The sequence below is a fragment of the Stegostoma tigrinum genome, chromosome 11 (genome assembly GCF_030684315.1).
Source record: "Stegostoma tigrinum isolate sSteTig4 chromosome 11, sSteTig4.hap1, whole genome shotgun sequence".
NCBI lineage: Eukaryota > Metazoa > Chordata > Chondrichthyes > Orectolobiformes > Stegostomatidae > Stegostoma > Stegostoma tigrinum.
The window spans coordinates 32,366,249-32,488,838 of NC_081364.1; the positions used below are offsets into that span (position 1 = coordinate 32,366,249).

At 41.1% G+C, this 122,590-nt stretch overlaps 1 protein-coding gene across 9 annotated transcripts; it reads left to right on the top strand.

The window, feature by feature from the left end:
• The first annotated feature begins 38,081 nt into the window (after nt 1-38,081).
• On the top strand, nt 38,082-117,471 carry ccdc66 (coiled-coil domain containing 66). Of its 9 annotated transcripts, none has more exons than XM_048547891.1 (19): nt 38,082-38,209; nt 51,703-51,767; nt 54,295-54,320; nt 56,798-57,224; nt 58,045-58,246; nt 59,703-59,806; nt 71,169-71,302; nt 73,920-74,099; nt 75,313-75,444; nt 81,584-81,846; nt 86,932-87,016; nt 90,765-90,926; nt 92,184-92,328; nt 92,457-92,582; nt 94,436-94,950; nt 100,555-100,613; nt 114,442-114,698; nt 115,147-115,274; nt 116,226-117,471. In XM_048547891.1, exons 1-19 carry the CDS (start codon nt 38,199-38,201, stop codon nt 116,319-116,321), a joined length of 3,117 nt encoding a protein of 1,038 aa, XP_048403848.1. In that variant the 5' UTR covers nt 38,082-38,198; the 3' UTR covers nt 116,322-117,471. The 9 variants fall into 9 exon arrangements, 7 of the variants coding, with proteins under 7 accessions (XP_048403848.1, XP_048403850.1, XP_048403849.1 ...); XM_048547893.1 differs by having other exon boundaries at nt 115,153-115,274; XM_048547892.1 differs by having other exon boundaries at nt 114,445-114,698.
• The last annotated feature ends 5,119 nt before the right edge of the window (nt 117,472-122,590 follow it).

Below are 122,590 nucleotides of genomic sequence, written 5' to 3' on the forward strand. Positions count from 1 at the left end.
CCCTACCTTAAACTATCATCCATATGTATAAACTTTGTGACAGTCCAGAAGTTTTTGAAGACAAACTAGTGAAATGTCCAGGCGTTAAAACAGGCATTGCACAGACACAGATTAAGCAAGTTTGGAGATAACAAAGTGTAGAGCTGGATGAACACAGCAGGCCAAGCAGCATCTTAGGAGCACAAAAGCTGATGTTTTGGGCCTAGACCCTTCATCAGAAAAGGGTGAGGGGGAGATGGTTCTGAAATAAATAGGAAGAGAGGGAGAGGTGGATCAAACATGGATAGAGGAGAAGATCGGTGGAGAGGAGACAGACAAGTTAAAGAGGCAGGGATGGAGCCAGTAGAGGTGAGTGCAGGTGGGGAGGTAGGGAGGGGATAGGTCAGTCCGTGGAGGATGGACAGGTCAAGGGGGTGGGATGAGGTTAGTAGGAAGGAAATGGGGGTGCGGCTTGAGGTGGGAGGAGGGGATAGGTGAGAGGACGGTGTGTGGGGAGGGGGGCTGGGACATGGGACATGGGACAGTTTAGGCCCTAAAATTACTTAACTCAACGTTGAGTCCGGAGGGCTGTAGGGTCCCCAAGTGAAAAATGAGGTGTTGTTCCTCTAGCTTTCATTGGGCTTCGCTGCTGGACGAACAACACTTCATTTTAGACCCTAAACTCTCCCATGTCCAAGCCCCCTACCCCACACGCCAGGCCTTGTTACCACATAGCCTGCCATTACACACCCCCTGTTGTTGGTCACTAACAGTCCCCGTTAACAACTATCCACTCTCCTAGCCTGACTGTTAGCAACTCCTTTGTCTGTCCAACTTTCTTTTTCTCTCTTTGGGCTCTATCCTATCAGTTACTCCCTACCCCACCCACCTCCCTATTTTCTGCATATAAACTGATGCTTTCCAGCCACCATAAGTTCTGAGGAAGGATCACCCGACCTGAAACATTAACTCTGTTTTGTCCTTCACAGATGCTGCCACACCTGCTGAGCTCCTTCAGCAACTTTGTTTTTATACCTTCTTCACTATCCTATCCAGCTGCAACTCCATTTTCAAGGAACTATGAACCTGCACTGCAAGGTCTTTTTGTTCAGTAACACTCCCCAGGACCTCACTGTTAAAGCTTATGAGCCCTGCTCTGATTTGCCTTTCCAAAATGCAGTGCCTCACATTTATCTAAATTAAACTCCACCTGCCACTCCTCAGCCCATTGGCCCATCTGATCAAGACCCCATTGTATTCTGGGTAATCTTCACTGTCCACTACCTCTCCAATCTTAGAGTCACCTGCAAAATTCCAAACCCTACCTCCTATGTTTGCATTCAAATCATTTATATGAATGATGAAAAGCAGTGGACGCAACACTGACCCTTGTGACACACACTGCTGAAAAGCAACCCTCCATCACCACCATCTGTCTTCTCACTTTGAGCCAGTTCTGTATCCAGATAGCTAGTTCTCCCTGTATTCCATGTGATCTTACTTTGTGCGCAGTCTGCCATGAGGAATCTTGTTGAACACCTTACGGAAGTCCATATAGATCACACCTATTGCTCTGCCCTCATCAAACCTCTTTGTTTTTTCTTCAAAAATTTCAATCAAGTTATTGGGACATGACTCCCACACACAAGCCATGTTGACTATCTTGATTCAGTCCTTGCCTTCCTAAATACATGTAAATCCTATCCCTCAGGATTCCCTCCAACAACCTGCCCACTGCTGAAATCAGGTTGACCAGCTAATAGGCCCCTGCATTTCTGAAGAAGGGTCTAGGCCCAAAACGTCAGCTTTCCTGCTCCTATGATGCTGCTTGGCCTGCTGTGTTCATCCAGCTTTACACCTTGTTAATTCAGTAGTTCCCTGTCCCTTCCTTACCACCCGTCTTAAGTAGTTACATATCATTAACCAACCTCCAGTCCTCTGGCTCTTCACCTGTGACTACTAATGATACAAATATCTCGGCAAGGGGCCCAGCATCTCTTCCTTCATATCCCACAGAGTTCTAGGGTACACCTGACCAGGTCCCGGGGATTTATCCACCTTTATGTATTTTAAGATGTTCATTACCTCCTCCTTTTTAATATGGAAAATTTTCAAGATGTCACAATTTATTTCCCCACATTCTCTACCTTCCACATCCTTCTCCATAGTAAACACTGATACAAAATACTCGTTTGGTATCTCCCCCAGCCCTTAAGGTTCCACACATAGAAGGTCTTGCTGATCTTTAAGGAACCCTATTTTTTTCCTAGTTACCTTTATGTCTTTAATGTATTTGTAGAATCCCTTTGGATTCGCCTGAACCCTGTTTGCCAAAGCTATTTCATGTCTCCTTTTTGCCCTCCTGATATCCCTCTTAAGTATGCTCCTACTGCCTTTATACTCTTCTGAACATTCACTCGATCCCTGCTGTCCATATTTGACATATGCTTCCTTCCTTTTCTTGACGAAAACCTCAATTTTTCTAGTTATCCATCAATCCCTCCATCTATGAGCCTTGCCCTTCACCCTAACAGAAACATATTGTCCCTTGACTCTTGTTATCTCATTTTTGAAGGCTTCCCATTTTTCACCTGTCCCTTTATCTGAAAGCATCTGCCCCCTCCCAATGATTTTTTGGAAGTTCTTGCCTAATTCCATCAAAATAGGCCTTCCTTCAATTTAGAACTTGAACTTTTAGATCCCCTCGATCCTTTTCCATCACTGTTTTAAATCTACTAGAGTTATGATTGCTGGCCCCAAAGTGCTCTCCCACTGACATCCCAGTCATCTGCCCTGCCTTACTTCCAAAGAGTAGGTCAAGGTTTGCATCTTCTCTAGTAGATACATCCACATACTGAATCAGAAGATTTTCTTGTGCACGCTTATCAAGTTCTTCTCCATCCAAGCCGTTAATGCAATGACAGTCGCAGTCTATATTTGAAAAATTAAAATCCTCTACTATAACCACTGTATTATTCACAGATAACTGAGACCTCCTTAAAAATTTGTTTCTCAATTTCCCACTGACTACAGGGGAATCTATAGCACAATTCCAATAAGGTGATCATCCCCTTATTTCTCAGTCTCACCCAAATGACTTGCCTGGATATATTCAAAGGCATATCCTCCCTCAGTGCAGCTGTAATGTTATCCTTAATCAAAAACACCACTCTCCCTCCTTTCTGCTCTCCTTTCTATTCTTCCTACAGCATCTGTACCCTAGAACATTAAGCTGCCAGTCCTGTCCATCTGAGCCATGTTTCTGCAATTGTTATAATATCACAGTCCCATGTTTCCAACCATGCCCTGAGTTCATGTGCCTTATCTGTTAGGCCTTTTGAATTGAAATAAATGCAGTTTAATTTATCAGTCCTACCTCATTGTCTGCTTTGTTGCTGCTTGCCCTGAGTGTTTGACTTACTCCATTTCCCAACTGCATAAGTCTCAGACTCCTCCCTTTCCTCACTATCTCCCTGGGTCCGAACCCCACCGTGCACCCTCACCCACCCCACGCCTTTCACTAGATTAAATCCTCCTGAGCAGCTCTAACCAATCTCCCTGCCAGTATATTAGTCCCCTTCCAATTCAGGTGCAATCTATCCTCATCAAGCAGTTCACTTCAGCTCCAGAAAAGATATTAATGATCCAAAAATGTGAATCCTTCTCCTCTGCACCAGCTCCTCAGCCATGCATTCATCTGCTCTATTCTCCTGTTCCTCCCCTCACTAGCTCAAGGCACTGGCAGTAATCCAGATATTACTACCCTCAAGGACCTCCTTTTAAAATTCCTGCCTAACTACCTATATGCTCTCCTCAGAATCTCATCATTATCTTTCACTATGTCGTTAGTTCCAATGTGTTCAACAGCTTCCTGCTGGTCCCTCTCCCCTTTGAAAATGTTCTGAAAATCTCTGAGATATTCTTGATCCTGGGTCAAGAGAGGCAATGCACAATTCTGGTGTCTCGCTGTCAGCTGCAGCGCAATGATTTTTTGGTGATCTGTGACTCTGACTACAGAATCCCCTATCACAATCAATCACTTAGAGCATTGTGTACCTCTCGTTACATTAGAGCCAGTCTCAGTACTAGAAACCTGGCTGTCAGGGCTACATTCCCCTGAGAGTACATTACCCCTTACATTTTCCAAAACAGCATACTTGTTTGAAACATGGATAGCCACAGAAGACTCTTGCACTACCTTCCTCCTCCTCCCTTTCCTGCAGGTCATCCATCACTCCCCCAGTTCGTGTAAATTCCTCATTGCCTCTAACTGCTGCTCCAACCAATCAATGTGATCCAATAGGATTTGCAACCTGCAGACATAATCATCAGTAACATGGAAATTCTCCCTAATCTTCTATATCTGATTGGAAGAGCACATCAATCTATAAAAGGTCATCTTTGCACCTTAACAATCTATAGACCCAGAAAATATCACAGTCTTACTGCCTTAACAACATTGCTCTAGGCTAACTTACTACCTATGTTTTCTGTTTTTAATGTTTAATCAAGAGGCAGATCTCTAGAAAAACATTTAATGAAAAAGAACCCATTCTACTCACTATTCCAGATTTACAAACCAAAAACTAGCCACTTAGCTGCTCCCTTGTTGTAATCTCCCCATATACGCTTCTCAAAGGTCAGCTATGAGTTTCACTATTTGTTTATTTTTCTTTGACAAACTCCAATGTCCAGAGGTATATGACATCAAACAGCAGAGATAGTAGCTGTGAAGATGGGCTGCTGGGTTAGACAACAGTGTAGGTTTCTTTCTCTGTTGATTCACTTCCCAACTTGTGGTCACTGCCTTTGTCTTGTTTCCTCCTTTTTTAAAGTACCATTGTTTTGATCCTTTTTCCCTAAAGTTCCAGAACAATGGAACAGCTTATATAACAGGAATTACTGCTCCTAGAATTTGAGGAAATCGGCTCCAACACTTAAAATACCACAAAAACAGGAGAGCTCTTACAGTCACAAATTTCATATCAAAATATTCTTGAGGAATTTATTTGTATTCATAATTTTGGGACTTTTCAGATCATCAGGTAACACATTAAAATACAGTTGCAATGTAGATTAACTAAACACTGGGATTCACTTTTAGTTAGATTTGTTGCAGTACTGAAAAAACTGCCAATTTGAATCAGGATGGAAATCAAGTTGGACTGTATTTTGAGAGTACTTGTAAACTTAAATTACTATGCAGTGTAGATTCAGAAATAAATTATGGATTATACAGCCTACACAATGTAATCATGTTCTTTAGATAATGGTGCATGCAGGCATATGACTCAGCAGCACCATCACATAGAGATCAATCATTAGATGGTTACAGCACAGAAGAGACAATTTGACCTCAAAGTGTCTTGTGCTTGTTGCCTGCCAGCGTATCAGCTACACCGATTTTTCAGTCCTTACAATGCAGCCTAACAATTACACTTTCTTTACAGGTATGTTCTCATTAAATGTTTTTCCAATCGCTTTTTAAAAACATGATTGAATTTGCCTCAAACAAAATTCTCAGACGACGAATTTCAGATGCTAACTCATAAAAACAGTTCTCTTCATGTCGTCAGTGGTTCTTTTGCTGTTCATCTTCAATCAGTGTCTTCTGGTTATTGATCATTTAGCCAGTGAGAACTGTAGCTCTCCATCTACTCTGTACAAATCTTCATAGAGTCATACTGCACGGAAACAGACCCTTCAGTGCAACCAGTCCATGCAGACCATAATCCTAAACTAAACTAGTCCCACCTACCTGTGCTTGGGCCAAATCCCTCCACACTTTTTTTTATTCATGTGCTTACCCAATGTCTTTTTTTAAATGTTGTAACAGTACGCACCTCAACCAACTCCTCTGGCTGCACTTTCCAAATGCACACCGCACTCTGTGTAAAAACATTGCCCCTCAGTTCTCTTTTAAATCTTTCCCCTCTCACCATAAACCTATGCCCTCTAGTTTTGGACTTCCCTACCCTGGGAAATTGACCTTAGCTGTTCACCTTATCCATGCCCCTCATGATTTTATAAACTCCTATTAGGTCACCCCTCAGCCTCCAAAGCTCTGGGGGAAAAAACAGCCTATTCAGCTTTTCCCTATAGCTCAAACCCTCTAATCCCAGCAACGTCCTTGTAAGTCTTTTCTGAGCCCTTTCAAGTTTAACAACGTCTTTCCTATAGCAGGGAGACCAGAATTGAATGCAGAATTCCAAAAGTGGCCTCACCAGAGTCCTGTAATGCCTCAACATGACCTCCCAACTCCTATACTCAGTGCACTGACCAATGAAGGCAAGCATACCAAAAGTCTTCTTCACCACTCTGTCTATTTGTGGCTGCAATCTCAATGAACTATGCACCTGCACTTCGACATTCTTTTGTTCAGCAACACACCGCAGGGCCCTACATGATTTTGAATACCTCCATCAAATCTCCTGTCAACCTATCATTCCTGGAACCATTCTTGGAAATGTTTCTACACTCACTATAAAACATGAAGTTGTCCTTTATTTGAATACTTTCCTCAGGTCAATGTTACATTACTGTACTGAAAAGAACAGTAATTTTCAGTAAACTTAATTAGTGAGAGATGAATCCAACAATATTGCAGTGGAGGGGTTTTGACATGCAACACACCTGCTCTATTGGGTCCACCACTAAATGACTTTTTACTGTACTGATTCCTGAAGAGAAAAAAATGCATCTGTTTTTTCTCTGCCACCAGGTAAGTATGGACGCAACATTTCATCAAGTAGATGTCGGCTTTGTACAATTTGCTAAAGGACCGATTGTCCTAAATTATTGACTTTAACTTTTCATTACCAACCATAAAGCATATAGTTCTACTTTTTCCTTCGATCTGCCAATATATTTTACAGTTCTCAGGTTTGCATGAGATTTTGTCTCAGATCTCCCTGTTTCAGTGGTTTAATATTTATTTGGTTTGATGTATTACTGTCCTGCATTCTGAGGTACAGTGAAAAGTGTTGTCTTACATGCTCTACAGGCAGATCATACTATAGAAGTGCATAAGGTAATGAACAGAGTGTAGGATACAATGTTACAGCTGCCGAGAAGGTGCAGAGAGAGATCAGCATTAACATTAAAGAGGTTCATTCAAAAGTCCAACAACAGCAGGGAAGAAGCTGTTCCTGAATCTGCTATATCTTTTATATCTTCTGCCAGACAGAAGAGGATAGAAGAGAGTATAACTGGAGTGGGAGGAGTCCTTGATTATCTTAGTTGCTTTCCCCATGCAATGGGAAGTACAGATGAATTCAATGGATGGAAAGCTGGTTTGCGTCATGGAGTCGGCTGTGTTCACATCTCTTAGTAGTTGAGGTCTTGGGAAGAACGGTTGCTGTACCATGCTGTGATGCATCCAGATCAAATGCTTTCTATAGTGCATCTGTAAAAATTTTTAAGAGTTTTTGTGGACATGCCAAATTTCTTTATCTTCTGAGGAAGTACAGGCTTAGCTATGCTTTCTTGACCAGAGTGTCAATGTGGGAGGACCAGGACAGATTGGCAAAGATCGTCCCTGCCTGGAACTTGATGCTCTTGAACATCTCTGCCTCAGCACCACTGAAACATGCCCTCCACTCCACTTCCTGAAGTCAATGACTAGCTTCTTCATTTTGCTGATGTTGATGGAGAGATTGTTGTCTTTACATCATGCCAGTGATCACTCTATATCCTTCCTGTACTCCATCTCATTGTTGTTTCAGATCGACCTACAATGGTGGTGGCGTCAACAAACTTGTAAATGGAGTTGGAGTGGAATTTGGCCACACAGTCGTGAGTGTATATGGACTATAGTGGGGACCTGAGTGTGCAGCCTTGCAGGGCACCAGTTTGAGGATTATCTTGAAGGACATGTTGTTGCATATCCTTATGACCGTGTCTTGTTGGTCAGGAAGTGGAGGGTTCAGTCACAGAGATGTGGAGCAGAGACCTAGGTCCCAGAGTTTGGAAATGGCTTGTTTGGAATTATGGTGTTGAAGGTGGAACTGTAGTCAATAAGGATGAGCCTCATATATGTATCCTTGATGTCCAAATGTTCCAGTGATGAATGTAGGGCCAGGATGATGGCATCTATCATGGGCCTGTTGTGCCAATAGATGAGTTGCAAGTAATCAAGACAATCTGGGAGGCTTGAGTTGATGTGAGCCATGAACAAATTCTCAATGCATGTCATAATTATCGATATCAGAGCCACCGGGTGATAGTCATTGAGGCACACTGAATGATTTTTCTTTGGCATTGGAATGATGGTGGGTCTTTTTGCAGCAGGTGGGGACTTCATTTCGTAATAAGGAGAGGTTGAGGTTATCTGCAAATACTCTCACCAGCTGGTCTGTGCAGGATCTTGGTGCATGGCTGTGGACTCTGTCCTGGCTGATCGCTTTCCCTGTGTTCACCCTTAAGAAGGCTGATCTAACATCTGCGGCCACAACCAAGGGTACAGATACATCCAAGACTGACAGGACAGATGATATTGTTTCACTGCCCTCCTGTTCAAAGCAAGCGTATAATGTTTTGAACTAATCAGCTAGGTATGTATTGTTGCCCACAATTCTGTTCGACTTCACTTTGTAGTCCATTATGTCGTATAAGCCTTGCCACAAAAAACAATTTAGTCTGGGTCTCGAGTTTAGTTTGATATTGCTGCTTGGTGTCTCTGATGACCTTGTGAAGATTGTACCTGGATTTCCTGTATTGATCAGGGTTGTCCCACTGGAATACCCCAGACTTGGATTTCAGTAGGGAGTTGTTCTCCTGGTTCATTCATGGTTGCCAGTTGGAGAAAATTCAGATTAGCTTCTTCAGCATGCAGTCATTTACACACTTACTAATGAAGTCTGTGACGATAGTGGCACACTCGTTCAGGTTGGCCATGGAGTTTTTGAATATGGACCAGTCCACTGACTCTAAGCAGCCCTATAGAAGCCCTTCCGTTGCCTCAGACCAACACTACTTTGATGCTTCAAAAGCTGCTTGTAGGCAGGGAGGAGGAGAACAGCATTATGGTCTGATTTCCCAAATGCAGATGGAAGTTGGAGCAGTGGATATCTTTTATGGTTGTGTCGCAATGGTCAAGGATGTTTTGGATCTCTGGTGGGACAGAAGATGTGTTGTGGAATTTACTTCACGTCGGCCTGGATGAAGTCACTGGCTATGATGAGCAAGGCTTTGAGTTATTCCATCTCAAGACTGTAGTGTTGTGTACTTCATCAGTGCATTCTTCACTTCCACATGGGGTGGGATGAAAAAAACACTGTCAGGATAGTGGAAGTGAATTCATGCAGCAGGTAGAATGGACTGCACTTAGGCAGAAATATTTGCCGGGACACCAACAGAAGTCCCTAACTTATTTATATGCTCTTGAACAAGAAGATTCAGCCTCAGTTTTATGTGTCATCTGAAGGATATCACCTCAGACAATATAACGTTCTTCCAGTGTTCCACCGAACTGACACTTGCTGAACTTCTCAAAAGGTGGTTTAAACAAATAACCTCTCACTGAGGCTTAAGAGTTTTGCATTAAATCACACTGACACTTGGATGCCTAGAAATGAGGTCTACCGCAAATGTTAAATGAGGGACACTGTCAGAAAATATGCAAGCAGGTCCACAAAACCACTAGCTTCATCAAATCACTCAAGGGCTAACTCAAGGTCATATATCCTGGATATTATATCCCTTTGAATTTCCACAAATGTCAGCCCCAACATCAGAAAGCTACAAGAAAGGATGTGGAAAAAAACGATTTCCCTTCATATCAGATAACAAGGCTTGGAGCTGGATGAACACAGCAGGCCAAGCAGCATCAGAGGAGCAGGAAGGCTGACCTAGACCGACGAGTTCTTAGATAGAAACTCAGATCAATATTTGTTGAGCTGACAAAAGTAGTAAAAGCCTTCTCAAGCCATCAAGCTAGTGTAAGCAGTGCTGTTCAATGAAAACGGATCCCAAAAGTTACAAGATATAGATTGTAACATGTAGCTGAAGTATGTCCCAATCAAATGGACAATTGTCTAGCTTTTCTGCAACTGAAGAATTCTTAAGCAGTCTGGAAATTTACCCAGTGTACTTCCTGACCCTGTAGGAGAATGAATTGCATGATCACTAATCAGTCTGCTCTTTACCCCACTATTTGCTCTTGGCTCTAGATCTACCGAATTGTCAAAATCCAAGTCAAAGCAAGTATTTTCAACCCCTTGACTCATACTGTTTTAAGCACATGCACAATCATGTCAAAAGAAAATATAATTGTATATTTGTACTTTTCCCACAAGTAACATATAATCCAATATTAAATAACTTTAGCAATAAGTATATAAATGATAATTTTGCAGAATTTTAAAAGATTAATAAATATAAACTTTGTAATTTTTCAAAAGCTCAGTAAGATCAATGTATCAAAAACATTTCTCTTCATATTATATATTAACATATGGATTCAACATTAAAATGGTTTGTGTAACTTTGTTGCTCACTTCTGCTGATGAATATAGATTTGACTTGTAGTGTAATTTACAACACTAATAAATTTGTGAGAGTATTATTTTAAGTTTCCTCTAATGAAGATAAAGTCTGAATCTATTGTACAGAAGAAGCTTGTTAGTATATCTGAGTTACACCACAGGGATAATGATTCACATGAAGCAAACACCCAGGCATCTGTCCTATAAATTACAAAAGCTGACTAACTTTGTTAATGTGCTTGAATACTGCTGTGTTTCAAACCTGACTCATCCTTAAATTTTCAGTTGTCTTTTTCATGGATCATTCAGGATTAACTCACATTAATTAATTACTGACGATCACATTCATAAACATGTAGATCATACATTCTGGGAGGAGATTCATCTGGCAAAATAAATTATTGGCCCTTTCAAAAATAATCTTGAGCATTAATCCATGCAGCATCTGTAATAAAAACAGAATTAAAAAAGTATGCCTTCACGCAATTCAATTCATTTTTCTTATTCATTCCTTAAGCTACTTCATTGCCTCTATTATCTTAAACTCAAATATAATACGAATCACAAAAATCTGACTTATACCTCAAAGGTAATTGCATTCTGTAACAGTAAAAAGGTAAAGTGAATTATCACTGAGAAACTTAACTGTTAATTTATTCAGTTTATAACTAATGCTATGCAGGATATCCCGAGCTTTTTTAAATAAATATTTCTTCCTGGGATGGAGGTTATCATGAACAAGTTTGTAGACAGTTGAAACTTCTTCCCTAACCTTTTCTGCCTCTCTCAGTTTAAAAGCCACTGAATAAAAATGTTAATGAAGATATAAAAGGCATTGTTATTATTAAGATTAATAAAATTGTGAGATATGTAAATAGCTTTAAAATTTGTTCCCAGGATGTGTGAGATGCTAGCAAGACTACATTTATTGCCCATTCCCAGTAATCCCGATAATGTTATAGTCAGCCTATGTGCGAACTGCCAAAGTCCTTGTTTTGATGGCAGGTCTACAATGGTGTAAGGTGGGATATTCAAGGATATTGAGCTTGTGGTGATGATGTGACACTTCATATTCAAGCCAGAATAGTGAGTAATTTGGTCATGATACTGTTCCAATGGCATTGCAGCTCTTGTTGTTATCAGTAACAAGCACAACAGGAAAGAATAGATGATGGTGAGTTGCTGCAGTAGATCCTGTATCTGGTATATACGACAATCACAATGACCCAGTGATGGAAGAGCTGCTATTGGATTTAGTGGCAAAAACATTCACTGGCCAAGTCAAATTCTCCTCTTGAATGATGTTGAACTTCTTAAATGTAAGTTTGCATGCCCATCGTGACAATTGGTGAACATTCCATGATACTCCTGAGCCTGTAAACAGTGATGATGATTTGAGGAATGAGTTGGTGAGTCATTCATTGCAACATACAGGTTGTTTACCCTGGATTTATAGTTGCACTGTTGCTACAGTTGGTCCAAATCATTTTGTAGGCAATGGTGCCCACAGGATGTTTCTGATGGAGAATATCGCAACGATGGTTGTGTTGATGATTAAGAGGAGAGGGCAGGACTTCCTTTCACTAGAGATGCTTGGACCATTGCTAACTCAAGCCCAAACACTAATGAAGTCCTGGTTTAAGCCAACATATGAGCTGCATATTACTGGACAAGCTGTGAATGAAATTGAATGCTATGGAATCCCATGGCTAATCTATGATGAAAGGAAAGGCTGTGATGAAGCAACTGAAGATGCCTGGGTTTAGAATGCTTTTCCAAAGAAATCCTGAGTGATTTTATTGGAGCGATGATGATTGGATACTATCATAAGCCTCGTTTGTGTCAAGTTTTTCTCTTTAACAATCAAAGACCTTGTTTTGCACAGAACCCATACTCCGTTGAATGCTGCCATGGTGTCAATGGCAGATCATTTCATTTTTCCATTAAAATTCAGGTCCTGCATCCATGTCTTAATCAAAAAAGTGATGAAATTTGAGTATAGCCATGCTGACGGGAGCCAAACTAAATGTTGATGAGTAGGTTATTAGGGGAATAATGGATGGTACAACGGTGAATTCTTCCATCAAATCTCTGATGATCGGGAGGAAGCTCATGAAGTGGTAATTACTAGATTTGATTTATCCCTTTTTTCTGAACTAGCTAGATAATCTACCACACTGCCAATAAAAAGCTATTTTAAGAAATGATCTGCTGTTCTCCTGACTGTGTCTTTTTCTGTCTTTCTTTCAACATTTTCATTTATCTAATTGCCTCACACTGACTGACGTATATCAAATATTGATTTATATTGCTTGGATGTAAACCATTAGCATTGACCTTTTACAACCATCAAAACAGGACAGGCAATTAGATAGCTCCTGCATTCAACTGGTGTTCTTTTCAAATGAACTAATATTAAGTGAAGAATGACTCTCTTCAGCCTGGGGAATAATTTTAACCTAATTAGTTCAACAGAAAACTGGCAGATTCAAATCAAACACTTGTGTTACATTGCATTTTAATCTCTATTGAAATCATAAACGATGAAGCTAACATCAGTCATAGGTAGGTGCCTTGAATGCATATAAGGTTCTCTACCAATATTAGGTGTAATACTCCATTCTGTGTGGTCTGTTTATATGTTGCACATCTTGTGGGTTTCACTTCAGGGGGCCAACTGGGACTGTGCGGGGTGACGACTGCCGGGGTATTTTCTTTGCTTTGTTTTTTTTTTCTTCTTTGTTTGTTTTTTTCCTTTAGTTGGTGTACGTACCCCCTGGGTAACCCGGAGCGGCTTGCATGACTGGGTAGGTGTATAAATGTTTTGTTTTTTGTACATCTTATGAATAAAGTATATTTTTTCAAAAAAAAAATCTTGTGGGTTTCACTTCTCATCTGAATTTGTAGGCCCACATGTTTTTCGTTATCACATGATGCTTTTTTATTATACGTATCATTAATGATTGCTTATCTGATCTATCAATCAGTTTAATTAATTAATAAGTATACCATGCAGAGTCATACTGAACCTGGAATTATACAGTGCAGAAGAGTCCCTTTGGCCCATTGAGTCTGGATCAACACATGAGAAACACTTATACCAGCACTTGGCCATAGCCTTAAATGTTATGACATGCCAAGTGCTCATCCAGGTATATACCACCCTCTACCACCCTCTCAATGCTTTCCAAACCTTCACCACTCTTTGGGTAAAAACGATTTTCCTCTCATCAGCCTAAATATTCTGTCTCTTGTACCTATGTCCCATCATGTTTGACCCGCCAGGGTGGGGTAACAGCTGCTCCTTGTTCACTCTGCCTATTCTCCTTATAATCTTGTACACGTTAATCAGATCGCCCCTTAGTATTCCCTGCTCGAACAAAAACAACCCGGGACTATTCAACCTTTCCTCATAACTTAAATTTTCCATCCAAGGCAGCATTCTGGCATATATCATAGAACATAGAACAATACAGTGCAGAACAGGCCCTTCGGCCCTCGATGTTGCGCCGACCTGTGAACTAATCTAAGCCCATCCCCCTACACTATCCCATCATCATCTATATGAACTCAATGCTCTCCTTAACAGTTTTGTGTGCCTTAACTCTCACAAATTCCCATTTGCCCAAAATCTCGGTGCTCAATGACTAATGACCTGCACTGAATTATGCAAGTGGTATGACACAGAAAGAGGACATTTGTCCATTACATCATTAGTTCTGTAACCCTCCAGCATAATCACATCTTTCCTGTAATGTGGGGACTAGAATGGCACATAGTTTCCTAGGTGCAGTCTCTTCACCAAAAGTTCTATAAAACTCCAATGTGAATTCCTTGCTTTTATAAACTACACTTTGACTAAGCTGATGTCACTCCAGGTGATAGCTCATCACGTGTCTAGCACGGTTATTTTACGATAGGATTAATCACAAAGTCAAAGCAGGATCCAGGTTAATTATAAAGTCTTTCTCCACAGGTCACTGTTGCTGGCCCTTGCCAACTAATTTTGGACCTCTGTCTTAGGAGTTGGGTTGTGACTGGGAACCATGTGGTGGGAGCTGAACGCACAGGCCATGTCCTGCAGCGATGGCGGGTAGAGTGTGGGCTGGAACAACAGTGACAAATCAAGAGTGGGCTGGCTCGGTGGTGAAAGTGGGTCGGTAAAGTGGCAGCAGTCAGTGGCGAGAGCAGGCTGGTAAGGCGGGAGCAGTTGGTGGCAACAGTGGGCCAGTAAGGCGGGACAAGTTGGGCCAATATGGTGGCAGCAGTCAGTGACAAGAATGGGCCAGTAAGGTGGCAGCAGTTGGCGACAAGAATGGGCCAGTAAGGTGGCAGCAGTTGGCGGTGAGACCGGGCTGGTAAGGTGGCAGCAGTTGGCGGTGAGAGCGGGCCGGTAAGGCGGCAGCAGGCGGCGGTGAGAGCGGGCCGGTAAGGCGGCAGCAGGCAGCGGTGAGAGTGGGCTGGTAAGGTGGCAGCAGGCGGTGGTGAGAGTGTGTCAGTAAGGCAGCAGCAATCAGCGGCAAGAGCGGGCTAGTAAGGCAGCAGCAGTTGGCGGTGACAGCAGGCTGGTAAGACGGCAGCAGTGGTGACAGGGGGTCAGTAAAGCAGCAACTGCGACCAGAGTAGGTCTTTCACATGGCAGCGGCGGTGACGACCTTCAGCGTGTCCCAGTGATTGGAGCGGCACCTGCACCATTGTGGAGATGGGTCTTGGGACTCTCAGATCTGAATTTTTCTTTTTCTCTGGCTCACCTTTTGGCTCTGTCAAATCTTTTAGTTCTGATTCTTGTAACCATGTGCGTGCAATTGAATGGCTACTTCTTGCATTTTTTGTTATACTTGTGCATTCTTGTACTTAGTATGAGTGACAAGATAAATAAATTTAATTCTAAATTAAATTTAAATCTACAGGACATATACATGATGCAGGCCATAAAGCAGATGGCATTGAAGAGCTGCTGTGCCTTTGGAATCATATTTCAGTATATCTCATATTAATGAAATGTCAGAAAGAAAAATGGTCTATTCCCATTCTTAAATTTTGGAAAATTTCTAGTTAGAGATCAGCATAAAGCTTAATGACAGCAAAAGGCTTTCATTCTCATTTTTAGAATATACTAGTTTACATTTTTCTCCGACAAATATATATGGCTTTCCTTCAATTGCTGTTCTTTGTTTGTCCTCTTTCCATTTCCCATTACAGCTGATGGCCTCCATAAATTACTCCACCCTACAACTTATTTGCCAAGAACTCCATTTACTGACTGTCATTTTTTTTCATGAGATCCAACAACCAAGCTGTACAGCATCAAATCACATCACACACATGGCTGGAGAATTCAATTGTCAAGCATCAGTGGGACACAAAACAAGCATTGTAACTGATACGCAAGTCGATGCAAATTCATTAAATACCTAAGCAGAAATATAAAACAAGTTTGGCACCTATAAGGAAGATGCTTTATTAACATATAGATTAACAGAATACAATTGCAGTTATTTTTGATTAACTGGAAAAGCTGGTGCTTGTTTCATTAAAAGTTAAAATTATTCATATTAATAAACAGGAATGTAAAAATTAACAAAAGCTGGAACATTGTCCTGTTCTCTGTATTGTTGGATTTGTTACATTATCTTTTATGTTTTACTTTACCATCCACAGACAATAGATACTGCTAAATTCAGTACCTCGTGCAGTCTTTGGCAAATCAGTTAAGCTATAATAGGTACAAAATAAATCAGTCATCTCTAGAAAGAAATATATGTTAATATAGTTTTGATCTTGTAGGTGAGTTTTTAATGAGCAATTATTTATAAATAAATACATCTAATGATAAGGCAAGTCACTATTTCTTGTAATTCATAATTGTGAAATAAATTAAAAGATTACCATGGTTTCCACCAAATAGAGTGAAGCCATTTACTTTGTCCTGCAAATAATCAAAGAATTTTGTTACTTCCACCTTTTGATGTGCACAATTATATAGAGAGATAACCATAAGTGCTTAACAGAAGCAAAATCGGTTAAAAATTGTAAAGAAGGAGGAGAAAATGAAAGGATGACAAAACATTTAATCAATATATGTATTTTAACCGGGGTCTTCAAGATGGAAAGGACATTTTGGAGACATATAACTATTTATGTTGGAATTCCAGAGCTTATGACCTAGATGGCTGATGGCATGATCATGATAAGTTTGAAGAAATTGAAGGGTGATACAACAAGAGTCCAGCTGCGGAGGAGCAAAGGGTTCTTGGTGGGGGAAGAGCTGGGGGGCGGGAGGGGTTGGACTCGGAGGAAATTCAAACATTTATGACCTAGATGGCTGAAGATGAGGGTAGTCAACGTTGGGCGAAAGTATTTTTTTGAATTTGCAAATGGTCAGAATTGAAGCAGCAGAGTTCTCGGAACCCTGTCCGCTTGGGAAAATGTGTCAGTTGGCGGGATGTGATGCATATTAGATGTTGACCAGCAGAGTTTTGGGCTGGTTCAAATTTATTTGAGAAATGACCTGAACTCGATGGCTAGTACTCCCACAAGCTCCTATCATGTATTGAAAGCTCAAAGTCTGTTTAAAATTAAAATAAGTGACATTAGAATTGTGCAAATAATGGACCCTGATCCCAACCAGTAGGCAATCAGACCAACATTCTTTGAAAGCATCGCAAGTCTAAAATTTTACAGAAATTAACCACAAGAAAATCAATATGTGCTTTAAGTTCAGGCATATGACTTAGCTGCTTAAAGTGATAGAGAAGTACAGCATGGAAACAGACCCTCAGGTCCAACTTATCTGTGTCGACTGGACTCCTAACTTAATCTAATACCATTTGCCAGCATCTAGTCCATATCCTTCTAAACCCTTCCTATTCATGGAAGCATACAGATCCCTTTTAAATGTTGTAATTGTACCAGCCTCCTTGACTTCCTCTAGCAGTGCATTCCATTCATGCACCACCCACTGCATGAAAAAGTTGTCCCTTAGGTCCCTTTTAAAACTTTCCCCTCGCACCTTAAGTTTGTGTCCTCCAGTCTTAGACTTTCTTACCCCAGGAAAAGATCTTGGCTATTCATCTTATCCATGCCCCTCATGGTTTTACAAACATTGATAAGGTCACTCCTCAGCCTTGAATACTCTAGAGAAAAATAAACTGCCTATTCAGTCTTTCCCTACAACTCAAACCCTCTGGTATCAGCAACATCTTTGTAAATCTTTTCTGAACTCAAGTTTCATAACATCCTTCCTATAGCAGGGAGACCAGAACTGAATGCAGTATTCCAAAAATGGCCTAACTAATATCCTGTACAGCTGCAACATGATCTCCCAACTCCTATACTCAATGCACTGACTAATAAAGGCAAGCATACCAAATGTCTTCTTCACTATCCTGTCTTCCTGCAACTCTACTTTCAAGGAGCTATGAATCTGCACTCCAAGTTCTCTTCGTTCAGCAACACTCCCCAGGACCTTACCATTAACTGCATAAATCCTGCCTGGTTGCCTTTCCAAAGTGCAGCACCTCACATTTATCTAAATTAAATTCTATCTGCCACTCCTCGATCCATTGGCCCATCTGATCAAGGTCTTGCTGCACTCTGAGATAACCTTTTTCGCTGCCTACTACACCACCAATTTTCATGTCATCTGCAAATTTACTATCTATGCCTCCTATATTCACATAAAATTCATTTATATGAATGACAATAAGCAGTGGACCCAGCATCGAACGTTGTGGCACACAGCTGCTCACAGATCTCCAGTCTGAAAAGCAACCCTCCACCACCAACCTCTGTCTCCTACCTTCGAGCCAGTTCTGTATCCAAACAGCTATTGCTCCCTGTATTTCATGTGATCTAACTTGTTACTAACATCTGTCCCTTCTTGATTTCAATTTTAATTCTGGCCTCATTTCTGGAATAATGCAAGTCAGTTTTCAGCAAATTACTGTAAACTTTTCATTTTGTTTGCTTTTAGATCTAATGAATCTGATAATTGATAGTCAAACTAAATCTTCCTTGATTTGCCTTCACATGGGCCCATATGTAGAATGTAGCTTCATATTCAGGGTGAGAAGTCACACAAAGGCAACCACAAATGCCCTTGTCTTCAGGTCTTTTTTAACATGAGAAGTTAAACCAAGCCTTTTGCTGACTTGGATGGATTTGAAAGATCTAATTACAGTCTTTCAAAGAATACCAGGCAAGTTACCCATGGTGTCCTGGCCAATACATATCTCCCAACCAACATCCACAGATTGTGAAGAAGTTCTTAAGGACTGTTACTGGACTCATAGAGTCGTAGATCTGTACAACATGGAAACAGACCCTTTGGTCAAACTCGTTCATGACAACCAGATGTCCTAAATTAATCTAGTCCCATTTGCCAGCATGTGGCCCATATCCTCTAAATCCTTCCCATTCATATACCCATCCACATGCCTTTTAAATGTTGTAATTGTACCAGCCTCCACCGCTTCCTCTGGCATCTCATTCCATACATGCACATCCTCTCCACCTTAAGTCCCTCTTAAATCTTTCCCCTCTCATCTTAAACCTATGCTCTCTAGTTTTGGACTACCCCCCACCCCAGCCAGGGAAAAGACCTTGGCTGTTCACTCTATTTATGCTCCTCATGATTTTATAAACTTCTACAAGGTCACCATTCAGTGTCTGACATTTTAAGGAAAATAGCCCCAGCCTATTCAGCCTCTCCCTTTGGCTCAAACCCTCCAACCCTGGCAACATCCTTGTAAGTCTTTTTAGACACCTTTCAAGCAAAATGTTAATTTTACTTTCTGTTCACAGATGTTACCAGACCTGCTGAGATTCTCCAGCAAATTCAGTTTTTGTTTCAGATTTCTAACATTCACAGTTCTTTTGTTTTTTGAAACAACACACAGATTATTTGGTCTTTATCCCTTTTTTATGGTAGTTTACTATGCACAAATTGACTGCATTCCTACATTACAACAGTGATCACCCTTCAAAAAAGACTAAGTTTGCAATAAGGTGCTTTGACATTTTATGGTGGTGAAAAGTGCTATGAAAATACAGGTATTTTCTAAAATAACAATCCTTGTGCTGTGGTTCACAACCAAACAAATTTTAACCACTTGATGCAGTCTTGGGATCCCACAACAGTGTGAGAAAGTCTTCAGAAAATAAATTAATAGATGCCATAGTGTCTTGAGAAAGCCATCACTTTGAAGGTTTTCTTCCACGCTATCTGTCTTGAGTCATACATTAGTCATCCCATGCCTCAGAGCATTTCAATCAAATTGCTGTCAATGAAGTTTACAGTTTTTGAAATCTTAACATTGCATGCTTCCTGCTTAGCTGCCACTGCTTATTTACAAGATATACTGCATAGGTTACATTAGCATCTGTGTTTCATAAACTAGGACTGAAATAGTGTCAAAGCTGCATACCAACATTGTACTGTAACGTATCGGTATGAGCAGATACATGCAAAAGACTTGTAGTACAATTAGTATCTTGTTGCAATGGAATTTCCTTAAATACACATCTCATGTCAACACTGTAATGTCATTACCATCCCATCCCCATATCCCACCCCTTCTTCCAATGCCATCCTCTTTCCCCTTTCCATTTCTCCCATATCAATCCATCCCTTCTTCTATTCCATTACTTTCACACTTAAACCTCCATACTGTTCTCCCATGTCTTTTATCCCTGCCATGACAACATCCCAACATGCCAGTACCTTCCAGGTCACCCCACTCCATCCTCATGTCTACAAGTGATGCCCTCATCCCCAGAATGAATAAAAGCAAGCCTGTGACTTCCACACTTTACAGTCATGCAACATAGAAACAGACTCATCACGTCTGTGCCAAACAACAAACACCCAACTAAACTTATCCCATTTAGCTACACTTGGTCCATAGCTGGCTATGCCATGGCATTTTGAGTATCATCCAGATGCTTCTTAAATGTTGAATGAGTACCTGCCTCTACCACCCTCTCAGGCAACGTATTCCATATTTCTACCACTTGCTGGGTGAAAAAAACTTTTCCTCAGAATCCCTCACTGCTCATCTTAAAACTACTGCACTTTGGAATGCATTGGCACTTTTCATTGCAATGCTGCTGACAGGATACTCTGTGACAGGGACAAGCACCCATCTAATGGATTGGACCAGAGTGCATTTTAGGGCTGTGATAATAGGAACTGCAGATGAACTCTCTGATGAAGGGTCTGCGCCCGAAACGTCAGCTTTTGTGCTCCTGAGATGCTGCTGGGCCTGCTGTGTTCATCCAGCCTCACATTTCATTATCTTGCATTTTAGGGCTACTTGCTTGCTCTCTTAGTGCTCAAATACTTTGTGCCTACTTGATGTTCATAGCTATGCCTTGCCTTTTTGCGCTTTGCACCCTCGGCCAGTCCTTAGATGATCCCAATATATGTGTCTTGTATTGCCTTATTAGCACAGCCACAAAGCTAGGCTTTGTGGTTGCCAGCAATGATCTGTCAAGGAAGTGGACTTGTTGCTATACGATACTATGCTTGGTGTCAATCACATACCATATGTCAGCCAAACAGACTACATGTGCTTCAATCAAATGATAGTGTCTCAAACATTGACACGTAAGGTTACCAAGAAGGGAATTGTGCAAATGGGTTTCACCAAAGGTAAACGGCTGAGTTGAAGCTCACTGCTGAAAATTTGACCACTGTTGCCTTCCATTGTGATGCAAATAACAAGTATGCAATGGAGATGAAAATGGCAGGGACCATACCAGAGTGGGCACTGTAACTGTTTTGTTTGTGAGGCACCTTTGAGGAATATGAGGCCTTTCAAAGGGCAATGGCATTATACAGACCAACATAGTGCACAGCCACCTGCAGTATATGCTATGTGAACCTTAGGCATTAACCTGCTGAATCTTGACCCCTCTAGACAACATTATGCAGTATCAGGAATCAATCCCATATAACGCTGTAATGCACAAGCAACATGTTACAATCTGGAAAGATTCACCCAAGTTGCCTAGGTAGCAATTATCTTTCAAGCTCCCACTGCCTGTATGTGGTGTGCAGGAGCTACGCACTGCACAGCCTGGATCATAAGACCTCATGAAGCACTAAGGATGCATGACTTTGCAACTTAAGTTTTCAATCTGTTGCTAGACAAACATTCATACAAACAGCCGATGATGAAAAGTGACAATATATTCACAAATGTAAGAAAGCATTTACAATGAAGTGTCACCTATGTGCCCTCAGAAGGACTTCTTCTTCCTTTACCTTTCACAATATCTCCATGCAGACCAGGGGTCCACAGCCCTGATAGAAGGAGTCTGCCCTGGAGCCGATTCTGTGAACATGTTGAACTTGATTCTCCATGGCAGCCATCAGCCGTTCTGTGGAAACACTCAGATGCTCACGTGTCAGAAGTAGCTTGTTACAAACAACATTGGTGCAGTCCTGCAACCTTTGTGTCAGTTACTCCACTGCCTCCAAAAACATGCCTGTTACTTCTGTGTCTGTTCGAACATTTCTATGAAGTTGCCAACATCATGGGCTCCTCTAACGACCAGGCCTTAGCAGATGCATGGTCTCGAGAAGTCCACTGAGTGCTAGTAGCCTAGGGAATTTCATACTTAACCAGCTACTCAGATATGGTAGTAAAGTGCTTAGCAGCAGATGCTTCTGACTATAATCTAGCTAACGTACCCAAAATGGTGTCAGTATGTAAGCCGGTGATGGGTACAGGAGGCAGCCTTACCTGTGCATTTTCAGGGGGATCTGTGATATCTTCATCAGAGTTGGAGGAGGAGATGTCTTATGGGGTCATCTCTTGAGATTGTGAAGGCGTCATTAGACCCTTCGTCAGAAAAGGGTCTAGGCCTGAAACGTCAGCTTTCCTACTCCTAAGATGCTGCTTGGCCTGCTGTGTTCGCCCAGCTCTACAGCTTGTTATCTAGGACGTTGCGTGAATGAGAGTGGTATACCTTGAGGCTTGTTAGCCGGAAGAACATGTCTCTGACACTGGTAAAGCAGAGAATATAATTGACCTTTACATGTATTGCTGAGTGTTTCCCAAGACCAAGCACATCAAACTAACCCAGGTGGCAATCTTAGACCAGGCTGGCCGTATCTGGTGTTGTGGTCTCCCCTGCCAGTCCCGCAGGAAGAGGATGGGTCTCCTCTGCACCACATCATCCACCAATTCTCCAGTTTACTGTCAATTGAGCTAGATGCCAATCTTCCCTTGTTTGCAATGTCTGGGACAAATAACATGAACAATGGAGGGCATTGCAGACTGCCAGGTCTTGACCTGGTACACTACTGTCTTTTATAAATGGTGATGATGCTGGGGATTTCAGAATATCTTAACCATAGCAAGTACTTCCGTCAATGGCAAACTCGAGAATACAACAGACAGGGTGCCAGAGGAAATGAGGCATTATAGTAAATAAAAACTGAAAGAACTGTGGATGCTGTAAATCAGGAACAAAAACAAAATTCTGAGGAAGGGTCACCAGACTTGAAACGTTAACTCTGTTTTGTCCTTGTCAAATGCTGCCAGACCTGCTGAGCCTCTCCAGCAATTCTGTTTTTGTTGGCATAATAGTAAGCTTGGGAATATAGCATGAGAAAACTCACCATGAGCCTCACAGAGTGAAACCCTCCATGCTACTTACCAAAATTGACATTTGACTTCTTCCTGATAAGATTCAGCCTTCGGTTTCACTCTAAGGTGACATAAAGTTAGTTTACTTTCAATTTGCTTTATTTATACAAGCAATGCTTAAATCTTTGACACAGCTAAGAGGTTTCTAGAAGCAAGAAAGCCTGAAAGTGTTATGGAGATAACTGTTTCTGGGTCAAAGATATGGTTTTAAAATGTCTGTAAGTGGAGGAAGACTAAACCTGGAGACTGCCAAAGATATGGTCTGCTATTGTGAATGAAAGAACTCAGTCTGTGTGTTTACACGGAGAAAGACAGCCCTAGAATGATGGCCAAAATCAAAATATCTCTGTAAATACAGAAGTCCAGCTATAAAATAAATGGCAAAGGAATGTGTGTCTCAGATTCAAAATATTAACTCGTCTTTCTCTCCACAAATGTTGCCAGAGCTATTGATTTTCTCTAGCAATTTCTGTTTTTGTTTCAGATCTGCTACATTCACAGTATTTTAAATTTTGTACTTGTGTGGCTGGCAGGTTGTGGTGTGTGACTTTCAGTGATGCCTCTACTTGGACCAGGAGGTGGTATGGTAGGAGTTGTCCTCCATTGACTTGAGCTATGACCCATAAAGCCAGATCCACAGTAACAAGTTAACAGCTTTAAGGGTTTTTTGAAAGCTTAAAAGTCTATCGGAGTGAAAGTCACAGTGAAAATATAGGGCAGAATTAAATCTGTTGCAATTAGTTTTAAGATAGACGCTTCTGTTGTTTAAAATCTTTATCTTTCTTGTTTGATGTACTTATTTCGTTAATATTATTTTTGGTTGCTTTACTCAATAAAGAATATTTTGCAGTTTCAATTTACTCCGGGAGTTGTGCTGCTCATTTTCTTATCCTTAGCTTATCCACGAATTATATTCTTTAAATTTTTATGTTCTATCAAGCTAGATCCTAATAAATGTTTAGTTTGTCCAGTATTCTCATCACTGGGATCTTAATGCGTTATTTCATTGTTCATTGGCTTGATGTCCATATTTCAAAAACTCTTTTGAGCAGACCATATCTTTGGCAGTCTCCAGGTTTAGTCTTCCTCCACTTACTGACATTTCAAAAGTATGTTACACTGCCTAAGCTAATAATAAGCAATGTAGAAAATGACAAAATCACAGATTCTCATTCAACAGTTTTGGTAAAGTAGTAAACGTCATATTAGCCAGAAATAAAATACATAGTTGTTTAATCATTCTTCCCAATGATGCATCGTTTAAAAAGTTTATCTTCCTTTTTGCTAATATTATTGAAAAAATAAATGATCAATTGTAGTTTCAAATCAGAATTCTTCCACTTACTGAGGTGCAATTGTTGAGACCATGAAATTCAGATAAATGTTTTTTGGTAAATTGCAGTGAAATATTTATCTTTTCCTTGCCATGGTATTGGTACCTAAATAAGATATGCTAGCATTCCATTTCAGCAATTCTAGTTCACAGGAGTCAGATGCTATCAATTCACACAGCGATGCATATTGCATCTGTACTGGCCAAAAGCAGATGAGAAGTGACATGTGTTTTGAGATGATAAATCTTTAGCTGTAAAAGCTGAACCACTGAGTTATAATCTATAACAGAACTTGCAGTGGTTTTCAAAATCAGGCTCTTATGAGGAGATCACCTCTGGTAGACTATGTCAGGAGATTTATGTTTTAAGCATGATTGTTTATGTTGCTGCATGCCTTGCTTACTAAAACTGTATACAAAATGCAATAAGGTCCATGGAACCATTTCTCATTCAATGCTCTAATTAACATCAGTACCACTAATCAGCAGTGATCTTTTTCTTGCATGAGATTGCAAGAATCACTTCAAAGGAATGTAGACAAAAATCCTCTCACAAAATTGTTACTATTAAAATGTCAGCCAGAAATGTATTGTGCAGATAGGGAATCGCAATTTCTGATGCATATACCTAAGTTGAGATAATTGTCATCACTTGGACTCAGTGAGTATATTTGCTGCACAGGAACTGAAGTACATATAAAGATAACACACACAATCACACAGGCAAATCATGTGAAGAGTATGGCCAGGTAGGACTCATATAGCAGTATTTTTATAGTCCAATAATTAACAAGTGATCAATTTTGCTCTTAAGAGTGAAGGGAGTAAAATGCCAATATGGGAGTCAGATAACAGTTGGCACAGAGTCATGAAAGTAACCACAAAATAATGAAATTCAACTTGGAGTGAAAAGTCATATGTAACAGTATTGGTTTGGATAATGATAAAGAAAATTCAATAGTATTGACATGTAGAAATCTATCAATCTCAGTCATGAATATACTTAACAACTGAACCTCATTTACACCCTAGGCAGAGAATTTCAGAGAAATTCCTCCTCATCTCTGTCCTAAATGGTCTGTCCTATATCTGAAACTGTATCCCCTAGTTCTAGATATCCCACCACCACCCAGCCAGTGGGGAAAGGGGAAACTTGCTTCTACCCTGTTGATCCTGTTAACTTCTGTAAGAGTTAAGTGTGTTTGACCAAGATTATTACTTATTCTTCTAAACTCTAGAGAATATAGGCTCATTTATTTAATCTTCCCTCATAGGATAATCCCTCCATCCCAGGAATTAGTTTTAACGAACACTCATCACACTCCTCAGATAAATAGACAACAATATAAAACTGGTTAATTGAACATATAAGTGTAGTAGTCAGATGAAAGGGAAAATTTGAAAAGCTGATAGCAGACAGAAAAATAGACTTTCAGATTATATAAAGTAACAATGGATGGAGAGGTACATAAAATGTACATTTAAAGTGAGACTGAAGCAACTCAGGGAATAGATATCTAATTATGAAGGATGACGGTCTCATGGAAATATGTTGCTGTTAAGCAAAATTCAGAAATAATTGAGGTCAAACTTTGAGAAAAGTCTATATACCCGAGTGAATTTGGAGGGACGAGGAAACAAATTGTTCCATAAAGCAAAGTGATTGGATTGGATGCAGAATTTATTGGGGTTGTTGATGAGCGAATGTTATTTGATTACAAATGTTACATTCTTATTCAAGAAACAGAGGGGGGTAAACTTGGTAAGTTTTGACCAAAATATCTAATGTTACTGGTGGAAAAACAACCAGCAACAAATGCTATGATTCGAATCAGTAATCTATTGGATAAAAAATATTTGACATTACAGGCGCACAATTCTTTCAGGGCTTGGCCTTTAAGTGGTTGGCTACCATTGTTCTAAAAACTGACTAAAAGTTTTGGCACACAAAGAATGGATACTGGGTCTTAATTCAGAATTCTATCATTTTTCTTGCTCAGAACAAAGAGGTATGTGAGTCTGAAAGATACTGATGCTTGCAACACCTGAGAAAATCTCAACCAATATTCAATATAATGGTTAAATTGCAACAGAATATGCTGGTATATTATTTCAACTAAATTTTGATTTCCACTGTGAAAAGCCATGTGTTTTGGTGTAGCGAGAACTTAAAAATGTACAAGCAAGACAATGCATCAGTACCTGCAAAACTGAAGAAAGAAGGACATGAACCAGAAATGCAAATTGGAGTGTGCAACAGTGTGGACAATCCTGGGTTTTTGAGAAGATTTTCGAGGGATCCCCAAAATCAGGACTGATTGCAGAAGAAGTAATGCAATAGTTAGAATGGCAGCGCTCTCCCCATACAACCCAAACTTTGGGTATGATACGTAGACACTTTCGTGATTAGCAAACACACAGAACTAAAAGAAATCCACCGACACATAAGCAACATCCTTACCAGAACAAGATTCACAAAAGAAGAAGAGAACAACAACTGACTACCCTTCCTGGACATAATGGTAGAATGCAAAAACAATGGAGAACTCCAGACTTGCATATACAGAAAGACCACACATACAGACCAGGTGCTTGATTACACTAATTAAAAACCGAAAGAACTGCGGATACTGTAAATCAGGAACAAAAACAAAGTTGTTGGAAAAGCTCAGCAGGTCTGGCAGCATCTGTGAAGGACAAAACAGAGTTATCCGCACCATGCTACGTCAATGTCACACCTACAGAATGTGCCAGAATTTATGTGGCAAACATACTGAATGTGCTTCAAACAAGTGGCTATGTCTCAAATCTAAGGAAAGTGATCCTCAGTCAAGTCTCTGGAAATTGTCTTCTGTCAGTAAGTCCAGGGTATCATCCAATCTCAGTTCATGAGCTTGTACACAGCCAGTCAGTTGTTTGCAGTGTCTAGATTAGGAGGATTTTACCAATAAAGTCTGGGAATTGGACAATGGTCAGTTCTGCAGTTCTGTTACAATCAATACAGGGATGAGTAGCAAGTCAGTCAGGGAACTTCACAGAAATCAGTAGGGATCAGGAGGTGTCTTTCCAGCGGCGAGGTGAGAATGACTGTCCTTAATATTAATGCTGCATTGGACCAAGTGTGGCATCAAGGACTCTTAGCAAAACTAGAGTCAGTGGGAATCAGGAAAAAAATCTGTGCTGTTTGGAGCTTCCTAGCACAAAGGAAGGTGGTTGTGATTGTTGAAGGTCATCCATCTCAATTCCAGGACATCTCTGCTGGAGTTCCACAGTGTAGTATCCTTGGGTCAACCATCTTCAGCTGCTCCATCATAAGGGCAGAGGTGGGGATGTTTGCTAATGATTGCACAAGGTTCATCACGATTTGTGAATTCTCAAATAATGATGCAGTCCAAATCCAACATGAACCGGACAATATCCCGGTTTGGTTGACAAGTTACAAGTAACACTTCTGCCATACCAGTGCCAGGCAATTACAATCTCCAGTGAGAGAATCTAACAATCACACTATGACATTTAATGGTATTACCAACACTGAACATCCCACTAACAACATCCTGGGGGTTACCTTTGACCAGAAAGTAAACAAACCAGCCATTGCGACAAGAAAAAGTCAGAAGCTAGGAATCTTGCAGTGCAAAGACACACTGCAAGGTCTGCCCACCATCAAAAAGACACAATTACGAATGAAATGGAATATCCTCCCCATTTGACTGGCAGTGTTCACCATAAATTTGTTTCTTCTGTGTAGACCTTCAAGTCCCATTTGCAGCAGCAACTTCTGGAACCATAAGTCAATGCTGTGACCTGCATCAGCACACCAACCATTGTGTATTAAATGTCAGATCAGTTGTGCATGCAACCTAGAAGGAAGGTTTTTGCCCAGATGAGTGCAGCTTCAACAACACTCGAAAAGCTAGACACTATCCAGATTCAGCAGCTCACTCGATTGGCACCACATCCACTCCCTCCACCACCGATGCTCAGTTGTAGCAATATGTAGCATCTAATAGATGCACTGCGGAAATTCACCATGACACCTGAGTTAGCACTTTCCAAACCCATGATACTACCATCTAGAAGAATGAGGGCAGCAGATACGTGAGAGCACCACCACCTGCAAATTTCTTCAAACTGCTCCTCATGGTCGCTGGGTCAAAATCCTGGAACTCCCTCCCTAATGGCATTGTGGGTCACAAGGTAGCTCCCCACCACCTCCTCATGGGCAATTGGGGATGGGCAATAAATGGCTGGCCCAAGCATGTCACCCTCATTCCGTGAATGAATAAAAAAATGCCATGTCTATGATGGTAGGAATTTACTGGTAGCTCCTGTTTGTTCTGGACAGGGCACAGACAGAGCTAGAGAAACTCAGCAGGTCTAGTAACATTTGTAAGAAGAGAAAAATGTTTTATGTCCAATAACCTTCTTTGAAGTTTCTAACATCTTGCTGAACAGTTCTCCAAAAGGTGGCACAGAAATCATACGTTTTTATTTGATCAAAGGATGTGGGCTTTCCTAGCTAGGCCAGTATTTACCACTCAACATGAATTGCCCAGAAAGTACTTAAGAGTCAACCACATTGTTGTGAGTCTAGAATCACTTGTAGGCCAAACCAGGTAAAGATGGCAGATTTCCTTCCCTGAAGGACATTAGTGAACCAGATGGGTGCAAGTCTTAACACAGGTTGTGTTTTTGCCAGGTGATGCATGTTCTGTAAAACCTCGGTATATCTCAGTGGAGGTGCGGCCAGTCAAAATTCTGGCAGATGCAGACTTTAGTTGCATCTAAAGATTATTATCCACTCCTCATTTGCAGGTCTGTGTGAGGTCCTCCATTTCCCCATTAGTGCCTTATTTTTCATTTTTTTTCCTTTTCATATCCAGAAGTGCTATCACACACAACTGAATGACATTTCCACCACCAAATGAACATAACAATTTTTTTTTGTTTTTTTTAAAACTAATAACCACCTGGCAGTAAGTATCCATGCACCCAATTAAATATTTATAAGCAAAGCTCATAATGCGCAATAGAAACCCTCAAAGCAAAGTAGGTGGGCAGGGACATGGGATGGGCCTAAATGAAAATGGAGTTAGACAGGGAAATAAAAGCGCTCTATCCCCTGTGGTGCCCACCTCTCTCTAAAGGGATCAAGAACATTGATTGTAATCTCATATTCCTGTTCCATGGATACCCACATACGAATATAACAGCGGAAAAAAGTCAGATAGTTGGCAGAGATTACCCCCTTCTACTTCCTCCTGACAGGACCTGTTTATAGCTGGCCTGGCCAGGCCCAGGAGGAGACCCATACAGAGCTCCTCCAATCTTGGGCAGCATGGTGGCTCATTGTTAGCTCTGTTGCCTCACAATGCCAGAGACCTAAGGTCTGTGTGACATTTGCACATTCTCCCTGTAGCTGCATGGGTTTCCTCTGGGTGCTCCAGTTTCCTCCAACAGTCCAAAGATATGCAGATTAGGCAGACTGACCATGTTAAATTGCCCATTGAGTCCAGGGATGTGCAGGCTCGGTGGATTGCAGGGTTACAGGGGTAGGGTAGGGTAGGAGGGTGGGTCTGAATGGTACGCTCTTTCGAGGGTCAGTGTGGACTTGATGGGCCAAAAGGCCTGCTTCTACATTGTTGGGATTCTACAATTTGACAATCTGCTTATAGCCCTGCACACCAGATGCCCAAACATCAGGAATGTAGGACAGAAGCACAACCAAAAACACAAATAAGGATTTTTCAAATAACTAAACAGGGGGTGCAAATGCCTACAACCAATACAAACATGGTCCACAGATTCCACAGTATTACAAAATAAACAGTTGGGCTGGAAGTCCACAAACTACCACTATCTGCAGCTATAAGGCACTGCTGCATGTGACCCTCCACCCAGGTCCCCGATGGAAAATAGGAGGATTCCAAAGTAGAGAGCCCTCCACTGGGGATTGCACCAGCCAATGGCAAAAACACGTGCCAAGACATGCCCGGGCTGTGGGCACAAGAGTTAGAGTGGATGCTGTGCAGCAGCAGCCTGAGTATCTCATTTTTAATCATGTAGCATTCAGGGACTGCACCTGTCTCAGCTTAATTAAGTTCAGCTTCAGCTAATGGGTTTAACGGCTATAAAAGATCTATTCATTAACTCTTTAGGGTGTTCTAGGCCATCAAAAAAGTTTTAGATAATCAGACCAGAGGGTCTTCTGTTTGCAGTTACCTCAGACACCACTGGGGAACTTGTCTGGACATAAACCCTATGATTACGCATAGGAAAATGCCAGGCACTTTCTCCTGCAGCTGTTGGCTCTCCCTGACCTCATCAGGCTTCTCAGAGACGATGCAGATGCTATAAACTTTGATTCTACCAAGTCATTGCCAAGGAGTAGGTTGTGTGGGGATGACTCCCTTGATCCCAATGCAACACTGCACTTCACATGCACCCAGAAAACAGAATGAGCATGTACCCTCCATCAATCCTTCTTGCCAGCACTTTGGCACATACTGCACTCGCCAGTGGGAAGGCCATGCATTTGCCCACTGACAGAATTTGGCTGGTCCTAGTATCCCTCAGCATCACAACAGGCTTGCTTGTCTCACCTTGGCAAAATGTAACAAACCTTCCCTCAGATAGAAAATCACAATAAATCTTATGGATTTGTAAAACCTTATTCACGCTCTCAGACGTGCTTCGAACGGGATTCATAATCACAGTCAGAGCCACGTCTGGTCTTCTATGCTTGCTGACTTACTCCCATTTCCTGGGGAGTATATATGCTCCAATACATCCCATTAGCTTTCCCTTTGTGCTCCAGCAGTTGGCCCAGACATATGATAGCTTTCAGCAATTAAAACACAAAGGCTATTTGCCTCTCTTTTTGAATCAGCACCATCCTTTCCAACTTGAGCAGAGCCCCAGCATTTCCCTGTCCCACTTGAATGCTCAGTTTCCCATCAGTCTTTTCACCTCTATTCTTCCAGTTGGTGACTAGGGAAAGGTCATTTCTGGAACAGGGTTACGAAGATCAGCTCATAATCATCAGCCAGAGTAGCTGCTGCCTGCCTGGTTCCCATCTAGATGTGTTGTTACTGCAAAGGCTTTAGAAATTTTAAACTCAAGGAGCATTATATCACGGGTATTTTCTTCAGTGGTAGTTGTTTTAAATGTAAACATCCACTAATCAAATGTTTGTTGCTTAAGCCTTTCAAATTTTGGTATTCAATCAGACCATTTCCTGAGAGTGTGGAATTTCTAATAGGACAGCTTTAGCACTAATTACACACTTAAAGTTGCCAATTTGCCTTTCTCATAGTCAGTGATACTTTTGTACAGCGAGAGTAAACTTTGAGATAGTAAGAACTGCTGATGCTAGAGTCAGAGATAACTGGAGATGGAGGAATACAGCAGGCCAGTTGGCATCAGAGGAGCAGGAATGTTTACGTTTTGGGTTGGGACCCTTCGTCAGAAATGGGGGAGGGGGAAGGGAGCTCTGAAATAAAGAGAGGAGGGGTGGGGCTAGGGAAGGTAGGTGAGTACAGGTAGGCAGTAGTGGGGATTCGTCAGTGAGCTGGGAGGAGTGGGTAGATGTGGAAGAAGATGGACAGGTTGTGTCAGGTCAAGGAGGCAGGGATGAAGGGAGGGTTGGTCATGGGATGTGGCGAGGTTGGGGAGATTTTCAAACTGGTAACGTCCACATTGAGACCTTTGGGTTGTAGGCTCCCAAAGCAGAATATGAGGTACTGCTCTTCCAGTTTCCGAGTTGCGTCATTGTGTCACTGGAGGAGGCCCAGAATGGACATGTCACCCAGGGAGTGGGAGTTGAAATGGTTTGTGACTGGAAGGTGTTACCGTTTATCGTGAACAGAGTGCAGGTGCTCTACAAAGCGGTCACTGAGCCTCCATTTGGTCTCACTGATGCAGAGGAGGCCACATTGGGAGCAGCAGATGCAATAAACCACATCGATGGATATGCAGGTGAACCTCTATCCGATGTGAAAGGTTTGTTTTGTGCTTGGGATGGAGGTGAGGGGGGAGGTAATAGGGGCAGGTGTAGCACTTCTTGCAGTTGCAGGGACAGGTGCCGGGGGTAGTGGGGCTGGTGAGGAATGGGGAGTGGACAAGGGAGTCACGGAGAGAACGGTCCCTACGAAAGGCAGATAGGGGTGGGGAGAGAAATGTATCTTTGGTTGTGGGATTGGATTGCAGGTGGCGGAAGTGGTGGAGAATAATATGTTGAATACGGAGGTTAGTGGGGTGATATTTGATGACAAGTGGGATTGTCTTTGTTGTGGGGACGGGATGTCAGGGCAGAATTGGGGAAAACGCAAGAGATATGGTCGAGAGCATTTTTGACCACTGACTGGGGCAAGTTGCAGTCCTTGAATTAAGTGGACATCTGGGATGAGTGGAACACCCCATCTCGGGAGCAGACATGTTGGAGCTGGAGGAATTTGGAGTAGGGCGTTGCATTCTTGCAGGAAGATGAGTAAGAGGAGGTATAGTCTAGGAAGCTGTGGGAGTTGGTGGGCTTGAAATAGATGTCGGTTTCGAGGTGGTCACCAGAGATAGAGACAGAGAGGTACAGGAAAGAGAGAGAGAGAGGTATCAGGGATGGTCCAAGTGAACTTCAGGTTGGGGTGAAAGGTCTTAGTAAAGTTGATTGAACTGTTCAAGCTCCTTGTGGGAGCACGAGGCAGTGTCGATACAGTCATCAATGTAGCGGAGGAAGATGTGGGGGATTGTGCCAATGTAGCTGCAGAAGAGGGACTGTTCCATGTATCCTATAAAGAGGCAGCCATAGCTTGGGCCCATGTGGGTTTCCATGGCCACATCCTTAGGCTATAGGAAGTGGGAGGAGTTGAAGGAAAAGTTATTAAGAGTAAGGACAAGTTTGGTTAAGCGGATGAGGGTGTTGGAGGAAGGGGGCCAGTTGGGCCTGCAGGGGAGGTAGAAATGGAGACTTTTAGGCCATACGCATGGGGAATGCAAGTATACAGGGAATGGATGTACATTTTGAAGATAAGGTGTTGGGGACTGGGGAATTGGAAGTCTTGGAGGAGGTAGAGGGTGTGGGTGGTGTCCCGGATGTAGGTGAAGGGTTCCGGGACAGGGGAGAGTAAACTTCATGAGCCTCTGCAGTAATAAACACCAATTTTAGACCAGCACTTTAACTGCTCAAGAGATAAAAACAATACCCACCCTTTCATCATTAAACATAGGGATCAAATAAGTAAATCAGATTGCCTTAGTCCTCAAGTCTGAGCTAATGGTATATTTAAGAGATACAGTGGGATTCCTGCCCCTCACCTTGAGATGTTTCAGTTTGAATTTCCTATTCTTCTTTCTGTCCTAAGATTCTCTTCTCTCACTGCACCCTTTCTTCTCTCTTTTTCTTGTTCTCATCCCCCTTCATTTTATTGAAATTCCATTTTCTGTTGCTTTAATTTAAATCTCTATCATTACGCTATCTGCTTCATCTCAATTTCCACCTATAATCCATTGGCCATGTCCTGGAACAGTACAGTCAGGAACAGATCCTTCATCTCATTTTAAATTTCAGGTAGTCTGGCTTCTGAGTAAAATTCAATTTCCAAGGGCCTCACTAAATCTTTTAACACATCAAGGGGCATAAATTCTCAAAATTTCCCTAACTTTCCTTGAAGGGCTTGGTATGGCCACGAGAATATTGTGGGCAGTTTTGGTCTCCTTTTTTGAGGAAGGATACTCTTGCTCTCGAGAGAGTGCAGCGCAAGTTTAGCAGACTGATTCTGGGGATGGTGGGACAGACGTATGAGGATTGATTGACTAGGTTAGAATTGTTCTTGCTCGAGTTCAGATGAATAAGGGGTGTATCTCAAAGCGACTTATAAAATTCTAACAGGACAAGACAGAGTGGATGTTCTTGATGGTGAGTGTGTCCAGAACCAGGGGTCACAGTCTGAGGATTCTGCGAAGATCATTTCAGACAGAGATGAGGAGACTTTTTTTTAAACCCAAAGAGTGGTGAGCTTGTGGAATTTATTACCATGGGAAGTAGTTTATAAATATATTCAAGAGGCAGTTGGATATAGCACTTTCGGTGAATGGGATCAAAGGTTATGGGGAGAAAGCAGAATTAGGCTATTGAGTTGGGTGATCAGCTATAATCGTGATTAATGACAGAGCAGGCTCAAAGGGCCGAATAGCCTCGTCTTGCTCCTATCTTCTATATTTCTGTGTTAAAACTGCTGACATAAAATGTGGACATGCCTATACTTTAGTGGTACGGAATAAAGATAATGCTTTTGTGACAAAAACAGAAATTGCTGGAAAATCTCAGCAGGCATGGCAGCATCTATGGAGACAAATCAGAGTTAACCTTTCAGATCCAGTCGCCTTTGTTCAGAAATGGGCCTGAAACGGAACACATTACTATCCACAGATGCTGCCAGACCTGCTGAGATTTTCCAAATTTCTGGGATTTTTTTCTGGTTTCCAGCATCCACAGTTCTTTAGTATTTTGTATAGCCTTTTCATAGTTATTCAGCTTTTAGTAAAATTGGTTTAACAACTCTAGTTCATTCATGTCATCTGAGAATACAGATTCCAGACAAGTAAGACCACAACTTGTTTTAAAAGCTAAAAGAACTGTGGATAGTGAAAATCAGAAAGAGAGTTCTGAGGAAGAGTCAGTGGACCCTAAACATTAACTCTGATTTCTCTCCTCAGATGCAACCAGAGCTGCTGAGCTTTTCCAGCAATTTCTGTTTTTGTTCCCAACTTGTTATGGCTAGTCTTTGAACTCCCAAATCATTAGAATCCCAGAAGAGGAACTGGTCTCCTGCTTTATTCCACTCTTGTTCTCTCTTCATTGTAAGAAATTAATAATAGAAAGTATCACTTCCTTCATAAAAACCAATTTTCCAATTGCTTTGTATTTATGTTTTAAAACGGAGCCAATTTAGCTTAGTTTCCTTTAGTGTTAAAGATTGAATTCTTTTGTTACTAAAGCACAAGGATATTTAACACACAAAACATATCTACAGGGATAAAAATGAGGAGTAAGAAGTTTTTTTTTCAAAAACATGTTTTATTCATAAAAATATCTTTATATACACACATAGTCACTAAAGCAGTTTGGTTCTGTACAAACATTAGAGATTAACTCTATCCAGCAAACAAACCAAAGGCATTTCTTACTGGAGAAGTAAAGAGATAACAGGTAAAAAGATATACAAATCAGTTTTTAGTTCGTCCATGCAGAGGAGATAGTGGAACAATGTAGTTCAGTTGAATGATTCTGGTGATGTTGATTCTGGCAGTTGTGCAGCTGGTTTGGAGATTCTGGGTTCTGCAGATGAGCCAAAAGTTATTGCCCAGTTTCCAGTTCAATTGTGGCTTTTGACTGGCAACTTGCTTCCAGCAGAGAGAGAGCAAGACAGAGGATTTAGATGAGCTCAGAAGTGTTCAGGTGTCCTTCAGCAGTAATGTCTGCAGCTTAGTGCAGCCCACTTGCAATAGAATACCAGACGAGTACACACACAAGAGATAGTTGGTATTTGTACACCAGTGAAGGTGTTAATCAGGCAAATGGAGAACAAAGACACCTCCTTGCCTAGACTGCCCTTTTACATCACAATGTCCATACTCCAGGAATATAACTTCCATTAGGTGGTTCAGGTTTTTGATCTGTCTCTCTTCCTTTACAGGAAACACCATCACACCCTTCTAGACATTTGAGGACCTTTCTCAAAGTTGAATGTAACCTAACACAGGAATTTTCCCCACAGTGACTAAATTACATTTTCAGCCATCTCCAGTTTGTGTGTCCAATATTTTTCATATCAAAAGAAACCACCTCATTTGAGAGTTCAGTATGTCCATAAATAATCAGGGCTACGATCTGTTGTCATGACAATATGTGGTATAGGAAAACAAGATCAGTGAACAAAAGTCCTACTGATATGTCTTAATCAGTGGTTTTATTCTTCACTACTAGAATGTGAGATGCCGAGTTTTTTATTTGGGGCCAAATTCAAAACAGTGAAGTAGCATTGAAAGAAAACAAGTTTCTTCAAATGTATTGGTTGCAAATAACAAATGCTTCAGCCAGTCTTTAATAAAGTCTTGTCATCATTTAATGAGGTTTGCCTGTAAGTAGGCTTCAACAAGATTCTTGAATGATTGTGTGTATGTTTAAATGGATGCATTGGTATGCTTTCTTCAGGTAGAAATACATACCTTCTGGAAAGGCAAAGGACTTTCAAATCTTAAGCTATTAGTTAACAGCTACTCAGCTCCTGAACTAAATTCTGTTTAGAAACATGATGAGTGTCTACTCAAGGTACCAGATGTATATCACTTGAGGAAAAGAATGGCTGAAAACTAGAGAATTTCATTTTAGTTTTGGTCAGTTTCCGTTTCAGTGGAAGGATGTGTGAAGGTACTGCATTGGTGAATTACCAGAATGGCTACATAGTTGAGAATATTAAAGTTTGCCAATGTAAAGAACTTAAGATCCCACACGACTTACCCGAGTGTCAGGATTACTATCCCAGCAACATTACCAGCATAACCATCATATCCCCATGATGAGATAGGGCCTGGAGAGAAATAAATATGTGGATGGGGCTCAAGAATATAGGAGGGAAATAGGACTGACTTGGTTACTCAGAACAAGAGTTGCACTCAATGACCCAAGTAGTTTCCTTCTGTTTCATGATTTTACAACTTTTTTTAAAAACTACTTTTCAGAATTATTAGCAGTCTTAAAACAATTTACAGCCCATTCAATGTGTGCACAATAATGAAATAAGCTAGAGTTTTTTTTAATAAATGCTACTCAAGACACCGTTCTTCTTTGGAATCTGCACCATGGGATCTTTTATGGTTAGACAAGAGTTTACAATATCTGAAAAAGGAACTCTTGTGGTGCAGTATTGGTGCACCTACCTTTGGACAAGGCGACCCGCAGCTCAAGTGCCAGCTGATCCAGTGGCATGTCGTAACGTTCCTGAGCAGACTTATTAGAATGAAGGCACATTCAGGAACATAGCACTCCTCCGGTACTGCACTGAAGTAACCAGCGTTGGATTTTGAATTCAAATTCCAGGTTCAACCTCAACAATAACGGCAAGAGAAAGGTAGAGCGTGACTGGTGAAACTACTTGTAACGCACCGATAATAGTGTTGCGCTGGAGGAACACAACAGGTCAGCCAGCCAGCATCACAGGAGCAGGAAAGTTGAGGGTTCAAGATAACAAAGTGTGAAGCTGGATGAACACAGCAGGCCAAGCAGCATCGTAGGAGCACAAAAGCTGATGTTTCAGGCCTAGACCCTTCATCAGTTCGGGTCGGGACCCCTTTTTCAGATTTGATTTCCTCCACACTTTATCTCTGACTCCAGCATCTGCAGTTCTTACTATTTCTAAGTGAGTTGTAACTCACTAAAGCTGCTCTGTTCACTGGCTTTCCTGCTCCCGTTTAATCAGCTCATGAACCGCACCGTGTACAACACCAAATTTAACAGATAGCACTCAGGCACTTCAGTCGGTATGCATACGGACATTGGAGTAAGTCTGTTGATAAATGGGGGGAGTGTGGCAACGGTTGTGACCAATCAGAGAGCTGTTTATTATGTGAGTCCGGGTAACAACGGTGTGGAGTTTATGACGTAAGGGGCTCTCATCGAGCGGTTGCTCTTCATTTAGTGGAGCGTTCAGCTTCCGTTCTCCAATCAACTCGCATGACGAATGTGCCATGAATTTGGGGTAATTTGTGATTGTTTTTCTTGTTTTATGAAAGAAATCATGTTCGTTATCAGCAAATAGCACGATCCCACCCCTTCCCCCCCCCCCCCCTGCTAACACAGATTTTGAAGTCGCTGGAGGAGCTATAACGAGCGGGGAGCCCGAAGCCCGTCTTATTTCTGAAATAATACTTTGTAGAGCTGGATGAACGCAGCAGGCCAAGCAACATCATAGGAGCAGGAAAGCTGACGTTTCGGGTCTGGACTTTTCTTCAGAAATTCTTTTTCCTGTTCCTTTGCTGCTTGGCCTGCTGTGTTCAACCAGCTCTACACCTTGTTATCTAAGATTCTCCAGCATCGGCAGTTCCCACTATCTCTGGATCGATTTTAACCCCCGTCTTATTTCTGTTAGCTGTCGATCGGGGAGCAAATTTCTGTAGTCAATCCAGTGTAATCAACTAGATCGTGACATAAGATATGGCAGCTGATTGACCAGTTTATTGCCGTGAAGAAGAAAAAAGTCACATTTATCACTTTTTCAGGGCAGTTATTTTGTTTTTGTCGGCACATACTGTGGGCTGTTTGCAGACGGAATGCTAACATTACGGCAGTAACTAATTCGGCTATCATCCTCTCCCATCTACCGGCACTGTCAAGGCATTGGCCCTGGCTCTGTCACGTGCAATCCATTGACCTGTATAAGTACCCCACCCTAAGAACTGGTCCCAATGTCTGAGCAACCTAAACCCCTTCGATCTTCTCAGCTACTCATTTATCTGCTCGGTCCTCTTATTCTTTACTCTAAAATGTGTGCCACCAGGAGTACTACAGGAATCACTACATTTTAGGTCCAGCTTGCTGATTTCTTAATTCTCTAAAATCTACCTGCATGGTCTCATCCTTTTTACCTCTGATTTTACCAATATAGAGAACAGTCTCTGATTCCTGATCTCCTCAGAGTGCTTTGTAGCTGCTTAGTGACATCTACACTGACACCAGAAAGTCAGTTCCTAGAATTAGTCTGTGACTGGAGATATGCTGCATGTTCCTTTAGCTGTAGAATCACAATGACTGGTGCTTCACCACTATTTTTCTTGACCCTGAGGCCTGATAGACTCGGTTTTGGCTGCTGTCCCCATAAAAGTTATTGCCTCTAGCAGTTTTCAGAATTTGTTGCAGAGTGAGGTGCACTCTGGGAACTGTTGCACTACCTGTCTGACAACCACCCATTCACTCAAGATAACAAAGAGTGAAACTGGATGAACACAGCAGGCCAAGCAGCATCTCAGGAGCACAAAAGCTGACGTTTCGGGCCTAGACCCTTCATCAGAGAGGGGGATGGGGAGGAGGGTTCTGGAATAAATAGGGAGAGAGGGGGAGGTGGACTGAAGGTGGAGAAAAGAAGATAGGTGGAGAGGAGAGTATAGGTAGGGAGGGTATAGGTCAGTCCAGGGAAGACGGACAGGTCAAGGAGGTGGGATGAGGTTAGTAGGTAGGAAATGGAGGTGCGGCTTGAGGTGGGAGGAAGGGATGGGTGAGAGGAAGAACAGGTTAGGGAGGCGGAGACAGGCTGAACTGGTTTTGGGATGCATTGGGAGGGAGGGAGGGAGGGGATGAGCGGGGCTCGTTGTGTGATGTAGTGGGGGGAGGGGACGAACTGGGCTGGTTTTGGGATGTGGTGGGGGATCCTCCCACCTGAAGCCACACCTCCATTTCCTACCTACTAACCTCATCCTACCTCTTTGATCTGTCAGTCTTCCCTGGACTGACCTATCCCCTCCCTACCTCCCCACCTATACTCTCCTCTCCACTTATCTTCTTTTCTCTCCATCTTCAGTCTGCCTCCCCCTCTTTCCCTATTTATTCCAGAACTCTCTCCCTATCCCACTCTCTGATGAAGGGTCTCGGCCCAAAACGTTAGCTTTTGTGCTCCTGAGATGCTGCTTGGCCTGCTGTGTTCATCCAGCATCACACTTTGTTATCTTGCATTCTCCAGTATCTGCAGTTCCCATTATCTCTCACCCATTCACTCTTTGCCTGTACTACCTTAAGTTCTAGCATGACTCTTTATACTACTGTATTTTAACAATGCACTGTTTTATGAATGTATCAAAATGGTTCCAGATGCAGCTTGGGCTCTAAAAGACAGAATTTGGGCCCCTGCAGCTCATGACGGTGTCTGCACATGCAGTTCTCCAGGATTAAAAGTTGTCCTGGTGTTCCCATTTGGAGAAGCACATTTAGCAGACTAGATTGAGGAGTCCTGCCATGTTCTTCATTTATTGAAATTAAATTTCAGAAATAAAACTCAATTATTAAACATAATATTTAAAACCTGATTAATTATTCTAGTTCCATATTGTAGATGTTTCATCAATGCTTACCTGCTTTACTGATCTTGGTCCTGTCACCTGTTCTTCTCCATTGATTAGCATCTCTTTGATGTTATTCTTTCAATTCTTGCCTTTGCTAAGACCATAACTGTGGGCAAAATGGCTCAGTGGTTCGCTCTGCTGCCTCACAGTATCAGAAACCTGGGTTTGATTCTGCAATCAGGTGATTGCCTGTGTGGAGTTTGCGAGTTTGCGCATTCTCCCTGTGTCTATGTGAGTATCCTCCAGATGTTCCTCCACTGTCCCAACATGTGCAGGTTAGGTGGATTGGCCACGCTGTATTGCCCATAGTGTCCAGGGATGTGCAGGCTAGGTGAATTAGAGATGGGAAATGCAGGGCTAGACAGATAGGGTGGGAGGGTCGGTCTGGTGTGGAATGCTCTTCAGAGGGTTGGTGTGAACTTGATGGGCTGAATGGCTTACTTCACATAGTAGGCATCCTATGTTTTATAAAATGCAGGAGCTGAATTAGGCCATTCAGCCCATTGAGGCTGTTTCACCATTCAATGAGATTGTGGCTGATCTGAAAACCCACTAGTCCATTTTCCTGCCATATCTCTTATCTCTTTGATTCCCTTATTGATTAAAGAGTTGCCTGTCTCAGTCTTGAACATACCTAACAACTCAGCCTTGAGAGCCCAGTGTTGTAAAGAATTCCACAGATTCACTACCCTCTGAAAGAAGAAATTCCTCCTCATCCCAGTCTTAAGTCTGGTCCCCCTTATTCTGACTCCTGACCCTACACTGCCTGTACCCTGGCTGGCCCTCTAGGAATCTCATATGATTCAATAAATTTACCTTACATGCTTATAAACTCCAATGGATATGGCTTGGCATATTCTCCTCATAAGTGTCCCTCCATACCTAGTATCAGCCCAGTGAACCTTCCCTGGACTGCTTCCAATGCCCATTATATCTTTCCTGAGATAAGCAGCCCAAAACTGTATTCCAGCTATGGTCTGACTAGTGCCTTATATTGTCTTAGCTAACCTCACTACTTTACATGGCATTCCCTTTAAAATAAAACATAGGACATAGAACAGTACAGGCCCTTTGGCCCACAATATTGTGCTGAACTTTTACCCTAAACCTAAGGTCTAGCTAACCTCCACCGCTACCTAATATTATCATCCATATGCGTATCTAATAGCCGCTTAATGAGGCCAACTCCAATACCCTCTCTGGCAATGCATTCCACACCCCCTACCACTCTCTGAGTAAAGAACCTACCTCTGTTGTCTCCCTGATATCGACCTGCTTTCTCTTTAAAACTATGTCCCCTCATAAAAGCTACCTCCACCCTAGGAAAAAATCTCTGGCTGTCTACTCTATCTATACCTCTGATCATTTTGTACACCTCTATCAAGTCACCTCTCATCCTTTGTCGTTCTGAAGAGAAAAACCCTAGCTCTCTCAACCTTTCCTCGTAAGACCTTCCCTCCATTCCTGGCAACATCCTGGTAAATTTCCTCTGCTCCTTTTCTAACTCTTACACATCTTCCCTGTAATGAGGTGACCAGAACTGGGCACAATACTCCAGATGTGGCCGACCCAGGCCGAAAGGGCAACATTACATTTGCCTTACTAGTTTTTTTTTGTTTCATGCATGAGGACTTCCAAATCCCTTTCTGTAACTTACTGCAGTTTTTCTCCATTTAAATAATATTCAGTTCATCTGTTCATCCTGTCAAAGTGCATGACCTCACATGTTTTATTCTGTCTGCCACACTTTTGCCCACTCACTTAACCTATTTTGCTTTGCAGACTGCTTATGTCACCCTGACCACTTGCTGTACCACCTATCTTGGCATCATCCACAAACCTGGCTGTAGTACATTCAAGTTATTACTATATATTATGAATAATTATGGCCCCAGTACTGATCCTTTTGGCATTCCACTAGTAACAGGTTGTGTACTAAAAATGCCCTGTATACCCCAACATGCTGTCTGTTAGCACATTTTCTGTCCTTCCTAATTTACTGCCACCAACACCATGGAGTCTTATTAAATAGCCTGATGTGAGTTACATTTATCAAACACCTTCAGAAAATCGAAATAGATCACATCTGATCTTCCTTTTATCTAACCTGTTTGTTAATTCCTCAAAGAATTGTCGTAATTTGTTGGGCAAAGTTTCTGCTTCATGAGCATGCTGACTCTGCTTGATCATATAATGTACTTTTAAATACTCTGATATTACATTCTTAAAATGGATTGTAATATTTTCCCAGTGAAACACTAAACTAAGTTGACCTGTGCTTGTGATCAGAGATAATGGGAACTGCAGATGCCTAGCGGAGGCTTGGGGACCACTTTGCAGAACACCTACGCATGGTTCACAGTAAACAACTGCACCTCCCAGTCGCGAACCATTTCAACTCCCCCCTCCCATTCCTTAGATGACATGTCCATCCTGGGCCTCCTGCAGTGCCATAATGATGCCACCCGTAGGTTGCAGGAACAGCAAATCATATTCCGCTTGGGAACCCTGCAGCCCAATGGTATCTGTGTGGATTTCACCAGTTTCAAAATCTCCCCTCCCCCCACTGCATCCCAAAACCAGCCCAGCTTGTCCCCACCTACCTAACCTGTTCTTCCTCTCACCTATCCCCTCCTCCCACCTCAAGCCGCACCTCCATTTCCTGCCTACTAACCTCATCCCACCCCCTTGACCTGTCCGTCCACCCTGGACTGACCTATCCCCTCCCTACCTCCCCACCCATACTCTTCTCCCCACCTATCTTCTCCTCTATTCATCTTCAGTCCGCCTCCCCCTCGCTCCCTATTTTTTTCAGAATCCTCTCCCCATCCCCCTTTTCTGATGAAGGGTCTAGGCCCAAAAAGTCAGCTTTTGTGCTCCTGAGATGCTGCTTGGCCTGCTGTGTTCATCCAGCTCCACACTTTGTTATCTTGACCTGTACTTGCCTGTTTTTATCATCTTCCCTTTCTAAGTAAAGGTGTTATATTGATAGTTTCCAATCCTCTGAGACTCTGGATTCTTGGAAGGTTTCTACCAGCACATCCACTATCTCTGTAGCTACTTCATAGAGTCATACAGGATAGAAACATCCTTCAACTCACCATGTCTGTGCCAACCAAACTATACCTTGGTTTATACCTTCTACACCCTAGCATTTTAAGTACTCGTCCTGATGCTTCTGAAATGTTTCAAGGGTACTTACTTCCATCACTGTTCGGCAGCACATCCTATATTTCTGCCATGCTCTAGGTGAAAAGCGGTTTCCTCAGATTTTGTCTAAACTACTTTCTCCTCACCTTAAACTTATGCCCCATGGTCTGAGACATGTTCGCTGTTGGAAAAAGATTCTCTCAATCTACCTGATCAATGCCTCCCATAATTTTGACTACCTCAGTCAGAGTCCCCTTCCTCCTCCCCCCTGAAAAAAAGGGAAAATAAACCCAAATATTCAGTCTCTCCTCATAACTTATACTTTCCATCCAGGCAGCATCCTGGTGAATCTCCTTTGCAGTGCCTTCACATTCCTTCTGATGATGTGGTGACCAGAACTGTCCATAGTATTTCACCTGTGACCTTACCAGTCTCCACAAAATTGTAACAAGATTTCCCTACTCCTATATTCTACACCTGGGCTAATGAAGTCAAGTATCCCATTTGCCTTCTTCACTGTCCTGTCTATCTGTGCTGACACCTTCAGGGATCTATGGACTTGTACACCAAGGTCCCTGTGTTCCTCAGTACTCCCTAGTGGCTTCCCATTCATTACTTAATTTAATGGCCTTACTTAAATCCATGTAAACCACATCAACTTTGCTACTGTCATCAATATATTTAGTCACCTTTTCAAGGATCTCCCTTCCACAAATCCATGCTGACTATCCCTCTCAATCCTGGCCTTTCCAAGTGTTGATTAATCCTGTCCCAGAATTTTTCCAATAATTCCCCTACCACTAATATCAGTAACTGGTCTGTAATTGCCTGGCCTTTCCCTGCTGTCCTTGAACAAAGGAACCATGTTAGCTATCCTCTAGTCGTCTGGCACTTCCCATGTGCCTAACAAAGTATTAAATATCTCCTTCTCGAGTCCCAGCATCTCCTTCCTTTTCTTCCATAGCAGCCTGAGACACATCTCATCAGGCGCTTTGGCTTTATGCACCTTTGTATCTTTAAAATATTTTTATTCATTTGAGGGATGTGTGTGTCTCTAGCTGGCCAGCTTTTATTGCCGCACTCCCAGTTGCCCTAGAGAAGCTGGTGAGCTGCCTTCTTGAACTGCTGCAGTCCGCCTGCTGTCAGCTGACCCACAGTGCTATCAGGGAGGGAATTTCAGGATTTTGACCTAACGACAGTGAAGGAATGGTGATATATTTCCAAGTCAAGATGGTGAGTGGCTTGGAGGGGACCATGAAGGTGGTGGTGTTCCCATGTATGTGCTGCCCTTGTCCTTCTAGATGGGAGTGATTGTGGGTTTGGAAGGTGCTGTCTGAGGATCTTTGGTGAATTTCTGCAGTGCATCTTGTCGATAGTACATACTGCTGCTCCTGAGTGTCAGTGGTGGAGGGAGTGGATGTTTATGCATGTAGTACAAATCCAGTGGGCTGTTTTACCTGGATGGTGTCAAGCTTCTTGATTGTTGGAGCTGCACGCATCCAGGCAAGTGGGGAGTATGCCATCACACTGCTGACTAGTGCCTGTAACTTCAAGGTGGACAGGCTTTGGGGAGTCAGGAGGTTTGTTACTTGCCACAGTATTCGTAGCCTCTGACTTGCTCTTGTAACCACTCTTTATGTGGTGATTCCAGTTGAGTTTCTGGTAAATGATAACCTCCAGGATGTTGATAGTGGGGGAATTCAGTGATGGTGACACAATTGAATGTCAAGGGGTAGTCGTTAGATTGTCACTTACTGGTGATAATAACGGCCTGGCATTTGCGTGGTGTGAATGTTACTTGCTTCTTGTCAGTCCATGCCTGGATATTGTCCAGATCTTGTTGCGTTTGAACATAGACTGCTTCAATATCTGAATAGTCGCAAATTTTGCTGAACATTGTGCAACAATTGTTGTACATCCCTAATTCTTATATTATGATGGAGAGAGGTCATTGATGAAGCAACTGAAGATGGTAGGGTCTGGGACACTACCCTGAGGAACACCTGCAGCGATGTCTTGAAGCTGAGACAACTGACTTTCTGCAGCCATGACCATCTTCCTATGTGTCAGATCTTCCTATCTAATACCACTTCCTTATTAATACTAACATGTTGTAAAACCTCATCATCCCAACTGATAACTCCAGCTATGTTGTCTTTCTTCTTGTGATTACAGATGAGAAATATTCATTTCAAACCTCACCCACATCTTTCTCCGATTATCTTCTTACACATTTAGTACTTAGAAAATACCTTGAGAATCTCCTTGATGTTATTTTGCAGAAGATATTTTATGATCTCTGTTTGCCCTCCTAATTTCTTTTATAAGCAACCCCACTTCGATGTTCTCTGTACACCTGAATGGCCTGTCATGTTTTTAATGCTCTGTACCTATCATATGCTTCCTTCTTTCTCTTCCTTTAGTATTCTAGAATGCATCCCGTCAGGTCCAGGGACCTATTGGTCTTTTTAGTTCCATTTGTTTCCCTAGCAATAGTTATTGTATTATGTCCGCTTGTCTTTTTGACCCTTGATTATTTAGTATTTTTGGAATGCTATTAATGTCTTCTAATAAGGTGGTATTAGATCTGACACATAGGAAGATGGTTCTAGTTGTTGTAGGTCAGTCATCTCAGCTGCAGGGCATCTCTGCAGGACATCCTCAAGGTAATATCTTGAAGATATTACCTCCTGTTTCAAAATATTTATTCACCTCTTCTACCATTTTCTTGTTCCCCATTATTATTATTTCCTCAGCCTCATTCTGTGAGGAGCCTGTGTTCACTTTGGATTCTCTCTTCATTTAATGTATTAAAAGAAGCTCTCATTGTCCATCTTGATATAACTTGCAAGTTTAACCTCAAACATTATCTTCTCTGTCTTCCAGTGTTTGATTGTGTTTTATTAGTTTCTTAAACCCAATCCTCTGGTTTACTACTGATCTTTGCTATGTTGTAACTATTTTTTTCTTCCAATTTGATGCTTTCTTAAACTTCCCTGGTTAACCATGGTTGGCTGTCACCTTCCTAGAATCCATCTTCCTCACTAAAATACACCTGCTGTGAGCCATGAACTGTTTTATTAATTGTCTGCCATTGTTCCTCAACCGTCTTTGCCTGTAAATGCTTTGCCCAGACCACTCCAATGAACTTTATCCTCACTTCTTCTTTGTAATTAACCTTATTTAATCTTAACACAGCTGTCTCCAACCCAAGTTTGTCCCCTTCAAATTAAAACGTTAACTCTGCTTTCTCTCCACAGGTGCTGCCAGATTTGCTGAGCTTTTGTCTCTAACTCTATTGCTGTTTTTTATGTACACTCTGTCCCTTCCTGTCCAACTTATTATTATAGATCTGAGGCTCTTCTGTTTTAGCAGTTTCTTTTTCTCTCTTAGTCTCACTTGTAGCCTGTCTTTCTCTGTCCAATCCCTTGGAAGTTTCACTCCCTCTTCGACCCCTTCCCCTACTTCCACAGCCTCCCTCTCTGTCCCTTGCAGTCTCTTGGTTTTTCCTGTGCCACCTCCACGCCGAAGCAACACTGCCTGCACAAAGCAATTAGCTTGCAGCCTCATCTATCTCCCCAGGTCTGTCTCTGCCCATCCCCGTGCCTTGACTTCCTCCCCATTTCTCTCCACTCTATTTACAGAATTAAGTTTTCTTCAATTTGTCACCTCATGTGAATTTCCCTGGGAAAATTTGAAGACTTTGAAGAGTAGACTTGATTCCATTCGCATATATTTTCAGCAGTCAATGTTTTTGAGGTGGTGGTGGATATATTTTTGACTAACAAGGGACTTATTGGTTATTGGCGTAGTTGAATGTGATGTTGAGGTTTTCACTGGAGCAGCCATGACTGACCTTATTGATTGGCAGAACAGACTAAAGAGGCTGAATGGCCGCTCCTCCTCCCAATTCATTTGTTCAAAGGTTCATCAGGATTAAAAACCAGAGTATTGTAACAATTAAAAAAGTTAGAAAGCAACTGTGGATATTCTTTCAGGGTTTCCATATATCAAATAGAGGTGAGCTATGTGAGCTGTGACTATTATTTGAAGGACAGTTGATTGGAAAAGTCAAGGAAAAGCTCATAAACACACTTTATTTGGGGAGACAGTACTGATGATGATGGAAAAAGAGGAGCTATGGAATGGTCTGAGAATGGAACAGAGATTGGTCGTAATCCTTGATCTTCTATGTTGGAGGCAAAAGTATTTTCTCTGTTTTTAGGCTAATGAATTTAGAGTTTTACTACTTAGTCGTGAATTACATTTCAAACTGGTTCTATTAGTATTTTAGCCATAACATATAACATGATTTGTGATGATATTAAATGAGAACTTTCTGTGAATTCTCAAAATGGACTTACTCTTCCATTAGGAAATAATTCATTCAAATAATATTTAGTAAAATGTCTAAATCTCTAAATGAGAGTGGAGTAGAGCTCTGCCTGTGGCTTGTAGCACAACAATATGGTATATAAAGTTACACAGGATGTATGGCATAGAAACAGGCAGTTTTTTACCAATCAGCCCATGATTCCTGTCATCTTTACTGAGCTAAGCCTACCATTATGCCCATTTATATAAATTACTTGGAAGTGAATATAGGAGGTTGGTAATTTTGCAGATGGGTAGTGTGGTGGACAGTGAAGAAGACTATCTCAGAGTAAACAGGACCTTGATCAGAAGGGCCAATGGGCTGAGGACTGGCAGATGGAGTTTAATTGTGAGGTGTTGCATTTTGGTAAGGCAAACCAGGGTAGGACTTGTACAGTTAATGATAAGGCCCTGGAGAGCGTTGCTGAGCAAAGGGACCAAGAGGTGCAGGTGCATCGTTCCTTGAAAGTGGAGTCGCGACAGGGTAGTGAAGAACGTGTTTGGCATGCTTGCCTTTATTGGTCAATGTATTGAGTATAAAAGTTTAGATGTCATGATGCAGCTATATGGGACTTCGGTGAGGTCACTTTTAGATAACTGTGTACAAATCTGGTCACTGGTCTACAGGAATGATGTTGTTAAACATAGAAGATGCAGAAAAGATTTAGGAAGATGTTGCTGGGACTAGAGGGTTTGAATTGTAGGGAGAGGCTGAATAGGCTAGGGCTTGCTTCCCTGGAGCATCGGAGGCTGAGGGGTAACCTTATAGAGGTTAATAAAATCATGAGGGGCAGGGATAGGGTGAATAACCAAGGTCTTTTTCCTAGGGTGGGGGAGTCCAAAACTAGAGGGCATAGGTTTAAGATGAGAGGGGAAAGATTTAAAAAGCACCTGAGGGGGATCTTCTCACACAGACGGTAGTGCCCATATGGAAAGAAATGCTAGAGGTTGTGGAGGACGTGGGTACAATTACAACATTTAAAAGGCATCTAGATGGGTAAATGAATAGGTAAGTTTCAGAGGGATATGGGATTACATCGGGTTGGGATGTCAGATTGCCGCAGATGAGTTGGGCTGAAGGGTATGTTTCTATGCTGTATGATTCTGACCCTTTTTTTCCCCATTTTTACCTACTTACGTCTGCCAATAAATTGACAGAGGTCAGGTTTTTCCCTCATTTGTTTAAAGATAAACAGACAAACTTTATACTTCAGGGACTGAAGATAACAAGGTGTAGCTGGATGAACACAGCAGGCACGCAGCACCTCAGGAGCACAAAAGCTGACGTTTCAGGGCTAGACCCTTCATCTAGGCCCGAAATGTCAGCTTTTGTGCTCCTGAGATGCGGCTTGACCTGCTGTGTTCATCCAGCTGCACACTTTGTTATCTTGGATTCCCTAGCTTCTGCAGTTCCCATTATCTCTGACTTCAGGAACTGACATACTTCAACAAAGCCTGATACCCAAAATGGTCCAAGGAAGCACTGATAGGCTTTAGCAAAGCTGTGAATTTGGATTTTTTTTTTAAAGGATCCATTAACATTGGGGAAATGGGACAAATTGACTTTTTTTTTCCAAGTTGTGGGATGTTTTAATTGACATTTAGCAAGTTGTCTACGGTGCAGTTATAGAATTTGTCACAACTAGAATTTGTCAAAATCAGCAGATTTTTCAGAGCAGGCTGTTAGCTATGGATTGACTTGAAACATTCTTAGTGGTGCTGTTACAGAGCATCAACCGGAGTTGGGTAATTGTAATAACATTCATAGCGTTAAATTGTACACCAATTGAATCTTGATTAAGGCATGCAGCTTGAGCAAAATTTCTAGGAAATTTAGCTGAATTAGAGAGAAATAAAGCATTGTGCTCAGCTTGCATTTTTTAAGGACTTTACTAACTTCTGGTGCAACTTTGGTTTATTTGTACTCTTAATTCCAAGCTTTCCCTTACTGCACAAATAATAAATTCCCTTGCTTATTCTTCCTAGTAAATGGACTATAACACTTAACAGTATTGAACTTAATTTGCCGATTCTTTGTTCATCATTATGGAAGTCGCCTTGTAACTTTTTTTGTATTCCTCAGTATTGACTATCACCCCCTATTTGTTGTCATATGCAAATAGAAATTGTGTTTTCTTGATCCCAAAGCACAAATTGTGAATGTAATTTGGGAATAATGTTCATCCAATCACTGACTACCGTCGCTTGGGATAACTATCCTTAATTGCCAATCTGTGCTTTTTGCAAGCCAGTTAGCAATCCATTTTGCCACTTCTCCTCCTTTTCATTATTTCATGATAGAACCCCTTATCAAAGGCCTTTAGAAAATCCAAATAAATAACATTGTGCATAACAATTGTCTACACTTTCTGTTACCTCTTGTAAACATTCACAAAAATGCTTCTAGTGATCATGATTTTCAGTTATGTTGATAAATTAGAAAATTTAGGAGTGTTTTCTGTAGAGAAGATAGGTTGAGAGCAGATTCGATACTGATATTTATTATAGTAAGGAATCTGGGAAGACTAGTAGGGGAGAAACTACACCTATCGGTGCAAGAATTGAGAACAGGAATGCACAAGCCTAAGGTAAATGACAAAAGGAGCAGTGGCAATATGAGCAGAAATCTTTTCACACAGAGTTGTTAAGATCTGGACTGCACTACCTTGGATGGTGAAGGAGGGAGGATTAACCAATGCTTTAAGAGCAAACTGGTTTATTATTTGGAAAGAGAGAATGTGTAGGGCTCAGGGAAGAAGCTGGGGTAGTGGCATGAAATATAATGTTCCTTTGGAGAGCGGGCACAGATGGGCTGAATGGTCTCCTTCTATGATTTTGTGATCTTAAAAAGAAATGAACAGGCTCAATGCTACAGCTAGGCTTTTCTGGTCACACTAAACAGTGAAAATACTAAAATAATTTGAAACTAATCTCCATTGATCCATTGGACCACTTATTAGAACTGATTTTGGGAATGGTTGCTTTTTTACATACTTTCCATTCTAGATAGGTAATTATCTAGTGTTATATGAATTTAAGTTCTTTAGGTCAAAGATCTTTGTTCAGCTATATAATTCTGTACAGGATTCTTTGTTTCCCACCAAAATCTACCATTTTTGATCTTGGCGTCATGGTCTTATTACCTGCAAAAAGGAAACCATATATTATTGAGAAGAGGAATTGTGGGGAGGAAGGCTAATGCCTTTGCTTTCTTCAGTTGCTTTGTAATGGAGCAACAAACCCTGGTGCAGGTAAACAACTGATCTTGTGTGTTGATCAGTAGTTACAGAATCAAAGTGGGGAAGACATTACAGAAAAAAAATTTGTTGGAAAATCTCAGCATGTCTGGCAGCAACTGTGGAGAGAAAGCAGTACTAACACTTCAGGTACTTTAAAATGTTCATGAGGAAAGCATGTTTTTATTTTAATGAAAAAAAGAGTTGCTGCTCCAAAAACTTCTGTATACCAACTCTGCAAAAATGAATTTCAGAAAGTGTCTCAGAACGATAGCTTTGTATAAACTCAAATAATTCAATTTAAGTGCAAGTAACTATTTTCAAACATCTTTGGTAGATGTATAGCATTATGCGTACTAACAAATTATGCTTACTTGCAGGGATGGTTTGAAACTTGAAACACATTTTTTTAATGGAAAACCTAAGTTAATTTTAGCACCTTATGGTAAGTGTTAATATAGTAACTGATGTTGCCTTATAAGTTCATCCATAATAAACATCACCGTTTTGTGTTTAGCAAGATCCTTCTCAAATAGGGAGAATAAAAACGAAATACAAGTATCCCATGTCATTTATGTGAATTATGCTCCGTCTGAATAATAGTTACTAGCTTCCAGTTCCAGACCACTTCTATTTTTTATGAAGCTTAATATTTGAGCCCACTTGTCCTTGTTCCACTCACAAGGAACATTTTAAAAGTGTTATCAGAATTGATTGAAAAAAACTAGGCCACTGCCTTTGAACAGGTACCTTAAAGAAGAACAAAACTACTCAGTCAAAATGAAAACAATGTAAATAATGGCAAAAGTCTGATACTAACCTGAGTGTGAACGTCATGGTATCCAGTGTTGGAATTCCAAGGCAAAGGTTCTGTGTGACAATTTTTGCAGTGGAAAATTTATATCTGACCATTGCAGAAATTTAATATAAGACACATGATTTTAAGGAATTGATTTGAAGTTTGTTATCTCTGTTCAAATAAGCATAACACACATGGTTTGACATAGAAGCACCTAATGAAATTGCAAGACAATCCAGTAACAGTTAACCATGTTTTCTATCGTCGGAACATTTGGCTTTGGGTGATGGTAGATCAGTAGCCCAGTATATATATTGTCAGAAGTCAGAAAAGAATATTGTCCAGGCCTGTGACACTTCGCACATTTGCTGCTGCCTGTTTAATTTAATTAAATTGTTGAAACTAATATCTGCCCACCGGGAAGGGTTTCTCTGCTGGCTTGCTGAGGTGTTTGTCAGCTTCGCCTAACCATCTTCAGCTGCTTCATCAATGACCCTCCCTCTGTTATAAGATTGAAACTGGGGTTGTTCAGTGATGATGGCATAATACTCTGCATCATTCGTGATTCCTCCGATACTAACACAATTCTATGCTTATGTAGCGAGAGCGGGAAAACACTTAGTTTGAATTTGATAAGTTTTGTGTAATATTCAAGTAAGATAAATGCTAGGCAATGAGTATCACCAAGAAGGGAGAAATTAATGATCTCACTTTGACATCCGTGACCTGAGTTCCACTGAATTCTACATTGAGTAATCTGGAGTTCACCATTTACTAGAAATTTAACTGCACTAATCATGTAAATACTGTGGCTATATGACCAGGTCAGAAGCTTGAAAGCCTGCAGCATGTAACTCACTTTCTGTCTCCCCAGACTGTCTCTAAAAGGCACAAATGAGTAGTGTAATGGATAACATTTTCTGCTTTTAAAAAAAAAAATCGCTGCTGCTTGGATCTCCAAGGTCCACGCGCTTCAAGTGGTTTCAAGATGCAGAAACCATTTATCGGCACATCAATTGATACGTCCTGAGTTTCTCAACAGCTGTGCAGCAGCATAGTTTAGACGGAGAATTCCATCAGCAATGCTCCCTATGTATCTGGATGCTTGCAGCTCCAACAACATTCATGAAGTTTGGCACAATGCAGGGCAAAGTTGGACTAAGACCTCAGCCATTAGCTTTACTATTCTCTTTTTCCACTGCTGACATACAGTGACAATAGTGTGTACCATATGCAATATGCACTGCAACAACTTGCCAAAACTGCTTCTACATCACCTTCCAAATCTACAAACTCTACCTAGAGTGACAAAAGGCAGACACATGGGAACAGCACAATTCACTGGTTCCCTTCCAAGGCACACACCATCCTGACTTGGACCTATTCCTTCACTTCATTGGGTCAAAATCCTTGAATTCCCTTCCAAATAGTGCTCTGGGTATACCCAAAGAAGAGGAACTGTGAAGGTTCAAGTGTCTCACCAACACCTTTTTGAGGGCAATTAGATTAACAAATTCTAGCCATGCTAAAGTACTAACATCCCATGAAAAAACAAAAGAAAACCGTGTTCTGATTGCCTGGTGTTTGTCCTTGCTGACAATGGCATTAGCCAAATAGAGTTAAACTTCGGTAAGCTTTTCCCCACCATTCTATGATGCAATTATATTGTTTCCACCAGTAGTCCTTGTAATACGTTTCTTCTGTGTAATCTGTTCATTTTTGCTATTAAATGCAATGTGTGATCGAAACTCTTCTAATTCTTGGATTTATTTCATTTTGTGGTTGATGGTAATACTTCCATTGGGCACCAATTTGTCAGTATAATAACCAGAATGCATACATGCTGTAGGGCCATTCACATCCATTGTGTAATGATTGATATTATGCCGGAAAATATTTGTTCTAGTGTAACATCCTTTCAAAATTTTAATTGGAAGCCTTGGGACCAAGATTTAACCTTGCTTCAAGTGGGATTGGTTTCACACATATTCTTCTTTCCCACTATTTTTGCTTTCTTTGTTTCCAGAGAAATGAGGGCATAAAATAAGTGGAAGTCTTGTTTTCTGATGGCATAATCAGGTGATTATGGTAGTTATAGTGGAATGTATTTAAACTGGAAATTCATTCACTTTATTGTTGTGTAATTTTCATGGCTGGTCTAATCTTGTTACAGATGCTTCATCAAAAGATATTAAGAGGGTAAGTGCTCTAGTTCAATTCTGCACTGGTATCAGAAAAGATTGTCAGTAACAACATTCCAAACCCTGCTACTGATGTCAAAACTGAGCTGACAGCTACCCACCTGGTTAGGAAAGGATTTAGGAATTACCTCTGCTGAAGCAAGGTTTGGTTCCCACATTACTTCTCTCCAACAGCTCCCATGCTGGAAGTCACAATAATGCCCCTGCTGAATCTAAAAACACTTACTAATGCTTCCTGTCTCGGATAAACTGAAAAACTCTATCTGTCATTGAAGCAAGAGTTGATCCTTTGTGTGTTGCACAATGTTTGTGACTCTCAAACTGAGGATAAATCACTTTTCAGTAGTCCCTCCCATTTAATGCATGCAGAAAAATCTCCCTAAGCCATTATTGATGCAAACGCCACCGACCAGGATCCCACTTGAATAAATAAGGGAAGCAGCCCAATGAGTTAGCTGGTAACTCCAATTTCTCCTTTCACCTGCTCTTTCCCTATACTCCTATTCGGCTTTTGCATCTAACTCATCTGCTACTACTTGCCTTTCATTTTTTAGAAAACTTTAAAAAATTGTCAGGGGAAGTGTTATGATCCCAGCTGATGTTATTACTGGACCAGTCTGATCCCAGACAAAAATCTGGCTTGATAGATCATACTTGTTTTTATTTTAGTTTTAACAATGTGGTCTCACACTGAACTATAAGCATTTGGTGTAGCAAATGTAGTATAGAAGTTTATTAAGCAAAAGAAATTAAGATAAAATTGAGTAAGTGTATTTATTTAAAAGATAGTTGATTCTTATGACAAAAATATTCCCATTAATTCCCCCCAGAAAAAACACCACCTGTTTGAAACCCATGGCACCCCTTGTACAATATGAACACCAGATTTTAAAAAAAGTTCTTAATGGCATCTTGATGGTTTAATTTTACTGTGACTTCTCTGGTCTGGAAAATCTGATAGCCTTGTCCTGAAACTTTCATGTGCCTGATTTTACGTGTTCACAGCTTCATATGACTTCAGGGTTTTATTCGAACACTTCACACTGGAAATATTGATGAAGTGCTTGCTGTAAGGTAATCTGTTTTTACTGTCTTCTCCTTTTCTCAGGAGTAGTGTTTTCATGCAAGGACATCTACAGAACTGCTACACAACCTGGGGGGAGAATTTTTTTTCTAAACTGTAGGTGTTTTCCTTAATTCTTAAAAAAAATGTGATTCCTGAAGTTACTACCAGAAATTAATTGATTGATTGATTTACCGGGTGTTTACCTTGCTAAGTTGTAAACTCTCTCCTAGTGTGCACAGAAAACACCTAGTTCTAAAGCAGTCTTAAAACAAGTTACCATGGTTACAGAAACACTTGCAAGTTTATCATTTAAACTCTTAAGACATAGTAAAACCTATATGTCAAAAATACAAACCAAAAATTAATTCTAAACATGTGTAAATCATACTTTTTCTGCATCATAGAAGGATATGCACCTTTTTATTTGTTGTGGACTTGTATGAGAATAAATGACAAATCCTTAGTGGTGATTCAGACTTTTCAAATTAAGCAGAAAGTTGAAAGGAAGTTGGGTTTACTTTCTCCTCCAAAGAAAAGTTAAGGTAATTGAGTTGAAGTTATTAGATTTTTGATGAAAGGTTGACAAATATTAATCCATGTGAGCGGTTCAAAAAAGGAATGTAAAACAGTTACTTTGGCAGAATCTTGTGGGATAGCTCACAGAATTGTTGAATTGTTGCAATGCAGGAGGAGTCCATTCAGCTGGTGGCGTTGCATTGACTCTTCAATCAGCAACTAACTGCAGTTCTTCTGTCCTGTTCCTGTTAGCCTGCAGACTATTTGTTTCGTTTCAAATAACCATCCTGTTCCCTTTTGAATGCGTGATTTGAATCTACCACTAACACCTCTTAGACCCACGCTAACCACTTGTTACATGAAAATGTTGTTCCTCTTATCTTTTTTTGTTTTGACTTATGTTCCCATTTGTGAAGGGTTGGGAATGTGTTTTTCCCTATTTACACTGTCCATTTGTGATTATGATAATTCAATCCAATCTCCTTTCAGACCTCTCCCAAGAAAAACATTCTAAACATCTCCAATCTATCTTCATAATTGAATTTCCTCATCCCAGTGACCACAGAGAAGTGTTGAAAGAGACAGTATAAATATGTTCAGTAGGCAACATGGTGTACTTTTAGAGTGAACAGATTAAAGAAAATGGTAAGGAAGTGATTAATTGGACGGAGATAGATATCAATAGCCAGTCATTTTTTCTGATCTTCATTGAACTGCATATAATTGTGATTTTCTTTACCTTTTGAAATGTGGCATCTCTTCATCTTGGCTTTGTAGGTTATAAGCTATAACCTGCTGACATTCTGCATTGTAAAATCTGAATGCATTTTAAAACTTTGCGTAAAGAGGAGCTTCTAATAAAGTAACTGTTCACCATTTCAAATGTTTGTCAGATAAAGTGCAAGAATAGGACGACAACTCACCAGTTGAGATCTAAAGTTTTACAAGAAGTTCCTTCAACTCCTGAATGTAATTCAAAGACTGAGAGGCTATTATTGAAACATGCTGTACCTAACACTACTGTTGGATCTGGGAAAGGAGCAAACACAAAACAGTTGACTGTAGACAAAAAAACTGATAAAAGTAAAAGCAACAATGAAACAGTTCCTAAAAATGGGCAATCTGGAAATAAAACTACTGTGAAGAAACTTGTTACAACCAAGCAACAGCCAACAAAGAAGCAAAAGATCTCCTCTGCGGTGTTAAAAGAGAGCTTGGTATGTCTGACCCAAGAGCAACTCCAACAAATTCTTGCATCTATAAGTCAAGTGAATGGAAATTTCAACCAAAACCTGCAGAGAGTCAAGCATACTGAGCCAGGTTGGTATAATGGAGGCCATAGCTTTGGTATCAAACATTTCAGCAGGAATTTATCTTATAATTGCAGTTTGGTATGCTGTGGCCTCAAAATCTTTCCTCTGTTGCCTGACCTGTTGAGTATTGTCAGATTTTGTAAAAAAACTTCAGAGTTTAAGTATCCACAGTATTTTGCTATTAGCTTTCTCTGATATTTTTCCCAAATGGTAATTATTCAAATTTAAAATTGAGCATTGAGTGTCAGTAATTCATTTTACTCTTTCATCCATGTGGAGATCTATGAGGCTATTTGCAACACCAAAAGTTGGCATGTTGTCTAAAATAAGGCATAAGCCAGGATAAAATAATTTAAATCACTATGAAAGTTGTAAACCATTCTTTTTAGAGGCTGAAAAAAAATCACTGTACTGTCTAAAATGTAAGTCTGAGGGGACTTCATGTAGTTTTATACTTGTATAGTTTACTATATTTGTTGACTGATTAGTTTTGTGTGATCATTCTTCTGTTTGTATTCTGTAACTAATAAATATGCTGAAGGTAGAATGTCTGTGTTCGCAGAAGGTCATCATATACAGCATTCCAAGAGTAATGATCTAAAGTGGGTTGCAGTTATTTTCCATTGCACAGAATAAAATATCAGTGTTCTCTTTTTAAAATTGTTGAATCTTTCACCAAGTGTAATAATTTAAACAATATCACGAATGCCAATTTTAAGGTTGACTATTGCATTTATTTTTACCTGACAAATTGACGGTCCAATGTACACCAAGGACACTTAGCAAAAATTTCTGTTTTGAACTGTCTCTGTATTCTTTATTAACAGATAAAAAGGTTAAGGAAGCTGAGGCCATATGTAAAGAGCTTAAAGGGAAAGATAATGCAACTCTACCAAAGGGATTTTGCTGTACTGATAATGAGGCTTCAAAGGACAATAATTCATCTCAAAATGTACAAGCCACTAGTAAACCTCTAGCAAATGTTGAGCAAACAAACTCTATGCAAACTGATAAGACAGTGGTTGTTAGGTAAGTATTGGTAAAAAAGCAAATAACTACTGCCTGAATGTGCTAAATAAATCCAGAACCTCAATTTCAGTATCATTACCTTCAGTGCCAAATTGCATAATTGTATCATGATACGTTCTGTCTGCAAGGTGAAGCAAAGAGATCATGATGCCATTTGATATGTTGAGTGATTTAGGGCAGCACAGTGGCTCAGTGGTTAGCACTGCAGCCTCACAGCACCAGGGACCCGGGTTCGATTCCAGCCTCGGGTCTGTGCGGAGTTTGCACATTCTCCCCGTGTCTGCATGGGTTTCCTCCGGGTGCTCCGGTTTCCTCCCACAGTTCAGAGATGTGCAGGCTAGGTGGATTGGCCATGCCAAATTGCCTGTAGTGTTCAGGGGTGTGTGGGTTATAGGGGGATGGGTCTGGGTGGGATGCTCCAAGGGGCAGTGTGGACTTGTTGGGCCGAAGGGCCTCTTTCCACACTGTAGGAATCTAATCTAATATCTGCTACCAGCAGTTATCTTCAGTCAAGATGTCTCGTGAATTTGGAATTTTTATTGTTGTTCAGAGGTCTTCATCATCGAATCCCTTCAGTGTGGGAACAGGCCCTCTGACCCACCAAGTCCACACCGACCCTCAGAGCATTCAACCCCCCCATAACCCACCTAATCGACACATCCCTGAACACTGTGGGTATTTTAGCATGGCCAGTTCACCTAGCCTGCACATCTTTGGACTGTGGGAAGATACCAGAGCACCCAGAGGAAGTCCGCGCAGACGCAGGGAGAATGTGCAAACTCCACATTGACAGTTGCCCGATGGTGGAATCGAACCTGGGTTCCTGGCAGTGAGACAGCGGCGCTAACCACAGAGCCACCTTGTTGCCCATCCTTGCGTCATCCAGTCTCACTACCCTCCATTATCTCTGCAGTAGTTTTGTTCTAGCTTCTTGGCATCCTTGTTTTTGATTACTCCACTATTGGCAGCCTTGTCTTCCACTGCCTAGGATTTTGATGTTGCCTTCCTGCACTAATTGCCTTTTTACCTTTTTCTCCTTAACACCGCTGTAATCTACCTCTTTTACTAAGCTTTTGGTCATGTGGCCTAAGATCTCCTTATTTAGTTCAGTAGTTCTGTGCTGTAGAATGTTTGAATGACGTTAAACATTCAACGTAAATATTTATTTTTGTTGCCACTCTCTGAATGGAGATGTTGTCATTTGTAACATTATCAGTAAATGTATAATAGTGTAAAACTTAATAACTGGATATTCAATCAATTGCATAAATGACTTGGCTTTTTGAAATGAGTGCAGTTATTTGCAAAGAATGTGGTATCTGTCCCTTGACCCATAGAGACACAATTCAGTTGATTTTAGAAGTATAAATTTTTTGGAAGTATAAATTTAATTTAAACAAGCCCTTCAAACAAATTGTATACTTTTTTTTTATGTGAATGGCCTAACTTTGAACAGCACATTCAACCAAGTCAGAGATGGTCTGTTCAGGCACCTCGGAGAACGAGAGAATGAAAGGGATCAGTTGGAAGCCAAGAGACTCCAGTGGAAAAAAGAACTAGGTATGTGATAAGAGTTAAAGGGAACTGCAGGTGCTGGAGAATCTGAGATAACAAAGTGTGGAGCTGGATGAACACAGCAAGCTGAGCAGCATCTTAGGAGCAAAGATGCTGCTCGGCCTGCTGTGTTCATCCAGCTCCACGCTTTGTTATCTAGATATGTGATAATGCATGTCTATTTCCCTTTTTTGTAAAAGTCCCAGATTTTGCAATGAGAATCATGAATAAAGTGATCAGTACTCTCTATGTAATAAACGGGACAGAGCCTTTCCATGTCCCCATGTGTATTGTTAACTACGGACATTCAGGAGCTGCTTCAGGGTTTGTGGCTGGGTTACCCTTCAGGCTTCTGGTTTAAAATACTTGATTGAAAGAAATCCATGTAAAAGACATGGATTTACTGTACCTTGCCAGATAGTTAGAAACCGTGTTTTCAGCCGTAAGTGATAATTCTTACTAGAACACAATCTTTCTGACATTGAATATTTAATTGTATAAATATGGGAATTCATTTCTTCAAAACATAAGTTTTGGAGATTTTAAGTGGAAAAAAAATGCTTTGCTGTCTTTTTAAAAAATTTTTCTCCATCTCTTTCCTCCATCCGTCTTTAATTTTACTGTACATGTTTTTATATTAAACCAGACAGAGGTTTGATTCGGTGTGTTTGGGCTCAATTTTAACTCAGTGCAACTGGGTGAGCTTTGAATTCGTTAAAATCTTGCTTTGTCAACACTCGTCAATATGTTTGAAGAGCTACGTCGTTGCTTGCTTTGCTATGCAAGCCTCATTGTGTAGAAAGCACTGCACTGGATTAGGTGCCTAGTCACGGCAAGCTGCTGTTCAAAAGTCTGTGGGCAGCTATCATTATGCTGAAGGCTTTTGTTCTATAGCTAAGATTTTAAAGTCAGTGGGAAGTGAGTAAGATTTTTTTGATAATTAGACAAAGAATGGGAGATGTTTAATAAGTGTACTTTGTATTAGATTTCTCTAAAAGGAGGTAACTTCCGAAGTGGTAGGTAGTAAGATGATAGCATTATAATGGGTATAGAGATATTTTTATGTAAATTATTTGAATTAAAAGAAGACAAATCCGCAGGGTGCAACCGAATATATGTTGAGAGATGTTTTATGCAGTCATGGGATGAGGGCATCACTACTAGGCCAGCATTTATTGCCCATCCCCAATTGCTAGGAGGGAAGTTAAGAGTCAACCACATTGCTGTGGTCTGGAGACAGGAAGGAGGAAACTGCTGAGCTCTTGTGTGGCTATGTACCAGGGGACTGGAGAGTGAGTATAGTACTTATGTTTTAAAGGGAAAAGAGCCAAATCTTGAAATTAACATATTTTTCTTCCTTGGAGTAATTAGGTAAGAATGAAGGGACTATATATGTAGGTAAAGACAAAGCAGAATCAGCTAGCCAAATTGAAGAGAGTTAATTAGGCTTTACAAGCCTTGCAGCATTCTTGGGGGAGATGAATATGCTTGTTAGGAGCAATATAGTCATTGTCATGTACTTAGTCTGGACAAGGCAACACATCGTAGATAATGTGGTTGGTTAGCTCGCTGAGCTGGTTCATTAGTTTGCAGACGTTTCATTACCCTGCTGGGTAACATCATCAGTGCAGCCTCCGATGAAGCGTTGTTGTATTTTCTTGCATGCTATTTAAATTCAGTGGTCCATTGGAGTTGATTACCTCACTACCGGTTTTTCTTTGCAGTGGTGTGTACATAGAGTCTAATTTACATGTTTATTGATGGTCTTTTTGGTGGAGAACCAGGCCCCTAGAAATTCCTAGCTGTCTCTGTTTGGCTTGTCCTAGGATCCTGATGTAGTCCCAATCAAACTAGTGCCTCTCCTCGTCTGTTCATTTGGAGATGAGTGAGTATTGGTCATGTCTTTTTGTTGCTAGTTGGTGTTCATGTATTCTCATAGTCAGTTTTCTTACTGTCTGTCCAATGTAACATTTGTTGCGGTCTTTGCATGGTATCTTGTATATTATGTTGGTTCTGTCCATAGTGGGTGTTTGGCTCTTGTTAGCAGTTGGTGTAGGGTTGAAGGTTTGTGTGCCTCTCTGATACCCAGTGGCTGTAGGAGTCTTGTGGTCAGTTCAGATATGTTCTTGATGTATGGTACATGCCAAATGTGTCGGTGTGTAATGTATCTTCCTGTTGTTTGTGTGACAAGCATCGTCGGGCCCAGCCGTTCAGGTATCCATTGTCTATAAATACTTAGTGGAGGTATTCTTCATTTTGGTGTAGTTCAGGGTTGCTGCAGCATGTTGTGGCTCATTGGAACAGTGTTTTCACGCAACTCTATTTGTGGGTGTTGGGTGGTTACTGTTGAAATTTAGGACTTGATCCATGCATGTGGCCTTCATGTATACTTGGATCAAAACTTCCCCGTTGGCCTTGCGTTCTGCTATCATGCCCAGGAATGGAAGCTGTTGGTTCTTTTCTTCTCTGGTGAATTTGATACCAGTGAAAATGTTCATTATAAGTTGGTGTGTTTTTTCTATTTGTTCATTTGATGATGACGAAAGTATCCACGTATCGGACCCCTAGTTTGGGTTGGATTTTTGGAAGGGCCATGCTTTCAAGTCATTGCATCACACCTTCTGCTATTAGTCCACAGATAGGTGACCCCATAGGCGTCCCGTGGATTTGTTCATAGATCTGGCCGTTAAAAGTAAGGTGGATTGTTAGGCATAGGTCCAGTAATTTCAACATGTTTTCTGTGGAGATGGTGTTACTTGGGTCCAATTCCTTCAATAGTGTGGCTAGTGTTTCTCTTGCTAATGGTATATTGATTGATGTGAATAAGGCAGTAACATTAAAGGATCCCTTGGTCTTTCCTCGCCTGTTCTTACGTCTTTGTACCCCTCAGACCTGTGGTCTCTTTCCCAGGGACACCAACACAGAAGAGATAATAGGAACTGCAGATGCTGGAGGATCTGAGACAACAAGGTGTAGAGCTGGATGAACACAGCAGGCCAAGCAGCATCATAGGAGCTTCTGCCTCTACACCTTGTTGCCTTGGATTCTCCAGCATCTGCAGTTCCTATTATCTCTTCTGTGTGGTGTCCCTGGGAAAGAGACCACAGGTCTGAGGGGTACAAAGACATAAGAATAGACGAGGAAAGACCATGGTATCCTTTAATGTTGCTGCCTTATTCACATCAATCAATATACCATTAGCAAGAGAAACACTAACCCTACATAGGATGCTCCTATGATGCTGCTTAGCCTGCAGTGTTCATCCAGCTCTACACCTTGTTGACACCAACGCACAAGTTAGCTAAGGAATTACAATGAAAACTAAAGCACCTCATCAACAACTCAACCCACTGAATCCACTCAGCCCAGGAGTTCCTCAAAACCCTCAAAGAATAAGACATAAGAATGTGTGAAAACACTGTTCCAATGAGCCCCACACTGCAGCAACCTAGAACAATGCTAGCATGAAGAAGGATACCTCCATCAATTACTTAGAGACAACAAATACCCGAACAGCTGGGTCCAACGATACTTGACACGCACGCGCGCACACACACACCAGGAAGATACAGTACGCCCCAACACACTTGTCATGTTACCATACATCCAGAATGTATCTGAATGGACCACAAGACTTCAACAGCCACTGGGCATCAGAGTGGCACAGAAACCTACATCAACCCTATGCCAACTGCTAACAAGAACCAAACACCCCCTTACCCACTATGGACAGAACCAACATAATATATAAGATTCCATGCAAGGACTGCGACAATCAATACATTGGACAGACAGGTAGAAAACTGGCTACGAGAATACATGAACACCAACTAGCAAAAAAAAGACATGACCGATGCTTACTCACCTCCATACGTACAGATGAGGAGAACCACTAGTTTGATTGGGACAACGTCACAATCCTAGGACAAGCCAAATAGAGACAAGCGTGGGAATTTCTAGAGGTTCTCCACCAAGAAGGCTTTCAAGAAACACAAAGAAAAACTGGAAATTAGGTAATCAATCCTAATGGACCCCAGAGTTTAAGTAGCAGGTGGCAAAATACAACACGCCGTTGGTGGCTGCACTGATGATGTTACCCAGCAGAGTACTGTAAAGTCTGCAAACAAGTGAACTAGCTTGGCAAGTGAACCAATAACAGCATCCACAACCTGAGCTACAAATCTGTTCAAGAACGTTAGACATGGTAGATAAATTATTTGAGAAGATTAAAAGGTATGGAATCACAAGATAGGTCGCCAACTGGGTTAGAAATAAATTAGAAGTTCACAGAATTAAGTGTGAGATGATACGTTGTGAGCAAGAAGGAAGAGTAATTATTGATAGGTACAAGTGGGCATAATGCTGTGAAACATTAGAGTTGAAGGTACAGCCACACAGAAAAAGCAGTTATTCAAGTTGATCAGACTTTGTTTCTTAAAACAAAATTCCAATTTTTTTTAATAAAAGCCAAAGTTTTTTTTAAAGCCATGAGATATCTATCTACCTGTATAAAATCTTAAAACTTTAATTCAAGTGTTACATGTCTAACTTTGCTCTATACTATTGGAATAACAATAATACTGAGACTTAGGTGGAGTAAAATGTGTATTTGCTGAAAAGCAAAAGCAATGAAAGATTTTATTTTACTTTCATACACACAATACAGATTACAGGCAGTGGGATTGTAATATTTGTGATGCAAGTATTGGGCAAGATGACTGAAATCAAATTGTTTTTAATGTCAAAGGAACCAGAGACTGTAAATGCAGTCAAAGCACTACTGGATAGACTTCGCAGGTTTGGCCTCATAATGAAAAGAGAAACAGAGTTAAGTATTCAAGTCCTATGTCACTTTTCAGAAACCAAAGGCCTAGAAAATGATGGTTATTGTGCTGTTGACAAACAGAGAGGTACAATAAGTGGAACAGGTGAGCGTAACCAGAGCAAAATGCATAAGGAATATAAATGGTAGTAGAGGTATGATAGAAATGCAGAATATTTGTTACTGGTAGGTGTTAGTAACAAAAAAAAACGTCAGCTCTGATGGGAGAAAACCTTCCAGAGAAGACACTGGGGAAGTGGGTTTGGGAGCGGTGTAAATGAATTAGATGTCACGTTTTATGTCTGAAGTTGTCAAATTCAGTTTTGAGCCCTGAGGCTGTAAAGTATGGAAAATGAGGTGCTGTTCCTTCAGCGTGCAGAACTAACCCTTTTTTTTAATAACTACTAATGCCTACCAGTAACACACATTCTGTATTTTCACGACTACCATTTGCACTACCTTTGCCTATTCTGCTCGGCACCTTCACCAGTGTTACACTTGCTTCTCCCCCTCCTTTTGTCAACAGTGTAAAGCTATCATTTTCCAACCACATTAAGGTAGGAAGAAGAGTTGTATTGAACTCAGTGTTAACTTCCTCACTCTACAGGCACTAGCAAAATTACTGGATTTCCTCAGCACTTTGTTTCTATTTCAGAGCTCACGCATCTGCAGTGCTTTGCTTTTATTTCACTACAAGTACAGAATCAGATTAAATGTAAGAGAGCTAAAAGGAGAACAGAGAACAAAAGAACATTTATCATGTTTAATATGTCACCTGAGTGTGAGATTACAATGGTTATATTGATGAACCATTAATGTAAAGATCTAGACTAATTACCTGGAGTTATGTGCTTAAATTCCCCTATTATACCTGGGAATTCAAGTTAAGGTAATTGAAGAAAGATTGAAAAAACTAACATCAAAAACCAAATGACCGTGAAACTACTAGAATGTTGGAAAAAAATCTGTTTCATTCACCAGTGTTCTCAATGGAAGGATGTCTGCTTTCCTTTCCGGGTCTGGCGTAGTTGTGACTCCAGACCAGTGGCAATGTGGATAATGCTTCTAACTTTAGCATGACATTGCAAAGCATGCCTCTCAATTATCTGAAACAGCTAGTGGGGGGGGGGGAGGGAAACAATCAGTATAATTAGATAGATCACCTGCCATCGATCTGTGCACAAGACAGGACAAAAGCACCCCAACCCAGTCAAGTCTGCAGAGTGCTTTCCATTAATATTTGGGGCCTTTGATCAAAATTGATAGATCTGTCCTCAAGTTAATTATGCAATACAATGTATAATTGTGATGTATTGTATTGTATTGTATTGTATTGTATTGTATTGTATAATTGTCCTCACAGCATAACCTTTCAGCCAGTGTCTACTATGACCAGGTGAGAAATGCTGAACTGGCTTTCCTCCATTCATCTGCTTTGGTTGGTTACAATAATAGTTTAAGTGCTTTTTACATGAAGATACACATCTCTTCAATTAAGAATTTGAGGTAACTATTTTCATTGCAAGCAATGAGGGGCTAAACAAGTTTTTCTTGAATCAAAGAAAGAACAAATCTATGAAACATGACGATAATAATAAGGATGATGTTGAGCATTTGGTCTTGGTGTCATCACTTGGCTCTGCAGGCAGATACAGAGTTAAAGGGAAATAGTGTCCAGTACAAAGACATGAAAGAATAAATGGTTGAGAGTTCTTTAGTTACTTTTTTGAGATCGATGGTTTTAAACTGAGGCCAGTTTTCATTGGCTATGTTTTGGGTATAATCATAGAGAATTATGCAATTGTTGAAAACTCTTGAATTCTTGATTTTTCTCTGTAGCTGTTTATGTGGAACCAGTTGCTAACTTCTTCAGAGAGCAAATTTATTTTCCCTTAAATTTTCTGTGACAATGCCATTAGAATCTCCCTTGAAGCATTAATTCCAGTGTGCATTTCCAACAGGTTTAGATGGGACTGTGTGTGACCACCACTGTATCTATATCCAGGACTTTGCACTTGTTCATGTCTTCTTGAGACTAACATGGTTTTCAGTGGGTGAAAAATGGCTTTTGGTGTACAATAGGGACAATTCATTTTTAAAATGTGTCTCAGTAGCCAATTGTCAAAGTTTCCCTGTTACCCTTTGATTTAGACTGGGAGACTTGAATTCTTCTCTTTGCACAATGAGTTCCATCTTTAAGTCTTTGTTCTAGCAATACATGTCTCACGCAGAGAATTTTGAAGGTCTTGAGAACTATGCATTCCAGATTATGAATTTTAATGTGCAGTCACTTACCCCTTGGATAACCTTTCCAAGTACAATGGTCAGTTCTCTGTGATTTGAGCAACTCTTGCATTAGGTGACCTCGGCAGTCATTTTAAAGTGTCCCAGTCCATTAAGAGAAAAGCTGCAAAGTTAAAGAATTTGTCGTTCCACAATGAGATTTTAAAGATGAACAGCCCTTACTTTATGTTTCAGACAATATGATATCCTTGTACCGCCAGCAAAGCAGACCTGTTGGAACTGGTGACATAGTAGTGATCACTTGGACACAAGTGCCCCGGGAGTCATCAACATTGACTCAAGACCTTCTAAAGTCTCCTCACACCAGGTCAAACACTAGCAAAGAATCTAGTGCTAATTCCTATCTGATGATGAATTCATTCTCTTTCATGTTGACTATCATTTGAAAGAAGCACTCAGTAGGCATGGTACAATGTCCACCAATGGAAGTGGCTAGATAGCATTGCTAATGATGAAGCTGGTAGAGTCCTTTTTTTATAATTCATGCAGGGATGTTGGCCTTGCTGGCTCAGCCAGCATGTATGACTCATCCCTAAATACCTTGGATAAGGTGATGATAAGCAGTGTTCCTCCTGAACCTCCCAGAGGCTATGCAGCTTGGAGGGAACGTTTATGGTGAGCTGCCCAATTCAACCATTTGGTTCTGGTATGATCACAATCCTTAGAGGGTGGGAGTTCCAGGATTTGGAAACAGCAATGGTGAGCATAGAGTGATAGATTTCCAATTCAGGGAAGCAAGTGGTGTTGTTCCTGTGTAGAGCAAACGTTTTATTAATGGGTACCTATGGGACCAGGAGTGTACTGTTTGATTGAATATTCTGGATAATGAAGTGGTCCACATAATCAATGTAAAAACACACAGTAAGTACTAGAAAGGTAATACCAGAGGTATACACATCACTGTTTTACCTTATTTACAACATAAATCACTTAAATAATAATGCAACTTTGCCTTTAATACGAATTAATGGCAGAGAGCCTTTTCATTCGCATTCTGAACTGACTAGTTAGATATCGCAGAGATCACGATAATATAGTATGTTCCCAGTATTTTAGGAATATAATTTTTACCTGTTTATTGGGAGTGCTGATATGTAAGATACTGGTTAAAACAAAGTTTGCTGTCCTTTTAGATAGTAGCGACTGAGAGTTTGTAAGGAACCTTTAGTGAATCCCTGCAGTGCTGTAGACAGTACACGTGGCTACAATTGTTTTGGTTTTGGAGAAAGTGAATATTTTTGGTGCCAGTCAAGTAGGCTGCTTTGACCTAGAGTTGCACTCATCCAGGCAAGTGGCGAGTGTTCCATCCCATTCCTGACTTAGCCAGATGGTGGACAGGATTTTAGAGTCGGGAGATGAGTTACTTGCTACAGGATTCTGAACCTCTGGCCTGTAGCTAGTGTTTTTCAATGACTGATCCAGTTCAGTTTCCATTTAAGTGGTGACTCTCACAGGTTGTTGATAGTGAGGGGTTAAGCAATGGTTATGCCATTGATTGCTTATTGACAATAGTTACATTGTCTCTTGAAGATGATCATTGCTTGGTACTTGTGTGGGTTGAATGTTACTTGCTACTCATCAGCCCAAACCTGGATCCTGTCCAGGACTTGCTGCTCAGTGTCTGAGGAGTCACAGTCTGTGCTAAATAATCGGCATTCATAATGTCTGTATATGTATGTCCCTGAGGCTACTTGCTCCTTATCCCTGAGTAAGGCTGATCACCACCTTATTTACCACAGCACTCCTTTTATTTTCTTCTGTGTGTGGGTTATCAATGTTGCCTAAGGCCTCTCTCTCTCCCCTGCCCACCCACTTATTTTGCTCATTTGAAGCTGGTATTTTCACTCCTGCTGATGTCAGTCATGTGCTCATCATTACATATTTGAATTTCATTATTACAATAATCTTCAGTTGATTTTCTGCCGTTCTGCCCCTAACTGGCTTGCCTTATTTACTGTGCAGTTTTTTTTCCCTTCCTTTTGAAGGCAGCTTTTTGTAAACAATAAAGCTTAGTAGCTCTGTATTTCCTCCATTTAAACTTTATGTAGGCTGTAATATAATCAACTTCAATGTTGGATAAGTGTTCACATGTTATGCTGTTAACCAAATTTGGCTTGCATACACAATATGGTATACAAATGCTCTTTTGGCTGTAGAACATAACATTGAAGAAGACTATCCCACACTCCTAAGAAATTCACTATCTTTTTGACATTCCGGTCAATTTACTCCTAATCTGAATGACAGTTAACATTCCCCATTTCAACCACTGTGTTTAGTTATGGTTCTACCTCAGAGTTGAAATGCACCCCCCACTACAGCCTTAAATCCTTTTTGACGTCATAATTTTACTCAGTGTCCCAATGCCTGCTTGGTTATCTTTTCATTGTCTAAGTGATTTTTATCCTTACTGCTATAACATCTCCTATGCCATACCCTCAGAGTTTGAATTTCAGGCAAAAGTTTTCATTTTACACAACTGCATAGAGTATAAGAAATAAAGAATACTTATTTACGCCATACACCATAGCCTACACTTTGGCAGTAGTCTTACAGATACATTTATTTGAGATTGTTGACTTGCTCACCGAGCTGGCTTGTTCTTGTTCAGATGTTTCATCACTGTGCTAGGTGATGTCATCATCATGGAGTCTCCGATGAAGCTGTTATTCAATCCTCTTGGTATTTATACTGTTTGGTCTGTTATGGTGAGTAGTGTCATTTCTGGTTTTGATCTGTGTGGATTTGTATGTGGGGTCCAATTCTATGTGTTTGTTGATTGCATTATTAAACATATCAGTGCAGTCAGAAAATGAAGGCCATCAGTTTAACTGGGATGAGGTAACCATAGTTGCTCAAGTCAAACATAGACATGTACAGGAGTTCCTAGAGGCATGGTTCTCCATCCGTAATACAATCAACAAACACTTAGAGTTGGACCTTATATACAAACCCATATAGATCAAAGCTGGAAATGACACTCCTCACCCCTTCACCATTCCTCTCTTCTTGAAAATTCTCTATCTGTGCTTGCCTTTTCTGTAACATTCCAAATGGATGACCCAACTCCCTTCCTGGGCTGAACCTTGACTTACTCACTGGAAGACATTTTTTCCTTTCCTAAGTCTCGACAATATGTATAACTCCTTATCATTGGTGATTTCATTCTTGAGCCCTGCTTCTTTTGTGTCTCTCTCTCCTTGACATTGGTAGACACTTGTTGTCCTAAACATCTCCCATCATGTAAACTTCCATACATTCCTGGCTGGTCTTTCAACCTCAATTCCTTCCACATCTTTCTGTTCTACTCAAAGTCACTTACTCAAACTCTCAGGTACCTTGCTGTTGGTCCCTCATTTTGCCAAGGTAACTGTTGTCTTTTGCCTCCACTTCTTCCTGCTCTCAACAAAACTTTCACTTTCTCCATTTTCGTCTTTCCCTGGTATAACTTTCACCAATTTCAAGGGTTGCAAACTTGAGCTGTCCACTGGATGTCACACTTCTGACTAATCGACCCATTTTCTTTGGGGTTACCTTAGTTCAATTTCTTCAAGGCGAGACCCCCCACATTCCCTCTCAACTTCTGTAACCTCCCGTAGCCCTAAATTCTCTGTTAACTTGGTGCTCCTCCAACTGTAGTGTCTTCTGCTTCCTTGGCTCCATCATTCACCCTGTTTCCTACAGTTATTTGCACTCAGTTCTTGATGTAATGTTCTCTGCCAGCCTTCACTTCTTTAAGTTTTCTCCTTTTATAAATCCACCACATTCACCTGTTGTTGTACAATCTTTGCTCAATGCCCCAATATTGAGCTTCATTGAGTTGCTTTATTTCATACAATAATATTGATTTTTCTATGTATATTGTTGAAATGTTTTGGGGTCATGTAGTATGTCTCTTTGCAATGTTTTGTGACTTTTTGTTGACCTTTTATTAAAACTGACGAGAAGTAAAGATGCTTGACTTCTGTAATCTTACTGTTTTGAGGTCGCAACCAAGGCAAGTTGTTTTAACATTGTCTAGAGATTTAAATAGTGCTGTATCCACCAGTTCTTACACAAGACAAGTTTAAATGAAAATTTTCCCATGGTTGTCTCTTTTATCTTGGTGTATAGAATTATGTTTTTCTTCCTACAAAGAAAGCTAAAGCTTGGCCATAAGACTGAACTTCACAATCGCTAATGCTGCCAATGGGGTTAATTTGACATAATTTGATAGTGATTTTGGTTATTGGGAATCTACAGATGAACAGGTGGCTTTAAAGAAACTGCTAGCAAAAGATAATGCAACATCTGAAGTTCTAGAGTGGAATCCATGGGGACGACCCGGTGCAGGAGCACCCATGCGATCAAAAACCGAGAAGATAATTACAATAAAGGTAGGGGTTTAAAAAACTTCAGATTTTTATATACTCTGCCTTTTATCTCCTTTTGCATAACCTTCTCTGTCTCGATGCTTTGTTTTAATGTATTTGCCCTTTTATCAAAACGAAAAAACTTATTACTGATTTTAAATCTGTATTCTAACTTGAGTGGCCATTAATGTTGTTTACTAATATTGTAGTAGCTATTTTGTTATGTAATGCACATAAATGTCACTCTGCCCATTTTCATGCTTAGATATTCACCTTACTTGTCACCCTGAAAACTCAGGAAATTTAATTTAGTCAAACCAGTTGATTTACTGTGCAAGAGAAATTGTGAGAAAGACACTAGATGTTTACAAAGTGTTATGACCTTTTTACTTCGTACCAAAGCATTTAATATTTCTGATACTGTATAAACTGCTGATGAAAATGCACTTTTCAGACATTGGGTGAGGTCAGCATACAAAGGGTTTCAAACAGGTTCACACAGACCAGGCAGAAAGCAAATCCTTGACCTAGGACCTAAAGCATTGATGAAATATGTAAGTTAGTAATCTTATATGTGATGCCTTGTAAAATAGATGTCAGTATTGCAAAGGTTGACTGACAACCAAGTAAATGCAGTGTCAAGAAGAAAGAACTAGGACTTATTAAAATCTTGTGATGTTGCAAAGCATTTTACTGACATTGTACAAAATTATTTTGTGTAATTACTGTTATAGACTGATGTGGCAACCAAGTCTTGCTCTGCAAAGTACCAAAAATGCCAATGAGAAAAATTATGTAACTTTATTAATTATAGTTGACATTAAATAATAGCCACAACACAGAACAATTCCTGTGTTCTTGACATAGTACTATGGGATTTTTACTTTCACTTGAGAGATACAAGGGATCTTGGTTTAACTTCACATCCAAAAAATGTCAACTATAACATTACAGCAGTTCCTCTTTTCTTAATTTGAAAGGGCATCTTTTGTTTTGATGCATCTTCACTGTAGTTAAACAGGTAGTTTTAACTTATCTTGTGTGGAGTCTGCAATAATTGTTCTGTCTGATGGTTCTAGGGGGAAAAAAGGTCTAAAAATCATTATTGTAAAGAGGGTGACACTGGGTTCAGTGTCACTGGGCTATTTATGGTGTAGACTTAGCTGACCTGGACCACCTCATGTACAGAAATCAATTTACAGGGAGCAAAGGGCCAGAACAAGATTAACTTTTGGGAGTGTTTTGCTACACTAGAACTGAATATCTATTTCCAGAAATCTCATTTATGGAGTCTTAGAGATGTAAAGCAGGGAAGCATATCCTTCGGTCCAACTCGTCCGTGACAACCAGACAAGCTAAATAAGTCTAGTCCCATTTGCCAGCATTTAGCCTATCTGCTCCTTAAACCATCCCTATTCATATACCAATCTAAATGCACTTTTAAAAATTGTAATTGTACCATACTCTGCCACTTCCTCTGTCAGCTCGTTCCACACACGCATCATCCTCTGTGTGAAAACATTGCCCCTAACGTCCCTCTCACCATAAACCTCTGCCCTCTAGTTTTGCACTCCCCACCCTGGGCAAAAGACCATGTCCATGATTTTATAAACCCCTGTAAGGTCACCCTCAGCTTCTGACTGTCCAGGGAAAATAGCTCCTACCTGTTCAGTCTCTGCCTGTAGCTCAGACCCTCTAACCCTGGCAACATCCTTTGTAACTCTTTTCTGAACCCTTTCAAGTTTCACAACATCTTTCCTATAGTAGGGAGACCAGAATTGCATGCTGTATTCCAACAGCAGGGTAATCAATGTCCTGTACAGCCACAACATGACCTCCCAACTCCAAACCACAAAACACTGGCCAATAAAGGTGATCATACCAAATGCCACCTTTGCTATCCTATCTAACTGCGACTTCACTTTCAAGGCACTTTGAACCTGCACTCCAAGGTCTCTTTGTTCAGCAGTACTCCCCAGGGCCTGATCATTAGGTATACAAGTCCTGCCCTGATTTGCCTTTCCAGAATGTAGTGCCCCACATTTATCTAAATTAAACTCCATCTGCCACTCCTCAGCCTGTTGGCCCATCTGATCAAGATTCAGTTGTACTCTGAGGTAACCTTCTTCGTTGCCCACGTCACCTTCCGTTTTGGAGTTACCTGCAAATTTCTTAACCATACCTCAGTGTTCACATCCAAATCATTATAAATGATGAAATGCACAGGACCCAGCACTGATCCTTGAGACATGCTGTGTTGAAGAATGCAAGAGAAGCACTGCTGTTTTGACATACGTAAGATGGAAGAAACGCCTAAAGACAAAATTTATTTTAGTTCCTTTAGAGTCAACCAGCAATTTCAGATGATGCAAATAACAAATTAACTAAAATACTGTCCCTGATGCATTGATGGATCAGGATCTGAACAAGTACTTGTGAATGGCTTTACATTGTGGGCACCCTTTGGATAGAAGTGTATTTGTTAAGCTTCTCCCTCAAATCTGAAGGAAATGTTTGTTTTTAAGTTTCAGCCGACCAGTAACTCAAATCTTTCTAACATGATCCAGTAAAATGTCAAATATTCTGCTGAATGTTATCCAGTTGCAATGTGTAGATTGTTTGTTGCCTTTGTTTCTCTTAGTCACAAGCAACGTTACCAGCTGCATCTGGCCCATGTGCTGACAGTCGAGTGATTAGCACTGCCCCCACTGCAGTGAACACTGTGGATATAAACATTCCTTCAGATCACAATGTCGGTAAAGCTTCAAGCTTTAGTTTTCCAGATTTACCTGCTGCCATCCGTTCAGCTTTTGTTCTTGGGGTAAGAAGTACTTCTTTTTATCCCCTTTCCCCTGATATTTCATAAAAAAGGTAAAAGTGTCTTTAGCTGAAGAAAGCTAATGATGAAGCGAATAATATAACTTGAGAAGAAATGATATGCCAAAGGGTTTATTGTATTTGGGCTGGACCATTTTTCTTTGACCTGAGAAAGCATTTCTGCTGTTGTGAAAAATGACTTGCTCTTGTGTTAACCTTTTGATTAGATATACAACCAATGGTTGACTGTCAACTGAACTGCCTTCTGGGTAGTTAGGGATGGGCAAAAATACTGGTCTGGCCCCCAGTGTTCATGTCTCGTGTATGAATAATTTAAAAATATCTTTATTTACATTTCTGAGGTTTTCACACATTTCCTTTGGCGAACACTGTTAGATAGTGGAAATGTTTGCAGGTTGGTTGACAATATGAGATGCAGGTACATGAATTCTCCTTCTATGGTGATGTTTTACGCTAGGTTATCTCCATGTAATGTATGATGGGAGCAGTTTGAACTACATCATCCACAAAATAGCAGGAGAATTTGGGTGGCAGCATAAGCACCCATTCTTACTCCCACTGGTTGCTGGAATATCTGAGTGTATGCTGTATTTCAGAGATGGGCCGCAGGTCTCCTCTCAGCAGGACTGCCCGGAATGGGACTTGATCCAATGTAGAATTAAGAATGCTGCCATTTAAACCTTGATTCCTCACTTCATTATATAAACAAAACATTAATTTTATTTATCAAAGGCATGCTGATGTAATTATGCAGTCCAAATAGTGATCAAATGTTACAATGTATATTAACTATGCTACCACAGTAAGTACCTTTTGACTGAATGTTCTGACTTGCAGTGTAAATTCATCAGTGTAAACTCATGTAAAAGTTAATTGCCCTGACCACGTATGCAATTGTGTAATTTATGTTGACAATGATAAAAATTTGACCCCTTTATATGTATATCTGGATTGGTGTTAAAGTGCATCCTTTGATCCATCCTGCTTGTCCTTGGGCATCAACAAATGTTAGTTTTATTACTTGAAGTTATTGCTGTACTAAATTTGTGTTGTGCATGTGGAGTTAAACTAAAACATGCATCAGTGCAATCACTGCATCATAATACACTAACAAATCATTAGATCCATGTAGGATGATTTCTGCATATTTTTAAGTTAATTTATTCTGTGAAGTGTTTCCTTTTGGTGTCATATAGGAATCTGCACCACTAGATCACCCTTTCAGTGCAGAAAAACGTGAACAACAAAAGAGGTGGCTGCAAGAACTGAATCAACAAAGAGAGGAAATAAAAATTAGAAAGCTGCAAGAAAAGTTAAAATATTCAGAGGTATTTCTTAAGAAAAAGCATAGTAATACATCTGGAAACAACTTATTCAACTTTTAATTCTTGCTGTGCTGCACATTATATGCTACTTGGGAATAAAAACCGAAAGAACTGTGACTGCTGTAAATCAGGAACAAAAACAAGTTTCTGGAAGAGCTCAGCAGGTCTGGCAGCATCTGTGAAGGGTGGGAAAACAAAAGAGTTAAAGTTTCAGGTGACCCTTCCTCAGAACTGATGGCAGCCGTGAAAACATTGGTTTATACGCAGAAAATAGTGAGGGGAGTGGGATGGAGAATAAACAATAGCATAAAGGATAAAGCCTGAAGAGAGAGAAGAGCAGTTGGACTGACAAAGGTGTTGATAACGATCAGGCTGGGAGGGTGAATAGTTGTTAATGGGGACTATTAGTGACTAAACAGATGGTGTGTAATGGCAGGCTATGTGAAAACAAGCCGTGGTGTATAGGATAGGGGGCTATGACATGGGAGAGTTTAGACCCTAAAATTATTGAACTCGATATTAAGTCCGGAGGGCTGCAGGGTCCCCAAGTGGAAAATGAGATTTTGTTCTTCTAGCTTGCAGTGAGCTTTGCTGCAACACTGCGGCAAGCCAGAGACACACATGTTGGCCAGGAAACAGGGTGGTGTATGAAAGCGGCAGGCAACTGGAAGATCACGGCCTTTTTTTACCTGCACTCGTAAAAGGCCAGAGGGAGAAGTCCAGGTAGGGGGAAGAGTGTTGGAACTGAGCAAAAGGGTCTGTGGGACAGGGAGAGGACTCTTTATCCAAAAGAAACGGGCACAGAGGCGAAGACAGGAGAAAAAGACTTCAACATCATGTTGTGCCTGAAATTCGTCAAGGTGGGGATGCAAAGGAATAAAGCTGAGGCCTTTGCTGGGTACAGAATGTTAGACATTGGAGAACGGAAGGTTAGGAGGAATGATGAATACCTGATACAAGTTAGGGCTTTGGGAGGGAATGGAGTCAGAAAGAAAGGAGGGAGAGGAAGGTTCCAGAGGGCCATGGGTATCTCTGAGTTGCTGTGTCTTGTGGGCCTTAATGCCTAAAAGAAAATTGAAAAAAATTGTTGAATGAGCTGGAGGATGAAATGGAATGGTGGAGCGGTGCAACCCTGAGCCAGTGCGTTGTGATGCTGTTAGAGAGAAACGTCCAAAGAGGGCATGTGATGCCACATGGCACTGAGTATGGATCTCAGGATGCACCGAGAGCAGCTGTCCATGGAACGTTGAATGTCACGGAGATATGTGATCCTGGGAGGAATCAAAACATGACGGATGAACCTTTTTAACCTATCACTCACTCCCTACCCCAAACCCCCTCCCTATTTTCTGCATATAAACCAACATTTTCCCAGCTACCATTAGTTGTGAGGAAGGGTGACTGGACCCGAAGTGTTAACTTTGACTTTTTCTTCTTCACAGATGCTGCCAGACCTGCTGAGCTTTTCCAGCAACTTCTGTTTCTGTTCCTGTGCTAGTTGGAGTTTATTTAATTAATTGGAAGGAAATTTACATTGAACATAGAACATTATAGAACATAGAACATTACAGCACAGTACAGGCCCTTCAGCCCTCGATGTTGTGACAACCTGTCATACCGATCTCAAGCCTATCTAACCTACACTATTCCATGTACGTCCATATGCTTATCCAATGACGACTGAAATGTACCGAAAGTTGGCGAATCTACTACCGTTGCAGGCAAAGCGTTCCATTCCCTTACTACCCTCTGAGTAAAGAAAGTACCTCTAACATCTGTCCTATATCTTTCACCCCTCAATTTAAAGCTATGCCCCCTCGTGCTCGCCATCACCATCCTAGGAAAAAGGCTCTCCCTATCTAACCCTCTGATTATTTTATATGTTTCAATTAAGTCACCTCTCAACCTTCTTCTCTCTAACGAAAATGGCCTCAAGTCCCTCAGCCTTTCCTCGTAAGACCTTCCCTCCATACCAGGCAACATCCTAGTAAATCTCCTCTGCACCCTTTCCAAAGCTTCCACATCCTTCTTATAATGCGGTGACCAGAACTGTACACAATACTCCAAGTGCGGCCGCACCAGAGTTTGTACAGCTTCAGCGTAACCTCTTGGTTCCGGAGCTCGATCCCTCTAATAAAAGCTAAAACACTCTATGCCTTCTTGCCACCCAGGTTGACAGGGCTGTTAACTTTCAAGGATCTGTGTACATAGACACCGAGATCTCTCTGCTCATCTACATTACTAAGAATCTTACCATTAGCCCAGTACTTTGCCTTCCGGTTACTCCTACCAAAGTGCATCACGTCACACTTGTCTGCATTAAACTCCATTTGCCACCTCTCAGCCTATCTCTGCGGCTTATCTATGTCTCTCTGCAAACTACAGCATCCTTTGTCACTATCCACAACTCCGCCGACCTTAGTGTCGTCTGCAAATTTACTAACCCATCCTTCTACACCCTCATCCATGTCATTTTTATAAATGACAAACAGCAGTGGACCCAACACCGACCCTTGCAGTACACCACTAGTAACTGGTCTCCAGGATGAACATTTCCCATCAACTACCACCCTCTGTCTTCTTTCAGCAAGCCAATTTCCGATCCAAACTGCTATATCTCCCACAATGCCATTCCTCTGCATTTTGTATAATAGCCTATTGTGGGGAACCTTATCGAACGCCTTGCTGACATCCATGTACACCACATCAACGGGTTTACTCTCATCTACCTGTTTGGTCACCTTCGCAAAGAACTCAATAAGGTTTGTGAGACACTACCTTCCCTTCACAAAACCGTGCTGACTATCCCTAATCAATTTATTCTTTTTTTAGATGATTATAAATCCTGTCCCTTATAACCTTTTCCAACACTTTACCAACAAATGAGGTAGGGCCCACTGGTCTATAATTACCAGGGTTGTCTCTACTCCCCTTCTTGAACAGGGGAACCACATTTGCTATCCTCCAGTCTTCTGGCTCTATTCCTGTAGACAATGATGAGTTAAAGATCAATGCCAAAGGCTTGGCAATCTCCTCCCTGGCTTCCCAGAGGATCCTAGGATAAATCCCATCTGGCCCAGGGGACTTATTTATCTTCACCCTCTGTAGGATTTCTAATACCTCTTCCTTGTGAACCTCAATCCCACCTAGTCTAGTAGCCTGTATCTCCGTATTCTCCTCGACAACATTGTCGTTTTCTAGAGTGAATACTGTTGAAAAATATTCATTTAGTGCTTCCCCTATCTCATCTGACTCCACACACAACTTCCCACTACTATCCTTGATTGGCCCTAATCTTACTTTCGTCATTCTTTTATTCCTTAAATACTGATAGAAAGCCTGAGGGTTTACCCTGATCCTATCCGCCAAAAACTTCTCATGTCTCCTCCTGGCTCTTTTGAGCTCTCTCTTTAAGGTCTTTCCTGGCTACCTCATAGCCCTCAAGCGCCCTAACTGAGCCTTCACATCTCATCCTAACATAAGCCGCCTTCTTCCTCTTGACCAGAGATTTCACCTCCTTCGTAAACCCCGGCTCCCGGGCTGTACAGCTGCCTCCCTGCCTGACAGGTACATACTTATCTAGGACACACAGGAGCTTTTCCTTGAATAAGCTCCACATTTCTAATGTGCCCATCCCCTGCAGTTTCCTTCCCCATCCTATGCTCCCTAAATCTTGCCTAATCGCATCGTAATTGCCTTTCCCCCAGCTATAACTCTTACCCAGTGGTATACACCTATCCCTTTCCATCACTAAAGTAAACATAACAGAATTGTGATCGCTATCACCAAAGTGCTCACCTACTTCCAAATCTAACACCTGGCCAGGCTCATTACCCAGTACCAAATCTAATGTGGCTTCGCCCCTTGTTGGCCTATCTACATACTGTGTCAGGAAGCCATCCTGCACACACTGGACAAAAACTGACCCATCTATAGTACTTGAACTATAGTGTTCCCAGTCAATATTTGGAAAGTTGAAGTCCCCCATGACAACTACCCTGTCGGTCTCATTCCTATCGAGAATCATCTTTGCTATCCTTTCCTCTACATCTCTGGAACTATTCGGAGGCCTATAGAAAACTCCCAACAGGGTGACCTCTCCTTTCCTGTTTCTAACCTCAGCCCATACTACCTCAGTTGACGAGTCCCCAAACGTCCTTCCTGCAACTGTAATACTGTCCTTGACCAACAATGCCACACCTCTTTCCCCCCCTCCCCTTTTACCATCTTCTCTGTTCTTACTGAAACATCTTAAATCCCAGAACCTGCAACAACCATTCCATTGAGATTCACTAGTAGAGCCATACAATAGAGAAGTAAATTATTGCTTTTATCCCCGAACTTCTCTTTAGGCAACTTTTGGTTATATTTATTTCCCACTCAATTGGGAAAGGTTGATGAGGCATAAAAATGATTTCCCAATGTATAATCATGTCACTTTTTTTGGCTTCTATGAATGATTCATTTGTTCAGTATAATCATTCTTGTGCTAATGCTTGTTTTCCAAATGTTCATTGTGTGTACACTAACGTGTGCGCGACCGATTTGTCAGTTGGAAACGCAGTAGTTCTGAGACCTTGACCTTGTGTGCAACCAAGCGGCTTCCAATGAAAATGATCGAAGTGAAACAGTTGGCTGACTACAACTCCAGTGTTCAAGTTGTTACAAAGGGGAGGTTGGAGGTCGAGCCCCTTTTGATAATAAATCAAAATGTCAGACCCAATCTGTTATGGCGGGAGTAGAGGTTCCCTTCTAATAATTAAAACAGAAACACTCAGAAGCTCGCCTTGCCGTTAAAGTCTGTTAAGAGTTAAATGAAAGGAATCCCAGATACTCACTTTATAAGTAACAAATAACAATTTATTGATTTAATCTGAACAGTGAACAAATGAGCAGAATTACTAACAAACTGAACAATTCTCCCGCCCCCCCCCCCCCCCAAAAAAAAGCTCCCAACTATTTTATAACTGAATGGAATTCTACTGGTGTGCTGTTTCAGTAAACACAGGTCCCACTTATATAAATCCAAGAGATAAGAAAACAGTAAATTTAGACACTCAAAGTTCACACAGAATGTGTCTTCTGGAATGCTGTGCCTTCAAACTTCCTTCTGCTGATCCTGCCATCAGAGATGTTTTCTCTGTAATTTCCTCAATGAGGACTCTTAGCTAGACGTGCTGCCGTGCCTTTTTATGGTACTATTTTAGAAAATTTAGTGATTTTGTGTGACAGCTAGATATGTATTCCTCAGTTGGTGGGTTTGCTGTCACCCGTTCAGATGGGAGTTAGCTCCCTCCTGATTTTCCAAATGCCTTCTTTTTTTACACCTTTGATGATCCATCCATTTCTTAAACTAGGATTGGTCTCCGGTTATCAGCATCACCAGATTTAAATTCAATTGACTTTAAGTTTTTAAGTGCTTGGTTTAAATTAATAGGCTGATTCCAGCTAGTTGCCAAAATATCAAAACAAGCCTGAGGTTTTCAGTCACACAGCCAAGTGATACATGTTTCAATTTTTAGAACTATCTGTAACCTTCAGCTGCTTGCAGATCTATTTTCTGTATTAATTTCTGAGCCTAGAAAAGTAATTTCCCCTTTAAAAGGAGAATAGTGCATCGTCCCTGTATCACTTCTTTTACAAACAAATTATAGCTTCCTGCCTTCCAATTCACAATCACCGCTACACAGCTTTGTAATAAAATATCGGTAGTAAAATAAATCATGGGAAGGAGGTCAAAGCCATTTAATGTTTGCAAAGGTTTGGAATCCAGAAGGCATATGAGTTTCAGAATCTGTCCTGTTTCTTTTATCCTCAGTGTGGAAACGTTTCAATTTCAGTTTGGTCTCCCATTCTTCTCCTTTGATTTTTAATGAGTAGGGTGGCCTTGTTGGGTAATCGTTTCAGCAACCTTTTTAAAATGCCATTACAGCTCTAATGACATGAGGTACATCTATTAATGAATCCATTAAGTGCTTTGTAGAATTCAAGTAAGTATCTTTTGGAAATCTAGCAGAAATAGACAAAGTGTTTGTAGAGCTATTTTTAACTAAGCACCGCCATGATCCAGCCAGCTGGAGTGGGTTAAAAATTTCTGTACGCTTTTCTAATAATCAACCATTGCCTATCTCCTGTTTTATAGGGTGATGACCATAACAGATGGGCTATGCACTTTGATTCTTACCAGAAGAAACCTGAGCAGCAGACTCCAATTTATGTGAACACTTCTGGATCAGCACTGGAAAAATCTTCTGAATCAACACTGGAAAAGTCTTCTGAATCATCTGAGTTACAGCAGTTTCCCACTCATGCAGTTCCTGTAATCAGTCACCATAACTCTTCAGCTAGAGAAAACATCAGCGGATTTATGGGACCTGATGTGCTGTCTAACCCACAGAAGACCAGGTTAGGCTCATCTACAACTCGTGTATGTTCCACTGCATGACTCCATCACTTCCTTCGCTCATTTAAGATTTAAACTCTCATCCATGTCTTTGTTATCTTCAGACTTGACTATTCCAATACGTTACTAGCTGGCCTTTTACATTCCATGGTCAGTAAGGCTGGTTATCCAAAACCGCCAACTGAGACTTGAACCAAGTTACATAACACCTGTGCTCAGTCACTTACACCAGCTTCCCATTAAAATCTTCATCCTTGATTACAAATCCATTCATGGCTTCACCTTCCTATCTTTGCAATCTCTGCCAGCCCCAAAACCCTCAAAAGATAATTGTGCTCTTCTAATTCTGGCCTCCTGAATTTCATTGATTTTAATTGCTAGCCATTCATGACTTTGCCTTTTAATCTCTGGATTCCCTTCTTGAACCTCTTCACTTCATAATGTCTCATTCCTCATTTTAAGACACTTCTATAAAATCTATCTTTTGGTCATTTATTCTAATAGTATTTTCGGTGCACTTTTGAAGTTTGTTTTGCCATATTTGCGTGAAGCACGTTAAGTTTTATTTTTTGCATAATGACAGAAGTCATGGCTGAAGTAATTGCATGCTTCTTTGTCATATTATGAGCCTTTTCTGTCTTCACCTGAGATCCCCAGCATCACACGTGCCAGTCTTCAGCCAGTTTGATTTACTCCACATGATATTAAGAAATAGCTAATGGCACGAGAAAGGCTATAGACCCTAACAACATCCTGGCAGTAGCATTGAAGATGTGAACTGCAGAACCAACCATGCCCGTAGCTAAGTCAAGTCAATCTTGTGTGGAGCTGGAGGAACACGGAGGGTCAGGCAGCATCGCAGGAGCGTTTCGGGTCAGGACTTTCACCCAGTCCTGACGACGTGTCCTGAAACGAAACATCGACTCTGTCTTGCTTCTCTGATGCTGCCTGACCTGCTGTGTTCCTCTCGCTGTAGCTCCACACTGTATTGACTCTGACTCCAGCATCTGCAGTCCTTGCTATCACCGATGCCCTAGCTGAACTGTTCCAGTTGGCACCTACCTACCAAAATGGAAGATTTCACAAGTATGTTCTGTTCATTTAAAAAAAAAGGACAAATAGAGTTTAGACGAATGAGGGGGAGGGGGTGGGGGTGGCGGTCTTTGTAGAGATTTATAAAATTCTAACAGGATTGGAAAGGGTAGATGCAAGGAGGATGTTCCTGATGGTGGGTGTGTCCAGAACCACTGGCCACAGTTTGAGGATCCGGAGTAGACCGTGTAGGATGGAGATGAGGAGACATTTCTTCACCCAAAGAGCCTTTGGAATTCATTATCACTGGAAGTAGTTGATGGCAAAGCATTGAATGTATTCAAGAGGTGACTAGATCTAGCAGTTGAGGTAAATAGGATCAGAGGTTATGGGGAGAAAACAGGATTAGGTTATTGAGTTGGACCATCAGCCATGATAGTGAAGAATGGCAGTGCAGGCTCGAAGGGCCGAATGGCCTCCTCCCTGCTCCTGTTTTCTATGTTTCTATATAACTCCAGTCTGGACAATTTACTGTCGTATCTGTCTACGCTCCATAATTAGCAAAGTGATGAAAGAGGTTGTTGATAATGCTCTTGAGCAGTGCTCGAGTTCACTGTCTCTCAGGCCAGGATTCTACATTAAGGCTCAACTCCTGTCCTCATTAAGCATTGCTCTAAACATAGACAGAAGAACTCAACTACAGAGGTGGGGTGAGATTGACTACCCTTGACATGAAGGCAGCATTTGATCAGGTGTGGAACAAAGGAGCAATATTGGAGTTAATGGAAATCATGAAAAGCTCTCTTCAAGTTGGAAATGTTCACTGATGACTGCACAATGTTCAATACCATTCACCACTCCTCAGATACTTATACATATATAGCAAGACAAACATAGAATAACAACCATGCTATTCAACCATTTACATGCTATATCATAACAATCTCCAACATCTAAGAATCTAACCCTCTCCCCTTGATATTCAACAGCATTGCTGTCACTGAATCCCCTACTATTAATCTTCAGAGGGTTACTGTTGACCAGAAACTGAACTGACCAGATATGTAAATACAGTGGCAACTGAGATCAGAGGCAAGGACTTCTGCAGCAAGTAATTTGGCTCCTGTCTCCACAATGCCTGTCTTCCGCCTATAAGACACAAAGCAGGAGTGTGATCAAACATTCTTCACTTGCCTAAATGAGTGCAGCTCCAACAACGCTCCAAGCTCAACTCGGTTTAAAGAAGAATGCTTGACTGGAACTCATCCACCGTTTTCAATATTCATTCCTTTGGCAGTGCAGCAACTCACCAAGGCAACATCAACAGCAACTTCCAAACTTTCAGCCTCTGCTACCTAGGACGACAGTGGCAGCAAAATCAGAGGAACACCCACTGCTTGCAAGTTGCTCTTCAGGTCGAACACCATCCTGACATGGAACCATATTGCTGTTTCTTCACTGTCACTGGGTTAACAGCTAGAACATACATTCCCCCCTCCCCCGCCCCCAAACAACATGATGGGTATACCTACACCAGGTTGTCTGTAATGGTTCACAAAGGCAGCTCAACACTACTTCATCAAAGGCAGTTAAGGATGGACAATAAACACTGGCATAGTCGGAGACACCCACATCTTGTGAACAAGTTTTTGAAGAAATGCCAAACAATTGCACAAGTGTAATTACAGCTGAAAATGTTCAAATTGCTCAAACAAAATAGCAACTATTATGGCACTGTCAGCTATAGAGAACCAGAAGAGTTAGTATAGATAAATCTTGAGGCAGTATTTTATTAAAATAAAAATCAGCAGTGTAATTGAATATTCGTTGCCTGGATGAGCATAGCTCCAACAGCATTCAAGGTGCTTAACATCATCCCAAATTAAAGCAGCTGCTAGATTGACAGCACACCCAAAAGCATCAACTCCCTCCCACCAACGCTCAGTTGCAGACGTGTGTACTGTCTCCAAGATGCATTGTAGAAATTCATCAAAAATCCTTAGACAGCACCTTCCTGCCCCACAGTCATTTGTATCTAGAAGGACGTGGGCAGCAGGTACATGGGAGCAACAACACCTTCATGTTCCCCTCCAAGGCCCTCAGCACACTGAGTTGGAAATATATCTCTGTTCATCCACTGACTCTGGGTAAAAATCCTGGAATTCTCTCTAAGAGCATTGTGGTTTCCCTAGCACAGGGTCCTCGACCAGGTGTGACCCATCTCCCACACTTGCGCCCTCACTCCTTCTCTTTCCGTCCTGCAACAGTGATAGGGTTCCACTTGTCCTTACCTACCATCCCACCAACATCCACATCCAGAAGCTCATCAGAAGCCATTTCCGCCACCTCCAGTGAGATGCCACCACCAGACACATATTCCCCTTCTCTCCCTTGTCCACTTTCCTCAGGGACCATTCCCTCTGGGACACCCTGGTCCGCATTTCCTTCATCCCCACAGCCCTACGGCACCTTCCCCTGTAACTGGTAAACGTGCAAAACCTGCCCATTTACCTCGTCCCTCCCCAGTATCCAAGGGCCTAAACATTCCTTCCAGGTGAAGCAACACTTCACCTGCACTTCCCAGAATCTGGTCTACTGCAATGTCCCCTCTACATTGGGGAAACGAAGTGTGTATACTGGGTGACGGTTTCGCAGAACATCTATGTTCTGGTCACAAAAAAGACCTTGAAATACCTGTTGCCTGCCACTTTAATGCACCACCCTGTTCCCTGGCCAACATCTCTGTATCTGGCTTGCTGCAGTGTTCCAGTGAAGCTCAACGCAAGCTGGAAGAACAGCACCTCATTTTCTGTTTGGGGACCCGACAGCCTTCTGGATTCAATATAGAGTTCAGTAATTTTAGTGCCTAAACTCTGCCATGTCCCAGCCCCCTACTCCGAACACCAGACCTTGTTAGCACATAACCTACCATTACACACTACCTGTTGTTAGTGACTAATAGTCTCCATTAACAACTAATCACCCTCCCAGCCTGATCGTTCTCAACTCCTTTGTCCAACTGCCTTTCTCTCTTTTATGGCTGTATCCTTTTCATTTTACTCCCTACTCCACCCACCTCCCTATTTTCTGCATATAAACTGAAGATTTTTCGAGCCATCATCACTTATGAGTGAGTATTGGATTGCAATTTTCAAGAATCCAGTGGAATATAATCAGAGGTGATGGCAATGAGTGTAGATGCAAGAGAGAGAGAGAGAGAAGCAGACGCCATGTTAGGCAGGGCTTCTGTTAGCTTTCATCAGGTTCTGTATGGTTGAGGCTCAGAATAGTTCTAGAGTAGTTGCTTAGCTCCCGTGAAAAACTCAAGTAAGTCCTCAGAGATGCAAAACGTTCAAAGGACGTTTGTACACAGTTGAAAATTCAGTACAGTAGAGAGTTCTAGTTGAAAGTTCACAAGCAGTATTTTCTCTGAGCCAAAGAGTGAAATGAAAGTTCAAGAAAAATCCAGGGAAAATACTAACTTGATGTAACTTGCTGTTCGTGAAAAGCTCGAGTTGACCTTATAACTAATTGCCAGAATGCAGTTATCAAGAATCCAGAAAAGTGTAATCCCAGGAAAGGAAGAGAACCAGAAGAACATGAGCAGCCATTGAGGTAGTCATGGCCAAATAGCTTTTGAAAGAGTTCAGGACTCAGTTGTTGAAAGTGCAGAGTTGTCCTTTGAAAATCACTAACTCATTTAACTGTCACAATGTCACTATCATGGGACCACAGGGATTTGCTGAAAACTCTGTGGGATCTGTTTAATCACATGCTATTTGATGTACACTATGATGGGTTTGACCATTGTTAGTACCCATATTTACCTGAAGTTAACTTGCGAATATCAAACGATAAGTCATGTAACTGTGCAGTCTAAACCTTTTGGTCAATAATTTAAGCGTGTTTGTTTGAGTTATATCTAATAGACTAGTCTATCACAATTGACAGTCAGGTGATACATTATTTTAATACTTTTTTTAGGTTTCTCATGCTTTCAACATTACCAAATCTAAAAAGAACATGTGACGTTTTTCAATAATACTATATTTCAGCTTTTTGCGATCAATGACTGCCTTATTAGACCCAGCACAGATTGAAGAACGAGATTTGCGTCGAAAAAAGCAACTGGAACACCAGGTGATCATATGATCTTTAAGGAAACAAATCTCATGCATGCATTATTAAAATCATGTCACTTTTATACTTTTTTCATAGTGTGGTTTGCTGACAGTATTTTCAAGTTTCAAAATATGTAGAATGATCTTTTGACTCCTCCTTTGTCATTTTGAAGAATAACAATTTATGGAATCGGTCAAGAGATCAAAAACGCCAAGAAAGTCATGTTAATTTCAAAATTTCCAGCAGATTTCCTTAATTTATGCATCCATATCCACAAAGGTGGATACCCACAAACCCAAAGGTGAAACAATGTGATACAATCCATACACAAGTTTATCTCTGACCAGTGTCAAAAGAATTGTAAAATCTAAAAACACAGGGGGAGATGATTCAGCATATTATACTTATGTCTACCATGGTGAATTCCATTATTTTGTTACATCATTTTGTATTGCAGAAGGCAGCACTTAAGCAAACATAATATTTGGTGGTACAGATAGTTCAGACAAGAATCATAATCCCTTGTGTAGTTTTAATTAGATTTGGTGATCCACTGTATAACTAAGACCTGGGAGTCAATTGCTGAGGAATCTGTAGGATTGCAGCATCACTGTCACCCATATTTGCTTCATGTTTGGTATGTTAGAATATGAGTCATTTCTATCTTGGCACATGCTAAATTTTGTAAAATTAATAATCTTTGCCTGTTTGTTCAAGTTTTAAATCTGTTATCCTTAACAAAACAAACCTGGCTGAATTGATTCTACTACTATCAGATGCAAGCCAAGCCGAGTGAATTGGTCATATTATCACGCTGGTTAAATTTAAAATTTGTTCTAGCTTGAAGGATTCTAGAAAGGAATTGGTGCACACCTTTGACCTCAGCCGATGCCACTCTTTATTTCCACTCCTGTATGCCGACGTATCCCTGCAATCCTAATCATTAGATTTGAGCATTGCTAGCATTAACGTTAGGTCAGCATTAACCGATCACTAATAGCATTTGAGAAGATGATGGTGAGCTGTCTTCTTGAAATACTGCAGTCATGTGGTGAAAGTGCATCCACAGCATTAGTGGGAAAGCAGTTCTTGGGTTTTGATGTGCCTGTGAAGGAATAGGAATGTAGGTTCAAGTCAGGAGGGCGTGTGGTTTGGTGCAGTACTTGCAGATGGTGATAATAAAATGTGAGGCTGGATGAACACAGCAGGCCCAGCAGCATCTCAGGAGCACAAAAGCTGACGTTTCGGGCCTAGACCCTTCATCAGAGAGGGGGATGGGGTGAGGGTTCTGGAATAAATAGGGAGAGAGGGAGAGGCAGACCGAAGATGGAGAGAAAAGAAGATAGGTAGGGAGGGGATAGGTCAGTCCAGGGAAGACGGACAGGTCAAGGAGGTGGGATGAGGTTAGTAGGTAGGAGATGGAGGTGCGGCTTGGGGTGGGAGGAAGGGATGGGTGAGAGGAAGAACAGGTTAGGGAGGCAGAGACTGGTTGGACTGGTTTTGGGATGCAGTGGGTGGAGGTGAAGAGCTGGGCTTGTTGTGTGGTGCAGTGGGGGGAGGGGACGAACTGGGCTGGTTTTGGGATTTGGTCGAGAACGCCCTTGACCGCGTCTCCTGCATTTCCCGCAACACATCCCTCACACCCCGCCCCCGCCACAACCGCCCAAAGAGGATCCCCCTCGTTCTCACACAACACCCCATCAACCTCCGGATACAACGCATCATCCTCCGACACTTCCGCCATCTACAATCCGACCCCACCACCCAAGACATTTTCCCATCCCCACCCCTGTCTGCTTTCTGGAGAGACCGCTCTCTCCATGACTCCCTTGTTCGCTCCACACTGCCCTCCAACCCCACCACACCCGGCACCTTCCCCTGCAATCGCAGGAAATGCTACACTTGCCCCCACACCTCCTCCCTCACCCCTATCCCAGGCCCCAAGATGACTTTCCACATTGGCAGATGTGCAGGTGAACCTCTGCTTAATGTGGTGTACTGCATCCACTGTACCCGGTGTGGCGTCCTCTACGTTGAAGAAACCAAGCGGAGGCTTGGGGACCACTTTGCAGAACGCCTCCGCTCGGTTCGCAATGAACAACTGCACCTCCCAGTCGCAAACCATTTCCACTCCCTCCCATTCTTTAGATGACATGTCCATCATGGGCCTCCTGCAGTGTCACAATGATGCCACCCGAAGGTTGCAGGAACAGCAACTCACATTCCGCTTGGGAACTCTGCAGCCCAATGGTATCAATGTGGACTTCACCAGCTTCAAAATCTCCCCTTCCCCCACCGCATCCCAAAACCAGCCCAGTTCATCCCCTCCCCCCACTGCACCACACAACCAGCCCAGCTCTTCACCTCCACCCACTGCATCCCAAAACCAGTCCAACCAGTCTCTGCCTCCCTAACCTGTTCTTCCTCTCACCCATCCCTTCCTCCCACCCCAAGCCGCACCTCCATCTCCTACCTACTAACCTCATCCCACCTCCTTGACCTGTCCGTCTTCCCTGGACTGACCTATCCCCTCCCTACCTCCCCACCTATCTTCTTTTCTCTCCATCTTCGGTCCGCCTCCCCCTCTCTCCCTATTTATTCCAATTCCCTCTCCCCATCCCCCTCTCTGATGAAGGGTCTAGGCCCGAAACGTCAGCCTTTGTGCTCCTGAGATGCTGCTGGGCCTGCTGTGTTCATCCAGCCTCACATTTTATTATCTTGGATTCTCCAGCATCTGCAGTTCCCATTATCACTATTGCAGATGGTGATGTTCCCTTGTGTGTTGTGCTATTCTTGTAGGTGGTAGACCTTGCACATTTGGAAAGTCATATCAAAGGACGCTTCTTAAATTGTTGCAGTGCATCTTGTAGTTAGTGCAAACTGTGGCCACTATTTGATGGTAGTGAGGGATCAAATGCTTCATTTATTGGTGAGATGACGGTTAAATGGACTGCTTTGTCCTGGATAGTAATAAGCTTCAGTTTTATTTTTGGAAGAACTGAACTTATCCAGACATACAGAAAGTAATCCATCAACCCCTTGACTTGAGCTTTGTCAGATATTATTGATGGTAAATATCCAATTCTCTTTTTAAGGTTCCTTCTGTCACCATCGAAACACATTTTCTTTATTCCACTGTAATCTCTCAGAATTTTGGATTCCTGTAATAAATCAAACCTTCTGTTGCTCTTGCTGTCAAGAGAACAAAACCAGTTTTTCTAATCTCATCAACTCCACAAGTAGCTGCTGGTTTTTATTCCTGGACAGTTTTCTCCTTTTTCAAACTATGGACTTCTTAAAGCTGTTGAGCCCAATACTTGGATCTGAATAATTATTTCTGAATTTCATATACTGTGTACCATAAGCTCCCCACTTGGACAGTTTTGTTCTTTATAGTTTCTGGAGGTTACTATGATGAGGATCCTGGATGTCTATCATTGTTATTTGAAGTACAGTCTCTATGCAACATAATTATGCTGATTCGCTCAAGCTATCACAAACAGCAGCAGTTGAAATAGGATCACTGTTGAAAAGTACGAAATATGGTATTCTGTTAAGATCTAAAAGTAAACAAACAATGAGGAATTGACTAAACACAGCCTATTTCCTGTTAATTCAATAAAACAAGGTTTCATCACTGTCATTACATTCTTTAGATCTTGTGAAAACCTATTTTAATGATATTTTAAGAAGATAATGGATAATATAAAATTAATTGCAATCTTTCATAACATGATAGCTAATTTATTTTAATCTTTTTCTTTAGAAAGCTATAGCCATCCAGGTAGAGGAGCGCCGCAGACAGAAGCAGCTGGAAGAAGATCAGAAAAGAGAAGAAGAACAAAAAGAAGAACTTCGTTTGGCAAAGGAGAGAGAGAGGTTGAGACAACAGTATGAGGAAGAAACTAGAGCACAAAGGGAAAAGGAAGTAGGTGTTATTACCCATTTAACTTTATATTGTGGGTGGAGCTTCCAGTTGAGCAATATCTTCATTCAGTTTTTAAATACTACCTTATCTGAAACTAAAATGTACTTTTAAGTTTTGCCCTTTTCTGGATATTTTGCTCAGTAACATAGATGATGTTGAGGCACTGACCTAAAATATTACAGTATTATTTCAGTGCATAATTCAATACTTTTTTAAACTGTTTATTGGCTCAGCTGATGGAACTTTTCTTATTTTTGCATTAGATGCCTATGCATTCTAATCCTATTCTATGAACTGAACAGAAACTCTGTGTACACGTTCCTGCAATTCTGCGAGAATGTGTCCTGTCTCTAGGATGAGTGTGGAACTTAAATGCTTGCTTCCATGTTCTAAATGTTCTGATCAAGTGATTCTTCAGTCAAACAACAACACCAAACTCATGAACCCCATTTTGTCTTTTTTGTGCGATGTTGCTGTTTGCAAAATATTTGCTGCATTTGCCTTCAGAACAATGGTGACTGCTATAAAGAAAAATTAATTGGCAGCCAGGTGCTGTAAGAATACAAAAAGCATAAGTCAGTTTTGCTTTTATTTGTAATATATGTAATGGGGCATTAAGTTTCTGCGCACTAGAGCAGCCACTTAAATGTTAATCGACCAACAAAGCCTTATGTATTTGATTGCATAGTATGCTTATTTGAAAAGACTCTTACGGAAGCTTGCATGGGTAGAAAAGAGGCAGCCAGCAACCACACTGTGGTGGAAGGCTTTCCAACACTTGCCGTAGTCAATCATGGCCCCCATCCAGTTGGACGTGGAGTAAAGTTTGGGTGAGGCAACCTAAGAAAGTACAAATAGCCTGGATTATGAGGTCAGGAATATAGCCTTGAGACAAAAGGTTCCCATTCACTAAAAATGCACCTTTAATCTGCAGTGATGAAAAATCAAGGCCAAGCTACCCATCTGTTTGCTCCTACAGCCAGGAAATATGCCCAAAATCTTCCCTAGAGTTTCATGTTGTCAACAGTGTTTGAAATTGTACTTGCAGTGTCAAAATGCATTGAGAATGCCACTTGGTCAGAAGAAAATGTGATTGTAAATCTGCAACTTTGGTGGATATTTTTATGATAACAGCTATCTGGTTGACAAAACTGACGAATTGTAAATTTCTAGTTAAAACAGTAGAATAATGACTTCTTGTTGGTTATAAACAAAACCCAGAAGTTGACATACTTTAAAGTATCTTTGGTCTTCTAGGAATTCCATAATCGCAAAACCAACATGCTTTATGAAACTGTACAGAGGGCACAAGAGGAGGCACAAAGGCAGAAACAAGAACAGCGCATGAGAGAGTTGGTTCGTAAAGGACATGATATTTCAAATCTTCAGAAGAATGAAGAAGGTATGTAACAGATAACCAGCAGATTTTAGAATTTATGGTGATTTATTATGTTGTGGAAGAATATAGTATGTATTGTTTTCATAACTTTTTTTTAACTTCCATTTGACTACGTTATTTATGATTGACAGGTGCCACAAGCTGCACAAGCTCCTGCACAGCATCTGGTAGCCATGGCTGTGAAGACATTAGTGAGGTGCTGGGACAAGCTGTAATGGAAAAAGATTCTCCAAGAAAAGACAGAGGTATCCAAACTGGTAAGTATTTGTCCAGCAAAATACTTACTGATGAATTTTACTAAACTGTAAAACTGCCCAAGTATGATGGTAGTATTAAGACTGGTTAGTTACAAGAACATTGAAGGGTTTGAGAGAAAAATTCAGCTGTTGGTCTCCTAGTTGGTTACTGTTAGTGCCACTATCAGTCTCCTTAAACCTATTCTTTGTTCTTAACCACCTCCTAATGTTCGTAACAGTTTATTTATTCATCCCAAACACTACTTGATTTGTAAACAGCTCTATCAAATCTCTTAACCTTCTCTGTACAGTGGAGAGAAATGTCAGATTTTCCAGCCTGTCCTCAAAGCTTTAACAACTCATCCCTGGACGTAGGAACAGAAATAGACCATTCAATCCATTAAGCTTACTTTGCCTTTCTAATAGATTATGTTGATCATCTACTCGGTGCCACTTTCCTGCGCCACCCCCCAGAGTTCTTAATGCCATTAGTAACCCGAAACAATCAGATTTTGAAATGACCATGCTTAGTTGTTGATCTTCCGCAGTCCTCTGCAGTAGAAAGTTACAAAAACATACAACTGAGTGAAGAAATTCATCCTCACCTTTGTCTTAAATGCCGATGTCCTTTTATTCTAGAATTATCCACCAGGGTAACATTTCTATCTAAACGCACTCTGTTGACTCTCTGAGAATTTTTACAGTTTCAGTGAGTTATCGTTTCATTCTTAAAATCTCTGGGAAATACAGCCCAGTATCACAAATTTCTCCTTGGATAATCCTACCACCTGCAGGATTATTCTGCTGAACCTCCATTGCACTTTCTCTGATAGATTCATCATTCCTTAGATAAGGAGACCAAAATTTTACACGGTATTCCGAGATTCTATAATTGCAGCTGGACATCTTTACTTTTGCAGTGCAGGCCAAAATACCATTTGATTTCCTAATTCCTTGCTGCATTTGAATGACTCATGAACAAAGGCATCCAGGTCTCTTCGGATGTCAGCACTTTCCAACTTCTTGCCATTTAAGAAACCCACTCTTTTGTTTTAAAAGAAAACTTTGCACAATTCACGTCGTTTCATCTGCACTGCTCTTACCTGTATGCTGAACCTGCCCAGGGCACCTAGATGCTTCCCTGCATCCTCCTCATACCTTAACTTCAGAATGAAATTTATGTCTTCACAAAATTTCATTGTATAATCTTTTGAAAACAAATTGTATCAGATTGAAATGTGGCTTGAATTTGAAATTTCAAGATGTCATATACAAGGTGCAATGCTTGTGTTAATTATGTGAAATCTTTCTGAAGACAATTCCTCCAAAGAAACAATAACTTAGTATGTAGTTATTGATAATGCCAAGTAAAATGATATACAGGATCATTGATCTAATTTTGGATGATTAAACAAACTCCCAGAAACAGTGCAAAAACAGTGTTCAATGCCCTACCCCAAGAAATGATACTTTTGATCTTACTGGTTCATATTGTTAGACAAAATGCTTAACAAAATCTGACATCACACAAGAAATGGTGAATTTGTATAGTTGCTGTTGGTTGAATTCTTCCTGAGTAATTCTGTCAATTGTCTGTGAAAATTCAGTTTCTAAACAATAACCCATGACCTGTTTCATTAATTGTATGCCCTGCATACTTACTGGATTAAAAAGTACAAATTTTCATTTTTAATTAAATTTTAAATTACAGTTATTGCTACCCTTGTTTTACTGTGGTTCAATGTTTCCTTTAAAGTATAATTTTATAGTAGTTCCTCTTGTATTTCTTTCACGGAATGATTTTATAACTAAAGCAAATGCTTTTTTAAATATCAACTGAAATAGAGAATTGCAATGATGTTTATGTTTTCCAGAGGATTTTGAGTTGATTGTGAAAGTTGAACACAGTGCAGAAATTACAGACCACAGTTCAGTGACCTACACACCAGATACAATTGCAGAATGCAACACTGTGCCAATTTCAAGGAAATCCAAGATGAAGCCAAATGAAAAGATCGCAGTGACTGAAAAAGAAAATGTTTTATTATATGATGATTCCTGCGATCAATTTGCAAAAACTAAAGGGAAAAATGAGAAGCGTCCTGAATGGAACACAAACAAAACAAGTAAGAGATACATCCCTGCTTCAGAACGCTATCCTAAAGGCTTACAAAGAGAGAGAGAAGAGAAAAAAATGAGAAGACAGATGGAACTATTGCAGTTGTTGGAAAAAAGTGTTCCAGAGCATCGAGTGAAAAAAAAACAGCCCTCGAAAGATCCCATATTAGGGAGACCACCTTCACCAGTGGTGCCAGCACTTCAAGAAAAAATAGCTGCCTGTCTATCATCTCAGCCTGTAGAAAAACAAGAACTATCTCTTCTGCAGCAGGTAACTAAGTCACTTCACAGCTACTTAACAACATAGAGTCAGACAGCACAGAAACTGGCCCAACGGGCCAATCAGTCCATGCTGAACACCATTCCAAACTAAACTAGATCCACTTGCCTGCTTCTGATCCATATCCTTCCAAACCTTTCCTATTCATGAATTTTATCCAAATGTCTTTTAAATGCTGTAATTGTACCTGCATCCACTACTTCTTTGGGAAGTTCATTCCACACGCAAACCACCCTCTGTGTAAAAGAAAACGTTACCTCATACGTGTTCAGAATGATCATGAGAAAACAGCCAGTTCTGCACAAAGAAAACTAAAGAAGATTTCTAGACTTATGCATGTGATGTGACTAATATCTGAATCGTGTTAAAATGTTAGACTTGATCAAAGGTCATCAGTGTCTGCTTGTGAAAGGTGATGCTCAATTTGTAAATTAAGTAAATGAACACAAAGTTCTTTGACTTGTATACTGTGATGTGATGGCCAATCTAAGTCCAAATAAATTTGGAATATGGTTAATGAAATACCTATCCCTAGGTTAAGGTGGGGAGCATTGGACAGGATTCAAGGCAAGAATCAAGTACGATTAATCAATTTATACTGTTGAGAGGTTAGCTAGCTTCCAGTAATCAATGTCCCAGCTCACACGCAAGTAATGTCCATTTAAGTTACTGTATCAAAGGGTTCTAAACTGAACATAAATCACACCTTTTGGTGAGAAAGAGGAAGGGAAGAAAGCGGTGCTCGGAGGTTTTGAGGAGGACTGGTGTGGAAGGGGACACGAGGGAAGGTGGAGGATCCATCACTTGCTGCTGGCACATTATTGCTACTGTGACCTTCCACTTGTTCATGTTTGACATAATTTCTTTTAATTAAGTATGAAGTTGAATTGTACCTACTCATTTTCTTTCTTATGGTAAACAAATAACTTCTAATCTGAAGGCTTTACGATGAAAATTAAGCTTTTTATTGTGAACTTATTCATTTTCTCAATGATATTATCTCTCAAAAGTCAAAGGATTACCTCAGCTTACATCTAAGTGCTGATATTCAGGCTGATTGCATTTAATTGAACAGTTATGCTGAAGTCAAAACTCTACTAACAAGAATAGTTTAAATGTTTATTCTTTATGAATCTTTTATACACATTACTATCATAGCATTAGCTAAGAAATTGGAAAAATTGGGCACAGCAAGATGAAATAGTATTTTAAATTAAGATGTGACAAAACGGATAACCTCAAACATAATCTCCATAAATGAAAAGCAGCTCCATAGGTTGTAATCTGTACTGTTTGTTTCTTTTTCCCCTTCCCTGTTGCCCACATTTGATGAATTGTCTCCTCTCCTCCCCTTTAAATCTGCTTAAACAAAATATTGGCTTCCATCTGGACAACCCAAGTGTGCCATGCAGTAGAGATGTGATGCAAGGGTATGAATTATGAGTGTCTGAGTGATCTAACAATCTGATGAACATTTCATCTCTTCTGCTGTTTGGTAGCATTGTAATGTTCTTTCTAGACACTCGTAATGTGGAACAGCAGTAATATTATTAGCCTGTCCAAGCTGTCAATCGCATTAAAGAATTTTCATGCAATCCTAACCAAGAAACATAAAGCACCAAAGTAAAAGCATCTGGAAAAAAAAACATTTTCACTTTTAAAGATTGGGAGCATACATCTAGAGATGTAAATTAATGCTAAAACATTGACAAAAAACCTTTTTTATTCCAAGTTTTTTTTAAAAAATGCTCATATTCTATTTAATCATTTGATATCACTTCATGAGTATTAAGAAATTTCTCAGGCCAAATTTCTTTTTAAAATTTTATTAATTTCATTGTTTTCAGTCTCATCCGAACAAACCAAATGTGTGCTGTAAGTAGATCCACAATGCCATTAGGTAGTTCCAGGATTTTGACCCAGTAATGCTGAAATAACAGCCATATTTTTCTAAGTCAGATGGTAACTGGCTTGGAGGGGAACTTGCAAGTGGTGGTATTGCGTGTATCTGCTTGCTTTGTCCTTCTAGATGGAAGTTGTTGTGGGTTTGGAAAGTATTGTCTAAAAAGTCTTGGTGAATTCTAAAGTGCCTGGTAGAATGGTACACACTTTTTTTTTACTGAGTGTCAGTGGTGGAGGAAGTGAATGCTTCCTGATGTGGTGCCAATCAAATGTGTTGCTTTGTGCTGGATGGTATCAAGCTTCTTGTTGTTGGAACTGCACTCATCCAGAGAAATGAGAAGTATTCCATTCACACTGCTGACTTGTGACTCGTTGATGGTGGACAGGCTTTGGGAAGTCAGGAGAGAGTTATTTGCTGCAGTGTTCCTAGCCGCTGACCTTCTCTCAGAGCTACAGTATTTATATAAGCACTCCATCTCTTATCAGTGGTAACCCCTAGGATGCTGATGGTGGGAGATTCTGTGATGGTCACAGTGTTGAATGTCAAGGGTCAGTGGTTAGAACTTCTTTTGTTGGAGAACGTCATTGCCCCAGTATTTGTATGCCGCAAATGTTACTTGCTATTTTTCATTCCCAAGGCTGGATGTTGTCCAGGCTTTGCTGAATTTGGACATGGGCTGCTTCAGTATTTGCGAAGACATGAATGGTGCTGAACATTGTGCAGTCATCAGTGAACACCTGCATTTGTGACCTTAAGTTACAGGAATCATCACTGATGAAATAGCTAAAGAACACTACACTGAGGAACTCCTGCAGAGATGGCTAACCTCCAACAATCACAACCATCTTCCTTTGTGCTTATAGGACTCCATCCAGTGGAGAGTTTCCCCCAGATTCCTTTTATCTCCAGATTTGCTAGGGCTCCTTGATTTCTCTCTCTGTCAAATGTGGCCTTGATGTCAAAGGCAGTCACTCTCCGTTCACCTCTGGAATTAAACTCTTTTCTATGTTTAAACCAAGACTTTAATGAGGTCCTTGGCAGAACCTGAAACTGGGTATCAGTTAGCTGGTTATTGCTAAACAAGAGCTACTTGGTGGCTGTATTGATGACACCTTCCATCATTTTACTGATGATCAACAATAGACTGATGGGACAGTAACTGGCTGGGTTGTATTTGTCCTTTCTGTGTGCAAGAGTACCTGGGAAAGTTTCCACATTGTTAATTTAATGCCAGTGTTGTAACTGTATTGGAACGACTTGGTCAGGGGTAAGGCCAGGTCTGGAGCATGTTCTTCAGCATTGTTGCCAGCAAATTGTCAGGACCCACAACTTCAGCAGTATCCAGTGCCTCCAGCCATTTCCTGATATGTGGAATCATATTCTATAATTTAAGGGTCCAGCATGGCAACTGTAAATGGGCAGGCACACAGAGTGATAGTTGGATCTGGTGCTGGGTTCCCGATGGGTATGATACTAGATCAATAGAAGATCGGGTGCCAGTGGATAAGGTGCTGGGGGCCAGGTAAATGAAGAATTGTTCACAGGTGTGGTCAGTATCAGGTCACAGGGTGGGATTGGGGTACTGACTGGTGGTAGAGGTGGAGGATTGTGATGTAGGGCAAGATGCATCTGGAGCAGGGAGTGGAAATTATGTTCAGAGCAGGAAGGTCCAATCCATTGGTGACCTATGGTGACACTGGACTAGGGTCTGTGGGATGTAAAGGTATGGAGGTGGTGGTGTTGGGGGTTTGTGAAAAAGTTGGACTAGGCATTTAATAGCCTAACTTTTCCTGAGTGACTATTTATTTCAGCACAGCCCTCCAAATTCATTTTAAATGGATACTTTGAGGGTTCCAAGTGTAACTGAATTCCTGATGGAATTCTCAATTTCCAAGACAATTACTCTGAGCCACCCAACTTCAGGCATTCTGCAGGGCCCCATGCAAAATTCCTATCTACATATCCGGATTTACCATCTGGCCATTGGAAAATGTAGGCTTTTGGTTGAGCGGAAGACGTGCAATGCAGTACAAGTGAAGCAGGCCATGAATGCGCTGACTTGCAAAATAAATGACGGAAACTGCACTTCCTCCCACCCAGCAGAAGATATTCAGCTTGAACACGTAATAAAGCAGTTGAGCAACTACATCAAATTTGCAGCTTTACTCAATTCCTGCTGTAAAGGAAATCATTAAAACAATGAGATGGATATATAAGGAATATTATCTTGACATCAGAGACAGTGAGATTGATCATAAACTCATTCAAGCAGAAGAAGCTACCTTTCTTCTACCTCCTTTTTTCCTTCTCCCATTTTACTCACTCAACTCTTCCAACCCTCTCTTTCCCTTCCTTCCCTGTGTCTTTCTCTCCTCTCACGACCTCCAGGCTTTCTCCCCCTCTCTTCCCTGTTGCCTCTCCTTCTCTTCTGCCCTTCCCCTGCTCCCATGCTGGACCTTTTTTTGTCTTCTTTTACACCCACCTCCCTCCTCTTCTGCCCCTTCCATGCTCGCCTGTCTCCCCAGTCCCCCCCCTCCCCTTCCGTCCCCTTTGCTCCCCACTCTCTTTCCTCCTTTCCCTGTCCCCACAATTGCAATCCTTCCATTGTTGCCAGCATTTGAAGGCATTCCCTTGATATGCTGGAGACAAGGAAGGAGATTGCAGGGGTTCGGACATTAACTTTTGAACCTTCTCAGGCCACCAGAGGGTAGCTAATGTGGTGCCATAATTCCAGAAGAGTGGTGAGGATAAACCAAAAAAATGCAGACCCGTGAGTCTAACATCTGAACTGGGGTAACTATTGGAATTAATCTCCATTTGCAGAGTAAAGGGTGGTCAATATGGCTTTCTCAAGGGAGATCATCTCTAAGAAATTTCATTGAATCTTTCAAGGAGGTGATTAGGTGTTTAGGTGAGAATTGTGAAGTTTACGTTGACTTCAGGAAAGCTTTTGACAAAGTCTCACATTGGCAGACTGTTTAAGAACCCAGGGCAATTTGGCAAATTGGATCCAAAATTGACTTAATAGCAGGGAACAGTGGATGATGATGGAAGGTTTTTTTCCCGTGAGAAAGCCTGTGTCCAGCTGTGTAACACCAGGTCAGTGCTGGGTCCCTTAATTGTTGTGGACATCAATGATCAAGACATGAATGTAGAAGTCATGACAGTAATTTGCAGATTCAAGTGGGCATTAGTCATCATTTAAATAGAAATAATGTGAAAGGTTTTGGAGATACAGTGGGAGAATAGCGCTAAAGTCATAGTGCTCTTTTAATGAGTTTGTGTGGATACACAGTGGGTCAAATGACCTCTTTTTGTTTACGGTAACAGTCCTGTTATTCCACCTGAAGCCAGTAGGGTTCAGAGGACAAATGGAAGTGTGGGAAGCTTTGCAAATCATTTGTAGCCAAAAGTGCAGTAATGATGCATTTAGCCACAGTATCTAAAATAACTCTTGGGAGCTTGAGGACGTGTTTCTATATACTGAGATGGAAGTTTTGTTTCATTTAATAAGGATGCTTAAAATGTGTAAATCATGATTTTCTACCTCACTGAATGCTTTAAGTGAACAATTGAGGAAATCTCTTCTACAATATATTTTCTGCTTTTGAAATCATATTACATTCATAAAGTTATGTATCTTTTAAACTTTGCAAATAATTGCTTAACTTGATCGATAACTCTATTTACAGGATGATCCTGCCCTACAAAGTAATTCAAACAGCAAATTACCTGCTGACAAAGTTTACAGGTTGGTATTGCTGACGTTTGAATTTAGATTTGGAAAAATGTTTGTATTGAGCTCTGTTCAAAATATATCAGATGGAGCATTGAGTAATTTAGCACAGAAGACATTTATAAAATATTAATCTAGTGTTTATTCCTCATTTCTCAAGACAATAGCACAAATCATCTAAGAAAGAAAGATGCCAAATCACAGATGCACCACACCTGCATTGTAACAGAAAAAAATCCACAGATCCTCGCAAAATGAAGACAAGCTTCATTAGAACAAGACAGATTGGAATTAAAATCACTGATTCTTTAGTCAACACCCTAACCAGCTGTTTATCTACTGTTGCCTCTTGGATTGTATGTTTTATCTCAGTGACAGCCATGATGGATGCTGGATATAGAACTGCCCATTCAGAAAAAGTTGAGAGTTGCATTGGGCATTACGGCATCTCGCTCCACCAGTATGTCAGGTGCTGTTGACCTTCTGGCAGCCCCATTCTCATTTCCCAACATGTCAAGCATTAGCAGCTGTACCAGATAGAAGGAAGGGATGTGTGAAAGGAGTCTGCGGGATATTAATCTCTCCGACCCCCAGTATAGTTTTAATGCACTCTGGCCCTACGGCAGACTCTGCCCCACCCAACCTGACAATGTGCTACGTTGATAAGAAGTAATGGAAACCATGCGCACAAGTGTTCGCTTGCTGAAAGCGAGCAAGTGGTTAACATCTGCTTTTGGGGCTAACATGGGAATTTGCAGTTGGGATGAGAAATTGGAGTTGCCACGGGAGGTCTAAGTATTCTTTGGGGAGCTGGGATGTGCAGTTGTTGTTTTTGTGGTCTCATGAGGAAAGTTTTAAAATGCAATGTTTTGGGCGTGCTGCAGGCCCCATACATTAGCCACTAGGTTGGTTGGGTATTCACTATAAAATTCAGTCACTAAAATTATCTGTAAAATCAGACGTACCAGTTGAGTGTCTGAAAATCAACTTACTTCAGGAAGTTAAAATTTTGATCTCTGTAAATAAACTAACCTGTGCAGTTTTAAATTCCTGCCCTCCAACATGCTTTTAGTTGGTTGTGAAGATGATATCTTTTTATGTTTGGATTATGGACCAAACTGGAAAAAGACTGCTTTAAACAAAAGACTGTGAGGTGGGGTTGCTGCACTTGTATAAACAAATAGCTAGAACTCATTCTGAATTGCGTTTAGAACATTGCTGTGCTCAAGCAATATTGGAAGATATTTGAGATCCAAAGGTAGTGCGGTATGTGTGCAAAGCAAGCTGTACCCAGAGACAGATTGATTTTACAATTAGAACCAGTTGGTGTGGGCTAGGATTCATCAGCATGACAGCAAAGCTCTGGCTCCTAGGCAAATGGACAGCTTCTGTGTGAACGATATAGAAGCAGAAGCCTGTCAGACTGCAAGAGACAACATCTCTGTTTTTCTCTCTGCAGTGAAGTAACTAAAACCTGTAAGAAAGTTAACTGTTCTTTCCAACTACTTTCAATAAGCTGTTGCCTCTAACTTGTGATAGAAAGACTGAACAATTCGTCTTCATCTTCAGCAAAGAACTGAAAGGACTTGGATAGGAAAATTGGAAATCAGAAAGATTTAGAAGAAGCAAAAGGGACACCTTATCAAATCTTCTGGACTGCTGATACTGTATTTCCCACTATTTTACCCTCCGTCTATCATATCTATATTTTTGTTTGTCTGTGTCTGCCTGCATGTGTGTAGGTGGTTTAGGAAGCGGCTAGAGCTTAGACTAGCAGAGTTAAAAGTTGACCATTCATGTTTTTCCTGTGGTTCAGACTGATTAGTGTGTAACAACTTGTAGTTAGGTACAGAAACCTGCTAAGTGTTTTCTGTTGACCGTAGTCCATCAGACAGATAAATTGGGGCACTTCAAGTAATTTGATTAAATCTTGAACTGTTGTGATGAATTCACGAGTTTGGGGCTTGATTATCAGTGCATACGTCCCACTCATGACAAGAGATTGGAGAATTGTCTGGAATTATTTTCAACCAAAAGCATCAAAAGATTTAGGTGTGGTCTTAGTAAGTGGTAAAGAATTAAAAGGAACACCAGGTTTGGTACTGAAAAAAGGCACAGAAAACTGCTTGAAACTCCTCCAGATGGCACCATTGCTCCTAACAAGCTTGAAGCAAATTGTAAAGCCAGGTTTATTGAATTGACAAGTAAATTGGAAGTGGAAATGCTGAGAAAACAGATTCAGTACAAGGCCTGGCCCAGCATTTGGCTTTTGGAGAAAGACCGGACAGAGCGCTTACTCCAGGTAGTGAAACATCAGATTTGGTTCATATTGAAACTCAAAGTTTAAGCATGAGAAAAATCTTAAAGCAGCTCCAAATTAGAGGAAAATTTTGGGGCTGGAATACCAGAGAATAGAAAGATTAGGAACTGCAAATGTCACTGGAATGGAGAAGATGGAAATGGAATTTAAGAAGCTGGAACTAGAGTTGCAAGGGTTGAAAGGATTTTAAGCTTAAAATTAGGCAGTTTAAAAAAAAATCAAACTGAGCAGAGCTCTGTTGGAGAGTCTCCAAATCATAATCTGGAGTCCAGTAAAGAAATGTTTAAGCTTGTACTCTGCCTATCAAAATTTGAGGAAAAGAATGTAGAGGCATACTTCAAATCTTCTGAGAAAATAGAGAGAGAAATGATTTGGCTGAAGAAACACTGGACATTGACCATATAAAGTAAATTGACAAAAAACACAGGAAATTTGTGTTTCACCATCTGAGGAGGGATTATAACACAGTAGAAAGGATTATATTGGGTGCATATAAGTTGGTGCCTGAGGTATATAGATAAGTTTTGGAACTTAACGAAACAGCCTGAGCAAACGTGCATTGAATTTGGAATGTTAAGTAACTTTGACAAGCAGGTACATGCATTAGAAGTTAAAACTACATTTTTGCTCTGTAAAGATTCTCTTGAATGAGCTAAACAAAAAACTTACTGTTCTTCAATATGACAGAGGGTAAAAGGTTGCAACCGCTGCACAGGTAGCAGTAATGGCGAATGTGAACTGATCCATAAAATAAAAATTTTTCCCGACACCCTAATAGATCTGAATGGGAAAGAAAGTAGATATATGCAAGGAAGATAAAGACTAGATAGCTGGGAATGCCCCAAGATCTCCTTGGGTCAAAAAGGAAAGTGGAAGTGAAAATTGAAGGCCAAAGTGTTTCCATTATAACAGTGGAATGCATTTGTTGAGATTTCTGGAAGTGGCAAGGGAAGCCCAAGAGTTGCTAAAGTTTGAGACTGAGAGTCCAAAAATGGAACTCCAGAAAGAAGATGCCATGGATCAAATAATAGTTTTAACTATCATCAAAAGATCTGAATGAAAACACTGCTGTAAAAGCAGGAAGAGTGATTATGGAAGATGAGAAATATGAAAAGGTCTTGTTTGAATTTCTTTCAGACAAATGCAGCCAAATCCATGGCTGTATTAAGGGACACAAGAGCTACACAAACTCTTACGGGAGAAGGATTTAGTTTTCTTCAAGTCCTTAAATGGGATAGTGAAGGCTATGCTGGTTCCTTTGTACAAAGTCCAATTGAGTGTGTCTTGTTGTTTAAACCAGTGGTAGTCAGAGTTATTAAGAAATTTACCATGGAAGAAGTTGATTTACTCCTGGAGACTGTTTTTGCAGGAGTGAAAATTATGGCTTTGCCTATAATCATGGAAAGTCTAAGTGAGGATAAAGAGATGGAACAGTTGAAAGAACAAGCTTCATGTATTTTTCCATCGTGTTGTGATCTCGAGTGGGTGTTAGGGTAGCTAAAATCCTTATTTAGGAATAAGGATAGTTCAAAGGAAGTGTTTGTCCTCATTTATTAATTGAGGTTCAAAGTCAGTCTGGCTTTAAATAAGCTAGCAAGACAGCTGGAAGAGCTCTGAAGTACTATTTTAAATGTGTTCTGATAAGGAATTGGAAGCACCCACATAGATTTGGGGATGAAGAATGGACTGTTGTTTATCGAATAGTGGTGCTGCCCATTTATCTTAAGGAGATATTGCAAATGGCACATGAAGGCCCTATGACAGGGCATGCAGAACATGGGAAATGCGAGTATTGATAAATAGGTGTTTTACCTGGTCAAGACTTTGCAATTCCTGGAAAAAAGTGTCCAGCAGTATGAAAACCCTCAACATTGCAATTAAACTAGCAGCTTTTAATAACCATACTAATTTTTGAAGAATGATTCAGTCACATAGAATAGAATCTAGAATAAATGCCATAGTGGGGAAACAGATCATTCGGTCGAACAAGTCCATATCAACCCTTCAAACAGCATCCCATCCACACCCATTCCTCTGCCCTATCCCTGTAACCCTTCATTTCCCATGGCTATCTCACCTAACCAACACAGCTCTGGACACTGTAGATAATTTAGCATGGCCAATCCACCTAACTTGCACATCTTTGGTCTGTGGGAGAAAACCGGGGCACCTGGCAGAAACCCACACAGGCACGGGGGAATGTGCAGACTTCACACAGACAGACACCTGAGCTGGAATAAAACCTGAGTGCCTAGTGCTGTGAGGCAGCACTGCTACCTATTGAACTACCTTGCTGCCCATAATGATGATAGATTGAGTAAGATTGTTATCAAAAATGAAAACTGGATCCCAGTATATCCTTACAATTATGGATATGACATTACAATTTCCAAAAGCTGTTCCTTAAGAACAATTACAGCAACAGCAACTTAACTGATTTTTTTTATTTACTCATTGTGGCCTATGACATCCCATTTGCAATTTTGCTGTAAAACAATTGCAATCAATTGCAAATTATGTACAAGTTCAGGAGCTTTGCAGGAATATTATTAGACTCTCAAAACCATGATGAAGACATACTTTGCATGCATACAGGATTGGGACACACTGCTAGATCAATCTCTTGGTTGCGTTTAGAACATTGCTGTGCTCAAGCAATATTGGAAGATATTTGAGATCCAAAGGTAGTGCGGTATGTGTGCAAAGCAAGCTGTACCCAGAGCTAGGCATAAGGTAGACATGGGCGAGTCTGTACTAATAATACAACATCCTAATCAGTTGAGCTCAGGAAAACAAACTCTGGTAGAAAAAAAGCTTCAATACATGCTGGAACATCTCTGGATTGAACCTAGCCAAAGCAGTTGGAGTTGACGTGTTGATTTTTAAACAGGATAGATTCTAGATATGCTATTGAAAAGTAAATGCAATCACATGAACAAATCTATATCCAATTTCACAATTAGAAGATCATATCTATGATCAGTCTATTGAAAGAGTGTTGGCAAGTGCCATTAGCATCAAGGTTTAAAAAGATATGAGCTTTATTACAACCAATGAGTTATATCAATGTTAAGTTATGCCTTTTTGAGTTTTAAAAACATCCCAACTACATTTCAAAGACTGAATCAAATTGTAGCTGAAATACCTGTTAGTGAATTTATTTGGATGATGCCATATTGTGCAGCGGTATGTGGGAACAGCATGTGTGGCAGTTTGAAGACCCGTTAAAGCCATTGCAGTTAGCTGGCTTAGTAATAAACTTAACACTCAGCAACTTTCTTCAAAAGCAAGGGTAACTTACCTAGGACATAGCATAGGACAAGGACAAGTGTTGCTGAGTACAGCAAAAGTGGCTCCACTACAAGTATTTGTTCCTGCAAGTAAATGGGAAGTCATGAGCTTTTCTTTTAAAGGAATGTTGAGGTTTTCTGGAAGTTTATGGATAATGTCAGCATAGTACCTTATTGAATTTGCTAAGGAAAAGGGAAATGTTGGTATGGTCAGCAGAATGCCAAACAACCTTTTGGGAAGCCAAAGGAATCCCAATAAATGAGCATGTGTTCCATCCTTTCCACATTTTTCCAAAGTTTAACATGGTGATTGATGCTAGCGACTTGAAGATAGGTTGCAGTCTTGTTTAAGATGTTTTGGGAATAGAGAAGCCAATGGGACACTTTTCTAAAATCAAGACCAGTATCAGAGGAAGCACTCTACCATTGAAAATGAGACTTTTGGGTATATTGTTGACTCAAAAACATTTTGAAGTAATCTACACCAGCCATAATCTGTTGCATTAATTGACAAGTTTAAAACTTGAAATGCAAGACTATTCAGATGGAGTCCATTATCTTAATCATTTGATAACAGATTATTTAGAACCTGGAAAAGATAATGTAATCATAGGTGCATTGTCCCAACTGTAAAATGATTGGGCAAGTTAAAGGAATAAGATATGTTTAAAGATTATATAAATGGGGGAAAGAAGGATGAATAGATGTAAGTTTTGTGTTTTGTTTATATGTCACATACATTGTAATGAAACAGATTTGTGAAATAGCATTTCACCTCATAAGGGTCAAGGCGTGTAAAGCCTATCTTTTTTTTATTTTTGGATTGTGAACCAAAACGGGAAGGGACATGCTTTAAACATAAAACTGTGGAAGACGTTGTTGCACTTACAAAAACAAGTTACTTGAATTTACTGTAAAAATAAGGTGTAGAGCTGGATGAACACAGCAAGCCAAGCAGCATCAGAGGAGCAGGAAGGCTGACGTTTCAGCACTAGACCCTTCTTCAGAGATAGTAGGAGCTGCAGATGCTGGAGAAGGGTTGAGGCTCAGAACATCAGCCTTCCTGCTCCTCGGATGCTGCTTGGCCTGCTGTGTTCGTCCAGCTCTACACCTTGTTATCTTCTGATTCTCCGCATCTGCAGTTCCTACTATAGTTGAATTCACTGTAAATTGTGTTTACACCATTGCTTACTTCAAGCAGTGGGGGGAAATGTTTGAGACTCAGTGGCACTGTGGGCGTGTGCACAAAGCAAGCTTCTCAGAGATAGACTGATTGTTCAATTAGAACCAGTTGCATGGGCCAGGAGTCATTGTGATGCCGACACTTTCAGATAGGCTCCCAGGCAGGTGAACAGCTTGTGTGTTAATGTTAGAGGCAGAAGATTGCCAGACTGTAAGAGACAACATCTCTCTCGTTCTCTCTGCTGTGAAATAGCCAAAAAAACTGAAAGACTGCTAACTATTCTCTCCCACCATTTTCTATAAGTTGTTCCTTCTAACCAGAAACTGAAAGACTAAATAATCTGTCAACTGCCCTGCATCTTCAGCAAAGAACTGAAAGGAGTTGGTAGTGGAAATCGGAGATCTGAAGGCCTTGAAAGAAGCAAAAGGGACACTTCACCAAATCCTGTGTACTTGTGCTTTTGAATTGAGTTTCCCTCCACTTTACCAACTTTTTCTTGTTTCTCTGTGACTGTCCGAATGTGTGCAGAGCGGTCTAGAAAGAAGATAAAGCTTAAACGGCAGATTTACAGAGTTCCCTCTAAAGTTCATCTTCTACTTGGACTTCTGAAGAATTTGTGTGGCAGTGAATTCCAGAACTGGGATTTAGCGCTGCAATCCATGTTGATCAGTGTGCAGAGAATATCAGTGTGCAGCTTGGAGGGAACATTGGTTATAATTTGTAAATTCATATTTTATTTTCCTATGGTTCAAACTGATTTCTGTGGGGGAAAGAAAGTAGCTAAGTATAGAAACCTGATGGCTGTTTTCTGTTAAATCTTAATGCACCAGACAGGTAAACTGGGCTACTATATGTAATTTAACTGAATCTTGAACTGTTGTGATGACTGCAAGGCCAGTGGGGCTCAACTAACAGCACATCTTCCCAAGCGGGTTGTGACGAGGTTAAGGAGAAATACTAGAAGTGCCTCCTTGACAGCACTGGCCTAAGCCAGTAGCCCTTGAAATAAGACTTACAGTTAATACAGTAAAGGATGCATGAGAAGTATAGAAGATCCTACATTGGGGAAATGAGCAAATAATTGACCAAGATATAGGTAAGTATAACATGATGCTGATAATGAGTTACATAACTAAATCCATGTAATTTGAATTTTCTACATCCATTCATGTACCACTGCAATACTGAACAAACCATTTCTACTCCTATGGCTTTTTTTGTTACTTTCCACTTTACCCTTCTTTGATCCATCTCTCATGTTTTCATATGTCCTTCCACTTCTTCCTGGTCTGGTATTCTGTTCTGTCAAGCCCCCATCCCATCACTTCAATACTCTTAACCTTTCTAACCTCATACTGACATCCCGGGCTTGACTTCCTCTTGACGATACGTTGTCCTTTGTGCTTCCTTGAGAAACCACCAAAAGCAATTTGAAGCAATTGTCATTGCTTCCTTACACGAGCAATCCCAACTGCACAATTCTTTATTCACTTTAGCTGATTTGCTATCACTGCATCTCTTTCCCATCCCCTTACAGATTGAGTATGCAATTGTGAACAATATACTTGACTTTTAGTAGTTTACTGTGGATGATTACATCATCATCATCGCCATATGGAATTCTCCCTGAGAAGTAATGACTCGAGTGAAACTTTCACTGCCTCACGGTATCCGCCACCATTTGTCCCAGACCCACTCTCAGCCTCCAACCTCATTGTTCCCCAACCCCGCACCTCCCGGTTGTCTCCTTCCCAAAATCCACAAACCTGCCTGCCCTGGTCGACCCATTGTCTCCGCCTGCTCCTGCCCCACTGAACTTACCTCCACCTATCTGGACTCCATTTTCTCCCCCTTGGTCTGGGAACTCCTACCCACCTCTGTGACACCACCCTTGTACTCCACCTCCTCCAGAACTTACAATTCCCCGTTCCCCAACACCTCACTTATACTATTGACATCCAGTCCATGTACACCTGCATTTCACATGCAGATGGCCTAAAGGCCCTCTGCTTCTTCCTGTCCCGCAGGCCTGACTAGGCCTCCTCCACTGACCCCCTCATCTGCTTAGCCGAACTTGTCCTTACCCTCAACAACTGCTCTTTTGATTCCTCCCACATCCTACAGACAAAGGGGGTGACCATGGGCCACCCACATGGGCTCAAGCTATGCCTGCCTCTTTGTGGAACATGGAACACTCCCTCTTTTGTCCCTACTGGCCCTAAACCCCAACTCTTCCTCCATTACATTGATGACTGTATCGGCGCTGCCTCATGCTCCCATGACGAGCTCGAACAGTTCATCCACTTCACCAACACCTTCCACCCCAACCTTAAGATCACCTGGACTATCTCTAGCACCTCCCTCATCTTCCTGGACCTCTCTGTCTCCATCTTGGCAACCACCTAGAAATCGATATCCATTTCAAGTCCACCGATTCCCACAGCTACCAAGAATACACCTCCTCCCACCCACCTTCCTGCAAAAATGCCAACCCCTATTCTCAATTCCTTCGCCTCCGCTGCATCTGCTCCTAGGATGAGACATTCCACTCCCATACATCTCAAATATCCTCATTTTTCAAGGACCGCAACTTCCACCCCTGCCCCCCACAGTGGTCGAATGCCCTCGACTGTGTCTCCCACATTTTCCACAACTCATCCCTCACACCTCGTTCCTGCAATAACAACCAAAAGAGAATCCCCCTCGTCCTCCTCATATACCACCCCACTAACCTCTGATCCAATGCGTCATCCCCGACACTTCCGCCATCTGCAATCTGACCCCACCACCAAAGACATCTTTCCTTCCCCATCTTTTTTCTGCTTTCCGGTGGGACCACTCTCTCCGTGACTCCCTTGTCCACTCTACACTCCCCTCCAGCCCCACCACATCTGGCACTTTTCCCTGCAACCGCAGGAAGTGCTACACCTGCCCCCACACCACCTCCCTCACCTCCATCCCAGGCCCCAAGATGACTTTCCACGTCAAGCAGATGTTCACTTGTACATCTGCTAATATGGTATACGGCATCCGCTGTACCCTTTGTGGCCTCCGCTACATTTGGGAAACCAAGTGCAGGCTTGGGGACCGTTTTGCAGAACGCGTACATTCAGTTCACAATAAACAACTGCACCTCCCAGTCGCAGACCATTTCAGGTCACCCTCCCGTTCCTCAGACGGCATGTCCATCCTGGGCCTCCTGCAGTGCCACAACAATGCGATCTGAAAGCTTCAGGAACAGCAACTTATATTCCGCTTGGGAGCCCTGCAGCCCAATGGTATCATTGTGGATTTCACGAGATTCAACATCTCCCCTCCCGCACCGCACCCCAAAACCAGCCCAGCTTGTCCCTGCCTCCCTAACTTGTTCTTCCTGTCACCTCTCCCATCCTCCCACCTCAAGCTGCACCCCCATTTCCTACCTACTAACCTCATTCCGCCCCCTTGACCTGTCTGCCCTCCCTGGACTGACCTGTCCCCTCCCTACCTCCTCACCTACACCCACCTTTACTGGCTTCATTCCCACCTCTTTAACTTGTCTGCCTCTCCTCCACCTATCTTCTCCTCTGTCCATCTTTGATCCGCCTCCCCCTCTCTCTCCCTATTTATTTCAGAACCCTTTCCCCACCCCATTTCTGATGAAGGGTCTAGGCCCGAAATGTCAGCTTTCCTGCTCCTAAGATGCTGCTTGGCCTGCTGTGTTCATCCAGCTCCACACCTTGTTAGCTTGGATTCTCCAGCATCTGCAGTTCCTGCTATCTCGGTCACAGTTACAATGTGACTTTTACTGCAAAATTATGTTTTGATTTGACCCCCAGTCTTCTGGAGCTTCCTCTTCCTCTGAACATCTCAACTTGTTCCATCCTGTCAACTCTGACTTAAAATCTTCACCTATGAAAATACTGAGCTTTCTTCACTATTTTTTATTTCCCTTCAGTTTCTGCCCTGAGTGACTTCGTACTCTCTCTCAAATTCATTTCCAGCTCAATTTGCCATGTGCTTTCTCTCCTCTGAGTTCTTTCCATACTTGACACTCCATATTCAGTCTTTCTTAACCTTGCTGTTTCATTAACACTATCACTCCCATATCACTACTCCCACAATGTCAATTATCAATAAGGCCATCATTGCACACTTATTTATCTATATCCCCATTTCCCTTTCCCTCCCAAACCCACTTTCTTCTGAATCCACCCACTTATGCTGCATTTCAAAATCCCAGCAGGCTGCCACAATTGCCTTAGTTATCATAAAAATAAATACTACTACTCACCCATCCCTTTAGTACCACCCTCACCTCTACTCCATCAAGTCCAAAGGACTTTGACTTGAATTGATATGATGGACAAATGCTTTAACTATTCACTGATCTAGTTGGATGCAAACCACCATCAGGTCCTCTCATTCACCAAAGTTGAAAACTATTTTAGGGTCATCTTAGAATGAAACGATAATTTCCTGTTTTATTTGCTCTACTGCAAAATGCTTATTCTTTTCCCACCTTTTTCATCCTCACCTTCAAAATATGCTCATTACTAGTTCATCACTAAAATTGAGAACATCTAACCAGCTGCCTCTGCCACTTCCCCTTCTTCCCTTACCCTATCAAGACAAAGTTCCTTGAAAGTTCTTCCCTATGGTAGCCCTGAACTGACATCCTATGTTAGTTTCTTTCCAATCTGCCCTTGTACACTGGGCGTATTTTCTTCATAGATCCAGGTCCTTCTTCATGCACTCTATTTCTAGTAAACTGTTAGCTACTGAACTTATCTCCTGGAGTTCTTGTGATATTGTTGATGGTTGTGTTTTTGTGAATTGTTGCCCTGTCCTTCAAGACCTCAACAGCTAACTTTTCACCTCATTTTTGTAAGCTGCCACTCTCTATCTCCCTTTCCTCTCAGCAGCCCATTCAGGGCCTTTAGTGCTCCAAATCAGATCCTCTGTTTCCTGAAATTCCATGTTTGAACTTACCCAGTAAGACTCGTAACTCTGTCACAGCACTGAAAATATTCCTGCCAAAGTCACAAATGACAAATCCTACATGACTAAGAAAGGTAAACTGTAGCTTTTTCTGCTTGCTGCAGCCATTGACAGTTGACCACACTGTCCATCTCCGGTGGTTCTCCATATTATCCAGCTGTGTAGGAATACACTTCCCTAGTTGCATCTTATCTCTGTTGTCATAGCCAGAGAATCACCTGCAGTGGCTTCTGTTTCCACTCATGCAGTGTTACCTTTTATTTTTCACTCCTTTCTATATCTCATCTAACAGCAGTTCTTTTGTGACTTCACCTGATAACACATTTTGCTTCCACATGTAGATTGACTGTATCCAGTTTGATCTTCCATCCAGGCCAAGCAGCATCTCAGGAGCACAAAAGCTGACGTTTCGGGCCTAGACCCTTCATCAGAGAGGGGGATGGGGGGAGGGAACTGGAATAAATAGGGAGAGAGGGGGAGGCGGGCCGAAGATGGAGAGCAAAGAAGATAGGTGGAGAGGGTGTAGGTGGGGAGGTAGGGAGGGGATAGGTCAGTCCAGGGAAGACGGACAGGTCAAGGAGGTGGGATGAGGTTAGTAGGTAGCTGGGGGTGCGGCTGGGGGTGGGAGGAAGGGATGGGTGAGAGGAAGAACCGGTTAGGGAGGCAGAGACAGGTTGGACTGGTTTTGGGATGCAGTGGGTGGGGGGGAAGAGCTGGGCTGGTTGTGTGGTGCAGTGGGGGGAGGGGGTGAACTGGGCTGGTTTAGGGATGCAGTGGGGGAAGGGGAGATTTTGAAACTGGTGAAGTCCACATTGATACCATATGGCTGCAGGGTTCCCAGGCGGAATATGAGTTGCTGTTCCTGCAACCTTCGGGTGGCATCATTGTGGCAGTGCAGGAGGCCCATGATGGCCTCCTCATGGGCCTCCTGCACTGCCACAATGATGCCACCCGAAGGTTGCAGGAACAGCAACTCATATTCCGCCTGGGAACCCTGCAGCCATATGGTATCAATGTGGACTTCACCAGTTTCAAAATCTCCCCTTCCCCCACTGCATCCCTAAACCAGCCCAGTTCACCCCCTCCCCCCACTGCACCACACAACCAGCCCAGCTCTTCCCCCCCACCCACTGCATCCCAAAACCAGTCCAACCTGTCTCTGCCTCCCTAACCGGTTCTTCCTCTCACCCATCCCTTCCTCCCACCCCCAGCCGCACCCCAGCTACCTACTAACCTCATCCCACCTCCTTGACCTGTCCGTCTTCCCTGGACTGACCTATCCCCTCCCTACCTCCCCACCTACACCCTCTCCACCTATCTTCTTTGCTCTCCATCTTCGGCCCGCCTCCCCCTCTCTCCCTATTTATTCCAGTTCCCTCCCCCCATCCCCCTCTCTGATGAAGGGTCTAGGCCCGAAACGTCAGCTTTTGTGCTCCTGAGATGCTGCTTGGCCTGCTGTGTTCATCCAGCCTCTCATTTCATCATCTTGGAATCTCCAGCATCTGCAGTTCCCATTATCTCTGATCTTCCATCCACCTTTCTCAACCCCTACATTATCTTTAAATTGCCAGACTAGTTTACAAATATATAATACAGAATGAGTAAAAAATGTCCTCCAACTAAAAAGATTGAAGCTTTTCAGGCAAATGAACCTATTTGCATTAATTGGTTATTTACAATTTACTTAAAGCTTTGGGGCAAGTAATTTAGATATTTGTAGACAATATCAGGTGAGGTCTTAGGAGCTAACAAACTTGATAAACACAACTACTAGGATAATATCATTAGACTAGCCTCTTTGTTTCAGTCAAATTATTTTTGTGTTTTATGCCAAGTTAATCGTTCATTTTCCTAAATGCTGCATGATTCTATCTACAAGATGCTTAAGAAATATATGAAGGAAAGTGACTGAATTGGATTAAGATGATGGTGGAGCATTTTGTTAAGAAATTTAAATCCTATCTAAACAAATACTATTTTTGAAACAATTTTAAAATGTACTAGAATGAAAACCATTTTGCGAGCATAATGCAATGAGAAATGGAGGTTTAATGGAAGACATTTTTTCAGTAGGTGTATATCTCCACCTGTTCCTGCACTGAGGAACAAACCTCTCCAAATGGAGCGGAAGGAGCTCCATTCAATTCCAAGTGTGAATGAAGGTGAATGGTGCCAAAGGGATCTACTTTCTAATGAATCAGACAATGACAGACCACCATCATCAAACTTTGTTCCTTATGTGCGCACAGATGAGGTATACCATTTGGATCCTGATGCACCATTGTCAAGACCTTCAACGAATGACCCACAATACAAACATTTCAACGGTATTTATGCAGCCTCGCTTTTCACTTAGGAGCTCATTTAAAATGTGGTAAACGTTATACTTCTGGGCACAGTTTGGCATGGATTCCTACTAGGCCTGTGGCTTCTGTTTCTCAATTTGTTTCATTCTTAAAACTGCTGTGGTTTGAAGTCTTTCTCTTGGGTAATGTCCTAAAATAATAATCTTTTAGCAGATGTCTTAAAATATTCCGCTATAACTTGTCAATTCTGGATCTCAGAAGAAGTAATGTTTAACAACCCATGTATTGCTATTGCATCTTTTCTATTTTTAGAGCATACATAAACTGGAAGGTGTTTTGTGGATTCATATTTATAGAGGAATGCATGTGAATCATCCTTTATGATAGATCCTTTATGTGGATCTAGGAAGCTGTGTAAATCCTATTTTGACAAGTAAACCCAAGATTTCCATTTTGTCATTTGTTTCAGTTACAGATTACTTCCATCATCAAAACTATAGCTCAGACCGTTCAAGAGATCCTCTGCTGAACCCTGATTTGGTGAGGAACAGGGAACGTCAGCAAGCTATTCTCAAAGGCCTTTCTGAGCTTCGCCAGGCAAGACTTATTATAAAAATTGATATTGATACAATTTTTAAAATTTATATAATGTACCTAATAACATTCCACTTTAAGCAGCCCTGTTGCTCTTTGCAAACTGCTGATTCATTGCTTCCTGCCAAACCAAATATGTGGTGTGATTCAGCACATTCGCTTGGTTGCTGCAGTGAACCAAAGTTGTGGTTTCCTGGTCATATCAGTTTTTGTAGTACCACTTGACATAGACTAATGTCTTCCTATCTCCACCTTCCACAAATTGTAGCTCTCTTACATCCCTGGCAGAGAGACCAATTTTTAGACAGATCTTCTGAAGTCACCATATAAGCTGCAAAAGTAAGGCAATTTCATAAAATAAAATGGCCTAGATTGGAAGTCACCTTGTGAAATCATAAAATAATGCTAAACTGGAAGTTCTTTTGAATATGTGCTTCTGGTATGTTTCATGATTCTTTTGATTTCATGTCATTTGTGATACACAAGAAGCACTGGTCAAAAAAACAATACAACATTCAATAACGGGCAATTAGAGATTAAACCAAAATGCTAGTAAAACATAAAATTTGACTATTTTTGGAAAAAGTGTTGAAAATATCAGATATTTCTGGCAGAGGCCTATGTTGGTTGAATGTGTCCAACAAATGAGTGGCTGTCTTGATCGAGAAGACAATTAAGTCAGATAATTGAATGCATATGGTACTAATTATAAACATAATCTGCAAGTGAGGTAATAGGCTTTAAGAAGTACAGTTTCTATAGATACAATTTTGGCAGCAGTTGTGCTGAATTAAGAATAATAGTGATCTGTAGATGCTACATTTTTGTTTGGTTTGGAAATCAAGTACCAGTGCAAATATGAACAGGTACAAGCATTGCCATGAAGAGTGTGCATTTTAAGATACCAATAATCGGAAACCACAGTTACCTGAAATCAATTTTGTTTGTTTATAGGGCCTAATGCAGAAACAAAGGGAATTGGAAACTGGCCTAACGTCCAGTCCTGCACATGAAGATGAACAATATTTGGCGACATCTCAAAACGTGTGATCACTTTGGCAAGAGAAAGAACTGCTTCATCTACCCACCTAACCCAAATCTGGAAAATGTTAAGCTCAAGTTAATCAAGTTTTTGTTTATGCGTGATAGCACTAGGCAGTAGTGGCATTTTGGAAATTATTGTTGGCTACTTTTTTTCTTCTGTTTTGTTTTAGTGTTATCAGCAAAGTTTCAATATCAACATGGAAAAGATGCATCCATGGCCAGGTGATGCTTAGTTATACACAAAGAAAAACATCTTATTAAACACCTCAGATGTTCCAAAGTATTCCACATACAATCATTTGCTTGTGTTGACCTTTAGTCAGTACCTACAGGCCAAACAGATTAGCTACTGTCTCACAACAAATCATTTATTGATTCAAATGACAGGTTGCTTTGCAGTTTGGCATTTGAAAATGATGTAGCTTCCAGGTTTCCTTGGGCTATGTTTTTCTGATTTGAGAGAAGTGGTGAGATGTGCTGAAGGGAGTTACTAGTTACTTCCAAATATGTTACTTTTGTTGCCAGCACTGCTTGCATCCTGACAGGGTTGCATTTATTGCCCCAAAATTATGCAGGTTGTTTTCGTGAACTGATGGTGATTTTGTCACCATGATCCATTATTAGCTCAGAAGGGGTAAAGAGCATACAAAAGTACATTAGCAAAGAAAATTTCATACTGTCAAAATTCTGTTTTTCTTCAAGTTGACTCCTAAATTTAAGGCATGACAAATGTTTGCATTTGTGTGAGAAGATAGCCAAATCAAACAGGATCAGATTCCCCTGCTTTCTAGTAGCTAATTATACTTAGTAAAGTTCAGGAGCAAAATGCTGAGAAATCCTTTCTATTAGAGTTAGGCAGTGTTGTTTGGCATGAAAAGACTGCAAGAGCTCGGAGAACATAAAAATGGCAGAGATAATAGTGTGGAGCTGGAGGCTCCACAATGTTAGCTCTGACTCCAGCATCGGCAGTTCTTAATATCTATGATAAAAATGGCAGATATATGTTTCACAAACAAAGCATCAAGTTTTTAAGGCACACCATCAAATTTGTGTTAGCAATCAATTTTATAAGTTTATATTTAAAGGAGACTTCAATATTGTGCGATTCAGTTACAAATTTTATTTATGTAGAAGTACTGTTTTCATGTTCAACAAACCAAAGTGAAATAAATTCTGCTAATTGTCTTTAGAATGAAAGGGATTGCGACAGTGATTCTTTAACCTTTATTACAATTCATTTATTTGTCTAATGCTCTGCTTCTCTGGAGAGTTCTTTATTCCTTCTGCTTTTGTGCTTGAAATCTCAAGTGTCATTCCATAATACAGATCAGTTCTCTGAATTAGGAGTTTAAGCTGTAGTGCATCTTAAATCAAGTTCTCACTCCAAATTAATGTGTTTGCATGATGCTTGAAATTCCAATAGACTAATGCATTAATTAGGGGGAAATTTAGCCAAAAAAGATTAAATTTATGCTATATATAATAAGGATGTTAACAATTTAGACCATAAAGAATTCATGTATCTTGCAGGACATGCAAGTGTGCCACAGAGCCTGTTAATCCCAAATTGGTTGTCCGCGTAATCCTTTGCATAGATGACTACCTACAGATGTTGGCCAGTTGCAGAATTGCATCTAATAGTGAGATTTGCAAGTGTAGCCTGGGAGTGTTAGAATAGCCAAAGACATGCTGTTTAATGCAATCCGCCAGTCTTTAGGACATATGCACACGTTGCATCACACATTCATAGACCCCAATACTCAATTTGGTGGGCAGAATAAGTTTTCTGCTTGATAGCAACATCCCATTATCATAGTGTGTGAAGAGGCTGTGTATACTCTTGTACTGGATGAATACACAATGTCCTGTTCTTCTCACACAACACATTTCAAGCAAATGCATCAGTTTCAACTCATCAGAATGTGTGACAGCTATTCATTTTTCAGGGCAATGCCAATGCCTTCACCAGTCTAAACTTTAAACTTTAAATAAAGCTTGGCAATTAACTGGGACATTCACCAAGTCAACACCTCCACTGAACATATCATTTGCCAACCAGTCATCATTCTCATCTCAGGATAAACGTTACAATACAGATACTACGACAACGGATGAATGGACACTGTGCAACAGTCGCCAGACAGGAATGCTCCCTCCCAGTGGGGGAACACTTCAGTGGTCAAGGTCATTTGGCCTTGCATTTTTGTGTAAACATCTGCAAGGGGTACACAACAAGGCAGAGTTGCTGAGCAGAGGCTGATAACAAAGTTTGGTAGCCATGAGGACGGCCTTAACCAGGATCTTGGGTTCATGTTGCACTGCAGGTGACCCCACCAGACTAAACCCGGGACCGCTTAAACTAGTTTGGCAGAGAGATGGGGACTGGAGCTATGGATCAGAGGATGGGGTAGCTAGCGTATAGGCAAATACAGCATGCAGAGAATCTGTGAAGAAGGACAGACTGTTGATAGGACAAATTTCCAGTCAGTGTGATGGATTGAAGTATGTCTATTTTAGCACACGAAGTGTCAGGAGTAAGATTAATGAACTTAGAACATGGATCAGTACCTAGAGCTACAATGTTGTGGCCATTATGGAGACTTGGATGTCACTGGGGCAGGAATGGTTGTTGCATGTTCCAGGGTTTGGAGGTTGCAAAAGAAATAGGGTGGGAGGTAAAAGGTGGGGCGAGTGATATTGCTAATCAAGGATGATATCACAACTGCAGAGAGGGGGGGGTCGTCGAGGAGTGTTTGTCTACTGAGTCAGTATGGGTGCAAGTCAGAAACCGGAAAGGAGCAGTCACTTTATTGGGAGTTTTCAATAGACCCCCCCCGCCCCCCAAAAGCAACAGAGACACTGAGGAACCGATTGAGAGGCAGATTTTGGAAAGGTACAGAAGTCATAGGCGGTTCTAGTCGATATTAGAGACGTTGAATTCACCCATGACAACAACCCTAAGTGCAAATAGTTTAGAGGGAGCACACTTTGTCAGATGTGTGTCAGGAACAATTTCTGACTCAATATGTAGTTAGGCTGACTAGAGGGGAGGCCATTTTGGGTTTGGGTGCTTGGCAATGAACCAGGCCAGGTGTCAGATCTCTCAGGGAGAGGGCATTTCAGTGATAGTGATTGCAACTCCCTGACCTTTACTACAGTCATGAAGAGGCATGGGGTTAGGAGCAGATGGTACGGGAAAGTATTTAATTGGGAAAGGGGGAATTAGAATGCTATTAGGCAAGAACTGTAGGGCATAAATTGGGAACAGATGTTTTCAGGGAAATGCACAACATAAATGTGGAAGTTCTTGAGGGACCACTTGCTATGAGTTCTGGATGTGTTTGGCACACTGAAGCAAGGAAGGTAAGGTGAAGGAACCTCAGATGACAAGACATGGAACATCTAGTCAAGAGGAAAAAAGCTTACTTGAGGTTGAGGAAGCAAGGATCGGACAAGGCTCCAGAGGGCTACAAGGTAGGCATGAAGGAACTGCAGAATGGATTTACAAGTGTTAGAAGGGGGTACCAACAAACCTCGGTGAGTAGGATTAAGGAAAACCCCAAGGCATTCTATACTTACGTGAAGAACAAGAGGATGGCCAGAGTAAGGGTAAGGCCAATCAGGAACAGTGGAGGGAACTTGTTCCTGGAGCCAGAGGAGGTAGGGAAAGTCCTTAATGAATACTTTGCTTCAGTATTCACCTGTGGTTTGTGATGACAGCATAAAACAGGCTGATATACTCAAAGAGGTTGATGTTAGGGAGGAGTATGTGCTAGAAATTTTGAAAAACAAGAGGATAGATAAGTCCCCTGGGCCAGACAGTGTATCTACCTAAGGTTGCTACAGAAAGCGATGTAAGAGATTGCTGCACCTTTGGCAATGATCTTTGTGTCCTTACTCTCCACTGGAGTAGTACCAGATGACTAGAGTGTGGCAAATGTTATTCCCTTGTTCAAGAAAGTGAATAGGGATAATTCTGGAAATACAGACCACTCAGCTTTACTTCTGTGGTGGACAAATTATTGAGGATAAAGATGATTCTGAAAGGTAGTATCTATGACTATTTGGGAAAGCATAGTTTGATTAGAAATAGTGTGGCTTGTGAGGGGCAGGTCATGCCTCAAGCCTTGTTGAATTATTTGAGGATATGACAAAACACACTGATGAAGGTAGAGCAGTGGATGTGGTGTTTATGGCTTTTATCAAGGTATTTGGTAAGATTTCCTATGGTAGGCTCATTCAGAAAATAAGGAGGCATGGGTTTCAGCAAAATTTGGCTGCCTGGAAACAAAATTGGCTGTCCAAAAGAAGACAGAGTAAGTAGTAGATGGAAAGTATTAATCTGGATTTTGGAGGCCAGTAGTGTTCCGCAGGAATCTGTTCTGGGACCTCTGCTCTTTGTGATCTTTATAAATGACTTGGATGAGGAAGTGGAAGGGTGGGTTAGTAAGTTTGCTGATGACACAGGTTGGTGGAGTTGTGGATAGTTGTAGGTTGCAACAGGACATTAACAGGATGCAGAGTTGGGTAAAGTAGTGGCAGATGGAATTCAACCCAGAAAAGTGAAGTGATTCATTTTGGAGGGTTGAATTTGAATGCAGGATACAGGGTTAATGGCAGGATTCTTGCCAGTGTGGAGGAACAGAAGGAGCTTGGGGTCCACATCCATCGATCCCTTAAAGTTGCTACCCAAGTTGATTGGGTTGTTAAGAAGGTGTATGATGTTTTGGCTTTTATTGGCAGGGGAATTGACTTTAAGAACTGCAAGGTTATGCTGCAGCTCTATAAAACCCTGGTTAGACCACACTTGGAATATTATGTTCAGTTCTGGTCGCCTTGTTATAGGAAGGATGTGGAAGCTTTAGAGAGGGTGCAGATGAGATTTATCAGGACACTGCCTGAACTGGAGGACATGTTGAGGGAGCTAGGGCTTTTTTCATTTGAGCGAAGAAGGGAGGTGAATTGAAAAGAGGTGTACAAGGTGATGCAAGGCATACATAGAGTGGATACCCAGAAACTTTCTCCGAGTATGGAAATGACTATCGTGAGGGGGCATAGTTTTAAGGTGATGGGAGGAAAGTAAGGGGAGATGTAAGGAGGTTCCTTACCACCCACTGCTGGCAGTGCATTCCATGCACCCACCACTGTGCAGAGTCAGATACGTTAGGGACATTTAAGCAACTCTTGGAGAGGCATGTTTTGGATGTGTAGAATTTGAATATTGCTGGAAAAAAGACTGAAATCATTGAAAACACAGTGTATGCTTATCCAAATTACCTGAAGACATCAGGACAGGCAGGATTCCATGTAGTGTAGTATGAATCAAAATTACAAAGAACACATTTTTCTGTCCTCTTTTCCTTCTGTTGGTTGAATACCAATCCAAATTATAGACACTTAACTTCTCAAGCCTATACAACCATTCAATGATACATGGCTGATTGGTGTCTTAACTCCAACGTTATTAGGGGAGGAGTGTAAGAAAAGGTTAAATATATGATAAACAGTTGGGTGGTGGGTGGCTGAGAGTTTAAGGTTGATTCAGGTCAAAGAAGTCTCCTGATCACCTGCCACCATCACAGTGATAAGCCAGTAGTTTTGATGGTACTTTTTCCATGAAGAAACATGTAGAGACTATGTCACTGTAGCACCGTCCTCCACTCGGCTGAGCTTGTTCTCAGAGGAGAATTTGTTCAAACTCATCTCATTTTCTCCAAGTTAAAAAGTGTTGCCATGGCTACCTACCTATGCCTGTCTCTTTATGGGATATGTGGAACATTATTTTTTTTCCAGTCCTACTCAGGACCCCACCCAGAATTTTGTTTCTACGTCAACAATGTCATCAGTGCTGTGGTCCTCATCCAGAATTAGAAAAATTAAGCATTCGTCAGTTTTAGTTCCAATTTCCATCCTTCTCTCACCCTCACCTGGTTCTTCCTTTTCTTGATTTCTGTCCAGCAACTCCCCTAGTGACCTCAAATATACACCTCACTCTATGCTTCATACAAAGGTTTTATGCAGTTCTTGTGTTGAGGTGTCAAACTATATTGTCCCCTCCCATATGTGATCAATCTTACCAGACTGTCCCCTTCATGACACTCTGGTCTGATCCTCCATCACTTCTAAAACTTCTTTACTGTCCCCCCCCCCCCTCGCCAATCAACTTTTCATGCAATTGCCATTCACCTCCTCCAGGGCCCTAAACACAGCTTCCTAGTGAAGCAGCAGTTCACTTTTGCTTCTTTTCAGTCTAGGGTACTGCACTGGCTATTCAC

Bases quoted from the DNA above. Each gene is read 5' to 3' on its own strand.
- ccdc66 (XM_048547891.1), top strand. The intron at 92,329-92,456 runs GTATGTAACAGA...TATGATTGACAG, and splicing joins TCTTCAGAAGAATGAAGAAG to GTGCCACAAGCTGCACAAGC. The intron at 94,951-100,554 runs GTAACTAAGTCA...CTCTATTTACAG, and splicing joins AACTATCTCTTCTGCAGCAG to GATGATCCTGCCCTACAAAG.